The 141,246-nt window shown below is 45.0% G+C and overlaps 9 protein-coding genes across 11 annotated transcripts; 5 read left to right on the top strand and 4 right to left on the bottom strand.

The window, feature by feature from the left end:
- Positions 1–11,055: 11,055 nt before the first annotated feature.
- Positions 11,056–12,021, bottom strand: LOC146755679 (olfactory receptor 14C36-like). The gene has a single exon (XM_085525363.1). The coding sequence runs from the start codon at positions 11,989–11,991 to the stop codon at positions 11,056–11,058; it is 936 nt and encodes a 311-aa protein (XP_085381489.1). The 5' UTR covers positions 11,992–12,021.
- A 20,621-nt stretch (positions 12,022–32,642) lies between these two features.
- On the bottom strand, positions 32,643–34,997 carry LOC146755680 (olfactory receptor 14J1-like). Its single transcript, XM_085525378.1, has 3 exons — positions 34,740–34,997; positions 34,203–34,290; positions 32,643–33,735 (listed from the first exon to the last, which is right to left on the bottom strand). Exon 3 carries the CDS (start codon positions 33,710–33,712, stop codon positions 32,798–32,800), a length of 915 nt encoding a protein of 304 aa, XP_085381504.1. The 5' UTR covers positions 33,713–33,735; positions 34,203–34,290; positions 34,740–34,997; the 3' UTR covers positions 32,643–32,797.
- Positions 34,998–51,836: 16,839 nt separating this feature from the next.
- Positions 51,837–58,184, bottom strand: LOC146755681 (kinesin-like protein KIF20B). Its single transcript, XM_085525364.1, has 8 exons — positions 58,067–58,184; positions 57,506–57,667; positions 56,391–56,555; positions 55,637–55,756; positions 53,920–54,120; positions 53,401–53,481; positions 52,546–52,672; positions 51,837–52,009 (listed from the first exon to the last, which is right to left on the bottom strand). Exons 1-8 carry the CDS (start codon positions 58,178–58,180, stop codon positions 51,837–51,839), a joined length of 1,143 nt encoding a protein of 380 aa, XP_085381490.1. The 5' UTR covers positions 58,181–58,184.
- Positions 58,185–58,644: 460 nt separating this feature from the next.
- LOC146755682 (kinesin-like protein KIF20B) lies at positions 58,645–63,382 on the bottom strand. Its single transcript, XM_085525335.1, has 3 exons — positions 63,151–63,382; positions 59,498–60,701; positions 58,645–59,057 (listed from the first exon to the last, which is right to left on the bottom strand). Exons 2-3 carry the CDS (start codon positions 60,643–60,645, stop codon positions 58,886–58,888), a joined length of 1,320 nt encoding a protein of 439 aa, XP_085381461.1. The 5' UTR covers positions 60,646–60,701; positions 63,151–63,382; the 3' UTR covers positions 58,645–58,885.
- Positions 63,383–63,990: 608 nt separating this feature from the next.
- LOC146755683 (obscurin-like protein 1) lies at positions 63,991–94,291 on the top strand. The gene is made up of 3 exons (XM_085525365.1): positions 63,991–64,006; positions 92,780–93,055; positions 93,957–94,291. The coding sequence occupies exons 1-3, from the start codon at positions 63,991–63,993 to the stop codon at positions 94,289–94,291; spliced, it is 627 nt and encodes a 208-aa protein (XP_085381491.1).
- Positions 94,292–96,908: 2,617 nt separating this feature from the next.
- Positions 96,909–100,433, top strand: LOC146755684 (myosin-binding protein C, cardiac-type-like). 2 transcript variants are annotated; one of them, XM_085525385.1, is made up of 3 exons: positions 96,909–97,157; positions 99,013–99,174; positions 100,180–100,433. In XM_085525385.1, exons 1-3 carry the CDS (start codon positions 97,007–97,009, stop codon positions 100,329–100,331), a joined length of 465 nt encoding a protein of 154 aa, XP_085381511.1. In that variant the 5' UTR covers positions 96,909–97,006; the 3' UTR covers positions 100,332–100,433. The 2 variants fall into 2 exon arrangements, with proteins under 2 accessions (XP_085381511.1, XP_085381512.1); XM_085525386.1 differs by lacking the exon at positions 96,909–97,157 and adding an exon at positions 97,340–97,672.
- Positions 100,434–101,025: 592 nt separating this feature from the next.
- On the top strand, positions 101,026–104,798 carry LOC146755685 (obscurin-like). Its single transcript, XM_085525380.1, has 5 exons — positions 101,026–101,410; positions 101,621–101,885; positions 102,721–102,989; positions 103,633–103,902; positions 104,540–104,798. Exons 1-3 carry the CDS (start codon positions 101,068–101,070, stop codon positions 102,752–102,754), a joined length of 642 nt encoding a protein of 213 aa, XP_085381506.1. The 5' UTR covers positions 101,026–101,067; the 3' UTR covers positions 102,755–102,989; positions 103,633–103,902; positions 104,540–104,798.
- Positions 104,799–105,354: 556 nt separating this feature from the next.
- On the top strand, positions 105,355–113,468 carry LOC146755686 (kinesin-like protein KIF20B). The gene is made up of 6 exons (XM_085525366.1): positions 105,355–105,558; positions 107,239–107,506; positions 108,001–108,062; positions 108,266–108,385; positions 109,605–109,800; positions 112,067–113,468. Exons 2-6 carry the CDS (start codon positions 107,314–107,316, stop codon positions 112,819–112,821), a joined length of 1,326 nt encoding a protein of 441 aa, XP_085381492.1. The 5' UTR covers positions 105,355–105,558; positions 107,239–107,313; the 3' UTR covers positions 112,822–113,468.
- A 14,879-nt stretch (positions 113,469–128,347) lies between these two features.
- Positions 128,348–132,907, top strand: LOC146755687 (uncharacterized). 2 transcript variants are annotated; one of them, XM_085525329.1, is made up of 9 exons: positions 128,348–128,483; positions 129,687–129,867; positions 130,049–130,168; positions 130,695–130,818; positions 131,145–131,231; positions 131,315–131,419; positions 131,731–131,870; positions 132,048–132,115; positions 132,594–132,907. In XM_085525329.1, the coding sequence occupies exons 2-9, from the start codon at positions 129,814–129,816 to the stop codon at positions 132,685–132,687; spliced, it is 792 nt and encodes a 263-aa protein (XP_085381455.1). In that variant the 5' UTR covers positions 128,348–128,483; positions 129,687–129,813; the 3' UTR covers positions 132,688–132,907. The 2 variants fall into 2 exon arrangements, with proteins under 2 accessions (XP_085381455.1, XP_085381454.1); XM_085525328.1 differs by lacking the exon at positions 128,348–128,483 and adding an exon at positions 129,288–129,377.
- The last annotated feature ends 8,339 nt before the right edge of the window (positions 132,908–141,246 follow it).

Raw genomic sequence — 141,246 nt, forward strand, 5'->3', positions numbered from 1 at the left:
AGGTTTGTAAGCATTGAGGATCCTGAGCTTTGAGGATTCTAAGCTAAGCATTGAGGATGCTAAGCATTGAGGATTCTAAGCATTGAGGATTCTAAGCATTGAGGATTCTAAGCTATGCATTGAGGATTCTAATCATTGAGGATGTTAAGCACTGAGGATTCTAAGCATTGAGGTTTCTAAGCTAAGCATTGAGGATTCTAAGCATTGAGGATTCTAAGCATTCAGGTTTCTATGCAGTGAGGATTCTAAGCTAAGCACTGAGGATGCTAAGTATTGAGGTTTCTAAGCATTAAGGACTCTGTGCATTGAAATTTCTAAGCATTGAGGATTCTAAGCATTGAGGATTCTAAGCATTGAGGATTCTTAGCTAGGCATTGAGGATTCTAAGCATTGAGGATACTAAGCCAAGCATTGACTTTTCTAATCTTGGAGGTTTCTAAACTTTAAGGCCTCTATGCACTGAGGTTTGAAAGCATTAGGGATGCTAAGCATTGAGGTTTCAGAGCAATAAAATTTCTAAGCAATGGGGATTCTACGCATTGAGGTTTCAAAGCAATGCATGGAGGATGCTAAGCATTGAGGTTCCTAAGCAGTGAGGATTCTGAGCTTTGAGGATTCTAAGCTAAGCAATGAGGATGCTAAGCATTGAGGATGCTAAGCATTCAGGATTCTAAGCATTGAGGATTCTAAGCATTGAGGATTCTAAGCATTGAGGATTCTAAACTAGGCATGGAGGATGCTAAGCATTGAGGATTCTAAGCATTGAGGATTCTAAGCAAAGCATTGAGGATGCTAAGCATTGAGGATGCTAAGCATTGAGAATTCTAAGCATTAAGGATTCTAAGCATTGAGGATGCTAAGCATTGAGGATTCTAAGCATTGAGGATTCTAAGCATTGAGGATGCTAAGCATTGAGGATGCTAAGCATTGAGGATGCTTAGCATTGAGGATGCTAAGCATTGAGGATGCTAAGCATTGAGGATGCTAAGCATTGAGGATGCTAAGCATTGAGGATTATAAGCTTTGAGGATGCTAAGCATTGAGGATGCTCAGCTTTGAGGATGCTAAGCATTGAGGATGCTAAGCATTGAGGATTCTAAGCATTGAGGATGCTAAGCATTGAGGATGCTAAGCATTGAGGTTTCTAAGCACCGAGGATTCTAAGCTAAGCAATGAGGATGCTAAGCATTGAGGATGCTAAGCATTGAGGATGCTAAGCATTGAGGATGATAAGCATTGAGGATTCTAAGCATTGAGGATTCTAAGCTATGTAATGAGAATGCTAAGCATTGAGGATTCTAACTATTGAGGATTCTATGCAATGCATGGAGGATTCTAAGCATTGAGGATTCTAAGCATTGAGGATTCGAAGCATTGAGGATTCTAAGCTAGGCATGGAGGATGCTAAGCATTGAGGATTCTAAGCATTGAGGATTCTAAGCAAAGCATTCAGGATGCTAAGCATTGAGGATTCTAAGCATTAAGGATTCTAAGCATTGAGGATGCTAAGCATTGAGGACTCTAAGCATTGAGGATTCTAAGCATTGAGGATGCTAAGCATTGAGGATTCTAAGCATTAAGGATTCTAAGCATTGAGGATGCTAAGCATTGAGGATTCTAAGCATTGAGGATTCTAAGCATTGAGGATGCTAAGCATTGAGGATTCTAAGCATTGAGGATTCTAAGCATTGAGGATGCTAAGCATTGAGGATGCTAAGCATTCAGAATTCTAAGCATTGAGGATGCTAAGCATTGAGGATTCTAAGCATTGAGGATTCTAAGCTATGAGGATTCTAAGCCAAGCATTGAATTTTCTAGTCTTTGAGGTTTCTAAGCATTAAGGCCTCTATGCATTTAGGTTTGTAAGCATTGAGGATTCTAAGCAATGAGGTTTCAAACAATAAAATTTCTCAGCATTGAGGTTTGTAAGCATTGAGGATTCTAAGCTAAGCATAGAGCATACTAAGGATTGAGGATGCTAAGCATTGAGGTTTCTAAGCATTGGGGATTCTACGCGTTGAGGATGCTAAGCACTGAGGATTCTAAGCATTGAGGTTTCTAAGCAGTGAGGATTCTAAGCTAAGCACTGAGGATGCTAAGTATTGAGGTTTCTAAGCATTAAGGACTCTGTGCATTGAGGTTTCTATGCATTGAGGATCCTTAGCTTTGAGGATTCTAAGATATGCATTGAGGATGCTAAGCATTGAGGATTCTAAGCATTGAGGATGTTAAGCATTGAGGATTCTAAGCATTGAGGATTCTAAGCATTGAGGATTCTAATCTAGGCATGGAGGATTCTAAGCATTGAGGATTCTAAGCATTGAGGTTTCTAAGCCAAGCATTGAGAATGCTAAGCATTGAGGATGCTAAGCATTGAGGATGCTAAGCATTGAGGATTCTAAGCATTGAGGATTCTAAGCTAGGCATTGAGGATTCTAAGCATTGAGGATTCTAAGCATTGAGGTTTCTAAGCAAAGCATTGAGGTTTCTAAGCATTGAGGATCTAAGCATTGAGGATTCTAAGCATTGAGGATGCTAAGCATTGAGGATGCTAAGCATTGAGGATTCTAAGCATTGAGGATGCTAAGCATTGAGGATGCTAAGCATTGAGGATTCTAAGCTTTTAGGATGCTAAGCATTGAGGATTCTAAGCACTGAGGATTCTAAGCTATGTAATGAGGATGCTAAGCATTGAGGATTCTAAGTATTGAGGTTTCTAAGCTAAGCATTGAGGATGCGAAGCATTGAGGATTCTAACTATTGAGGATTCTAAGCAATGCATGGAGGATTCTAAGCATTGAGGATTCTAAGCATTGAGGATTCTAAGCATTGAGGTTTCTAAGCAAAGCATTGAGGATTCTAAGCATTGAGGATGCTAAGCATTGAGGATGCTAAGCATTGAGGATGCTAAGCTTTGAGGATGCTAAGCATTGAGGATTCTAAGATTTGAGGATGCTAAGCATTGAGGATTCTAAGCATTGAGGATGCTAAGCATTGAGTATTCTAAGCATTGAGGATGCTAAGCATTGAGGATGCTAAGCATTGAGGTTTCTATGCACCGAGGATTCTGAGCTTTGAGGATTCTAATCTAAGCAATGAGGATGCTAAGCAATGAGGATGCTAAGCATTGAGGATGCTAAGCATTGAGGATTCTAAGCATTGAGGATTCTAAGAGAGGCATGGAGGATGCTAAGCATTGAGGATTCTAAGCATTGAGGATTCTAAGCAAAGCATTCAGGATGCTAAGCATTGAGGATGCTAAGCATTGAGGATGCTAAGCATTGAGGATGCTAAGCATTGAGGATTCTAAGCATTGAGGATGCTAAGCATTGAGGATGCTAAGCATTGAGGTTTCTAAGCACCAAGGATTCTAAGCTAAGCAATGAGGATGCTAAGCATTGAGGATGCTAAGCATTGAGGATGCTAAGCATTGAAGATGCTAAGCATTGAGGATTCTAAGCATTGAGGATTCTAAGCTATGTAATGAGGATGCTAAGCATTGAGGATTTTAACTATTGAGGATTCTATGCAATGCATGGAGGATTCTAAGCATTGAGGATTCTAAGCATTGAGGATGCTAAGCATTGATGATGCTAAGCATTGAGGATTCTAAGCATTGAGGATGCTAAGCATTGAGGATGCTAAGCATTGAGGTTTCTAAGCACCGAGGATTCTAAGCTAAGCATTGAGGATGCTAAGCATTGAGGATGCTAAGCATTGAGGATGCTAAGCATTGAGGATTCTAAGCTATGTAATGAGGATGCTAAGCATTGAGAATTCTAAATATTGAGGTTTCTAAGCTAAGCATTGAGGATGCGAAGCATTGAGGATTGTAACTATTGAGGATTCTAAGCAATGCATGGAGGATTCTAAGCATTGAGGATTCTAAGCTATGAGGATTCTAAGCCAAGCATTGAATTTTCTAATCTTTGAGGTTTCTAAGCATTCAGGCCTCTATGCATTGAGCTTTGTAAGCATTGAGGATTCTAAGCAATGAGGTTTCAAACAATAAAATTTCTCAGCATTGAGGTTTGTAAGCTTTGAGGATTCTAAGCATTGAGGATTCTAAGCTAAGCATAGAGCATACTAAGGATTGAGGATGCTAAGCAGTGAGGTTTCTAAGCATTGGGGATTCTACGCGTTGAGGATGCTAAGCACTGAGGATTCTAAGCACTGAGGTTTCTAAGCAGTGAGGATTCTAAGCTAAGCACTGAGGATGCTAAGTATTGAGGTTTCTAAGCATTAAGGACTCTGTGCATTGAGGTTTCTAAGCATCGAGGATTCTAAGCATTGAAAATTCTAAGCATTGAGGATTCTAAGCATTGAGGATTCTAAGCTAGGTATTGACGATTCTAAGCATTGAGGATGCTAAGCATTGAAGATGCTAAGCATTGAGGATGCTAAGCATTGAGGATGCTAAGCATTGAGGATTCTAAGCATTGAGGATGCTAAGCATTGACGATTCTAAGCTTTGAGGATGCTAAGCATTGAAGATGCTAAGCATTGAGTTTTCTATGCACCGAGGATTCTGAGCTTTGAGGAGTCTAAGCTAAGCAATGAGGATGCTAAGCATTGAGGATGCTAAGCATTGAGGATTCTAAGCATTGAGGATTAAGCTATGTAATGAGGATGCTAACCATTGAGGATTCTAAGTATTGAGGTTTCTAAGGTAAGCATTGAGGATGCGAAGCATTGAGGATTCTAAGCATTGAGGATTCTAAGCCAAGCATTCAGTTTTCTAATCTTTGAGGTTTCTAAGCATTAAGGCCTCTATGCATTGAGGTTTGTAAGCATTGAGGATCCTGAGCTTTGAGGATTCTAAGCTAAGCATTGAGGATGCTAAGCATTGAGGATTCTAAGCATTGAGGATTCTAAGCATTGAGGATTCTAAGCTATGCATTGAGGATTTGTCATGGTTTAATAATTTTGTAATTTTGCTATCAGTATTCCACATCATAACATCATATAAATCATGAATAATTTTACTGAATCTGCAACTTACAGAAGAAGACTACATCTCCCAGAGAACAACACGATGGGTCACGGGACCTGGACTCTATATTAACTCTGTCGCAGAACAGACTGACGTCTTTCGAGTTCTGGCGTTCAGGGGAGTGTGTGGGAGCCTTCACCGTCTCGCCTAAATTTCACAGTAGGCCTCTCGGTTACGGGACTCATTCTCTCTCCGATTTTGCTTGATTCGTTAGCTCAATTTTCAATTTTCAATTATATTGTATTATATTGTGTTATCCGGTATTTCGATATAGCATTTAGTAAATAAGTGTGCCTCCTTAGATCGTTGCTGCTGTTTTCTTTTCCTAATTAACTTTTTCCTTTCGGCCTGAGGCCCCTGCGGGGCCCACAGCCCCTGTCACGGACGCAGGTGGATTTTTAGTTCAAACCGTGACAGATTTTGGTGGAGAATGCGGGCAAACTGAGTTGCTGTTTTTCTGTGTTTTCTTCTGTTGCTCTTTTAGCTTTTAACAGAGCTACAAGTTTTTTTTCCTGTTAAGGAGCTATCTTAGGTTTGCAATTCTGCACCTGTGAGCTTGACCTTGAAAGTCCAGGCGGACTGCCAATACTCCGGTTTATTTTATAAACACTGCTGAGCTTTGGTTTTTTGTTTTTTTTTTTACTTTTTTTCCCTCTCTATTGAAAAAAAAAAAAAAAAAAAAAAGTTCCCTCTACTAAGTGTGCTTTATAAGGTACTGCATTTCATTAGTTCCTCTTTTACGATGCTCCAAACATATTGGACCATGTTTAAGCTAGCCTATTTTTCCTATGAAGTTATAGGAATGTATAATAGATTGAAAGCACGGTTAGCAACGCTTATTTGGTATTTGCATGCAGCTTCAGAGGGAGCAACTAATGCAACTAATGCAACCAATAGTACGGAAATGGTGGTTTTTGAGCGTGCTTTTCCTTTTTTCTTTGCATCTTTTAAGCAGTCTTCGACTGACCAGTTGTCCCAGTGGACCACACTGTCAATCGTATTAATCTCCCTGAATTTGCTGTTGGTTATTGTAGTGATCTCACTCGGTATCTGGATTTATAACATCAGGAGGAAGTCTTCCTTAGAGTCAGAGAATACTGAGTGGCAGGGAGTGTGGAGAAACTTTGGAGAGACTTTTAGAGGACAGACATCTTTAGTGTCATGGAGCTTTACTCCTGAACACTTAAAGAATCCTGAGAGTTTGACTGCATATTTGAGACAGGAATGTTGTGGCTCAGGCAGATCTAAGGAGGCACAAATGACTTGGGGCCTAGCTAATGCTTATCGGGCCTTATTCAATACCATTCCTGAGAGGGAAGATTTTGAGGTTGAGAGAGAGAGTCTCAGGGCCGAGAATGAGAGTATCCAATCCAAACTCGACACTCTCCAGTCCAAGCATAACGTCCTCCGGTTCGGGTACAACACTCTTCAGTCCAACTACGACAGCCTCCAGACTGAGTTGGGTGCTGTCCAGTTTGAGCGGAACGCTCTCCGAGACCAGCTATGTGCCCTCCGGGGTGAGTTGAATGTATTTAACCAACTACCAGGGTCACATGTAGTCCAATTTGACCAGCCATTGGGGGCACATGTAGTCCAATTTGGCCAGCCACTGGGGGCGCATGTAGTCCAATTTGACTAGCCACCGGGGGCACATGTAGTTCAATCTGACCAGCCACCGGGGGCACATGTAGTCCGATTGGACCAACCATCGAGGACACCAGATACAATGTTGGTTGCCCCTGTAAGAGGGCAAAAGACAAAACAAGTTTCAACTCTGTTAGAGAAAATGCAGAAGGAGTTAGAAGAGCGGAGGGAGTTAGGAGAGCAGGACTCAGGAGAGCAAGGGGACTCAGGAGAGCAGGGGGACTCAGGAGAGCAGGGGGAGTCAGAGGACCAGAAGAAGGTGGAGGAGCAGAGGATGTTAGAGCAGTATAAGAAGATGTTAGAGGAGCAGAAGAAGTTTCAGGAGCAGATGAAGTTGGAAGAGCAGAGGATGTCTGAGGGGAAAAAGAAGATGTTAGAGGAGCAGAAGAATTTAGAGGAGCAGAGGAAGTTAGGAGAGAGGAAAAAGAAGGAGCGTTACCTGGAGGAAATAACACAAGGGTCGGGGTCAGAGTCTGAAGAGGAGCCAAAAGCTAGATTTTCTTTACGAGAATTTCTCGAGTCCAAACTTATAGATGGGGCAGCCTCATCAACACAGTTGCCACCATCAACACCTGGGACGCTTCATAGAGCAAAAGGTGAGCAAAGTATAACGACCATTATTGATCGATCTTTTAAACTGAGTGAAATTCGAGATCTAAGAAAGGATTTCACATGTCAGCCAAAAGAAAATATGGTCACTTGGTTACTTCGCTGCTGGGACAATGGTGCCAACAGTGCATGGCTTGATGGCAGTGAAGCTCGCCAACTGGGTAGCATTTCCAGGGACCCACGTGTGGACAGAGGTATTGGCACATGCCAAAATCGGTCCTACACCTTCTGGAAGCGGATGTTGATAGCGGTAAGAGATAGATTCCCCTTTAAACGGGACTTGGAGTTTGAGAGAAATAAATGGACTGATATAGAGAAAGGTATCCAATCTTTGATAGAAAGTGCTCTGGTGGAAATGCTATACAGCCCCGAGCTCAATCGTAACGATCCAAACCAATTACATGATCCTGAAGCAGTCCGCGTTCCACGACAAATGTGGCGTGACTTTACAAAGGCAGCTCCAGAAAAGCATGCCAGTGCACTTGCATTAGTATATGGCAAAGGGGAAAGGAAACCCTTTGTGAATGAACTAATTGGCAGACTTCAGGAACTTGAATTATTTATAAGCGCTACAGAAGTTAATCTGTATACTTCAGCCATTGTCAAAATTGTGGAAAGATTAAACAAAATGGAGGGAACACAAAATGATATTATTGACAAATTGGCTAATGTGCCTGATGTAGATGAATCCACGGTGGTACAAGATGATGGAAACCAGGATTTCCACGATCGCCTATTGAGAAAGCTAAACAACATGAGTTCCTCTCGACCTGTATCATTGAAAATCTCAACCATTAAAAAGAGACGTCCTCGTATTCAAGCAAATGACAATGATAAGTCACCTCGAATCAACGATGAGACTACACGTCTTGCCTTGTTGCTTTTCCTCTGTAGTCATGGGGAGGACATGAAGAAGTGGTGTAATTCATCCACTTCTGCACTTCAGGCATGAGTGGAAGAATTACAAGGTGAAACAACTACCAAGGTGAACTCTTCCAAGAAGGGGAGAGTTCCAGTTGCTGCAAGCCACCAAGGTAAACAATAGAGGGGCCCTGCCCCCAGCCAGGGGGGGGAAAGGGACAATAGAGTATACTGGACTGTGTGGATTAAGTGGCCTGGCACATCTCAACCACAGAAATATAAAGCCTTGGTGGACACTGATGCACAATGCACCCTAATGCCCTCAAGTCACCAAGGGACACAACCAATAGATATCCATGGAGTGACTGGGGGTTCCCAAGAATTGACTATGTTGGAGGCCGAAATAAGCCTCACTGGTAAAAACTGGCAAAGGCACCCTATTGTGACTGGTCCAGAGGCTCCATGTATACTGGGAATCGATTACCTTAGGATGGGATATTTTAAGGATCCCAAGGGGTATCAATGGGCCTTTGGGATAGCTGCTGTAAACACAAACGGTGTTAAGCAGCTGTCAACTTTACCTGGTCTGTCAGATGATCCTTCTGCTGTGGGGTTGCTCCAGGTAAAAGACCAAGAGGAACCAATTGCCACCAGAGTGGTTCACAGACGGCAGTACCGCACCAATAGGGATTCATTGCTCCCCATTCACAAGCTAATTCGCCAATTAGAGAATCAGGGAGTGATTAGCAAAACTCACTCGCCTTTTAACAGCCCCATATGGCCAGTGCATAAAATCAGTGGGGAATGGAGGCTGACGGTAGATTACCGTGGCCTGAATGAAGTTACACCTCCATTAAGTGCTGCTGTACCAGACTTGCTAGAACTCCAGTATGAATTGGAGTCAAAAGAATCTAGGTGGTATGCCACCACTGACATTGCTAATGCCTTCTTTTCCATCCCATTGGCTGCAAAATGTAGGCCACAATTTGCTTTTACCTGGAGAGGTATTCAGTATACCTGGAACCGTTTACCTCAGGGGTGGAAGCACAGCCCAACCATTTGTCATGGATTGATCCAAGCTGTCTTGGAACAGGGTAATGCTCCTGAGCACTTGCAGTATATTGATGATATTGTAGTGTGGGGCCATACAGCAGTAGAGGTTTTCAAGAAAGGGAAACAGATAATCCAAATTCTTTTGCAAGCTGGTTTTGCCATTAAGCGCAGCAAGGTGAAGGGGCCTCTCCAGGAAATCCAGTTCTTAGGTATAAAATGGCAAGATGGACGTCGTCACATCCCAGCAGATGTGATTGACAAAATCACTGCTATGTCTCCGCCAACCAACCAAACAGAGACCCAATCTTTTCTGGGAGTAGTGGGCTTTTGGAGAATGCATGTCCCAAACTACAGCCACATAGTGAGCCCCCTCTATCAGGTAACACAGAAGAAGAATAATTTCTCATGGGGTCCTGAGCAGCAGCAGGCTTTTGAGCAGAGAAAACAAGAAATAGCCCGTGCCGTGGCCTTGGGGCCAGTACGGACGGGACAGGATGTGAAGAACATCCTCTACACTGCTGCTGGAGAGAAAGGTCCCACCTGGAGTTTGTGGCAAAGAGCCTCAGGAGAGACCCGAGGCCGACCCCTAGGATTCTGGAGTCGAGCATATAAAGGGTCTGAGGAGCGCTACACTCTGAGAAGGAGATCTTAGCCGTGTATGAGGGGGTTCGGGCTGCTTCTGAAGTAGTTGGGACAGAGGTTCAGCTTCTTCTAGCACCTCGCTTGCCAGTAATAAACTGGATGTTTAAAGGACAGGTTCCCTCCACCCATCATGCTACTGATGCCACTTGGAGTAAGTGGATTTCATTAATTACTCAATGAGCTCGAATGGGAAAACTCAGCCGTCCTGGAATTTTAGAAGTGATCATGGACTGGCGTGAGAGTAAAAAAATTGAAACACCATCTACAGAAGAGGTATCATGCGCTAAAGAGGAACCACCATACAATGAGCTACCAGAAAACGAAAAGAAATTTGCCCTATTCACAGACGGATCATGTCGTATTGTAGGGAAGCATCGCAGATGGAAAGCTGCTGTATGGAGCCCCACACGACAAGTTGCAGAGGCCATTGAAGGTAAAGGAGAATCAAGTCAATTCGCAGAGGTAAAGGCTGTTCAGCTGGCTTTAGATGTGGCTGAACGAGAGAGGTGGCCAATGCTTCATCTTTATACTGATTCATGGATGGTGGCAAATGCCTTATGGGGGTGGTTGCAACAGTGGGAAGATGATAATTGGCAACGAAAGGGTAAACCTGTTTGGGCTGCTGAACTGTGGAAAGACATTGCTGCCCGAATAAGGAACATTGTTGTAAAGGTGCGCCATGTAGATGCTCATGTGCCTAAAAGTAAGGCTACTGAAGAACATAAAAATAACCATCAGGTTGATCGAGCTGCCAAAATTGAGGTGGCTCAAATAGACTTGGACTGGCAGAACAAGGGTGAATTATTCTTAGCTCGGTGGGCCCATGAGACTTCAGGTCATCAAGGAAGGGATGCAACATGTAAGTGTGCCTCCTAAGATCGTTGCCGCTGTTTTCTTTTCCTAATTAACTTTTTTCCTTTGGCCTAGGGCCCCTCCAGGGCCCATTGCCCCTGTCATGGACGCAGGTGGATTTTTCGTTCAAACTGTGACAGATTTTGGTGGAGGATGAGGGAACAGTCTATTTTGAAATATATTTAGGAATTTTTTAACCTATTCAGGGAATCTGTTTCCATATTTACATGAGCTCTTAGAGTGAGAAATTGGAAAGTTGGTGGAAAGAAGTGAAATAAACTCTTATTTATATGTTCAATGACATATTTTTGCAAGTTGCTATATCACACACGGTCAAAGAATCTAAAATGCTTAAACCATAAAGAACCATCTCTGGGAATCCTGTGAGGAAGGTGTGTACTTTATTGAAGATGGTATAGTGTGTATAGCAACAACTTCCTGAGAGCATGCTTGATCTCCCTGTTCCTCATGCTGTAGATAATAGGGTTCAGAGTTGGAGGAACCACTGAGTACAGAAGTGCCACTGTCAGATCCAGGAGTGGGGTGGAAATGGAGGGAGGTTTCAGGTGGGCAAAAGCGCCACTGCTGAGAAACAGGGAGACCACGGCCAGGTGAGGGAGGCACGTGGAGAAGGCTTTGTGCCATCCCTGCTCAGAGGGCATCCTCAGCACAGCCATGAAGATCTGCATATACGACACAACTATGAAAACAAAGCACCCAAAGACTAAAATTATACTCAAAATGAGAATCACAAATTCCCTCATGTAGGAGCCAGAGCAGGAGAGCTTGAGGATCTGGGGGATTTCACAGAAAAACTGGTTCACAACATTGCCTTGGCATAGAGGCAGTGAAAACGTACTGGCAGTGTGCAGCAGGGAATAGAGAACCCCAGTGCCCCAGGCAGCTGCTGCCATGGTGGCACAAGCTCTGCTGTCCATCAAGGTCCCGTAGTGCAGGGGCTTGCAGATGGCAACATAGCGGTCATAGGACATGATGGTGAGAAGGGACAACTCTGCTGAGAGGAAGAAGACATAGAAAAAGAGCTGTGCAGCACAACCTGCATAAGAGATGGCCCTGGTGTCCCAGAGGGCGTTGGCCATGGCTTTGGGGATTGTGGTGGAGATGAAGCCCAGGTCAAGGAGGGCCAGGTTGAGGAGGAAGAAGTACATGGGGGTGTGCAGGCGGCGGTCGCAGGCTACAGCTGTGCTGATGAGGCTGTTGCCCAGGAGGGCAGCCAGGTAGATGCCCAGGAAGAGCCAGAAGTGCAGGAGCTGCAGCTGCCGCGTGTCTGCCAACAGCAGCAGGAGGAACTCACTGATGGAGCTGCTGTTGGGCATCTGCTGTTGTTGGGCTTGGAGTCCTGTTCAGAGTGCAGAAGGTAATGACAAGTCCAGACCATTCTCAGAGACACTCCTGCCATAATATGAAATTTTTTAATTCTCTTTCAACAGTGTACATTTTGCACCATTACTTGCATTTAATTTCATGTATTTCAGCATTCCTTAAGCAGAAGAAGCATTTGGAGCTCTAACCTTCCTCTTCTTTTCTTATCCCTTCTCCCTGTATATTTTCATCTGTTTCATGTCTCATATCTTTACCCCAACTGCTCTTAGCACCCCCTACTCCAGCTTCTTTGGCATTCAGTTTCAGTTAGAAAATGCTGCCTGTTTGTAGGATAAGTGAATTATTCGTGCCTACAGAAAATGATGATAATTACAACTGGTTCCATCTTTTGAGAAAGGGGAGACTGAATGCACATCACGTGTGACTGTTCAGGAAACAAGAAATTTATTGAAGAAAAATTCACAGATCTCTGATAGCTCCTTTTAGATATCTGTTTCCAATCCTCTTTTCCTCAGAACAGGAAATGGAAACCCCCTGCCTTGGCTCTCCTCTTGCAAAACAACCTTAGAAACATCCTGTTGTGCAGTGAAGCTGTGATCCCCCTGCCCCTGGCAAGAGCTGTGGCAGCACAAGCCTTTCTCAAAAGAGTGAGAAAGGGAAAGGAGGGGGGCTCCTTTCCCTCACACCACAAGTCTCCCCGCAGCGCCCTGGGCAGCTCCCCGGGCAGGCTGAGAGCTGAGCCTGGCAGGCGGCAGAGTCCCATACCCGGCACACAGCCCCTGGGGCACAGCAGGGACCCTGCTCTGCAGGACAGCCCTGGGCACCCGCCTGCAGCCCCGGCTGCACAGCCTGCAGCCGTGCTGGGACACGCAGCCCTCAGGGCTGTGCTCTGACACTGAAGCAGGGAAGCCCTCAGCTGGAGCAGAAGGCTTTTTCCACAGTAAAGAAACATGCAGTGCCTGCATCCAGATCTGCTATGGGATATCCCAAATTAAGTTAACCCTCTATGAAAAGCAGCTCATGGTCTGCAGTGAGACTTACCTTGTCATGGTCTGTGAGGAATGCTCCTGCAGTGAGCTCACAGCCTGCTCACACCACACACATCCTGCAAGCTCTCTCCAGTTTCTCTCCTCTCCTTCTGTCACCTGCAGGCTGTGCTGTGCACAAGAGCTGCTCCTGGGCACAGCTGTCTCTCTGCAGCTCTGCCCACTTGTATGAGCTCCCTGTGTCCCAGGAGCCCAGCCCAGCTCAGCTACAGATTATGTCATTTTTATCCTTCCCACTCATCTCCCCTGACACATCCCTGGGTCTTCATGGCCAACAGCTCCTGAAAGACAACAGCATCATGACTGTGCTTTGAAATCCACTCAATTAACCACCACATGTCCAGTGGTCAGTGACTGATTGGAGACATATAGAGAGTGCTACCAGAGTACATTTGATGAAGCACAAAGGGCACCCAGACAAGGACGAGGAGGTTTGGACTTTCCCTGTGCAGGGCAGTGATCCAGCTGAGGCAGTGCAGGAGTCTCATCCCTTGACAGAAATCCTGGAGCTGAAATGGGATTCAGCTCCCTACACACCCACAGGAGCTGGGATTCCTCTGGTTCAGTTCAGAAGTGCACAAGGAGTTGCCTGCATGTGAGCTCCTGCTCTGAGGCCTCGGTCCTTCAGCTGGGATGCAGTTGCTCACACACAGACACTGGGTGATGCCCAAGGTGCCTGGGCTGCTCCTGATGTGTGCCAGTGCTTGTAAACCGTGTGGGAAGTCCCTGAGACAGACAGCTCCTTCCTGGGCATCAGCTGAGCACCAGAGAGGGGATAGCACCGGCTGTCTGGTGAATTCACATGCAGCTGCAAGTGCAGCACAGTACCTTCAGCAAAGCCATGCCCATGGTGTGTCCGTGCTGCTACGTCAGCTCCAAGACCCACGATCGGTCTAATGCCTGTGTGCCACCTTCTGCGCACTAATACCATAGATGAGCTATCCAGTCAGGCAATGTCCAGTGATGCTTTTCAATTAGGATGTTAACTTCTGTGGTTTTGCACCAATGCAAACACCAACACACAAGAAGCTAGAAATCTTGGTAGAGCTGCAGTCCTGAGCTCCTGTTTAGACCATGGGGACACAGTTTAATGGCTTCCACAACTGCACTGTAGCACAAGGGGGATACCGAGTCTTTAGGATGGATGGGCGAGGAGACAAAGAAGGGCGACTGACGTCTGTGAGAGTGCACTGAGCTCTGCCTGGGGATGGAAGAGCAGACAGGTCAGAGCTAATGGAAATGGCAAACAGAGGAGACCATCAGTGTCTTTTCCTGTCTTCAGTTGATCTTTATGTTGATCATAAATGTCAATAAAACTGAAACAAATAATTGAAGACAAAGATGGAAATCAATGAAAATGTGTTAACCCTTCTCAACATGAGAAATTCTCATGAGTCTTGTTCCATTTTAAGTTGTAAATATGAATCTTTGAGGTGATTTGATGTCTTTTTTTTTTCTTTCTTTCTTTTTTTTTCTTTTACTGAAACTACAATGTTTTCCAGAACTGTGTTCGCTGGACACAAATGCCTTCAGGTTCACAGACACAGACAGCGGTGCCAGTGCCAATGCCCTGTGACTATAGCCCGGTGCCCAGCACTACTCTTCCCTGCTGCCTATTTGATGTGCCTCATCCTCCAAGTTTTTTCAGCTCTCCTAAAGAAATGGCCATGGTTAAGGGCATGTTTTCAGCAGGCCATTTGGGCACAAACTACTCCCACTGCCCTCCAGATTTCTCCATCCCTTGCTCTTTGTTCAGTCAGATACCTCCCAATTATCTGTCTGATTTCTGACTTTCAGGGGGATTACTGGAATTTGTTCCATCTCCCCAAATTCTGAGAATCAGTGAGAATGTGTTAACCCGTCTCAATGTGTGAAATACTCAGAAGTCCTGATCAGTTTTAAGTTGATACCTCTCAACTACCTGGCTGATCTATCCCAGGAAGATTACTGGAATTTGCTCCATCTCTCAGAGTCTGATGGCCTCTCTTGTCAACTACTTCACTGTGATTCAATCTATCCTATCCTACCTCAGTATAAATCATTTCTTTTAAAAGTATTCCACATGAAAGACAAACTTCAAAAGATGCAGCTTGAACATGGCATGCAGTTGATCGCTGTTTTACTGTTCATTCAATTGCATCACCTTTCCTTCCATTTGCTGGCCAGATAAAAAAGAGAAATATTTCCTTTTCCATGTGCAGCTTGTTCTCTGAGGAAAGCCAGTGGGAGTTGGTGCAAAGCAGTTTTAACACTGAGCAGATGAATGCAGAGGAGAAGAGTGATGTTAAGAAAAGTGATGCAAGTCCCATAGGTCCATTGTGAGCAGAAATTGGGTGGGGAGGCTGAGAAGGACCTTTGTCAACACAGTAACAGTACAGAACTCATTGGGACATCCTGGATTGGTATCAGTTGCACAGTGCTGCTTTAATGTCTTCTTTAAACCCAACTATAAATAAATAGAAAATAAATTTATAATGGATTCTTTATTCTCTCTCCAGATATCCCTCCTTTTTGCTGAACAAGTTCTGATAACCTGAAGAAGATAACAAGATGGCATAAGGCACAGGAGATTCTTTAGGTTATAATGGTCCCAGGGTGCATTTGATGCTGAGTTCATCAGCCTCCAGTGCAGAGAGAAGTTTGCACAAAGTGCTCAACAAGACAAAGTCAGAAGTAACAGTGAAGTTTCTTGGAGTATTAATGGGCCCAGTGAGGAACATTACCAAGCAAGCTTCCCAAGGGACTTGTTAGAGAAGATAACTGGAAGCCATGACTAAAGGCAGGCAAAGGCACTGGCATGCTAAGAAACCTCTCCTTTGCCTTACAAAGCAGACAGGTCAAGCCCTGATTGCAAGACCAGTGGTAGAGAGATCCTGTCTCTCATGTTGGCTCCGTGCATTTCCTGGGGCAATGGGTTGGAATTTTGTATGATGTTAAATGATAGACATGGGGACAGAAGATCCCAGGCTCTACATGTGGTGCAAGGACGCTGTGAGGTTCATGTCCCATATGAGACCTATGTTTCATCGCAGGATGTGGGATGTGAGAAGGGCCCAGTCTGAACAAGCAGTCAATCCCTGTGAAACTCTGAACTTCAGATCTCTCAGTTCCAGTGCCCTCCTTTGCACATTCTCCCAGAGTTTGAAGTCCTTTATGTTCTGCGGTGCCCAGAAGTGCACCCAGTGCTCCAGGTGAGGCTGTAGCAATGCAGAGCAAAGAGGGACGATCCTTTCCCTCACCCAGCTGGCAATAAGTTGCTTCATGCACTCCAGGGGACTGTTGGCTTTCCTGGCTGCCTTGGCACACTGCTGACTCACATTCAGTGTGATGCTGACCAGCACCCCAACCCTTTCCAGTCAGAATCCTCTCCAGTGGATGTCACAGAATGAGCTTAAACAGGACCTTCACCTCACAAACTTGTGTTGGCTGCGACCAATGACAGAATTGTCCTTCAGCTGTTTTTCCATAACTCCCACCATCATTTTCTCCATAATTTTACCAGGCTCTGGACTGACAGGTCCATAATTGCCCATGTCATCTTTCTTGCTCTTCCTTACAACGAGACAACATTTGCCAGCTTCCTGTCAGCTGGCATGACCCTAGACTTCTTTAGATGCAATTGAAATGAGAGCCCAGAGCATACTAAGGTGTCATCATTGAAAGAAAGTAGATGTGCCATAGCTTTGCAATGCCTTGAACTCCAGAGTATGCCACAAATGGAGCAGAGGGGAAGATTTGCCTCTTCTGTAGTGAACTATTCATTTGGTAAGCAGAATAACACTACCTGATACACGGGGACTGTGTCTCCACTATTCTCTGCTCAGCTCACAGGGCAGCGGTCCGGCAGGGTGTTGCTCTCATGTCAGTGCAGGTAAACTCACTTTAACCCTTTTTCCTCTGTAAATGCTTCCTCTGTTTGTATGCTCAGATACACTTCCACATTCCCTCAAGTACACTTTCATGTATAATTAACAATTACACTTTCTTATAACATCAAAACAGTTTGTTAAACAGTACAGTTCTTCAGTTCACATAAACTCCCTTAATACAGTCTGTATTTTTCAGTTATAAACACTGTGCCACAGAACCAGCACTGATTGAACCACCTCCCTCACACACTTCCTCACAAGAAGTACATAGTATTACATAAATGGGTTGACATTCATTGGTCGGGTGGAATGTACACCTCTCCTCAGGACAATCTTACTAATCTACAGAGTACAAACTCCTGTCTTCTTACATACAAGCAGAAAGTACTTATGAGTGGACAGACAACACAGTCTTTCACTTTGTCCGTGTCTGGCCATTTCCCTCACAGGAGGAAGGAAACATGGATCGGGACTCGGCACTCACCCTGCAGCTGTTCTGTGTCTCACTCACATCACACTCACTCTGACATTTAGATCAAAAACCATGGTTAATTCATACTACACAATGCTGACAACGTTTTCGAGCTGGAATCTTAATAACACTCATACTCTGGTCGACCAGTTGCAAACGTTAATGTTTTTCCCAGAGTTGGCTTGACACACGGTACCAAACACTTAAAGCAGATGATAATATTGAACATACAACCTATAACCCCCATGATTACACCTTGGAGAACCCAGGCTACCATTTGACAGGCTATCCACTATATCCCATACCCGTAGGAGAGACCAACCTAGGTCCCTCCTATTGTCAACTACCTGGGAGAGAGTATTTGTTCTTGTTTCCATTCATATGACATACAGTTCCCTTTCATAGGAACTCACCCAAGGAGTCTTCCTACCCCAGCTGGCAACCAAAGCCATGAGCTCACCTCCCTGGGAGCAGCACGTATGGCTGTAAACTGTGTAGGATGTCTCCTCAAGACATATGGGCTCCACTTACCATACACATACCTGGTCCACCTATGGGTGGTCCTTGTCTGTCCCTGCAGTGATCAGGTGAGGAAGGGAGTCCTTCAGAGAAATCTCAGGGTGCGCCAAAAGTGTCTCCCTCTCAGCTGGTCCTGCAGCGAACAGAGCTGGTCCCACCTGGGCCGCCAAATTGACTACAGGAATTGAACTCTATAACCTCTATAACTGATACAGTCTCCCATGACATACTTATACCAAAGTTGAGGAAGTATGGGATAGGTGATTGGACAGTGAAGTGGGTCGAGAACTGACTGACTGGCAGAGTGCAGAGGGTTGTCGTTGGCGGTGCAGTGTCTGGCTGCAGGGCTGTAACTAGCGGCGTCCCCCAGGGGTCTGTGCTGGGTCCGGTCTTGTTCAACATCTTCATCAATGACCACCCTCAGCAAGTTTGCTGATGACACGAAATTGGGAGGATTGGCTGACACACCTGAAGGCTGTGCTGCCATTCAGCAAGACCTGGACAGGCTGGAGAGCTGGGCAGTAAGAAACCGGATGAGGTTTAACAAAAGCAAGTGTAGAGTCTTGCACCTGGGTAGAAATAATTGTATGCACCAGTACAGGCTGGGGGAAGAGCTGCTGGAGAGGAGCTCTGCTGAGAGGGACCTGGGCGTCCTGGTGGACGACAGATTGACCATGAGCCAGCAGTGTGCCCTTGTAGCCAAAAAAGCCAATGGCATCCTGGGGTGCATTAAAAAGAGCGTGTTCAGCAGGTCGAAGGAGGTGATCCTCCCCCTCTACTCTGCCCTGGTGAGGCCTCATCTGGAATACTGTGTCCAGTTCAGGGCTCCCCAGTACAAAAAAGACAGGGATCTCTTGGAAAGAGTCCAGCAGAGGGCCACTAAGATGGTGAAGGGCCTGGAGCATCTCCCCTATGAGGAGAGACTTAGGGAACTGGGTCTGTTTAGCCTTGAGAAAAGAAGGCTGAGAGGGGACAGGATCCAGGTTAATAAATACTTGAGGTGTGGGGGTCATAGTGGTGAGTCTGGTCTCTTTTCAGTAATGCGTGGGGACAGGATTAGGGGTAATGGGATGAAAGTACAGCATAGGAAGTTCTGCACTAATGTGTGCAATAACTTCTTTATGGTGAGAGTGACAGAGCACTGGAACAGGCTGCCCAGTGTGGTTGTGGAATCTCCTTCTCTGGAGATATTCAAGACCTGCCTGGATGCCGAGCTGTGCGATGTGTTGTAGGGAACCTGCTTTGGCAGGGGGGCTGGACTCAATGGTCTCTGGAGCTCCCTTCCAACCCCTACAATTCTGTGATTCTGTGAATATCATGGGGTGGTTTGGATGGGGAAAGACTACCCCTTTGAATGACCTTTTGTCAGGGCATGTCCTGGGATTCCTAGGATCCTCAAAATGCAGCACTGCTTCTGTCACTGAAAAATGGGGCCGTGTGTGGGACGGATGGAGGGTCCATGAGTCCCTGGCCCACCTGACTGAGTATTTCCATGGTCTTAGCAAAGACATACGTACAACTTGAGAATGACAGTTAGCTGCGTTCATGGTGGCATGGCCACTGCTGATGGCCTTGAACTGTCTGAACATAACTGAAGAGGCTCAGGCTGATGCAAATTAGCTATTGAATGACAGTGTTGAAAACTGGAAAGACAGGTGGCAGTTTTGATGGGGAAAAAACCTAATTCAATCATTCTCCTATAGAAGATCAGTAACAACTCTCTGGAAGACCATGGGGACCCTGTACAAGGGAATCTGTATAAAATGGACTCTGTAAATGAAGGCACTAAAAGGTCAGATTTTGAGGTTCCATTTGGACTAGATCTATTTGAGATCTGACTGAGTGTAACCCAAAAATGAAAAAAAAAAATGCAGGATAGGCTGGTGGGAGTGCCCTGACCAGTGTCCAACCCCCCAAACCCTGCTGACCAAAATACAGCAGCTGAACTGATGGATATAGTACAGTGGTTTAGACAGAAACCAAGAGAGCATGCCAGCATAGCTGCTTTGGTTATGGGACATGGAGGCAGAAAGCGCTGTGGTCAATGGACTGGAAATTTCAAAACTGACATCCATTACTACTCACCCTGCCCTCAGGCAAAGACTGTATGCTCTGTCCAACATAATGAGGATAGCCATTTGATCAGTGAATGATTTATGGCTGTGTGTCATATAACATGGCCAAATAAGAATGACATACCATTAAATATCAGCCTGTGGTCCTCTATGGAGGACTAACAAAATTATATTAGAGAATTAGGCATGAAAGAGGCAATCTATGAAGATGATTTTGAGAGCCCAGTCAATAAATTTTTCATCAGGAACGAGGGATCTCATCCTACAGCCATCACCTTTACATCAGGATGGGTCTATGTTATCCATACTGAACCCCCCAGTGGCCCTCAGGTGCTGTAATAAAACAGGCTGCCCAATTGATGGGGAGACAAGAGTGCCTGCAGCCAGATGCAGTCTCTGAATGGTGGTGGAAAGGTCAGAGAACCATCTGCTGCCATGACTTAGGCGTCCAGCCCCTAAGGTAATCCAGTCTGGACCCATTAGGGTCTTGAGACAACAAATGTTTAAAGACCAGATTAGAGCAGGAGTTCAGTTTAAAAAGATCGATGGACAGCATAATCAGGAAAAAATATCTGTTAAACAGGCCCAAGCACTGAGTATTTATAGTCCAACCTTTTCAGCCAAACTAGATGTGAATGTAACTCAAGAAGGGTCTGGTTGGGGGCTCTGGCAGAGCCAGAGTTCTTTGTGAACCCCTATGAGGTTTTGGTCACAGGTTTGGCATGGAGCAGAATAAAGATACATCACAGCTGAAAAGCATTTATTGGCTACCTATTCTACACTACAGGTGGTAGAACCAGTAACTCAGATTTCAGAGGTTATCGTTAAACAACAAGGCCAGTCCAGGGGTGGGTAAAAGATCTAACACACATCTCTATGATGGGGGTGGCCCAATCACAAGCAGTGGTGCGCTCAGTTGTTCTGCTTGCCTGCTCCTCAAGGAGTTAGGAGAAATCTATGCCTGCTGCGTGTTCGAGTGCATGCGCAATGCCATGTGGAGGGCTTATCACAATAAAGATTGGCGGATTTGCTGCGTAGACCGGTCAGAACTCAGATCTGCGTTGTGCTTCCTCCGGCACCAAACACCCAACAGTGGCAGTTCCGTGTATTGGCCAGCAGGTGGCAGCAGAGACCACGGAAAGAACGTCTGCGGGACAGACCCTGGGGATCCGTTCTCTTTTGATTATAGGGGAAGAACACAAAGATGGAAGAGGAGGGAAGGGGGAAAAAAAAGAAAAAAAGAAAAAAACAAACCACAGCAAACAAATAAAACTTCTCCAAACGTAGCAAATGTGAATGTCTGTCAATAAATAAATGAGTAATTGAATTGATGTCCCTTCCCCCCCCCCCCCCCCCCCCCGCCCCCCCAACTTCTGAGATGAAAAAAATACACCTGGTATCAATTGGACAGATGCACACAGTGAAGCCAGGGATGGTCTGAAACGCAAAGCAGCTGAGCAGCTTTTAGAAGAAAACAGAGTAGTAACAACTTCTGTACCTACATTCACCACTCTGAGATCCTGTCTGGGTCACCCAAGGCTTGTAAATAACCACTGGGTCGGTTCTGATGTCGAGTGATTTGTTGTCAGTTCTCTCATGGTTCTCCGGTCAGTTCTCCGGTGCCAGGATCTGCCACAGGGCATTCTGACCACGGGCATCATGTTTCTACGCTGCCGCCTGCATTTAACAGGCAATGGGACTGCCCAGCATGTGCAAGGCAGCACCTCTTTCACACCACCAGAATGTTTAAGGCTGTTGGGATTGTTGTGAGCGTCCCATTAACACTGAGGCTAGAGATACCCTTAGGGTTGACATTACTATTAGCATTACTTTGATGGTGCCCTATCTGGGTCATTTCCAGGGGATGTCAGGAGTAAGGCACAGTGTCAGGAGAAAAAGAACAGACTCTGTTACTTTATAAACGTGATAATAGAGAGAGTTCATTGGAAAAAATACAACTCTTAAATAATACAAAGCATGCTTCTGATTGGATGCAGGCATCATCTGGGCTCTGATTAATATTACTCTTAAGGTAAAGATTATTGTTACCATAATGATTTTTTTTTGGGATTATGATCAGGGTTAAGGTTCCTTTTCCTACAAACTTCTAGCATCATTTCTGTTGTTGCATTTGGAGTTAGAGACGATTTTAGAATCAGGGTAAGGGTTAGGATTAGAGTTACATTGCGGTTTATTGCTGTTATCTTTACAGCTCCTGTGAGGGTTGGGGTCTGGGTCAGGTGTTTAAAAAATGAAATGAAATAAGAATAAAAAAATATATTGAAAGCTTCAGATTTCATTAATCTTTGTGGGAATCATATAATGTGCAACTCAGATCTACCTCTTCGTGCAGTGACTGCCTGTAAATTTGCTAGAGCCTAATATAATATGGCCTTGTGCTTTCCGCTAACTCACCTTCATTTCATTTTCATTAAATTTGCTTGGTAGTCAGATTTTGGTGTGTGGATATTTTAAAACAATCTAACTGACATTGGCCAAAAATTAAAAATAAATAAATAAATGCACGACAGCATCAATTGTATCAATTTTTATAGATAAGAAGAGCAGTTTCCCTTAGTTTTCTGTGCCTCTTTACTTTCTTACCCTCTCCCCTTGTGTGAGAAACTCTCAAAGTCAAAGATTTCTAGTTAGGCAAAGATGGCAGCGATAGCAGCAGTGCTTATTCATTATTGCAATACTGCGCACACATCCCCTATTGGCCAGGGAGAAATTGCACACCAGTCAGTGAAATCAATTCTGTTCTATGCCCTAAACCCAATGCAGGTAATGCTCTCATGGCTCTCATTGGTTGAGCATCTCAGGCTCACAGACTCCTCAAGACTGTTGCTGGGCTGCTCCTGATGTGTGCCAGTGCTTGTAAACCATGTGGGAAGTCCCTGAGATAGACAGCTCCTTCCTGGGCATCAGCTGAGGGCCAGAGAGGGGATAGCACCGGCTGTCTGGTGAATTCACATGCAGCTGCATGAGCAGCACAGGGCCTTCAGGAAAGCCATGCCATAAGTGTGTCCGTGCTGCTACATCACCTCCAAGATCCACGATAGGTCTAATGCCTGTGTGCCACCTTCTGCACACTGATACCATAGACGAGCTCTCCAGTCCGGCTAAGTCCACTGATGCTTTCCAGTGAGGATGTTTACTCCTGTATTTTTGCACTAATGCAAACACCAACACACAAGAAGCTAGAAATCTTGGTAGAGCTGCAGTCCTGAGCTCCTGTTTGGACCATGGGACACAGTTGAATGGCTTCCACAACTGCACTGTAGCACAAAGGGGACACAGAGACTTTAGGATGGATGGGCGAGAAGACAAGGAAGAGTGACTGCCCTCTGTGAGAGTGCACTGAGCTCTGCCTGGGGATGGCAGAGCAGCCAGGTCAGAGCTAATGGAAATGGCAAACAGAGGAGACCATCAGTGTCTGTACCTGTCTTCCTGATCAGGGAGAGCAAGTGGAAGGTGCCCTCTGCAAACAGATGGGAGTCTCATGTTGTCAGGCCATTGTCCCCTTTGGGAGCCTTTTTCACTCCAGTATCTGCTGCAGGGACAGCACAGCAGGGCATGTGCCATCCAGCAGATCCATGGAGAGCACAGATGGCAGCTTCTTGACCAAGCCATAGAGGAACCAAAGAGGAGAGGTGCTCTGCTGGATCTCATACTCTCCAGCATGGAAGGTCTGGTGGGAATTGTGAGGGTGAAAGGGGCATCAGGCAACGTGCAAAAGACAAATGGATCTCTTTTTATTTATTTTTATTTATTTATTTATTTATTTTGAGGCTGTAAGCTTAAAAGATGAACATATATGTCAATAAAACTGAAACAAAGAATTGAAGACAAAGATAGAAATCAATGAAAATGTGTTAACCCTTTTCAACATGAGAAATTCTCATGAGTCTTGTTCCATTTTTAGTTGTAAATATGAGTCTTTGTAGGGATTTTGTGTCTTTTTTTTTTTTTTTTTTTTTTTTTTTTCCTTTAATTCAGATGCTTTCAGGTACAGAGACACAGACAGCGATGCCAGTGCCATCATTGCCCTGTGACTAAATCCCAGCGCCCACCGCTGCTCTTCCCTGCTGCCTATTTGATCCCTCATCCTCCAGGTGTCTCCAGCTGTCCTAAATAAATGGCCGTGGTTAAGGGCATGTTTTCAGCAGGCCATTTAGACACATGCTCCTGCCACAGCCTGCCAGATTTCCCCATCCCTTTCTTACTGTTCAGTCAGATACCTCCCAATTATCTGTCTGATTTGTGACTTTTAGGGGGATGACTAAAATTTGCTCCATCTTGCCAAAGACTGATGGACTGTGTTGTCAGCTCCTTCACTGTGATTCTATCTATCCCTTCCTATCTTTTCTTTTTCTCTTACTTTTTCTTTTTCTATGTCATTTTCTTCTCCTTTTCCTTTTCCTTTTCCTTTTCTTTTTCCTTTTCTTTTCCTTTTCTTTTTCCTTTTCCCTTTCCATATCCTTTTTTTTTCCTTTTTCTATTTCTATTTCTTTTTTTTCTCTTTCTCTCTTTCATTTTTTCATGCTTTAAAGAAAGCATGAATTCTGAAAGATGTTCATTAATGTCAGTAAAAGTGAAAAAAAGAGTTGAAGACAAAGATAGAAATCAAGAAGAAAGTGTTAACCTGTCTCAGTGTGTGAAATACTCACGAGTCCTGTTCAATTCTAAGTTGATACCTCCCAACTCCCTGGCTGATCTATCCAAGGGAGATTACTGAAATTTGCTCCATTCCTCAAAAGTCTGTTGTCAAATCCTTCACCGTGATTCTATCTATCCCATCCTATCTGTGTCTAACTCATTTCTTGTGCAAATATTCCCTATGAAAAATAAACCTCAATAGAAGCTGCTTGGACATGGCATGCAGTTGATCACTGTGTTTGACTGTTCATTCAAATGCATCACCTTTCCTTCTGTTTGTTGGCCGTAAATAAAGAGAATTCTTTCTTTTTCTGTGTGCAGCTGGTTCTCTGTGGAAAGCCAGTGGGGGTTGGTACAAAGGAGTTTTAACACTGAGCGGGTGACGGTAGAGGAGAAGAGTGATGTGAGGAAAAGTGATGCAAGTCCCATGGGGCCAGTGTGAGTAGGAGTGGGATGGGGAGGTTGAGGAGGAACTTTGTCAACACAGTAACAGTACAGAACTCATTGGGACATCCTGGATTGACATCAGTTGCAAAGTGCTTCTTTAACTTCTTGTATAAAACAAACTATAAATAAATAGACAATAAATGCATTTTGGATTCTTGCTCTTTAAGCTCTCTCCATTTTGCTGAACACATTCTGAAAACCTGAAGAAGAGAACAGGAAGGTACAAGGCACAAGAGGCTCTTTAGGTTAGAATGGGCCCCAGTGAGCATTTGGTGCTGAGTCCATCAACCTCCAGTGCAGAGACAAGTTTGCACAAAGTGCTCAACAAGACAAAGTCACAAGTAACAGTGAAGTTTCTTGGAATACTAATGGTCCCACTGAGGGCCATTACCAAGTAAGCTTCCCAAAGCACTAGTTAGAGAAGATAACTGGAAGCCATGACTACAGGCAGGCAAAGGCACTGGCATGCTAAGAAACATCTCCTTTGCCTTACGAAGCAGACAGGTCAAGCCCTGATTGCAAGACCAGAAGTAGGGAGATCCTGTCTTCATGTTGGCTCAGGGCACTTCCTGTGGCAGTGAGTTGGAAGTCTATATGATGTTAAGTGAAATACATAGGAACGGAAGATCCCAGGCTCTGCATGTGGTGCAAGGTTAAGTTCCTATCCCACATGTGCCCTGTGTCTCATTGCAGGATGTGGGATGTGAGAAGGGCCCAGTCTGCACAAGCAGTCAATCCCTGTGAAACTCTGAACTTCAGATCTCTCAGTTCCAATGCCCTCCAGTGCACACTCTCCCATAGTTTTATGTCCTTTATGTTATGCGGTGCCCAGAAGTGCACCCAGTGCTCCAGGTGAGGCAGTAGCAATGCAGAGCAGAGAGGGACAACCCTTTCCCTCACCCAGCTGGCAATAAATTGCTTTATGCGCTCCAGGGTACCGTTGGCCTTCCTGGCTGCCTGGGCACACTGCTGACTCACTTCCAATTTTATGTTGAGAAGGACCCCCAATGCTTTTCAGTCAGACCTCTCTCATGTGTCCCATATCCAGTCAGTGTGAATGTCCAGGGTTGCCCATACCCAGGTGCACAATCAGGCACTTGTTCTTGTTATACGTTATGCACTTGGTGCTTAGTACCAACTGGTACCCACTTCTCTGACTTGTCCACATCTCTCTGCAAGTCCTCTCCACCCTCGGTGGAGGCAACAGCACCTCCTCATCTGGTCTCATCAGCAAACTTGCTCAGAACATCTTCTAGTCCTGCATGCAAGTCATCTGCATAAACATGAAAGGAAAGTGGCCCTAAAGTGGAGCCCTGGGAAACTCTGACAGTGACCATCTACCAGCCCAATGGAACCCACTGACTATAATCCTTTGGGACAGAACTGCTGGCCAACTGCTCACTCACCACTGCTGGTGAACCTGAAAGGCAAAATGTCAGCACGCTGGGACAAGCAGACAAACACCAATATGGTTACATATAGCTGCAACAATTTATTGCTTGAAAAGCCAGACTTTTATAGGAGACAGACAAGGGCGTCCAAAAATCACACACGCTAATTGGAGGAAAGCTACTGCAATAACAACCCTATAACCCCCCTTCAAAGCCACGAGCCATTCATTCTTTTCCTAGAGGTGTCCTTGGTTCTCATGCTGTTTATCCTGCTCCGCAGCTGCTGCTCTGTGAACTCCTTATCTCAATCCATGGCTGCTGCTCTGTAAAATTCTTCTTGTATTACAAAACACCATGTTCTCTTTCTGTCTAGCTGTATGCAGGAATTTCTGTCCAGAAGGGTGCTGGAGAAATAGTATCAAAAGCTCTACTGAAATCATCAAGGATTACATCAACTGCCTTCCCTTGTTCAGCTCAATGGATAAAGGTGTCATAAAAAGACCTGAAATTAAATAGGACCTTCCCCTCTGTATCTTGTGTTGTCTGTGACCAATCACAGAATTGTCCTTCAGGTGTTATTCCATAACTCCCACCATCATTTTCTCCATAATTTTACCAAGCACTGTAGTGAGACTGACAGGTCCATACTTGCCCGTGTCATCTTTCTTGCTCTTCCTTACAATGAGACAACATTTGCCAGCTTCCTGTCAACTGGTATGACCCTAGATTTATTAGATGCCATTGAAATGCGAGCCCAGAGCATGCTAAAGTGTCATCAGTGCAAGAACGTAGATGTGCCATAGCTTTGCAATGCCTTGAAACCCAGACTATGCCACAGATGGAGCAGAGAGGAAAATCTGCCTCTTCTGTTCTGAGCTCATCCTTTTGATAAGCTGAATATCACTACGTACTCCATGGGGTCAGGTGCAAAAGACACACTGGGTGCCCTAAGCACGGGGCTGAGGTGGTATTTAGGATGGCCAAGAATACCTCCATTCTGGCCCTCAGCTGATGCTCCAGAAGGAGGTGTCTATCTCATAGATTTTCCGTCACAGTTTACAAGCACTAGCACAAAACTAGGATCACCCAAGGCACCTTGGGCATCACTGAGAGACTGTGTATGAGTAGTGCAGTCCCTGTGGAATAAAAACCAAGGATTCAGATGAGGGACTCACACACAGACACCTCACTGTGCACATCTGAACTCAGCTAGGTGAACTTGCAGCCCCCGTGGTTCTTTGAAAAACTGATCCCAATTCAGCCCCAGGGTTTCCATCTGAGGATGAGATGCCTAACGCTAGAATAAGGATGGGATGGTCTGATGATAACAGGACAAATGGAAATGGATTTAAATTAAAAAGGGGAGACATAGGTTAGATGTGAGGAACCTATTTTTTCCAGCAACACTGGAAAATGTTCCCCTTAGAGGCTGAGCATGATGATGGATGGGATCCTGGGTTTACTCTGGGTTTACCCTCACGTCAATCTAGATTTCTACTCATACTTTTCTCTAGGTGAACTCTCACTTTACTCAAGGTTTTACTCACAATTCACCATCAGGGAGTGTGATCTGGAGATGGGCTGGTGGAGTGACTTGCTGGCATCCCCGAAGGAAGGCTGCCAGGCAGATACCCCCAGAAAAGTGGTTGACTCCCTGCCCTGTCACAGTCAGACAGACCTGACTGATGAGGAGGGTTGGAAGAGAGTCCCAACTCAACATCACAGGAGCCCCCCCATGCCTGCCTAGCCCTCGACCCCTGATCCATATAAGTAACAGGTTTGACACTCTGAAATCTGAAGGAGATAAGAATAGGGAGGCAATGGAAGATCTGCCTAGGAGGGAACCTAATGCAAGGCAGTCACTACCAAGCCTTGTGACTTGCTCTGCCATGAAAGAAAGAAGGGTGGCCGTGGTGGGTGACTCCCTTCTCAGAGGAATAGAGGGTCCCATTTGCAGACTGGACCCGAGTTGTCAGTAAGTCTGCTGCCTTCTTGGCTTCAGGTCAGGGACATAATGAGGAAACTCCCCATGCTGGTTAGGTCCACTGATTATTTTCCACTACTCATAGTTTAGGTGGGCAGTGATGAAATTTCTTAGATAAGACTACAAACTATAAAAAGAGATTTCAGGAATTTAGGCCATTTAGTTCACAAAGTGGGAGATCAAGTGATTTTTTGTTCTATACCTTCAGGGTCAGTGAGGGACACGGAGCAGGCTTGGAAAGCAAAGCAATGAACAGTTGTCTCAGAGGTTGGTACTGAGCCAGAAACTTTGAGTTCTTTGATCACAGGGCAGTTTACTTGGCCCATGGTCTGTTATCCATGAATGGAACCCAACTGTCTCAAAGGGGGAAGTGAATCCTAGCACAGAAGGTAGCGGGGCTTATCGAAAGAGCTTTAAACTAGCTACGATGGGGGAGGGGACAAAACAGGGCTTACCAGAGATAAGCCTAGGGAAATGCTGTTTGAGCTGGGAGAGAGGCAGATGCCTCAGCTGAAGTGCGTCTACACCAACGCACGCAGCTTGGTCAACTAGCAGGAGGAGCTGGAATCAACTGTGCATCTGACAAACCATGACCTAGTTGCTATTACCGACCCATGGTGGGACCACTGCCATGACTGGAGTGCTGTGATGGATGGTTACAAGCTCTTCAGAAGGGATAGATGAGGAAGGAAGGGTGGTGGTGTGGCCCTTTATATTAAAGAGAGTTTTGATGTTGAAGAGCTTGGGATTCAGAACCATCGAGACGAGTGCATGTGGGTAAGGATCAGGGGAAAGGCCTGTAGGTGTGACATCTTGTTAATGGTCTCTTATAGACCGCCAAATCAAGATGAATTGATGGGTGAGGCATTCTATGAGCAGCTTACTGAAGTCGCAAGATTGCCAGCACTCATTTTCTTGGGAGACTACAACTTCTCTGATATATGCTGGGAATATAATAAATAGCAGAGGAATCAGTCCAAGAGGTTTATAGATTGCATGCAAGACAGCTTCCTTACGCAGCTGGTATGAAGTCCTACCAGGGGTGGTTCCTTGCTAGACCAGCTCTTCACTAACAGTGAAGGACTGGTAGGAGTTGAGAAGGTTGGGGACTGTCTTGGGCAGAGTGGCCATGAAATGGTAGAATTCTCTATTCTTGGAGATGTCAGAAGGGTGACTAGCAAAACTACTATCCTGAACTTCTAGAGGGCGGACTTTGACCTGTTCAGGAGACTTGTAGCACAGGTCCCTTGGGAGTCGCTCCTTATGGGTAAAGGGGTCCAGGAAGCCTGGACACTCCTCAAGATGGAAATCTTAAAGGCACGAGATCAGGCTGTCCCTGAATGCCATAAGGTGAGCCATAGGGGAAGAAGACCAGTGCAGATGAACTGGGAAAAACTATTGAGACTCAGGAAGAAAAAGAGAATCTACGCCCTCTGGAAGAAGGGGCTGGGTACTTGGGGAGATTACAAGGAAGTTGCTAAGGTATGCAGGGAGGAAGTTAGGAAGGCACATTACTTCCCTGTCGCTTAATCCATACCCAGAGCTTCTCAGCCATGTCACTGCCAACTGTAAGCTCCATGCAGAGTTCAAGTGGGACACAGAGGGCACAGCCTTCTGCTGGGTGGATGCAAGTGTTGGTGGAACCGATGGGACAAAGCCCTCCCACCATGCCCTCCTGGGAAAATGGCCACCCCAAGAATGGCAGTCTGCCTCCTCCATGACCCCATCTGAAATGCTCCTGCACTGATTGATTAAAGGGCTTTAAACCAGGTCCAAAGGGGGAAGGGTGGGGAATTGGATGTGACAGAGAAGGGCTGAGGGATGTTGTTGCTGTTGGAGATTGAATGGAAAGCCTCTGAGTTGTTCTATAGGATTGTGTGAGGATTCCTCAGAGAAAGTCTTGTTGCCAATACCCCGTCCTAAATCTTATTGTGAACCCTCTGGGGGTAACCCCAACCTACTGCTGCCCTAAAGTGCCTGTAGACCAGTGCAGATAGCATGAGAAATAAATGGGACAACTCAAGAGAAAACCACAGAGCATTTCCTTTCATGCAGGCTGCTGCTTCTGAGCAAGGCCCTGAACATCAGTACCACAGTGTAGATGCAAGACCCAGACAGGCTAAATCAAAACATGCTTCTGGAAGGGGATGCTTTCTGAAGAATCCTTACACTAATGAGAGGACCACAAACATTCACTCAGCGAACTCCAAATCTCTGTGCCTTTGCAGGCCTAGGGTCTTGTTTGTCTCACAGAGACATGGTGGGATGGTTCCCACCTCTGAACTGTAGCAAAGTAGGTACAGACTCTTCATTACGATTAGGCAATGAAGATGAAGAAAGGCTGCTGCCATCTGTGAGAGTGCACTGAGCTCTGCCTGGGGATGGCAGAGGAGCCACCTGAATACTGATGGAAAGGTTTCAAAAAGAAGAGCAGCAGATTCTGTTCCTTGCTTCCTGATCAGGAAGAACAAGAAGAGGGGACAGGCAGGAATCTGAGTTACAGCTCAGATGAATTTTTTTTCTTCAGACTGCCTACTATGGTGCAGTGTTTTGGTTCTAGGAGAAAATCATTGATAACACTCTGATGTTTACAGCTGCTGCTAAGCAGTGTTGTACAGAGCCAAGGCCATGGTCAGTGGAAGACACATGGAGCTGGGAGGGAACAGAGTGAGGACAGCTGACTGATAGTGGCCAAAGGGACGTTCTCTATCAGCTGACAGCAAGCAGAAATTGTATTGAAAGGGGTGGGAGTTCATCTCAGTCTCTTCACTGCCCAGGGTCCAGCTGAGCATCAGTCTGGTGGTGCTGAGCAAGTGCTTGTGCATCAGTTGTTACATATAATTCCATATCAACGGATATATAGTGATAACTATTACTCCTCTCCTTTTATCTCTCTTAGTAAACTGCTTTGTTACAACCCACAAGTTGTACTTTTTTTCCCAGTTCTCATCCCCATCCCACTGGGAATTGGGCAGTGCACAAAGCACTGTGTGCTGCTGAGCCACACGTTGGGTTCAACAACCACCATCATTTTGGTGCCTGATGTGAGACTCCAAGGATTGAGATAGCAGCACATCTGTCCAGAGCGAGATAGCTCAGGGCTTTGTGGGAGCTGGAGAAGTGCAGGCCATGGTGCTGATATGTGTGGATGTGCTCCCTATGTGTGGAGCTTGTTGAGTCTTCTCATGAAGCTTCACTGCACAGCTCCTTACTTGGTGCTTGGATGCTGGATTAGGGTATTTATTTTGCTATGCTGTTTGACCTCAGTTTGAACCACGATAAAATTGGCAGCTGACAAAGTGAAGTTTTGTGCACATTCAGCTCTGCGGTCATCTTTGGGTTTTGGAAGTAATATTGTCCATATGATTAGGAATTACACAATTACATTGTCGCCTCTGTGAGTCCGGGGGTGTACTGGATATTGTGTTGAGGGACATGGTTTACTGGGAGCTATAGGTAATAGGTGAACGGTTGGAATGGATGATCTTTTAGGCCTTTTCCTCTCCAACTGCATATGTTGTATATGTGTGAAAATACACTAAATATATTATATATGTATAAATACATTTGTCATAATTATTATCCTTTTCTTTTTCTCTTTGTCTCAACCCATAAACCTTAAACCACAGCACTGCCCTGAGAGGCTTACGGATCTCCTTGCGACTATTCAATCTGATCTGGTCACACAGTGAAGAGCACCAGAAGATCTCAAGGTTTTCTCAGGGAGCAGCTCCTGAGGTATATTCCTTACACCAGCTTTGGAAGAGGCCTCCCTCCAGTTCTCTGGTCCTGCTCTAAAGGGGCACTCTTGTTATGGCAGTGCCAGCAAGGAGACCAGCTCTGACAGACCTGTTCATATTGCCGGCTACTGACTGCAGCCCTGGATTGCTGCTGTAGAGACAAAAGGACGGTCGTGAGACACACAAGACTTTCAGGACTGCACAAATGAGAGGACTTGAGAGCACTGTGGTAGTGTAAAGAGATCAGAAATGAAAAGAGCACGTTGAGCTGCTGTCTATGGCTGCACCTCCCCAAATCCAGACAAAGTAGGAAGAAAGATAAGCTAAGTAAACGTCAATTTTGAAAGCTTTTTAGGTATCATATAACGTATTCGGGGAATCTGGTTATATGTTTACATGAGCTCTTGGAGTGAAAAAAAATGCAAATTAAGTAGGAAAGAAGTGAAATAAATTTTTATTTATAAGTTCAAGAACTTTTTTTTTTTGCACATTGCTATATCTCACATAAGCAAACAATCAAAGATGCATAAAACATAAAGAACCATCGCTGGGAATCCTATGAGGAAGATGTGCACATTATTGAAGCTGGAATAGTGCTTATTGCAACACCTTCCTGAGAGCATGCTTGATCTCCCTGTTCCTCATGCTGTAGATAACAGGGTTCAGTGTTGGAGGAACCACTGCGTACAGAAGTGCCACTGTCAGATCCAGGAGTGGGGAGGAAATGGACGGGGGCTTCAGGTAGGCAAAAATGCCAGTGCTAAGAAATAGGGAGACCACGGCCAGGTGAGGGAGGCACGTGGAGAAGGCTTTGTGCCGTCCCTGCTCAGAGGGCATCCTCAGCACAGCCAGGAAGATCTGCACATACGACACCAATATGAAAACAAAACACCCAAAGGCTAAACTGGCACTAAAAAATAGAAGCACAACTTCCTTGAGATAGGATGCTGAGCAGGAGAGTTTGAGGATCTGGGGGATTTCACAGAAAAACTGGTTGACAACATTGCCTTTGCAGAAAGGCAGTGAAAACGTACTGGCAGTGTGCAGCAGGGAATAGAGAAGCACAGTGCCCCAGGCAGCTGCTGCCATGGTGGCACAAGCTCTGCTGTCCATCAAGGTCCCGTAGTGCAGGGGCTTGCAGATGGCAATGTAGCGGTCATAGGACATGATGGTGAGAAGGGAATACTCTGCTGAGATGAAGAAGAGAAAGAAAAAGAGCTGTGCAGCACATCCTGTGTAGGAGATGGCCCTGTTGTCCCAGAGGGCGTTGGCCATGGCTTTGGGGAGAGTGGTGGAGATGCAGCCCAGGTCGAGGAGGGCCAGGTTGAGGAGGAAGAAGTACATGGGGGTGTGCAGGCGGCGGTCGCAGGCTACGGCTGTGCTGATGAGGCCGTTGCCCAGGAGGGCAGCCAGGTAGATGCCCAGGAAGAGCCAGAAGTGCAGGAGCTGCAGCTGCCGCGTGTCTGCCAACGGCAGCAGGAGGAACTCGCTGATGGAGCTGCTGTTGGGCATCTGCTGTTGTTGGGCTTGGAGTCCTGCTCAGAGTGCAGAAGATAATGACAAATATAGACCATTCTCAGAGACACTCCTCCTGCTGTACTATAATTTTTTCCTTTCCCTTCGGAAAATGATCATTATCATGAACTTCACCATCCCTTTAAAAGAAGTAGATTAGGGAGCTCTTATTTTCTTCTCATATCCTACTCACATCACAGCCTCCTGCATATTTTCGCCTTTAGAGCAGGTGTTCTTTGCGACCCCAGCCCCTGCCTCTGTGTACTTCAATCAAGAAATATGCCTGTTTGCAGGAGACATCAACTATTAATGTCTGCAGAAAACAACGATAAGTTAAACTGATTGATTCCTTTTCGAAAGAAGAGGCTGAAAGTACAACCTGTGTGACTGTTCACAAAAGAAAAAAAAACAACAACGAAAACAACAAAAAAGATGGATTGATAAAAAATATTTGTGAGTTGAAGAGCTGTTTTTACGTTAGACATACCTTTTTAGATTTCTGCCACAATCCTCTTTCCTTCTTTCAGAACAGGAAATGGAAACCCCCTGCCTTGGCTCTCCTTTTGCAATGGACCCTAGAAAACATAGTGTTGTGCAGTGGAGCTGTGATCCCCCTGCCCCAGGCAGCAGCTGTGGCAGCACAAGCCCTGCCGGGGGCTCCTTGCCCCCACACGTCTCCCTGCAGCACCCTGGGCAGCTCCCCGGGCAGGCTGAGTGCTGAGCCTGGCAGGCGGCAGAGTCCCATACCCGGCACACAGCCCCTGGGGCACAGCAGGGACCCTGCTCTGCAGGACAGCCCTGGGCACCCGCCTGCAGCCCCGGCTGCACAGCCTGCAGCCGTGCTGGGACACACAGCCTTCAGGGCTGTGATTTCATACTGCAGTATGGAAGCCCTCAGCTGGAGCAGAAGGCTATTAACACAGTAAAGGAATATGCAGTGCCTGCAGCCAGATCTGCTACGGGATATCCCAGATTAAGTGAAACTTCTATGAAAAGCATCTGCATGGTCTGTAGTGAGACTTACCATTTCTTGTTCTGTGAGTAACTCTCCTGCTGTGCTCTCACAGCCTGCTCACACCGTACACATCCTGGAAGCTCTTTCCCCTTTCTCTTCTCTCTGTCTGTCACTTGCAGTCTGTGCTGTGCACAACAGCAGCTCCTGGGCACAGCTGTCTCTCTGCAGCACTGCCCACTTGTATGAGCTCCTTGTGTCCCAGGAGCCCAGCCTAGCTCGGCACATCTGAGGATTTGAGTTTCTCTTCCTCGCTGCTTCCCCGGGAGATTTCCCTGGGGCTACAGAGCAGAAACCTTCTGATAGACAGCAGGCTCATCTCTGCTAAATGCACTTGGATGTCAGATCCTTTATTCACCGGTGGAAAGACTGATTCCAAAAGCATGGCTTTGAGTTGTGGAATCAAACTCTATAACCCAGAGTTAGGTTTTAAATTAGGAAGTCTAGTTATTAGTCTCTTATTAGTCACCTGGTGTAAGGGGATCACTTTTATTTTGCATACCTGTAAGCAGAAGTGTTATATATTTGAAAACCAAACTGAAACATATCCAACAAATTTCCTGGAACTCATCTTCATATTCATTATTTTCCTGGAACTTATTTACATTCTGCCTGCATGTACCAGGGGGCGGACACATGTGCAGGACATATGGGTCACGGTTATTCATTGCTTGTGTCTGTTCTGTGTGCCCTGGGCTGTGGATGTCCAGAACGCAGGGGGTTAGCCTAGCTGGTTTGCCATTCAATCAACGTAGGTCCTTAGCATCGCGGCTACATTTGGTGACTCTGACTTGATACAACTGGGTGCACACTCGTGGTGAGAGAAGGCTGGTTGTTATGGCTTAATTGAAGCGAGTGGTGAGTATGCTAAAAGGGACAGGGCAGAATGTGGACTATCCAGTCCATGAAAAGGAATTGAAGCCACTAATACATTGGATGATGAAGAAGGGGTTTGGCTCAACCCCTGGGGAATGCATTAATAAATGTAATTTAGAAAAGGCGAGAGGATAACTATTCCAGAACTATTCTTGCTCTGGTAGTAAGGAAGCAGAAAATCTGCTTCCAGCCTTTTGGTCATTACGTCTTTTTTCCTGGGTGAAGGAATCACAACAGCTATGGCAAGCAGCACATGACTGCTTGTCTAATAAGGTTTGTCCCAAGTCTGAGTCTGACAACCTTGCCACCCCCTCAGATGCGGCACTAGACAAGGGGAATCAGATGGAGCCTGCGGCTGGAGAAATACAAGATACCAATGCAGAAGCGACTTTAGATCAGGAACCATCAACAGCGGTGGGAGGAGAGAAGTCAAAGAAGTCAAACGAGAATGGTTCAAGAAGGGCCGCGGTGGTTGCTGTAACCTCAGCCCTAATGGATCCTAAATCCCCTGTGGTACCTGTTTTGATGAAACTGTCCAGCATTACGTCAGGGAGACCTGTGATCTCTTCAAGACTTCCCCATATTTTAGCCTGAATAGAAGGATACATCTGCTTTTCATTTATTGTCACTGTTACAGGCTTAGCAAGGATAGCAGTGACTTGCTGGCGCTTTGCATTGTCATTGTGTTTGCAGAGTCAGGTCAGATTGGACAACCGGGGAGTCATATTCTCCAGACAAAGATGTTTCATTTCAAGACTAGATTTGTTATGTCCTGAAATACACTCTTCCAGAAACTCTAGGATAAGACCTCTACAGTGCCTGTCCTTGCTTCTTTCATTTCTGCTCAACCAAGTGGCATCTAATTTCTGGAAAGAGTTGGCCACTCTGACTTCCCACCAGGAGAATTGTGTGATATGCCTGGCCTTATCATCTGTAGGGGACCCTTTCTCACTCTGCTCATTTTGGGTTATAGTAATAGTAATAGTAATAGTAATAGTAATAGTAATAGTAATAGTAATAGTAATAGTCTCGTGCGGGTTGGAAGGGACCTTAGAGATCATCGAGTCCAACTCCCGGGATTCGAGCCTCTGTGCTGCAGAGCGGCACTTCTACCACTTGCACCACAGGGGGGATTGCAAGGCGGCATTCCTACCACTTGCGCCACCGGGGCACACAAAGGGTTCCCCTCCCTGGGTATTTCTTCAAGCCAGGGAACTACAGCAAGAGACTTAATATCTCAGTTATGACTTTAAGTGCGTCGCAAAACACCACTGACTACCTGACATGCCATGACACATGGTGAGCGTGAGCCCTCATTTGCACCTAATCAATGGCCGTGTTGTGCAACATTCCAGGTATGGTTCGAGTACTGGCAGATGAAGAGGATGAGGAAGAGGAGGAGCTTCAGAGGAGCTGCAACCTCCATTAGCCACTATCCAAGTTCACTGGGATAGTGGTAATGACTGAGGTTCTTAACACACTCTAAAGGAATAGAAACTCCAATGGGGAAAAGAACACCACTACTGCTTTGCAGGGAGTGAAGAATGCTGTGCAGAGGCTCTGAGAAAAGAAAGGGTTCATCAATCATGACTGATGGGGCAGCAAGCTGGGTATCTCTGACTTCTGGAATTGGCTGTGGTTCGGTGGTATTCATGGCACTGTGCTCACGTGGCTGGGAATTGGCTCTGTGTTCTTATGCTTTGCACTAACTATTCTCCTGCTCTTCCAAGGCCTCATCAGGAGGCAGGTGATGGCCACACAGTACGTGCTTCTTGCAAACCAAGAGTCCTAAGTGTCATAGTTGAAGCTGAGACACAATTGTTGCGTTTTGCCATGGAGTTCTCTCTAGAGCTCACTCCGTGACAGTGGGAACAAACCCGGGGAGAGAAGGAACAAAGTACCTCCCCTCTCTAACAACGCTGTGTGGCGGCCCAGCCACATGCACTCCAGAACATGGTGCGTGAACAGTTGGCCAATAGGTCAAGCCCAAAGGACTATAGTCACTGGGCTCCATCAGGCTGTTAGATGGTCACTATCAGAGGTCCCCATGGCTCCATTTTAGGGCCACTTCTCTTTCATGTTTTTGTGGATGACTTGCATGCTGGACTAGAAGATGTTCTGAGCATGTTTGCTGATGATAGCAGATGAGGAGGTGCTGTTGCCTCCACTGAGGGTGGAGAGGACTTGCAGAGAGATGTGGACAAGTCAGAGAAGTGGGTACCAGTTGGTACTAAGCACCAAGTGCCTAAAATATAACAAGTGCCTGATTGTGTATCTGGGCAGGGGCAACAGTGGACATACACACTGACTGCATACAGGACACTGGAGAGAAGTCTGACTGAAAAGGATTGGGGGTCCTGGTCAGCATCAAATTGAACATGAGTCAGCAGTGTGCCCAGGCAGCCAGGAAAGCCAACGGTCCCCTGGAGTGCATGAAGCAATTTATTGCCAGCTGGATGAGGGAAAGGATCGTCCCTGTCTGCTCTGAGCTGCTGCAGCCTCACCTGGAGCACTGGGTGCACTACTGGGCAATGCAGAACATAGAAAACATCAAACTATGGGAGAATGTGCAAAGGAGGGCACTGGAACTGAGAGATCTGAAGTTCAGAGTTTCACAGGGATTGACTGCTTGTTCAGACTGGGCCCTTCTCACATCCCACATCCTGCGATGAAACACAGGGCCCATATGGGACATGAACTTCCCACTGTCCTTGCACCCCATGCACAGCCTGGGATCTTCTGTCCCCATGTCTTTCATTTAACATCATACGGACTTCCAACTCACTGTCCCAGGAAGGATCCTTAGTCATCATGAGGTCCTCCCTGCCAAGGGTCTGGGATCAGGACTTGGCCTTTCTGCTTCATAAGACAAAGAGAGGTTTCTCAGCATCAGAGCCACCACGCCAGTGCCTTTCATTGCCTGTAGTCATATCTTCCAATTATCTTCTCTAACAAGTCCCTTGGGAAGCTTGCTTGCTAATGGCCCTCAGTGGGCCCATTAATACTCCAAGAAACTTCACTGTTACTTCTGACTTTGTCTTGTTGAGCACTTTGTGCAAACTTCTCTCTGCACTGGAGGTTGATGGACTCAGCAGCAAATGTGCCCTGGGGCCCATTATAACCTAAAGAGCCTCCTGTGCCTTGTGCTTTCCTGTTATCTTCTTCAGGTTTTTAGAACTTGTTCAGCAAACTGGAGAGATACCTGGAGAGAGCTTAAAGAGGAAGAATCCATTATAAATTTATTGTCTATTTATTTATATTTTGGTTTAATCAAGACATTAAAACAGCACTGTGCAACTGATACCAATCCAGGATGTCCCAACGAGTTCTATTCTGTTACTGTGTTGACAAAGCTCCTCTATATCCCCACCCCCTTTCTACTCACATTGGCCCCATGGGACTTAAATCACTTTTCCTCACATCACTCTTCTCCTCTGCTGTCACCCGCTCAGTGTTAAACCTCCTTTGCACCAACTCCCACTGGCTTTCCACAGAGAACCAGCTGCATATAGAAAAGTAAAAATTACTCTTCTTTTTTTTTTTTTTTTTTTTGGCCAGCAAACTGAAGGAAAGGTGATGCAAATGAATTAACAGTAAAACATAGTGATCAACTGCATGCCATGTCCAAGCTGCATCTGCTGAGGTTTTTCTTTCATAGGGAATATTTGTTCAAGAAATGATTTAGACGCAGATAGGATCGGATAGATAGAATTACGGTGAAGGATTGAAAACAAAGTACATCAGACTTTTGAGGAATGGAGCAAATTCCAGTAATCTCCCTGTAAGTCAGAAATCAGACAGATAACTGGGATGTATCTCACTGAACAAAGAGCAAGGGATGTGGAAATCAAGAAAGCAGTGGCAGGAGTGTGTGCCCAAACGGCCTGCTGAAAACAAGCCCTTAACCACAGCCATTTATTTAGGAGAGCTGAAGACACCTGGTGGATGAGGGACATCATATAGGCAGCAGGGAAGAGCAGCGGCGGACACTGGACTTTAGTCACATGGCATTGGCAATGGCACCGCTGTCTGTGGCCCTGAACCTGAAGACACCTGAATAGCAAGGAAAAAAATAAAAAATAAAAAACACAAAATCCCATCAAAGACTCATATTTACAACTAAAAAAGGAACAAGACTCATGAGAACTTCTCATCTTGAGAGAAGGGTTAATACATTTTCATTGATTTCTATCTTTGTCTTCAATTCTTTGTTTCAGTTTTATTGCCATATATGTTCATCTTTTAAGCTTACAGCCTCAAAAATAAATAAACAAACAAACAAATAAATTAATAAATAAGTAAGAGACACATTTGCATCTTGCACATGTCCTGATGCCCCTTTCACCTTCACAATTCCCACCAGACCTACCATACCAGAGAGTATGAGATCCAGCAGAGCACCTCTCCTCTTTGGTTCGTCCATGGCTTGGTCAAGAAGCTGCCATCTGTGCTCTCCAGGGATCTGCTGGATGGCACATGCCCTGCTGTGCTGTCCCTGCAGCAGATACTGGAGTGAAAAAGGCTCCAAAAGGGGACAATGGCCTGACAACATGAGACTCCCATCTGTTTGCAGAGGGCACTTTCTACTTGCTCTCCCTGATCAGGAAGACAGGAACAGGCACTGTTGGCCTCCTCTGTTGGCCATTTCCATTAGCTCTGACCTGGCTGCTCTGCCATCCCCAGGCAGAGCTCAGTGCACTCTCACAGAGGACAGTCGCCCTTCCTTGTCTCCTCGCCAACCCATCATAAAGAATCTGTATACCCCTTGTGCTACAGTGCAGTTGTGGAAGCCATTCAACTGTGCCACTGTGGTCCAAATAAGAGCTCAGGAGGCATGTAACTCTACAAAGATTTCTAGCTCCTCAAGTCTTGTTGTTCTCATTAGTGCAATAATACAGAAGTAAACATACTCATTGGAAAGCATCACTGGACAGAGCCTGACTGGATAGCTCATCTATGGTATTACTGTGAAGAAGGTGGCACACAGGCTTTAGATCCATTGTGGATCTTGGAGTTGACACAGCAGCACAGACACACCATGGACATGGCTTTCCTGAAGGCCCTGTGCTGCATTTACAGCTGCATGTGAGTGTGTGGGAGAGCCCAGAGACACTAGGCTGCTTCTGAAGCCATTCACTTGAGAGCCTACTGAAAACTGAGGTTATATCTGTTGAAGAATAAAGATGTATGTTATCTTTGTATTGCCTTGAGCTCCAGAATATGCCTCAGATGGAGAACAGAGAAAGATCTGGCTCTTCTTTTGTGAGCTCATCCATTTAGTCAGCTGTGTAACTCTGCATTCTCAGTGGAGGTGGAGACAAAGGCAGAATGAAGTGCCCTAAACGCTGGGGTCTGTTGTCATTCAGGATGGTCGATAATACCTCTGTTCCCTCTCTGCCCCGCAGCTGATGTTCAGGAAAGAGGTGTCTATCTCAGGGACTTTCCACACAGTTTATAAGCACTGGAACACATCCAGGAGCAGCCCAGGCACCTTGGGCATCACCCAGTGTCTGTGTGTGAGCAACTGCCTCCCTGCTGAAGGACCGAGGACTCAGAGCAGGAGCTCACATGCGGGCAACTCCTTGTGTACATCGGAGCTGAACCTGAGTAATCCCAATGATACTGTGTGTCCATGGGGAGCTGAATCCCATTTCAGCCCCAGGGTTTCCCATTAGGGATGAGACTCCTGCACTGCCTCAGTTAAATCACTGCCTTGCACAGGGGAAGTCCACCTCTCTCTGTCCTTGCCTGTATGCCCATTTTGTTTCATCACAGGATCTCAGGTATCAGGTCTGGAATCAGTCACTGACCACAGTACATTTGGTGTTTAATTCATCAGATTTCAAAATACAATCATGATGTGGCTGTTTTCCAGGATCTGATGGCAAAGAGGACACAGGGACATCTCAGGGGAGACGAGTGGGAAGGATAAAGTATGACATCCTCTGCTGCTGAGCTGGGCCGGGCTCCTGGGACACAGGGAGCTCATACAAGTGGGCAGTGCTGCAGACAGACAGTTGTGCCCAGGAGCAGCTCTTGTGCACAGCACAGCCTGCAGCTGACAGAAGGAGAGGAGAGAAAGGGGAGAGAGCTTACAGGATGTGTACGGTGTGAGCAGGCTGTGGGCACACAGCAGGAACATTGCTCACAGACCATGAAAAGGTAAGTCTCACTGCTGACCATGCAGCTGCTTTTCATAGAGGGTTAACCAAACCAGGGACATCCCGTAGAAGATCTGGCTGCAGGCACTGCATGTTTCTTTACTGTGGAAAAAGCCTTCTGCTCCACCCGAGGGCTTCCATGCTGCAGTGTCAGAGCACAGCCCTGAGTGTCTGCACTCAGCCTGCCTGCAGAGCTGCCCAGGGCACTGAGGGGAGTTGTGTGGGGGGAAGGAGCCCCCCAGCAGGGCTTGTGCTGCCACAGCTGCTGCCCGGCGCAGGAGATCACAGCTCCACTGCACTACTGAATGTTTGTGAAGGCCCTTTGCAAGAGGAGAGCCAAGGAAGGGATTTTCCATATCTTGATCTGAGCGAAGGCAGAAAGGACTGGAGGTAGAAATCTAATAGAGGCTGTAAAATTTAAAACACAGCTATGTTACTCCCAAATATTTCTTTAATCAATTGCTTGTTTTGTGAACAGCCACACAGGTTGTGCTTTCAGCCTCTCGTTTCTAAAAGGAAAGAATCAGTTCATGTTTTTCTTGTTTTCTGCAGACTTCAATAATGCACTTATCCTGCAAACAGGCATATTTGACTAAAACATATTGAAGTGCAAAGAGGCTGGGGTTGGGGGCACTAAGAACAGTTGGAGTGAAGATATGAGACATGTAAACAGTTACCAAGAGGAAAATATTCAGGAGTCTGGGATATGATTATGAAATGAGAAAAAGTAAGAGCTCCTTAATCTTCTATTTCTTCAGGGATGGTGAAGCTCATGAATATAAATTCAAGTTATGGAGTTAAATGAAAATTACCCAAAGGTAAATGAAAACATTTCACAGTACAGCAGGAGGAGTGTGTCTGAGAATGGTCTGGACTTGTCATTATCTTCTGCACTCTGAGCAGGACTCAAAGCCCAGAAACAACAGCAGATGCCCAACAGCAGCTCCATCAGTGAGTTCCTCCTGCTGCCGTTGGCAGACACGCGGCAGCTGCAGCTCCTGCACTTCTGGCTCTTCCTGGGCATCTACCTGGCTGCCCTCCTGGGCAACGGCCTCATCAGCACAGCCGTAGCCTGCGACCGCCGCCTGCACACCCCCATGTACTTCTTCCTCCTCAACCTGGCCCTCCTCGACCTGGGCTGCATCTCCACCACTCTCCCCAAAGCCATGGCCAACGCCCTCTGGGACAACAGGGCCATCTCCTACACAGGATGTGCTGCACAGCTCTTTTTCCTTCTCCTCTTCATGTCAGCAGAGTTGTCCCTTCTCACCATCATGTCCTATGACCGCTACGTTGCCATCTGCAAGCCCCTGCACTACGGGACCTTGATGGACAGCAGAGCTTGTGCCACCATGGCAGCAGCTGCCTGGGGCACTGGGGTTCTCAATTCCCTGCTGCACACTGCCAGTACGTTTTCACTGCCTCTCTGCCAAGGGAATTTTGTCAACCAGTTTTTCTGTGAAATCCCCCAGATCCTCAAGCTCTCCTGCTCAGAATCAAATCTCAGGGAAGTTGTGTTTCTCTTTTTTGGTGCCAGTTTAGTCTTTGTCTGCTTTGTTTTCATATTTGTGTCCTATGTTCAAATCTTCGTGGCCGTGCTGCGGATGCCCTCTGAGCAGGGAAGGCACAAAGCCTTCTCCACGTGCCTCCCTCACCTGGCTGTGGTCTCCCTACTTACCATCACTGGGTTTTATGCCTACCTGAAGCCACCCTCTGTCTCCTCTCCATCCGTGGACCTGATGGTGGCAGTTCTGTACTCAGCTGTGCCACCAGCAGTAAACCCCCTCATCTACAGCATGAGGAACAGGGAGGTCAAGGATGCTGTGAGGAAAGTGATTACCAGATGTTTTTCAAATGCAGTGAATTGCCTGTCTTTTGGAATTTATGACTTGTAATGCAGCTTTTTACAGAATCACTCTCTCTCTCATTGTTTGTTTGTTTCATGCCACTTTGTATGTGTAATTTATTCTGCTTATTATTATGTTTTTAAATACTGTAATGTTTTTCACTAAAACCTCATTATTAAAACCAATTCTTATTCAGCGTTTACCTTTGTATTGTAGCCCAGATACACTGTGCATAATGAACCAGGCTCTCTGTGAACCTTAAATAATAAAGGACGTGCAGTTACTCTGTCTGTCCTCCTTCTTGTGAGACATTTCTGGAGCTGTTGGGGTCGGATGTTCTCAGAAACCCACAATCCAGCAGGAAGCACACAGCTGTTCATCAAATTGTGTGGTGACTTCAGCCTGCAACAGTTTCCAGCTGGTCCCTTGCCCACTGTTCCCCATAACGCTGACAATGGAGTTTCAAAATATTCTTTTCTTATCTGATCTGACATCCTGCTTACCCAAGCCCCTCTGCAATAGTTGAGCCTTAGATTGTCCCCTTGTTCAAACTCTATCCCCCTTTTCTTAGACTTTGCAAATACTTTTGCTAGATTACTACATTCCGGGAAAGGGAAGATTTCAAATAACTTCCGCTCTCCACTTTCTGTCTTAGCTTGTGCTTTTTCTATTCTTCACAGCTATTCCCACTGGTTTTACACTGCCGTAATGCACACCTCATTTCAATGTACATTAAAACAAGCAAGATGACTGCAGTAATACAAAGCAACAAAGAGCTGCTTCAGCCATGCAAACTGTGGTAGCCAAGCAGTAAGTTTTTCACACAATTTGGTAAATCCAAATAAAGTATCATCTATCGATACTTGATGAAGTAGTTTAGTATGTTCCCATATTGCCTGTAGACCAGATTCTCTCTTTTGTTGTTTTAAGAGATGTAGTTAATCCAGTCCACATTGTTGTTAATTGTCACCCACCAGAACAGTGATTCAAACCCTGCAGCAATTGGATTTCTTGCCTTAAATTTATCAGAGAAACCTCTGAGCATTCCCATCAAATCTATATCTATATACAGCATTATCAAATGAGAACCCTAAGCTCCTTTTGTTCCTTCTGGGGGTGTGTGACATCCCCTTCGTGAATGCCAGGGTGAATGGTAGAGCTCGTTGAGCAAGCACACAGGTACCTCCCCAGTAAGATGGGAGAGTGGACTGTAAGATCTTCCCACAGGCCGCAACAGCACCAGAGATCTGCTCTACAGATTCCCAATCTCAAATAGTTTCCTGCTGAATCTTCCATGACATTCAAGGTCTCACTGCATAGGGAGAAATTCCCTGTAGTCCTGGTAGCTCTTACACCCTGTCTTGAGAGGCAGACTGTATGGTTACCCGAGGCCATGGGGAATGCAGGAGGGGTTTTGGCATCCACCTCAGGCATTGGAGAGAGCAGTAAAGATAGCGATTTACAGGCTCTGTTTCCCTAAGTGGCTTTCTCCTGATACAGGAGACAAATGGTGGCAGATGAGCAGAAGGTGGATTGCCAAATGGTTTAAGACCCCATCACTTGTGCACGGAACCCACTCTATATTGTACTGGTCAGGACAACAGGGGGAGATGTCTGGGGGAGATGAGCTGTGCAAAAGGAGGTGAGCTTGAACATAGAGCTGCATCTCCCATGGGAATGGTTCCATGGCAGGCTGGGAGCAGGGTGCGGTGGGCGGCACATTGCTGAGTGGCTGCTGACAGAGTACTGCACTGAGATGGGGGCACCTGATGTCTCCTTTCTTGTCAGGAAGAACTAAAAACTCATTGGGGAATGCATTCTGTCCATCTGGCGTAATAGGAAAGTGCAGCATTGTCACATCCACAGGCAGCAGGACACCAGCATCCACAGTTTCTTTCTGACTGACAGCTGAGAATTTGACAGCCTCTACGACCTCATCACCCACCACCGGGAGACGCTGCTGTCATACAACAAACTTGAGATGAGGCTGACAGAGCTGGTGCCTCAGTCCAACCCTTGCAGCAACACAGTCTGGGTGCCATGGGATGGTACAAGAGGGACCATGCCAATTCCCCTGATGATTTTGTAAGCGGTGTATAGGGATATGCTACCAATGGATATAAATCCTCCACAATTCTGTTGATAACCCTTGAATCTTGTAGTATCTGGTAGTTCCTGTACATTTTTCTAATCATGAGGATGGGTGAGTTGTATTTTTGACTCACTCCACCAACATCCAGAGTTTCTGAAAATGATCAGTTATTGGCTGGATTTCTTTCCTGTCTTTGAATATGAGGAAGAACTGTTTAATCCAAACTGGCTGAGCTCCCTGCTTTATTCTGAATGCCATTGGTGCTGCAGCCTTAGCCCTTCCTTGAGTTTGCACAACAAACACCCCAGGGTGAACATGATCACTTACTTCATCTGAACTCCCAGTCCCTGCAGGGGTAGTGATCAGTGCAAAACTAAGCAGTTCTATTAACTGTTCTTCTTTTACTTCAGACTCCAGTTTTCCTTTAGACTAGAATGAGTTCTTCACCTCGGTCTTCACTGGTGGCCAGGATTCTAGTCTTTTTCACGTCCCTAAGTCTTGCACCCCCATACCTCCATGTGGGGACCAAGGAGGTAAATCCCTCCCCACTGTAAGGGTAGAGCAAGTCCGAGAGTGCCTCCTTAGACTGAATGAGTATAAGTCTATGGGGCCAGATGGCGTGCATCCCAGGGTCCTGAAGGAGCTGGCTGAGGTGGTTGCTGAGCCGCTCTCCATCATATTTGAGAAGTCGTGGCTGTCAGGTGAGGTCCCGGATGATTGGAGGAAGGGTCACGTCACTCCCATTTACAAGAAGGAGAGCAGGGACGACCCGGGTAACTACAGGCCGGTGAGTCTCACCTCTGTGCCTGGGAATATCATGGAACAGATCCTCCTGGACAACATGCTTGATCACATAAAGAACAAGCATGTGATCCGAGACAGCCAGCATGGCTTCATCAGGGGAAGGTCATGCTTAACTAATCTTGTGGCCTTCTATGATGGAGTGACGGCGTTGGTGGATGAAGGGAAGGCGACCGATGTCATTTACCTGGACCTGAGCAAGGCCTTTGACATGGTCCCCCATCACATCCTCATCTCCAAATTGGAGGGAGGTGGATTTGATGGGTGGACAACTCCATGGATAAGCAATTGGTTGAAAGGCCTCAGACAAAGGGTGGTGGTCAATGGCTCTATGTCCAGGTAGAGGTCAGTAACGAGCGGTGTCCCCCAAGGGTCTGTCTTGGGACCGGTGCTCTTTAACATCTTTATTAATGACATAGAGGGAATGGAGTGCACCCTCAGCAAGTTTGTTGATGACACCAAGCTGAGTGGTGCGGTCGATATGGTGGAGGGAATGGATGCCATTCAGAGGGACCTTGACAGGCTGGAAAGCTGGGCTCGGGTGAACCTAATGAGGTTCAACACGGCAAAGTGCAAGGTTTTGCACTTGGGCCGGAAGAACCCCAGGCACCTGTACAGGCTGGGTGGAGTTGTCCTTGAGAGCAGCTCGGCAGAGAAAGACCTAGGGGTCCTGATAGATGAGAAACTTAACATGAGCCAGCAGTGCGCTCTGGCAGCCCGGAAAGCAAATGGGATCCTGGGCTCCATCAGGAGAGGGGTGGTCAGCAGGGATAGGGAGGTGATTGTCCCTCTCTACTCTGCTCTTGTGAGGCCCCATCTGTTGTACTGTGTCCAGGTGTGGAGCCCTCAGCACAAGAAAGACATGGAGATTTTGGAAAGGGTCCAGAGGAGGGACACGAAGATGATCAGGGGGCTGGAGCACCTCCCCTATGAGGACAGGCTGAGGGAGTTGGGTTTGTTCAGCCTGGAGAAGAGAAGGTTGCGGGGTGACCTCATTGCAGCCTTTCAATACCTGAAGGGTAATTGTTTAGTTTGTGGAAGATTGTGGAATTTTAGTTTGTGGAAACTGAAAAATTGTACTGTTTGATATGTGGGTTTTGAAGGGAAAGGGACAAACTGCTTTGATGGTATAAGAAAGTGTAATTGCTATTGGTATACAGAAGTATAATTGAGGGTGTGTCAAAGTGTAACTGAAAGTACAAATAGTGAAATTGTGTACAAAGGAAAAAGGGTTAAAGAGAAAGTGAGTTTATGTGTGCTGGTATGAGAGCAACCCCCTGTATTGTTTCCTCCCCCCTTGCAAGAACTCTTGGAGTGAGAGAGAGCCGGGTACAGAGACTGTTGCTGTAAGCAGCAAAGGGGGGAGGTGGGGAGGAGGGGGCAATGGAAGTGAGAATAGCCTTCATGTGCAGAGATGTAGGAAACCTGAAATCCCAGTGTTAGCACTGGACACCTGGAGAGAAGGAGGTGAAACTGAAATAGGATGTTAGTAGTTTTTGTAATGATGAGAGTTTGGAAAGTGAGAAAGTTTGGGACAGACACAGGCTGGAGGAGTAAGGACTGGCAAGGTATAACAGGGATGTCAGGACTGAAAAGAGGTGAACGATATGAAAACAAAACAAAACTGATTGACAAAAAGATAGTAAGGGAATTGGTGATAATAACAGCTGTTACTGTTGTGGTGCCAGAATAGGGCCGTAGGACCCAGAGATCCCCTCAGGGAGAGGTGGGGGGAGTGGGGGCTTGAAGTGCCCAGGGAGGGCTCCGCCCCACTGAAAGGAAAGCAGTGTGCAAACTGCAACGGGAAATTGCATCTAGGGAAGCAGGATAAAGAGATTTATTTTCTGGTGGATATGGGTGCTTCTTACTACTCATAGATGGTTTTGTAACAGTAATAGAAGCTACTGCCCAACAAGAAAAGGTTTACGTTTTTTTTTTTTTGGATTAATTAAATATAAACTAAGTAGGAATACAGAAATTCTTGTACCTGCCAGGTTGCTCTGGCAAGAAATTTAATAAAACTGGAGCTAAGGGTCCAACAATACTGACTGTTTAAAAACTGTAAGTCTGGCATTAGCACAAATGGGGAAAAACAATGTTGTACCCCAGGAGTCACAGCAATATCAAACATGATGCACTTAGGGGTGTGGGCATCAGGGCCAAACATGAAGCCCTGAATAGAAGTTAAAAGCAAGAGATTGCCCAGTCAGGGTAAAGTGGTACCCTATAAGGATACAGAACTGTAGAAGGATAGAAGACTTTCTGGACTCCAATTTTGCAAAAATTTTTGATAGCAAGTGCTGTAGTTTGGTACAACACTTGAAGGCAAGTAATAGAATTGTTGAATGCATACACTCAGTGGTGGCAAATCCATGCACTTTATTAACCCAGTTAAGGAATGAATAGGTGGAGTTTACCTTCTGGATTTGAAGGATGTTTCTTCTGCCTGCTTTCTGTATCATGGCTTTACAAGTCGGTGTGCAAGTTTGGAGGAGCTATCCCCCTTGCACCCGGCGCTGCGCAACGCTGGAATAAACATACCTGCTTTACAACCCATCTCTGGATTATAGAGTTTGATTCCGCAAGTCAGCTAAACATTTGTGGTTGGTTTTTCTTTTCCCTAAACAAAGCAACCTGTTTTCTGCACTTGCTGTGCCTTACGAAAATGCACAGAAATTAGGCAAGCCTGAGACTCACCAAACACCACATGTGACATTTTGTAAAAGGTCAGTTTTGCAGCAGAGAACCACATATAATTATACCAAGTGTGCAACTACTTTTCCCATGCAGCAGCAGGCAGCAATGAGGCTGTTCTCATAATAAAAATACCATTTGAAAAGTAGTGTAATTAAGTGTATATCATGATGTACCCAGTAGCAACGAGAGCTCTGTTAACAGCTTCTGGAACAAGTAGATCACTCCCATCCCCTGCAATGACTTTGCCTCCAATATCGCATGGCTGATAAATTGCAGTCTTCTGGATATGAAATATTTGCAAGTAATTTGCAAACTGCAGCTAATCAGAACCGTCTTCCATATTGTCACCAACCACTTCAGGCAGCATTGTTCCATTTTGACATCTGGCTATGAGGCATTCATGCACGGCATTCACATACATAGGTCAATAAATAGGAGGGAGGGTGATTTCAAGTACTTATGCTTCCATCAGTTTCTTCTGTGTACCTGTGCAGTAGCTGCCCATCTCACCTGGTAGGTACGAATGCTGTTTTCTACTCCAGGTCAATAAAAGCCTCCATGTTGACATCCACATGCAGATTTGTCCAGCTAACACCATGGAGAAAAGCTTCTAAAAGTCAGTTCAAGTTTTTAATGAGATTGCTGAGCATAAAACCACATGATTCCCATGATTTTTCACAGATTGTTTTCTGCAAACCTGGATCTCACAAGCCTACAAGCAAGGAGAAAGCTTATCGGCACAGCAACAAATAGTACGATTGTGGGTTTTTTTAAATACAATCAGTATATTGTTCTATCACCAGCTGCTTTTAAGGCAATTCACTCCCATCAAACTCTCAAATATTCACCCAAGTCGGCTTTCATCCATGTTTTTACCTCCTGAGCAATTGAATCTATAGGAACTATTGGACTTGGAGACAACACAAGGACATACTGCCAGCTGAGAACCTTTCAGCTAATTCATCCAACAGCATCTAAAGGTTCGAAGCTCACTGAGGGGGAGAACAGTATTTGGGATATTAGAATTCCCCCCAAATGTATTGGGTTTATTTTTCTAAGTTTATTAATTTAAAGCTGAACTTGCACAAGTGAGGGAAAGCACCTTTCTTCCACACTGAGGAATTGGCACCATCTTCTCTCCAAAGAAAATTCTTTAAAAAGGCCCAAAAATTAAGTATACATAAATATTAATGTGTATTCATGCTCTTCTCTCTGCCAGAGTTCTGCTAAGTACACCAGTCACGTGAAAAAAGCAAGCCAGGCCATCCTGAACAAGTACAGTTATTACTGCACAATGGGTAAATAGCAATCAGTCCTAGAGATACTGTTCCTATACAGGGGAGGCAAGACAAAAATAAATAAACCCTTAACCACAATAAAATCCAAACCCAGTTTAAGAAAGCTTGTATTTATTTCAGCCTCAATGGAGTCAGTTTGAAACTGTCAGAGAGACACTGTACACCTATATACAAATTTAAGGACACAACGGAGTAACTGTTACTGTTTATTAACAACCAGTTTTAATAATACGATAAAAGTATGTCCTGAGAAAGGGGAACAAACATGCTTCTTCAAGGTTTTTTAGCTGTTCTGGATCTCAGCCGTCGCTTGATGATCAGATGATCACTTTCCTTCTTTTGTTCCTCAGATTCCTGAAGAAAACATTTCAAAAGTTACTCATCCTTTCACACAAGACTGATAAGCTCTTCTTGACCCACGCAAACATATTTCTTCCCCTAAATGGATTTCAGAATGGCATTTGCTTATTATATTTTATTCAGAAAACTATGGGATACCGAGATCATTTTAATGCAGCTTAATCACAAGGAACAAATATGGAGAATGTACAAAATCCTGTTTATCTTAAAAAAGCACACACATCTGAGGAAAGCCTGAAGGCAGCTTTCATTTTGAAATACTTGTTTTCAAAAGAGTATTATAATACTTGTTTTGTGAAACATGAAGCGTTCAGAAAACATTTTTAGCCTCAATCCCTGTAGCTATGACTTGCCCAGAATTTCAGTTCTCGGTTCAGTTCCATGTTCTCAGAACTACAGTGAGAAAAGAAATTGTCTCATCTTCTTCATCCTCTAACAAAAAAAATATAACATTTTGGTTTCTGCCCCTATCATTCGTCAAATCATCAAAAAATTCAGAGGGATATTACAGTATGGGCAAATGATCACTTTGCTGAACAGAAAAAGGACTCTAATATAATTAAAAGATGCAGTTCCAACAGAGCAAGAATGTTCTTAGCACAATAGCTGCCGACAGAGTCATGAAACTGGCACATCAGATCCTTGCAAGTTGGCTTAGACAGGAGATCATAGTTTAAGCATACCTAAAAAGCTGTCTAAGTTGTGCTCTAGAAAAGCGTGTAGTAGAATAATCCCACTTCGACACACTGAAATTATCTATGATTCCAAATTAGAAGACATCTCCATGATTGCTACATCACCTACTTAGTAAACTGTAAGCCAGCCAAACACAGAGATCTTTGAGGACAAAATAAAACAGAACAGCAGGAAGACCAACAAGAATGACTTGGTAGAATAAAGAAATACCTCAGTACTTTACACCTCCCCCTGCAAATAGATGAAACCTCCAGTCTGTTTGGACTCCTTAGTAGTTTATTTTAAGCCAAGACTACAGTATAATCGCTTACCGAAGAAGCAGGTATATCTAGAGGGCCAGAAACGACAGTGGAATACAGCTTCCTTTTGGATCGTTTTGGCTTGGTCTCTCCTTCTTCGAGACTTTCAGGTTCATTTGATTTAGGAGAACTTACTGCTGACATCAGCTTCTTGGCTAGAAGAAATTTGTTTTGATACATAAACCAATCAACTTACTGGTTTTGTGAGTCTTTAAATCACTGAATGCAAAAAAAGCTTCGTAACAAACTTGGTTTATAAATGACACGTAAAATTTAAGTGAAAATACTCAGAAATTGTATTTGTTCATCGAGGTTCTTTATTGCTTCTATAGCTGAAACTGTTTATAGGTTCAGGTATGGCAGCTTAAAGCACGCATTAAAATGGAGTATGAAAGACAATCATGGCTCAGAAGTCGTTGGAAGTCAGAAACTTCAGCAGGAGTTAAACAACAGGCCTAACTTTCGTGCTGACAGAAGCACAAGACAGAACCAACTTTCTCTGTATACTTGTAGGTTTTCACAAATGTAATAATGAATCTCTGAAGAGACGAATAAATGCATTTACTTCATAAATCAAAGGACAACTTAACATGGCAGACAAGTCTAAGAACACATACATTAATAGCCTACAGCAGAAACAAGCCATTCTACAATGTCTAGAAAACATGGAATAAACTTATTCTACACCAACCTTTAGAGTGTATAATAGAAGGAGAGCTTTGAATAAAATCTCCAACTTTTTGCAGTGTTTCATCCTTCTTTTTAGTCAGTCTTGAAGCATGTACTCGCTTTCTCAGGAAGTAGTCTTTTCCGGATTTCTGTTCAACAGAGATGTGAACATGTGAAACAAGAGCATTGTTTAAACTTCATTTTAGTTCAACGTTATTTTAAGTTGACATTTTGAGCTTTACTACTGACACCTCTGTTCATTATGCTGATGATACCACAACGGCAAGTAATGTAGACAATTTTATACCCTTTAGGGAGTTGTCAAAATCTCAGCTATTTCAAGGCATACGTTTCTTACAGTTTCTTAATAAGGCAGTAGTTTCTTTAAAAGTAGCTCCCAAGCTGTGGAGTTGTTTCTTACATAAGCTGTTCTAATTACATAAAATAAACAAACATACAAAACAGAAGACAACAGATGGGAAAAATCTACTACTCATACTCTGACCATGCCAAGGATACTGCTATCACATGTGAACATCTGTTTTTAATAACTGCCATGCATATTAATGATATGAACCTTAGTTTAATACAAGGGCTTCACTTACAAAAGCACACGATAATACACTAAAGCTTCTCTTCCCAACTATTCAGTGTGCAATATCCTTCCCTCCAAATCATTACACAGTACAGCCATTACACGCTCTGGGGACAGACTGACTTGCCCTTTGGTTAGCTTATGGAATTTAATAGGAAGAGCTCATAAGCATGTAAGATTCCCATTCAGGTATACACATAAGGATAAGACACTGCTTCTTTCGTGTGACCACACAATTACAGGAAGTCCCAAGCTAGCTTCAAAACTAGAACAAAAAACAACCATTTTCTCGTCACTTGCAGAGGGTGAATTAAAAGCCATGACAGATTTTGTATTTTTCGTGTTCTCATTTTTCACAAAATCCTGGGAAAATAAGACAAGTTTCAGCCATGATTCTTTTGGAAAGAACAATTGATGTCACAAAAGTGAACACTTTAAAAACTTTTGCTAATAGTAGGGAAGTATCTGCTAGTGGTAACTATTCCACTGTAAATCAAATAATAAATAAGCATTCAATTATAAAAACAGGACATTAAGATATCAGTATTAGACATCTCACAATGTCTAAAAAGCTGATTTATGTCTACAGGTTTCAAAGAAAATACACAATGGAGTTAAGAGAAATTCCCTTCTCTTAAACCATTATCACTGAGCTTGGCTATTAGTTTTGTTCATTAAAGCAGTTCATTGATTAAATTCTTCAACTACTTTACTGAGGTAGAAATAGCATTTTTTTAATGCTTAAATGAGAATGGTAAAAAGGCATCAGATATTTTGTTTTCTGTTGGGTCTAGGTCATACCTCATCCATGTCATCACTTCTTTTCTTTTTTGCCTTAGGCATTTTCACTCCTAAAGGTATCATGCTGCCGTGCTGCTTTATCTCCATCTTATCAGGTTGCAGAGGTGTCAGTGGGATTTCCAGCTCCGGTTTTGGGAACCGACTAGTTTTGCCATTTTCTGCGGACACTCCAGAAGAGTCGAGGACAGTTTCCAAATGCTCCTGATAGCACAGAAGAATTTTAAGTGCAAGTGTTAAGGTAGCCATGAGATTAAAAAGTTATAAAGCATCTGGAAAAGGATATGTAAGCATTCGATTTTCCTGCTGTAAGAACACTTGTAGGAAGACACAGAAGGAGTCTATTTCAGTTACAGCAGAGTTTTACCCCTCTTTCCTAGAACTTGTTACATTTAAAATTATTTCCAATCTATGATCACAAAAAAAGTTCTCCATGTTAAACTGAGCCTGATACTTTACAAGTCATTTTTTCTCAAGGGCACAGACAACTACACTTTTTTTTTAATAGAGAATGGTGGTAGAACTGACACGATTTTCTTCATCTCAACTCTGCTGTGTCAGAACTGGGCAGGAAAAGGAGCATTTGATTCAAGTGTTCAATTAACTTCCAGCTTAATCTTAGGGAATTTGCCCTTCCTCTTCTACACTAGAGATGTTATTTACATAAGTAAGGTCCAGCTGGCAAGGTGCAAGCCCAGTACAAGTCATTAAAGAACTCCATTGCTATCTTTTCCCTGGAGAGAATACAGGCATTCAAGCAATGACACCGTACTTAAGCTGAAGGCTATCATGTACCTGCTCATGGTCAAATGGCAGCAAATGCACAGCTAAGTGACAGGGAAATGTCAGTATGCATTTCCCCAGCAGCACTTACTGTCCACAATCCACCCAATCCTGTTTTTCTCAACAGGAACAACAAAGTCAGAACTGAGATCACCTGGACTCCTCCTTCTCTATGGCAGGAATTCAGCTAGCATATCAAAAATGAGTTCAGATGCTGGTTGAACACATAGAAGACAGGCTGCTGGGGGCATCAGAAAATGGTAGATGGCTGCTTCTACTGCTGCTAGTAACTAGCAAACTCCAGTGTCCCAAACACAGACTAGCAGCTTTTACTACTTACACTGTTCCGACCCCCTGAGGGGAGTCTTCTTCCTCTCAAAAAGTTACCAAAGATTGTAGAAAGACAAAAAGTAGTCAGAGCCACTTTATCAGGCTCTGCTAAGAATCTGAATGGAGTATCACCACCCACTGTATTTCCAAGAATTAAGCTGGTTAATAAATACTTTGTTTTTAAATAATATGTAACTGCTATTTTATGAAAGTTAGCAATTAAAAACTTATATAGGAATGATTAACATCATCTGCTAACAAAACAATATCCAGAAATCCTGCAGAGGAAGAAAATAAGTTCAATTTGCTGTGCCCGTTTCAGGGGCTCCATGAATTTTTTCCAAGTAACTTATCTAATCATGAGCCACTTCATAAGCATTAACATGAGGAGAGTTTTCAACAGCACCTGACAAAAATTCATCACACAATTGTTTCAACAGCTTTTATTCCTATCAAAGGCTATAAAAACAGGTGATCTGATCACCTTGAAAGGGATAAATAAATTAAAACTTGGGAATTGTTTAGAGAACATGAGATCTTTTCCTACTCATTCCTTATCAAAAGCAATACAATCACAACATTTTCAGATCTGAAGTTTCATACTAACCTCAGATTCATTTAATGAAGTGAGGCTCCTAGTACATGGAGGTGACAAATAATTGTCTTCAGCTTTGCATCTTAATGGAATACTTTCTCCAGTTTTAGTTTTGCTTTGTTGTTTCCTAGGCTGTAAATATTTAAAAGGAGTAAAGATTAGGCTATGCATTAGACCTCCAAAATATCTCGAGTTTTCTAAAGTTACAGTGTAAAACCTCAAGCTCAGACGCCACATGAACACGTAAGCTGAAACACAGCACAAGTGTGGGAAGGTAGTAACATCTATTCATTGTGTGATCTTCAGATACACCCTACTGGGTCTCACTAACAGTCTCAGGCAGTATTCTGCCTCCAAAAGAGAGAAAGCGAGACATTATTTAGGGACAAAATCTGTAACGCTGGTCGTTTTGTCATCCATTCCCCCCATACTCTGCACGCTCACAGCTGCTATGTTAGAACACCAAAGGACAAACCTCTGCCTAATCTTCAGCATCCACATACGAATACATGGAAAACTGCATGGAAAAGTTCCATAATGTACACAGAGAGATGGTGTTCTAGTAAATAAAATAGTTTTGAGAAGATGAGAGCTCATGTTTGAGTGGAAGACAAAAAGAACCAACAAGTACTCATCACTGAATATGTAGTTAAAGGACTATATGCTAAGAAAAATGATTCTAGCTCCAGTATCTCCTAGGAAAACAGAAGAACAAAAAGGGGTTAACAAGATGTTAAGTACTGACTTTCTATAAATATAATCATACCTTTTCATTTACAGAGTCATTCCTTCTACTTTGTCTTTCTTCAAGTAAAGGTATTTCTGGCAAACACTGAGGGCTACTGTGGTTAATGCGTTGTTTTAATTCCTTTATAAAGTCATCTTTGTCAGCCAGTTCTTTTCTTAACTCTTCTATCACAGTTGCATTATCCTAATAAACAGTAAAAACTGCTGAGTTGTGGGATTGGCAAAAGGAATTAACACACACAAGCAGTATTGCAATTACTTAGTAGCATCAGTTTTAGAATTGCAGGCTAGAACACTTAACTATTCAAGAACAGTAACATTTCACGGATTTGTACGGTCACTGTTACAAGTGCAGTAGTCACAGAATTGCCTGGGAAGTTGTAATACAATATATTTTGATTCTTCTATTTTACTTATGTGCTTCAGCCTTCATCTCCCTTAAGATATAATAACCCGAGCTTTTATTTGTTCCCAAATCCTCGGTACTGTCAGAAAGTCGGCAGTTGTAGGGGAAGTTTTGCTATGAGAACATCTTTCTTCTCAGAGAAAGTGAATCCAAACATTCTCAAAAGAGCACAACTCATTTAGTCTTCTGTTTAGCTTCTGAAATTCTATGCTACGGCTTAGATTGGCTATCCTGATTAAAAGCTGGATGTTGAAATAAGAAATGCAACTTCCAGAGGTCATCCCCCCTCTGCTTTTTGATGCTTCCCTTAATCTCTCTCCACGTCCCCTTCTGTCTTTTCATGCCATTGTAGATACTACCTCAGAGAAAGCAAAGAAAGTAAGAAACCTGAGACAGAACTATTGTCTGAGTATTGAGCCTAGCTTGGGATCCGGAAATGCTGTGAATTATCAGAAAAAGCTACAGATGTCCAGTCTGATTGTAGGATAATAAGCATCAAACTGACATCTGCTTATCTGAACTACTGAAAAAATTGAAATTTTAGTAATTAACAGAAATTCTGTTTCTGAAGAACAAAAATAAAAGCTGGTGCTTTTTTTGGTTAGTTGCACATGATGTCAATACGACAGTGTTCAAGAACAGAACCACACCCAGAATACAAAGAGCAGGTACAGGAGTTTTACAGAATTTATGGGTAGCTAATCAGGTAGGAGGAAAGGAGAGCTGACCTTGCTTGAATCCTTTAAGGCAGATTGTCTCAGTTCTGCTATTTCTGTCTCTTTTTGTATGGCATTAGAAGCCAAAGTTTTGAGCTGTTCTTCCAAAGCTTCTAATAACTGATCTCTCTCCTCACGCCACTTTTGAAGATTATGGTCCTTTTCCTCCAGCTCCTATATTTCATGTTGAAAGAAAAGCATACACAGTAGAAACAAGCAGAATCTTTAAGACAGCCTAGAATTAATAAGTTTTTCATATAGCATAAATAAGGACTCAAGCTGATAAAAAGAGTTTATGGTAAGACATTTCAATTAACATATCATGATGTCACTCAACAAGATCAGGTTACATGCATGTATTACATATGTATTTACTATGCAGATTATTGCATTTAAAGCAATCTGCCAGTGCTCTGTAGTGACTAATTATTTGAATATCTTTCATGGTCTACTGCTAATTTCAGTTGGCCACTTTCATTTTGCTCCAATTTTTTTTTTTTTTTTTGACCTTTTTCCTGTTGCTTGGAAAACCTGCATCATTCATTTAATAAAAATTAAGAGCAAGAAAAATACCTGTTTAAGTTGTTGGATAGTATAGTCTTTATAATCCAGCTCATCCTTAAACTGGTTATTAATCCTTTCAAGTTCTTCCATCTTCTTCCTGAGGGATTCCTCCACAGAACGCATCGTGGACACCTGTAATGTAAGCACAGCTCACGGTTCATTAAAAGACTTCTGTAATCCAACCTGGCCAAATACTTCTTTGTTAAATAAAGAGGAATTCACAAACAAGTGCTGAGTAGGAAAACGACAGCAAGTGCAAGGTTACCAAGGAAGACATGAATTCATTTTTAAGCTTCAATTTTCCACCCCAAGCACACCCAATAAACTTTCACACTAAGTACCTGCAAAATGGGTTTTAAAATATGTACTTGTTTAATAATTAAATTTTAACTATTAGCATCACTGAAGCTGAAATTGAAGAAAAAAAATATACATGCTTATATTAAAGAGCCTCTGGAAATTAGTCTATTTCTCTTCAAGTAAATAGCATTCTTCTTCCCAGTTATCAGCGTTTTTTCACAAGACTTAGGTTTTAGGCTTTGGAGTTACCACGGATACCAATGGCAAGTCACCAGTAACGTAGAGATAATAACAAGTCCCCTCCAGAGGCAGATTAGCTATTCTCTTCACAAACCTTATTCCAGACTACTAACCAACTTTACTTTCCTCTGTTCATTATCTATGCGAAACCATGTTTTAACTTCTGCTCCCCTCTAGAGCTTCAATGGCAACTTTACCTAAGATTTGCTGCTAGCCACACTAGTGTGAAATTTCCAGCTTCATAGTTAAAGTTTGAGAAGTTTTAACAGCAGAAAGCCAAGCATAATCTTACAGAAAAAAATAGCTCAGTTGACTACAAACCTCGCTTTGTACTTGCTGAATTTGTTTCTTGGCATCAGAATGTTTGTCTTTTAGATCTGCATACTCTTCTTCTTTCCTCTGCAAATCTTTTTTCAAATTCAGTACAAGGGCAGAACTCTCAGAAAGAATATTTTCTAGCCTTATGTTAAAAATAAAGAGACAAAGAACATTACTGTTACACTTCTCATGGAAACAGCAATTACAGTTTAATCCATGCCCTGCCTGTTGGTTTCTATTTGTAAATAGACTCTTAAATCTATCTAGACCAGTAACAAGATTTAAACAATTACTTTTGAATTTCAGCTTGCTTCTCATAATCAGATGCTGAAGCAATAAATTATTCAGATGCTATTCTGAGGGATGTACAACAAAACCACCAGCAATCCCCATATTATTCTTTATTTCCTTGCACACTCCTGTTTTCCCTTGGAACTCAAGTAGCATACCAAAGCATCCTAAAGTAGTAGTTTGGCCATTGATAAGCATGCAGATGCATTAAGTCGAAGGGATGTTCCCATTAACTATTTTTAACTCTAGTTCATTCTCAAAGGGCTCTAAGTTAACTCAGTGGTTACTTACGATTCTATACGTTGCACTTTCTCCATCTCACTCTTTTCCTTTTCCCAAAGAGAATGTTTCATCTGCTCCAAGCTGTTTTTAAGCTGCATAACTTCTTGAATCAGATTTGCTTCTTTGCTACTTAACTCTTCAACCTTTTTGTCTGCATTTGCAGACTTCTCCTGCAGAGTTGCTGTAACTGTCTCTAGATTAACAATAATAGATTCTTTTTCTTTAAGTAATTCATTGAGTTTTGACACATTGTCTTCCATTGTCTTGGAAGCCTCCAGGTGATATTCAAGCTCTCTTATTTTTACCTCACAGTTGGCAACTTCCTCCTGAAATTGTGCAATCACTCTCTGATCTTCTGCAGTCTTTTCTTCAAAGTCCTGAGTTTTCTTTTCTATTTGCTCATGTAACTGATTCACAAGATCATCTTCCTGACTAGTGTGAGTTGTAATCTCACATAGCTTCATTACAAGTTGACGATTATGATTTTCAGCATTATTCAGTCCCACCTTTAGGTTTTCATTGTCTTGAAGCAGTGCTTTGATGTGCTGACTTTTTTGTGAGGAAACATCAACAATACTTCTGCATACTTCCCAAATCTTTTCAAGACTATAGTTAAAGGAGAGGTCCTGCACAAGATCTGAGATGGAAGAAGTCTGTGACTGAATGCATGCAGAACTAATTTGAGATGTCCCTGTCTCATCTTTTTCACAGTCTGAGGAATCCTTTACACTGACAAAGTCAGTACCGATGGCGTGAAACTCTAAGTGACATTTGTATAATTCATCTAATTTGGTCTGCATTTCTTTTACTTGTGACACTTTATCAATTATATATTCTTTGGCAACTTCTATGTTGTTAGTTAGTTGGGCATTTTTGTCTTCTAGTGTCATATATATAGATTTCTGTTCATCCAGTTCAGAAGCAATTCCCCGATAGTCAGCTTGACCCTGCAGAATTTGTTCACGGAGGGCATCAGCTGTTTCTTCAGAAAAAGAAAGCTCAATACGCAGGCTTGTTACCTGCTTACTGAAATCTTCTTTTTTATTTTGTTCTCTGCTGCATTGTTCTTCAAGCAGAGCTAAATGACGTTCCAAGATTTCAGTTCTTTCCCTCAGTGCTAGTACTTCCTTTCGGTACGTGGAGCACTTTTGTTTCATGTGTTCAATTTTCTTTTGCTCTACAGTGTTCTTTTTCTTTCTCTCATTTACAACTACTGTAAAACAAACAAACAAACAAACAAAAAAGGGAAAAGGAATGTAGCTCAGATTGATTAAAATCATTATTACATAGCAGTTCACAACACCAAGTAGCAACTTCTAAGTGAAAAACTGTCATAATATGCAAGCCATGCCCTCACATCACATAGTATTTGATACTAGTGAAGGAATTCAAGTCCTCTGAACACGTAATCAGGTGCCTCAGATTTCTATACAGAATTAACAGCAAAAGGTTTTCAGTCTGGAAGAACACTTTTACCATGGCACTACTCAAACCTTCCACTCCACACCAGTAGAAAATCTAATTAGATTTAAGAAACATGGGAACGAGATAGATAATTCACAGCTATATTCTTTCTATCTTCCCTGCTTCAGCAATCCCTATAAGGCAGCCAGGAATCACTCCATCTACATCTAAATGGTAGATAAACAGTTCTCTAAGAAATTTCATTCAAACTCACAGTCCTCTTACTTTCAAAAGAAAGATAAAACCCTGGACAAGTTGATCACTTAAGTGTTGATATCTGTCTCTCTTATTCAGTTGATCTCTAAACAAAATATGAGGATTCCTACTTCTGTCCACACTTACTCTTTTGCATATAAAGTTCACTCATAAAGTTGTACAAATTTGCAGATTCAAGTTTCCATAAATATTCCATTAGCTTGGGGCTGTTTTTTTCTTTAACTGGTGAGCAATTAGCTAAAATCACATGCATTTTCTTTCTATCAAAAGCGACTTCTGCTGTATTTCATCATTGCTTTAAAATCCAGTTACGTCCATTCCATAATATGCATACTTTAAGTATTAGAAAAATAAATATAAGTCAAGACTTACTAGGGATTGGGTCACCACAACAATATATTCCATGGTGATTCTTTTACAGTCCTTTTATTACTACAACTACAGAAATGCAGAATTTTATAGCGCCCACGTGCAGCCTGCATTACATACAGATTCACATGTACTGCATGGAAACAGCCTCTTAACTCATCTAAGGAGTTTTATATACAGCCCTCAACTGATTTAAAAGTCATACTGAAGAAACAGCAGTGGCATATTCCACCCCAAACCAGGTTTTGGGTTTTGACTGCTGCTCCCAGCAACACTAGTGAGGGGAATATGATTTATAAGTAATCTAAACACTTTATGCTGAAAACAACAAGCAAGCACTAAAGCAAGATAAATAAGACTAGGGAGAAGATGTGTAATGTTCAGTCTAGAAGCTCCTTACACAGGAAGTAGAGAAAAAGCATTATTACAGAGCATAGGAAACAAGACCTAAAAGCTCAGAGAATGGTGTAAATACCCTGAACTTGAAGCTGAGATAACCTAGCATCTCCTAAAACACTTTTGCTCGTGCTACTTATATAACTAATTCTACAAAAGAACCAGCACAACATACCTGTGCTCATTGTTCTACTGTGTATATTTAACATAGCTAAAGAATACATATTAAGCAGTTTTTGAAATTGGACGCTATTAATACTCACAAATAGAAGAAAATTTTAACATGATTGAATACTCAGTACTTCTTAACAGAAAACTTCACGCTGACATTGTGACTATCAGCTACCCATTTTAATTCCTATGTGGAGTATTGCTGTCATTAATTTTTAAACGAGAGCTTTGGTCATATGATTAGAACAAACCCACTACTATTTGGAGTATGGAGGAGTCCACATCCCTCCCTCAGTCTCTGGTAAGATGCTTATATGTGATGCCATTCAGTGGTCACATTAGGATTCAATATTTATGCCAAATAAAGGCAGCAGGGACAAATCATCCAAGAACAGCATCTCATCCAAAGAAGGCCTTGACTTTCTCCCTTGCACATATTTTGCAAGAGGAATACAAGAAAGGAAGGGAATACAGCTAAGTTTTAGATTTTCCCTTCTACATTGTATATGCCTTCCGTAATTCTAGGAACACTGATGCTCAGCTGTGCCCAGAAGTGAAGTTAAATGCATCAGAGCTTATCCAAACCAGTTTGCTCAAATATTGCCCATGAGCGAGCAATTAGCAGGTCGTCAACAATTTTGATAGTTGCTTCAGGAAAAACAAAACAAACAAACAAACAAAAAAAAAAAGCACTTGAGCAGCTGATGCTACTCAGAAGATCAGCAACAGCAGTTGAAACAATCCTAAAGAAACTGCTTTAAAACTATTACCAAATCTGCAAGTGCATCAACAGATGAGGAAAAAGCAGCAAAATGGAAAAAAATAGTGCAAAAACCTTTTATTCTTAAGCATTCAAAAATGAACAGCATAGGACCTTCTGAAAAAGGGATATTTACATAACAGTTACTTCTATTTACAGTTTAACACAGTGGCTTTTCTCCTTATACCATAAGGTACGCGCTTCACAGCCTTTTGCTTCCTATCCGGAATAGGAAGCAATTTATTGTTTTGGAAGACACCCTGTTCAACGATGGAAGAAACTGTACCTTTCTTTGGAGGTGGCTCTTCCACAGTAGGCTTATCCTCGTCAGTACTGCACTTTCTTCCCACTTCCAACTCAGTTTCCTCTTGTTTCAGTGCTTTAACTGAAAGCACTGAAAATTGGCTGCTTTCAGTTCCTTTATTAGTGTTCTCTTCTGCCGGTTCTGCTTTAATAGTAGTTAAATGGTAGGTAGTCTTTTCCTGTATTGATATAAGATCAGTTACATTGAAGCTTAACAAAAGGAGCACTTAAGTCTCAGTAATTTTCTGTAGGCAAATATTTACACAAAACCATACAGCTAAAATATTTACCCGGTGACTCTATAGACATCAGTTACAAATCTCAATAGCAGACAGAACAAGTACACCTTCAGATAATGACAAGTGCAATACTCGGTAGAGTATACAAGGGAAAGCAAGAGCCTAGCAGGTTACAAAGTAAAAGACTTGCACACAATCAAGAGTTTACCAGTTTATCAAAGAATTTCCTGTTTCCAAGAAGTCAACAAAATTACAAACATGGTCAAAGAGCAAATGGTCAGCTCTCATACAAGTTCATCACATCACACTTCTGCTAAGCTGCTAAAATCACTTTCATCGTGACAGATATAATCCAACCTTAAAGCTTTGTCAGCTCTGTCACGCATAGTTTAGATTGTGTCCTTGACCACAAGTGAAGCTTCCTTACTTACAAGATGACGATTGTTAAGCCATGCTGGCACTGCCAAGGACTGATTATTCATCTTTAGTAACTTATGAAAAGAAAAGCCTCAGAAGTGTTCAGGCCACACAATCTCACAGATAGAGTTGGAGCCTTGTTCTTGGAAGAAGTAATAGGTGAGGGCATGACTATTCATCACAGTCAGCTTTAATACCATGGAAATACTAAGTTGCAGTGATGCAGACAGTCAAAGACTAAGAAGGGTCAAGTTGCTAAGCTTACAAGGTTAGAGATCTGAGTGACAGAATTAACTATAAATGTTTTCAGAGCTACTTCAGGCTACCAAACATCAAAAAATGAACAAAAACCACCAGAAGTGGTATGCACACATACTTAATCAAGCTAGTCTTCACATATTCAGTAGCTCGCGGTACATTAGTCAGGATAAAGTTTTATGGACTGCATAGAACGTGGAGATATCCTGAGCATTCATAGCATTTTAAGCTACCACAAGTTGGTATTAAAACAATTTTACACAACATCTTCTTGATAAAGTTACCTCAGTTGCTTCTTTAAGTTGCTCAACAGACTCATCCAATTTAATCACCTGCATTTCAAAGTCTGTTACACACAGAAAAGGTTGTATTACATAAGTAGCCAATAGATAGTTTATTAAGTAATCAATTTTTCCAGATATTCTAATATTTAGGTAGCTTTTGAACAGATTAATTAATTTGCATGTGGTCTTCACTTATTGGGAGTGATTCAAAAGTTTTCTATATTTCTTGGAACGAAAACATTGCATCAACAAGACATAAAGAAGAGTAGAGATTACAATATAAAAGTAAAAATCAAGATATAGACATTTAACCCCATACTTACGAAAGCGTAAAGCTGCTGGTTGCAGTTTAAAGGAGAGGGGGAAAAAAAGAAAAGAAATAACCAAAAACCGTGGAATTGCTGAACCTGAATATACACAAGGAACAAACTATCACTTATCTACAGGCTATGGTTCCAAAGGTAGAACATCTCCTCTAATTCCTACTCAAACTGGTTATTTCTCTTTTAGATTAATGAACTATTTCTGTCTTCTACCTTTCACATCGCATAACTCACCTTTGTTCTTCTGCATCAGCTCTTCTTCAGTTTTAAGTAGTTTGGTGTTTTTCTCTGTTAGCTCTTCTTTGGTCTCCATCAGTTCAAAGTTAGTTTTCTCCAGCTGCTTTTCAAACCAGCCAGTATCTTCCTTCGGGTCCTCCACGGATACAATGGAACTATGTGCTGCCTCAGCTTGCTCTTTAATATCCATGACATCATAATGCACAGAATCAAGAATGCCCTCAGGATCAACACAGGTGTCAGGCACTATGCTATGTTCTCCACCCTGAAACGTAATTTATAATCAGTTAAAACTGGTGAATAGCTGACTACATAATAGCTGTTATTTCTACAGATAGTCTGGATAGCCACTATGAAGACAGCCATACAAGAAGTTTTTAATTTCAGCTTCAAAACCCACCTCACAAATTCACATACAACATGACAGTGATTCGTATGGGGGGAAGATAAGTGGCATTCTAGTAACAGCTAATATATTTTATAGTATTTGATGACCACGCTCCCTTTTTTTTTTTTTTTTTTTTTTTTTTTTTTAAAATATTACCCCAGATTGATCTCCTTCAAATTTAACGTACAAGTTCGGACTCCCCTTTTCTTTGTATACAGCGTAAATTTTCATTTTGTGTTGCAGAAACAAGGAAAACACCCAAATTCCCAAAGCTTTCTGAAACTGTTCTTAAGGCTCAGCAACTATTCCTGCTAGATGAAGAATAGATGTATCTTGCTCATCATACAGCAACACAGCATGCACTTCTTTGTAAACAGCCTTGTGTTTCTATAAGATGTGCCCATAACATTTAAATAGTAAAAAGGAAAATATTTAAGAAAAAAAAAAGGAAAATACTTAAGAAAAAAAAAAAGGAAAATACTTAAGAAAAAAAAATAGAAAATATTTAAGAAAAAAAAAAGAAAAATACCAGGGTGTCATGGTTTAATAATTTTGTAATTTTGCTATCAGTATTCCACATCATAACATCATATAAAGCATGAATAATTTTACTGAATCTGCAACTTACAGAAGAAGACTACATCTCCCAGAGAACAACACGGTGGGTCACGGGACCTGGACTCTATATTAACTCAGTCGCAGAATAGACTGACGTCTTTCGAGTTCTGGCGTTCAGGGGAGTGTGTGGGAGCCTTCAGCCGTTCGCCTAGATTTCACAGTAGGCCTCTCGGTTACGGGACTCATTCTCTCTCCTATTTTGCTTGATTCGTTAGCTCAATTTTCAATTTTCAGTTATATTGTATTATATTGTGTTATGCGGTATTTCGATATAGTATTTAGTAAATAAGTGTGCCTCCTTAGATCGTTGCCGCTGTTTTCTTTTCCTAATTAACTTTTTCCTTTCTGCCTTGGGCCCCTGCGTGGCCCACGGCCCCTGTCACGGACGAAGGTGGACTTTTCGTTCCAACCGTGACAGATTTTGGTGGAGAATGCGGGCAAATTGAGTTGCTGTTTTTCTGTGTTTTCTTCTGTTGCTCTTTTAGCTTTAAACAGAGCTACAAGTTTTTTTTCCTGTTAAGGAGCTATCTTAGGTTTGCGATTCTGCACCTGTGAGCTTGACCTTGAAAGTCCAGGCGGACTGCCAATACTCTGGTTTATTTTATAAACACTGCTGAGCTTTGTTTTCTTTTTTTACTTTTTTTCCCTCTCTATTGAAAAAAAAGAAAAAAAGTTCCCTCTACTAAGTGTGCTTTATAAGGTACTGCATTTCATTAGTTCCTCTTTTACGATGCTCCAAACATATTGGACCATGTTTAAGCTAGCCTATTTTTCCTATGAAGTTATAGGAATGTATAATAGATTGAAAGCACGGTTAGCAACGCTTATTTGGTATTTGCATGCAGCTCCAGAGGGAGCAACTAATGCAACTAATGCAACCAATAGTACGGATATGGAGGTTTTTGAGCGTGCTTTTCCTTTTTTCTTTGCATCTTTTAAGCAGTCTTCGACTGACCAGTTGTCCCAGTGGACCACACTGTCAATCGTATTAATCTCCCTCAATTTGCAGTTGGTTATTGTAGTGATCTCACTCGGTATCTGGATTTATAACCTCAGGAGGAAGTCTTCCCTAGAGTCAGAGAATACTGAGTGGCAGGGAGTGTGGAGAAACTTTGGAGAGACTTTTAGAGGACAGACATCTTTAGTGTCACGGAGCTTTACTCCTGAACACTTAAAGAATCCTGAGAGTTTGACTGCATATTTGAGACAGGAATGTTGTGGCTCAGGCAGATCTAAGGAGGCACAAATGACTTGGGGCCTAGCTAATGCTTATCGGGCCTTATTCAATACCATTCCTGAGAGGGAAGATTTTGAGGTTGAGAGAGAGAGTCTCAGGGCCGAGAATGAGAGTATCCAATCCAAACTCAACACTCTCCAGTCCGAGCCTAACGTCCTCCGGTTCGGGTACAACACTCTTCAGTCCAACTACAACAGCCTCCAGACTGAGCTCGGTGCTGTCCAGTTTGAGCGGAACGCTCTCCGAGACCAGCTATGTGCCCTCCGGGGTGAGCTGAATGTATTTAACCAACAACCAGGGTCACATGTAGTCCAATTTGACCAGCCATTGGGGGCACATGTAGTCCAATTTGGCCAGCCACTGGGGGCGCATGTAGTCCAATTTGACTAGCCACCGGGGGCACATGTAGTTCAATCTGACCAGCCACCGGGGGCACATGTAGTCCAATTGGAACAGCCATCGGGGACACTAGACGCAATGTTGGTTGCCCCTGTAAAAGGGCGAAAGACAAAACAAGCTTCAACTCAGTTAGAGAAAATGCAGAAGGAGTTAGAAGAGCGGAGAGAGTTAGGAGAGCAGGACTCAGGAGAGCAAGGGGACTCAGGAGAGCAGGGGGACTCAGGAGAGCAGGGGGAGTCAGAGGACCAGAAGAAGTTAGAGGAGCAGAGGATGTTAGAGCAGTATAAGAAGATGTTAGAGGAGCAGAAGAAGTTAGAGGAGCAGAGGAAGTTAGGAGAGAGGAAAAAGAAGGAGGGTTACCTGAAGGAAATAACACAAGGGTCGGGGTCAGAGTCTGAAGAGGAGCCAAAAGCTAGATTTTCTTTACGAGAATTTCTCGAGTCCAAACTTATAGATGGGGCAGCCTCATCAACACAGTTGCCACCATCAACACCTGGGACGCTTGATAGAGCAAAAGGCGAGCAAAGTATAACGACCATTATTGATCGATCTTTTAAACTGAGTGAAATTCGAGATCTAAGAAAGGATTTCACATGTCAACCAAAAGAAAATATGGTCACTTGGTTACTTCGCTGCTGGGACAATGGTGCCAACAGTGCATGGCTTGATGGCAGTGAAGCTCGCCAACTGGGTAGCATTTCCAGGGACTCGCGTGTGGACAGAGGTATTGGCACATGCCAAAATCGGTCCTACACCCTCTGGAAGCGGATGTTGATAGCGGTAAGAGATAGATTCCCCTTTAAACGGGACTTGGAGCCTGAGAGAAAGAAATGGACTGATATAGAGAAAGGTATCCAATCTTTGAGTGAAAGTGCTCTGGTGGAAATGCTATACAGCCCCGAGTTCAATTGTAACGATCCAAACCAATTACATGATCCTGAAGCAGTCCGCGTTCCACGACAGATGTGGCGTGACTTTACAAAGGCAGCTCCAGAAAAGCATGCCAGTGCACTTGCATTAGTATATGGCAAAGGGGAAAGGAAACCCTTTGTGAATGAACTAATTGGCAGACTTCAGGAACTTGAATTATTTATAAGCGCTACAGAAGTTAATCTGTATACTTCAGCCATTGTCAAAATTGTGGAAAGATTAAACAAAATGGAGGGAACACAAAGTGATATTATTGACAAATTGGCTAATGTGCCTGATGTAGATGAATCCACGGTGGTACAAGATGATGGAAACCAGGATTTCCACGATCGCCTATTGAGAAAGCTAAACAACATGAGTTCCTCTCGACCTGTATCATCGAAAATCTCAACCATTAAAAAGAGACGTCCTCGTATTCAAGCAAATGACAATGATAAGTCACCTCGAATCAACGATGAGACTACACGTCTTGCCTTGTTGCTTTTCCTCTGTAGTCATGGGGAGGACATGAAGAAGTGGTGTAATTCATCCACTTCTGCACTTCAGGCATGAGTGGAAGAATTACAAGGTGAAACAACTACCGAGGTGAACTCTTCCAAGAAGGGGAGAGTTCCAGTTGCTGCAAGCCAACGAGGTAAACAATAGAGGGGCCCTGCCCCCAGCCAGGGGGGGGAAAGGGACAATAGAGTATACTGGACTGTGTGGATTAAGTGGCCTGGCACATCTCAACCACAGAAATATAAAGCCTTGGTGGACACTGATGCACAATGCACCCTAATGCCCTCAAGTCACCCAGGGACACAACCAATAGATATCCATGGAGTGACTGGGGGTTCCCAAGAATTGACTATGTTGGAGGCCGAAATAAGCCTCACTGGTAAAAACTGGCAAAGGCACCCTATTGTGACTGGTCCAGAGGCTCCATGTATACTGGGAATCGATTACCTTAGGATGGGATATTTTAAGGATCCCAAGGGGTATCAATGGGCCTTTGGGATAGCTGCTGTAAACACAAACGGTGTTAAGCAGCTGTCAACTTTACCTGGTCTGTCAGATGATCCTTCTGCTGTGGGGTTGCTCCAGGTAAAAGACCAAGAGGAACCAATTGCCACCAGAGTGGTTCACAGACGGCAGTACCGCACCAATAGGGATTCATTGCTCCCCATTCACAAGCTAATTCGCCAATTAGAGAATCAGGGAGTGATTAGCAAAACTCACTCGCCTTTTAACAGCCCCATATGGCCAGTGCATAAAATCAGTGGGGAATGGAGGCTGACGGTAGATTACCGTGGCCTGAATGAAGTTACACCTCCATTAAGTGCTGCTGTACCAGACTTGCTAGAACTCCAGTATGAATTGGAGTCAAAAGAATCTAGGTGGTATGCCACCATTGACATTGCTAATGCCATCTTTTCCATCCCATTGGCTGCAAAATGTAGGCCACAATTTGCTTTTACCTGGAGAGGTATTCAGTATACCTGGAACCGTTTACCTCAGGGGTGGAAGCACAGCCCAACAATTTGCCATGGATTGATCCAAGCTGTTTTGGAACAGGGTAATGCTCCTGAGCACTTGCAGTATATTGATGATATTGTAGTGTGGGGCCATACAGCAGTAGAGGTTTTCAAGAAAGGGAAACAGATAATCCAAATTCTTTTGCAAGCTGGTTTTGCCATTAAGCGCAGCAAGGTGAAGGGGCCTCTCCAGGAAATCCAGTTCTTAGGTATAAAATGGCAAGATGGACGTCGTCACATCCCAGCAGATGTGATTGACAAAATCACTGCTATGTCTCCGCCAACCAACCAAACAGAGACCCAATCTTTTCTGGGAGTAGTGGGCTTTTGGAGAATGCATGTCCCAAACTACAGCCACATAGTGAGCCCCCTCTATCAGGTAACACAGAAGAAGAATAATTTCTCATGGGGTCCTGAGCAGCAGCAGGCTTTTGAGCAGAGAAAACAAGAAATAGCCCGTGCCGTGGCCTTGGGGCCAGTACGGACGGGACAGGATGTGAAGAACATCCTCTACACTGCTGCTGGAGAGAAAGGTCCCACCTGGAGTTTGTGGCAAAGAGCCTCAGGAGAGACCCGAGGCCGACCCCTAGGATTCTGGAGTCGAGCATATAAAGGGTCTGAGGAGCGCTACACTCTGAGAAGGAGATCTTAGCTGTGTATGAGGGGGTTCGGGCTGCTTCTGAAGTAGTTGGGACAGAGGTTCAGCTTCTTCTAGCACCTCGCTTGCCAGTAATAAACTGGATGTTTAAAGGACAGGTTCCCTCCACCCATCATGCTACTGATGCCACTTGGAGTAAGTGGATTTCATTAATTACTCAATGAGCTCGAATGGGAAAACTCAGCCATCCTGGAATTTTAGAAGTGATCATGGACTGGCGTGAGAGTAAAAAAATTGAAACACCATCTACAGAAGAGGTATCATGCGCTAAAGAGGAACCACCATACAATGAGCTACCAGAAAACGAAAAGAAATTTGCCCTATTCACAGACGGATCATGTCGTATTGTAGGGAAGCATCGCAGATGGAAAGCTGCTGTATGGAGCCCCACACGACAAGTTGCAGAGGCCACTGAAGGTAAAGGAGAATCAAGTCAATTCGCAGAGGTAAAGGCTGTTCAGCTGGCTTTAGATGTGGCTGAACGAGAGAGGTGGCCAATGCTTCATCTTTATACTGATTCATGGGTGGTGGCAAATGCCTTATGGGGGTGGTTGCAACAGTGGGAAGATGATAATTGGCAACGAAAGGGTAAACCTGTTTGGGCTGCTGAACTGTGGAAAGACATTGCTGCCCGAATAAGGAACGTTGTTGTAAAGGTGCGCCATGTAGATGCTCATGTGCCTAAAAGTAAGGCTACTGAAGAACATAAAAATAACCATCAGGTTGATCGAGCTGCCAAAATTGAGGTGGCTCAAATAGACTTGGACTGGCAGAACAAGGGTGAATTATTCTTAGCTCGGTGGGCCCATGAGACTTCAGGTCATCAAGGAAGGGATGCAACATGTAAGTGTGCCTCCTAAGATCGTTGCCGCTGTTTTCTTTTCCTAATTAACTTTTTTCCTTTGGCCTAGGGCCCCTCCAGGGCCCATTGCCCCTGTCACGGACGCAGGTGGATTTTTCGTTCAAACTGTGACAGATTTTGGTGGAGGATGAGGGAACAGTCTATTTTGAAATATATTTAGGAATTTTTTAACCTATTCAGGGAATCTGTTTCCATATTTACATGAGCTCTTAGAGTGAGAAATTGGAAAGTTGGTGGAAAGAAGTGAAATAAACTCTTATTTATATGTTCAATGACATATTTTTGCAAGTTGCTATATCACACACGGTCAAAGAATCTAAAATGCTTAAACCATAAAGAACCATCTCTGGGAATCCTGTGAGGAAGGTGTGTACTTTATTGAAGATGGTATAGTGTGTATAGCAACAACTTCCTGAGAGCGTGCTTGATCTCCCTGTTCCTCATGCTGTAGATAATAGGGTTCAGAGTTGGAGGAACCACTGCATACAGAAGTGCCACTGTCAGATCCAGGAGTGGGGAGGAAATGGAGAGAGGTTTCAGGTGGGCAAAAGCGCCACTGCTGAGAAACAGGGAGACCACGTCCAGGTGAGGGAGGCACGTGGAGAAGGCTTTGTGCCATCCCTGCTCAGAGGGCATCCTCAGCACAGCCATGAAGATCTGCATATACGACACAACTATGAAAACAAAGCACCCAAAGACTAAAATTATACTCAAAATGAGAATCACAAATTCCCTCATGTAGGAGCCAGAGCAGGAGAGCTTGAGGATCTGGGGGATTTCACAGAAAAACTGGTTCACAACATTGCCTTGGCATAGAGGCAGTGAAAACGTACTGGCAGTGTGCAGCAGGGAATAGAGAACACCAGTGCCCCAGGCAGCTGCTGCCATGGTGGCACAAGCTCTGCTGTCCATCAAGGTCCCATAGTGCAGGGGCTTGCAGATGGCAACATAGCGGTCATAGGACATGATGGTGAGAAGGGACAACTCTGCTGAGAGGAAGAAGACATAGAAAAAGAGCTGTGCAGCACATCCTGCGTAGGAGATGGCCCTGGTGTCCCAGAGGGCGTTGGCCAAGGCTTTGGGGAGAGTGGTGGAGATGAAGCCCAGGTCAAGGAGGGCCAGGTTGAGGAGGAAGAAGTACATGGAGGTGTGCAGGCGGCGGTCGCAGGCTACGGCTGTGCTGATGAGGCCGTTGCCCAGGAGGGCAGCCAGGTAGATGCCCAGGAAGAGCCAGAAGTGCAGGAGCTGCAGCTGCCGCGTGTCTGCCAACGGCAGCAGGAGGAACTCACTGATGGAGCTGCTGTTGGGCATCTGCTGTTGTTGGGCTTGGAGTCCTGTTCAGAGTGCAGAAGGTAATGACAAGTCCAGACCATTCTCAGACACACTCCTCCTGCTATAATATGAAATGTTTTTATTCTCTTACAACAGTGTACGTTTTGCACCATTACTTGCATTTAATTTCATGTATTTCAGCGTTCCTTAAGCAGAAGAAGCATTTGGAGCTCTAACCTTCCTCTTCTTTTCTTATCCCTTCTCCCTGTATATTTTCATCTGTTTCATGTCTCATATCTTTACCCCAACTGCTCTTAGCACCCCCTACTCCAGCTTCTTTGGCATTCAGTTTCAGTTAGAAAATGCTGCCTGTTTGTAGGATAAGTGAATTATTCGTGCCTACAGAAAATGATGATAATTACAACTGGTTCCATCTTTTGAGAAAGGGGAGACTGAATGCACATCACGTGTGACTGTTCAGGAAACAAGAAATTTATTGAAGAAAAATTCACAGATCTCTGATAGCTCCTTTTAGATATCTGTTTCCAATCCTCTTTTCCTCAGAACAGGAAATGGAAACCCCCTGCCTTGGCTCTCCTCTTGCAAAACAACCTTAGAAACATCCTGTTGTGCAGTGAAGCTGTGATCCCCCTGCCCCTGGCAAGAGCTGTGGCAGCACAAGCCTTTCTCAAAAGAGTGAGAAAGGGAAAGGAGGGGGGCTCCTTTCCCTCACACCACAAGTCTCCCCACAGCACCCTGGGCAGCTCCCCGGGCAGGCTGAGTGCTGAGCCTGGCAGGCGGCAGAGTCCCATACCCGGCACACAGCCCCTGGGGCACAGCAGGGACCCTGCTCTGCAGGACAGCCCTGGGCACCCGCCTGCAGCCCCGGCTGCACAGCCTGCAGCCGTGCTGGGACACGCAGCCCTCAGGGCTGTGCTCTGACACTGAAGCAGGGAAGCCCTCAGCTGGAGCAGAAGGCTTTTTCCACAGTAAAGAAACATGCAGTGCCTGCATCCAGATCTGCTATGGGATATCCCAAATTAAGTTGACCCTCTATGAAAAGCAGCTCATGGTCTGCAGTGAGACTTACCTTGTCATGGTCTGTGAGCAATGCTCCTGCAGTGAGCTCACAGCTCGCTCACACCACACACATCCTGCAAGCTCTCTCCAGTTTCTCTCCTCTCCTTCTGTCACCTGCAGGCTGTGCTGTGCACAAGAGCTGCTCCTGGGCACAGCTGTCTCTCTGCAGCTCTGCCCACTTGTATGAGCTCCCTGTGTCCCAGGAGCCCAGCCCAGCTCAGCTACAGATTATGTCATTTTTATCCTTCCCACTCATCTCCCCTGACACATCCCCGGGTCTTCATGGCCAACAGCTCCTGAAAGACAACAGCATCATGACTGTGCTTTGAAATCCACTCAATTAACCACCACATGTCCAGTGGTCAGTGACTGATTGGAGACATATAGAGAGTGCTACCAGAGTTCATTTGATGAAGCACAAAGGGCACCCAGACAAGGACGAGGAGGTTTGGACTTTCCCTGTGCAGGGCAGTGATCCAGCTGAGGCAGTGCAGGAGTCTCATCCCTTGACAGAAATCCTGGAGCTGAAATGGGATTCAGCTCCCTACACACCCACAGGAGCTGGGATTCCTCTGGTTCAGTTCAGAAGTGCACAAGGAGTTGCCTGCATGTGAGCTCCTGCTCTGAGTCCTCGGTCCTTCAGCTGGGATGCAGTTGCTCACACACAGACACTGGGTGATGCCCAAGGTGCCTGGGCTGCTCCTGATGTGTGCCAGTGCTTGTAAACCGTGTGGGAAGTCCCTGAGATAGACAGCTCCTTCCTGGGCATCAGCCGAGGGCCAGAGAGGGGATAGCACCGGCTGTCTGGTGAATTCACATGCAGCTGCAAGTGCAGCACAGGGCCTTCAGAAAAGCCATGCCCATGGTGTGTCCGTGCTGCTACGTCACCTCCAAGACCCACGATCGGTCTAATGTCTGTGTGCCACCTTCTGCGCACTAATACCATAGATGAGCTATCCAGTCAGGCTATGTCCAGTGATGCTTTTCAATTAGGATGTTAACTTCTGTGGTTTTGCACCAATGCAAACACCAACACACAAGAAGCTAGAAATCTTGATAGAGCTGCTGGCCTGAGCTCCTGTTTAGACCATGGGGACACAGTTTAATGGCTTCCACAACTGCACTGTAGCACAAGGGGGATACAGAGTCTTTAGGATGGATGGGCGAGGAGACAAAGAAGGGCGACTGACGTCTGTGAGAGTGCACTGAGCTCTGCCTGGGGATGGAAGAGCAGACAGGTCAGAGCTAATGGAAATGGCAAACAGAGGAGACCATCAGTGTCTTTTCCTGTCTTCAGTTGATCTTTATGTTGATCATAAATGTCAATAAAACTGAAACAAATAATTGAAGACAAAGATGGAAATCAATGAAAATGTGTTAACCCTTCTCAACATGAGAAATTCTCATGAGTCTTGTTCCATTTTAAGTTGTAAATATGAATCTTTGAGGTGATTTGATGTCTTTTTTTTTTCTTTCTTTCTTTTTTTTTCTTTTACTGAAACTACAATGTTTTCCAGAACTGTGTTCGCTGGACACAAATGCCTTCAGGTTCAGAGACGCAGACAGTGGTGCCAGTGCCAATGCCCTGTGACTGTAGCCTGGTGCCCAGCACTACTCTTCCCTGCTGCCTATTTGATGTGTCTCATCCTCCAAGTTTTTTCAGCTCTCCTAAATAAATGGCCATGGTTAAGGGCATGTTTTCAGCAGGCCATTTGGGCACAAACTACTCCCACTGCCCTCCAGATTTCTCCATCCCTTGCTCTTTGTTCAGTCAGATACCTCCCAATTATCTGTCTGATTTCTGACTTTCAGGGGGATTACTGGAATTTGTTCCATCTCCCCAAAGTCTGAGAATCAGTGAGAATGTGTTAACCCGTCTCAATGTGTGAAATACTCACAAGTCCTGATCAATTTTAAGTTGATACCTCTCAACTACCTGGCTGATCTATCCCAGGGAGATTACTGGAATTTGCTCTATCTACCAGAGTCTGATGGCCTCTGTTGTCAACTACTTCACTGTGATTCAATCTATCCTATCCTACCTCAGAATAAATCATTTCTTTTAAAAGTATTCCATATGAAAGACAAACTTCAATAGATGCAGCTTGAACATGGCATGCAGTTGATCACTGTGTTTTACTGTTCATTCAATTGCATCACCTTTCTTTCCATTTGCTGGCCAGATAAAAAAGAGAAATCTTTCCTTTTCCATGTGTAGCTGGTTCTCTGAGGAAAGCCAGTGGGAGTTGGTGCAAAGCAGTTTTAACACTGAGCAGATGAATGCAGAGGAGAAGAGTGATGTGAAGAAAAGTGATGCAAGTCCCATAGGTCCATTGTGAGCAGAAATTGGGTGGGGAGGTTGAGAAGGACCTTTGTCAACACAGTAACAGTACAGAACTCATTGGGACATCCTGGATTGGTATCAGTTGCACAGTGCTGCTTTAATGTCTTCTTTAAACCCAACTATAAATAAATAGACAATAAATTTATACTGGATTCTTTAAGCTCTCTCCAGATATCCCTCCTTTTTGCTGAACAAGTTCTGATAACCTGAAGAAGATAACAAGATGGCATAAGGCACAGGAGATTCTTTAGGTTATAATGGTCCCAGGGCGCATTTGATGCTGAGTTCATCAGCCTCTAGTGCAGAGAGAAGTTTGCACAAAGTGCTCAACAAGACAAAGTCAGAAGTAACAGTGAAGTTTCTTGGAGTATTAATGGGCCCGCTGAGGAACATTACCAAGTAAGCTTCCCAAGGGACTTGTTAGAGAAGATAACTGGAAGCCATGACTACAGGCAGGCAAAGGCACTGGCATGCTAAGAAACCTCTCCTTTGCCTTACGAAGCAGACAGGTCAAGCCCTGATTGCAAGACCAGTGGTAGAGAGATCCTGTCTCTCATGTTGGCTCTGGGCATTTCCTGGGGCAATGTGTTGGAATTTTGTATGATGTTAAATGAAAGACATGGGGACAGAAGATCCCAGGCTCTACATGTGGTGCAAGGACGCTGTGAGGTTCATGTCCCATATGAGACCTATGTTTCATTGCAGGATGTGAGCAGGGATGTGAGAAGGGCCCAGTCTGAACAAGCAGCCAATCCCTGTGAAACTCTGAACTTCAGATCTCTCGGTTTCAGTGCCCTCCTTTGCACATTCTCCCAGAGTTTGAAGTCCTTTATGTTCTGTGCTGCCCAGAACATAGTGAGGCAGTAGCAATGCAGAGCAGAGGGACAACCCTTTCCCTCACCCAGCTGGCAATAAGTTGCTTCATGCACTCCAGGGGACTGTTGTCTTTCCTGGCTGCCTTGGCACACTGCTGACTCACATTCAGTGTGATGCTGACCAGCACCCCAACCCTTTCCAGTCAGAATCCTCTCCAGTGTCCCATATCCAGTCAGTGTGTATGTCCAGCATTGCCCCTACCCAGGTGCACAATCAGGCACTTGTTCTTGTTATACGTTATGCACTTGGTGCTTAGTACCAACTGGTACCCACTTCTCTGACTTGTCCACATCTCTCTGCAAGTCCTCTCCACCCTCAGTGGAGGCAACAGCACCTCCTCATCTGGTCTCATCAGCAAACTTGCTCAGAACGTCTTCTAGTCCTGCATTCAAGTCATCTGCATAAACATGAAAGGAAAGTGGCCCCAAAATGGAACCCTGGGGTCCCCGACAGTGACCATCTACCAGCCTGATGGAAAAAACTGACTATAATCCTTTGGGACTGACCTAATGGCCAACTGCTCACCCACCACATTGTGTTTCTGTCTAGCCACATGCAGAACATTCTGTCCAGAAGTTTGTTGTGAGAAACAGTATCAAAATCTCCACTGAAATCCTCAAGGATTACATCAACTGGCTTCCCTTGGTCAACTAAACGGATAACTGTGTCACAAAATGAGCTTAAATTAAACAGGACCTTTGCCTCACAAACTTGTGTTGGCTGCGACCAATGACAGAATTGTCCTTCAGCTGTTTTTCCATAACTCCCACCATCATTTTCTCCATAATTTTACCAGGCTCTGGACTGACAGGTCCATAATTGCCCATGTCATCTTTCTTGCTCTTCCTTACAATGAGACAACATTTGCCAGCTTCCTGTCAGCTGGTATGACCCTAGACTTCTTTAGATGCAATTGAAATGGGAGCCCAGAGCACACTAAGTTTTCATCATTGAAAGAAAGTAGATGTGCCATAGCTTTGCAATGCCTTGAACTCCAGAGTATGCCACAGATGGAGCAGAGGGGAAGATTTGCCTCTTCTGTAGTGAACTCATTCATTTGGTAAGCAGAATAACACTACCTGATACATGGGGACTGTGTCTCTGCTCTGCTCTGCTCAGCTCACAGGGCAGCGGTCTGGCAGGGTGTTGCTCTCATGTCAATGCAGGTAAACTCACTTTAATCCTTTTTCCTCTGTAAATGCTTCCTCTATTTCTATGCTCAGATACACTTCCACATTCCCTCAACTACACTTTCATATATCATTAACAATTACACTTTCTTATACCATCAAAACAGTTTGTCAAAACGTACAGTTCTTCAGTTCACATAAACTCCCTTAATACAGTCTGTATTCTTCAGTTATAAACACTGTGCCACAGAACCAGCACTGATTGAACCACCTCCCTCACACACTTCCTCGCAAGCAGTACATAGTATTACATAAATGGGTTGACACTCATTGGTCGGGTGGAATGTACACCTCTCCTCAGGACAATCTTACTAATCTACAGAGTACAAACTCCTGTCTTCTTACATACAAGCAGAAAGTACTTATGAGTGGACAGACAACACAGTCTTTCACTTTGTCCGTGTCTGGCCATTTCCCTCACAGGAGGAAGGAAACATGGATCGGGACTCGGCACTCACCCTGCAGCTGTTCTGTGTCTCACTCACACCACACTCACTCTGACATTTAGATCAAAAACCATGGTTTATTCATACTACACAACGCTGACAACGTTTTCTAGCTGGAATCTTAATAACACTCATACTCTGGTCGACCAGTTGCAAACGTTAATGTTTTTCCCAGAGTCGGCTTGACACACGGTACCAAACACTTAAAGCAGATGATAATATTGAACATACAACCTATAACCCCCGTGATTACAACTTGGAGAACCCAGGCTACCATTTGACAGGCTATCCACTATATCCCATACCCGTAGGAGAGACCAACCTAGGTCCCTCCTATTGTCACCCACCTGGGAGAGAGTACTTGTTCTTGTTTCCATTCATATGACATACAGTTCCCTTTCATAGGAACTCACCCAAGGAGTCTTCCTACCCCAGCTGGCAACCAAAGCCATGAGCTCACCTCCCTGGGAGCAGCACGTATGGCTGTAAACTGTGTAGGATGTCTCCTCAAGACATATGGGCTCCACTTACCATACACATACCTGGTCCACCTATGGGTGGTCCTTGTCTGTCCCTGCAGTGATCAGGTGAGGAAGGGAGTCCTTCAGAGAAATCTCAGGGTGCGCCAAAAGTGTCTCCCTCTCAGCTGGTCCTGCAGCGAACAGAGCTGGTCCCACCTGGGCCGCCAAATTGACTACAGGAATTGAACTCTATAACCTCTATAACTGATACAGTCTCCCATGACATCCTTATAACAAAGCTGAGGAAGTATGGGATAGGTGATTGGACAGTGAAGTGGGTCGAGAACTGGCTGACTGGCAGAGTGCAGAGTGTTGTCGTTGGCGGTGCAGTGTCTGGCTGAGGGCCTGTAACGAGCGGCATCCCCCAGGGGTCTGTGCTCAGTCCGGTCTTGTTCAACATCTTCATCAATGACCACCCTCAGCAAGTTTGCTGATGACACGAAGTTGGGAGGATTGGCTGACACACCTGAAGGCTGTGCTGCCATTCAGCGAGACCTGGACAGGCTGGAGAGCCGGGCAGTAAGAAACCGGATGAGGTTTAACAAAAGCAAGTGTAGAGTCTTGCACCTAGGGAGAAATAATTGCATGCACCAGTACAGGCTGGGGGAAGAGCTGCTGGGGAGGAGCTCTGCTGAGAGGGACCTGGGCGTCCTGGTGGACGACAGATTGACCATGAGCCAGCAGTGTGCCCTTGTAGCCAAAAAAGCCAATGGCATCCTGGGGTGCATTAAAAAGAGCGTGTCCAGCAGGTCGAAGGAGGTGATCCTCCCCCTCTACTCTGCCCTGGTGAGGCCTCATCTGGAATATTGTGTCCAGTTCTGGGCTCCCCAGTAAAAAAAACACAGGGATCTCTTAGAAAGAGTCCAGCAGAGGGCCACAAAGATGGTGAAGGGCCTGGAGCATCTCCCCAATGAGGAGAGACTGAGGGAACTGGGTCTGTTTAGCCTTGAGAAAAGAAGGCTGAGAGGGGACAGGATCCAGGTTCTATAAATATTTGAGGTGTGGGGGGCAAAGTGTTGAGGCCAGACTCTTTTCAGCAGTGTGTGGAGACGGGACAAGGGGAAACAGACAGAAACTGCACCATAGGAAGTTCTGCACTAATGTGTGCAATAACTTCTTTACGGTGAGAGTGACAGAGCACTGGAACAGGCTGCCCAGGGTGGTTGTGGAATCTCCTTCTCTGGAGATATTCAAGACCTGCCTGGATGCCGAGCTGTGCAACGTGGTGTAGGGAACCTGCTTTGGCAGGGGGCTGGACTCAGTGGTCTCTGGAGGTCCCTTCCAACCCCTACAATTCTGTGATTCTGTGAATATCATGGAGTTGTTTGGATGGGGAAAGACTACCCCTTTGAATGACCTTTTGTCAGGGCATGTCCTGGGATTCCTAGGATCCTCAAAATGCAGCACTGCTTCTGTCACTGAAAAATGGGGCCCTGTGTGGGACGGAGGGAGGGTCCATGAGTCCCTGGCCCACCTGACTGAGTATTTCCATGGTCTTAGCAAAGACATACGTACAACTTGAGAATGACAGTTAGCTGCGTTCATGGTGGCATGGCCACTGCTGATGGCCTTGAACTGTCTGAACATAACTGAAGAGGCTCAGGCTGATGCAAATCAGCTATTGAATGATAGTGTTGAAAAATTGGAAAGACAGGTGGCAGTTTTGATGGGAAAAAACCTAATTCAATCATTCTCCTATGGAAGATCAGTAACAACTGTCTGGAAGACCATGGGGGCCCTGTACAAGGGAATCTGTATAAAATGGACTCTGTAAATGAAGGCACTAAAAGGTCAGATTTTGAGGTTCCATTTGGACTAGATCTATTTGAGATCTGACTGATTGTAACCCAAAAATGAAAAAAAAAAAAAAAAAAAAAATGCAGGATAGGCTGGTGGGAGTGCCCTGACCAGTGTCCACCCTCCAAACCCTGCTGCCCATAATACAGCAGCTGAACTGATGGATATAGTACAGTGGTTTAGACAGAAACCAAGAGAGCATGCCAGCATAGCTGCTCTGGTTATGGGACATGGAGGCAGAAAGTGCTATGGTGAATGGACTGGAAATTTCAAAACTGACATCCATTACTACTAACCCTGCCCTCAGGCAAAGACTTTATGCTCTTGTCTGGAGGGCTTATCGCAATAAAGATTGGCGGATTTGCTGCGTAGACCGGTCAGAACTCAGATCTGCGTTGTGCTTCCTGCGGCACCAAACGCCCAACAGTGGCAGTTCCGCTTATTGGCCAGCAGGTGGCAGCAGAGACCACGGAAAGAACGTCTGCGGGACAGACCCTGGGGATCCGTTCTCTTTTGATTACAGGGGAAGAACACAAAGATGGAAGAGGAGGGAAGGGGGAAAAAAAAAAGAAAAAAAAAAAATCAAACCACAGCAAACAAATAAAAACTTCTCCAAACGTAGCAAACGTGAATGTCTGTCAATAAATTAATGAGTAATTAAATTGATATCCCTTTCCCGCCCCCCCCCCCCCCCCCCCCAACTTCTGAGATGAAAAAAAAACACTTCTTTTAGAAGAAAACAGAGTAGTAACAACTTCTGTACCTACATTCACCACTGTGAGATCCTGTCTGGGTCACCCAAGGCATGTAAATAACCACTGGGTCGGTTCTGATGTCGAGTGATTTGTTGTCAGTTCTCTCATGGTTCTCCGGTCAGTTCTCCGGTGCCAGGATCTGCCACAGGGCATTCTGACCACGGGCATCATGTTTCTACGCTGCCGCCTGCATTTAACAGGCAATGGGACTGCCCAGCATGTGCAAGGCAGCACCTCTTTCACACCACCAGAATGTTTAAGGCTGTTGGGATTGTTGTTAGCGTCCCATTAACACTGAGGCTAGAGATACCCTTAGGATTGACATTACTATTAGCAGTACTTTGATGGTGCCCTATCTGGGTCATTTCCAGGGGATGTCAGGAGTAAGGCACAGTGTCAGGAGAAAAAGAACAGACTCTGTTACTTTATGAACGTGATAATAGAGAGAGTTCATTGGAAAAAATACAACTCTTAAATAATGCAAAGCATGCTTCTGATTGGATGCAGGCATCATCTGGGCTCTGATTAATATTACTCTTAAGGTAAAGATTATTGTTACCATAATGATTTTTTTTTTGGATTATGATCAGGGTTAAGGTTCCTTTTGCTACAAACTTCTAGCATCATTTTTGTTGTTGCATTTGGAGTTAGAGACGATTTTAGAATCAGGGTAAGGGTTAGGATTAGAGTTACATTGCTGGTTAATGCTGTTATCTTTACAGCTCCTGTGAGGGTTGGGGTCTGGGTCAGGTGTTTAAAAATGAAATGAAAAAAGAATTAAAAAAATATATTGAAAGCTTCAGATTTCCTTAATCTTTGTGGGAATCATATAATGTGCAACTCAGATCTACCTCTTCGTGCAGTGACTGCCTGTAAATTTGCTGGAGCCCAATATAATATGGCCTTGTGCTTTCCGCTAACTCACCTTCATTTCATTTTCATTACATTTGCTTGGTAGTCAGATTTTGGTGTGTGGATATTTTAAAACAATCTAACTGACACTGGCAAAAAATTAAAAATAAATAAATAAATGCACGACAGCATCAATTGTATCAATTTTTATAGATAAGATAAAGAAGAGCAGTTTCCCTTAGTTTTCTGTGCCTCTTTACTTTCTTACCATCTCCCCTTGTGTGAGAAACTCTCAAAGTCAAAGATTTCTAGTTAGGCAAAGATGGCAGCGATAGCAGCAGTGCTTATTCATTATTGCAATACTGCGCGCACATCCCCTATTGGCAAGGGAGAAATTGCACACCAGTCAGTGAAATCAATTCTGTTCTATGCCCTAAACCCAATGCAGGTGATGCTCTCATGGCTCTCATTGGTTGAGCATCTCAGGCTCACAGACTCCTCGAGACTGTTGCTAGGATTCATTTCCATATAAGGTCCATTACCAACCTCTTGTTTTTAGGTCTGCCTTGTACTTTTCTGCGGAGAGAGAAGGGCGATGTTTCCAAAAGTCAGTACATTCATTCTGTCCTGTGCTGGGCTCTACCCACCCTGTGTATTTATCTTGTGCTTGTCTCAATTCTCCCCATGTCAGAATGCCCCCAGTCTGAACTTAACTCTGTTCAGCAACTTTCTTGGTGGAAAAACTACTTATACAGCTGTTTTACAAGAGGGTTATACATTCAGTTAGGGCCTACACTATGGACTGAAAATACTGGAAACTTCCACTGCAAAACCACAATCTACCTCTCCCATCTGTGCAGCCTTGCAGACCCAGAGCATGCCAGGTTATTTCTGCTTTCATAGCATTTGCATGCTGTAGGGTGAGCAAAAGGTTCTGCTGCTTGATTCTTCTGCAAGAGATGCCTACCGGCAAATGGTTGCAGGGATGGAGGATGTGACAGAAAGCATTTGTCTCCACAAGAGCATAGTTACATTCAGTCACAAAGAGGCATTATCACGTCACAAAGGGGCATTATGACATCACAAAGGAGCCTTATGACGTCTCAAATGGCATTATGACATCACAAAGGGCATTATGACGTCACAAAGGGGCATTAAGACATCACAATGGGTCATTATGACGTCAGAAAGGGGCATTATGACGTCAGAAATGTGCATTATGATGTCACAAAGGGGTATTATGACGTCACAAAGGGGCGCTGGGAAAGGATCTCTGTGTGGAGATTGCTTCTACTAGAGGTAGTTCTATAAGACTTATATAGAGCTGTGCAGAGGCTGTAAATCTGTCTGCAGAGGGTGATGATCAGTTCCAAGTGTCTGCAGTCAATGCTCATGGACAGAGCCCATCCAACCTGGCCTTGAATGCCTGCAGGCCTTGAATGGGGCATCCACAGCCTCCTTGGGCAACCTGTTCCAGTGCGTCACGACCCTCTGAGCAAAAAACATCTACCTAAGATCCAATCTATACCTCCCCAGTCTCAGTTTTAAACCATTCCCCCTTGTCCTATCATTATCCACCCTCATAAACAGCCATTCCCCCTCCTGTTTATACGCTCCCTTCAAGTACTCAAAGGCCACAATGAGGTCTCCCCACAGCCTTCCATTCTCCAGGCTAAACAAGCCCAGATCCCTCCACCTTTCCTCATAGGAGAGCTGCTCCAGCCCTCTGATCATCACAGTGGCCCTCCTCTGGACCCCCCCCAACAGCTCCACATCCTTCCCAGGCCTGGACACAGTGCTGCAAATAGGGCCTCACAAGAGCTGAGCAGGAGGGGACAATCACCTCCCTCTCCTGCTGGCCACCCCTTTTTGGGTGCTACAACTGCTACAACTCCATAGAATTTTCAAGGTTGGAAAAGACCTGGATGATCTTATGATCTTATGATCTCAGATCTTATGATCTGGATGATCTTATGATCATCCAGTCCAACCATCACCAATACTTCCCAGTTAAATCACATCCCTCAACACAACACCCAAACTTTTTGTGAACTTCCCAGGGTCGGTGACTCTACATGAGAGAAAAGGGCACTCAGATAAGGGATTCTGCATTTGATATTAGCAGAGGTGGGATGAGACCGAGCACTGCCCCAGCTCCTGGGATAACGCAGAAGGGCTGAGACCTTCCAGCTGCTTCCACCCAGGGTCACACAGCAAAGCCGACCCTGCAGGAGTCTGCATCATTCTTTGCATGGCATTGCTAAGAGGAAGATCCCCCCCCTACCCTTGGCTCTACACTCCAGCTGCTGTCTGCCATCTGCAAAGCCACCACAGCTCTCCTACTGGAGTTCCCATCTGCACAGTGACAGCTTGGTTTCTTCTTACTGTCAAAGCAGCCACAGCCTCAGTGCTTCTCAAATCTCCCCTTTTCAGCTGATTTCCTCTTTCTAGTGGCTGGGCAATTCCTCCCTCTCACAGTCATCCCTCTGCCCCACTCTGTGCCCACAGACCCACAGAGGGCACACAGAGCCAGCCCTGTCCCAGCTGCTGCTGCTTCACATCTGACAGTCTCAGGAGCTGAGATCCAGGCCGAGACAGCAATGCCCAGACATGGTTTGTAGGACGTTTGTGATAGGAAATAGGGAGGTTTGTGATTAAACCTGCCCCCTAAGGAGGAAGGCAATGCTGCCTGCAGCCCCAGCAGGCATTACAAAACATCCCCATTTACAGGAGGGTTTTAAATAGCACAATTCAGGAACTACAACTGCACAAATTCCCGCATGCCCTGGAATAAGTTTGGGAATGGACAAGGTTCTACCACCTGTGCAATGCCATCGAAATAACAACCATCCACCTGTAAACCTCCATCCTCTCCCCTGCTGCACAAAGGGAAGCTCAACAGCAGTGCACAAATGTCCCAGCAATGTCTGAGCACTGCTCTGTGCATCCCAACCTGCTCATCCCATCCACTCCTGGCTGGGCAGCAGGATTGGGGTGGCACACTGCAATGGGCACAGAGGAACATGGAAGCCCCACACATGTGAGGAAGGGGCTGGCTGTGCTCCACACTCACGTTATCAGACGTGATTTGCCCTTCTGTGGGGAGCCTCTGCTCTTTCCCAGCTCATCCTCCAGCGTCTGGGACTCCAGGATCTCATTCAGGCTGTTGTTGGCTGCGGGGCAGCTCCATGAAGAGCCGCCCCTCCACCGACCGGCACACAACAGCCGCTCCCGCGCACTGCGGCTCAGCCAATCGGAGCCGGCGGAGCTGCCGCTGCCCGATGGGAGCCCCCCCCCCACATATTGACCCCCCAGACGAGGAAGAGGAGGAGGAGAGCGACGAGGAGCTGCCGCAGGAGCTGACGTTGGGGCGGGGGGGCAACGCGGGGGGGGGTCGGCAGTGGGGGGTGGGGTAGGGGGTGGGGCAGCATTGCCCCCGGACCCCGTGGACCCCCCCCCCCCCTCAGCCAAAGTGCTGCTCTCCGACCCCCGCGGGCTCTATGTGCAGCCGCTGCCCTCCAGTTATAGGACCCCCCCCCCCCCCCTATATTGCGCTTTGCTCACCCCCACCCCCCAACTCCGGAACCCCCCCCCCACTCACCACATCGCCCCCTCCCCCCCCGGGTGGGGTTATGGGGGGTGGGGGTGGGGTCGACGATGTGCCCTAAGCCGCGCCGGGGTCGTGTGACAACCCCCCCCCCCCATCAAGATGAATGGGGAACTGTCGGGCGGGGGCTCAGCCGTAAGGATAAAGCGGGGGGGTTAATGACGGGGGGGGGCAGCGCTATAGGGAACGCAAGTAATCTAAGCCCCCCCCCCCACATTAACACCCCATTGTGTGTGGGGGTGGTGGGGGTGGGGCACACAATAACCCCCCCAAAGGCCAAACAGCCCCAACCCCCCCCCTCAAAGCCGCTGCCTTACGCTGTGCCCCCCCTGCATGAAGGGGCCCCCCCCATCGATTGAGCCCCCCCCAATCCCATCTATAGTTGAGAGCTGTGCTTTTTATAACCCCCCCCTTTTAAAGCCCCCCCCCCCCAATATTGTGCACGTTGTGCTGCCCCCCATGAGCCCCTGACCCCCCCCCCCTTAAAAGATGGGGTGTGGGGGGGTGGTCTCATACCCCCCCTCCTTTAAGCGATGGGGTGTGGGGGGGATTGTCACTGCCCCCCCCCACCAAAATGGACACCCCCCTTTTAAAGGATGGGGTGGGGATGGGGGGGGGGGTGAAGGTGGTCTCGGCTCCCCCCCATTAAAACGGACCCCCCACCCCTTTAAAGGATGGGTGGGGGTCAGTTACGGGCCCCCCCCGGCGCTTTGTATGTATGTTGCCCCCTCCCCGTTTTCCCCCCCCCCGTGTCGGAGTGTGCTGGGAAAGGATCTCTGTGTGGAGATTGCTTCTACTAGAGGTAGTTCTATAAGACTGTTATATAGAGCTGTGCAGGGGCTGTAAATCTGTCTGCAGAGGCTGATGATCAGTTCCAAGTGTCTGCAGTCAATGCGCATGGACAGAGCCTGTATCTGGAATTCCCAGGGAGCGTGCACCTTGGTAAGCACAAAAACCCCATGAGCAGCTGTGTTAGTTCCCTAAAGATGTTTCCTTTGACTTTAAGGATAGTAGTGCATTAACACACCAAAGGCTTTCCTTTATTCCTAGTTCTCCTATCTCCTATCAACCTCCAGCTACCACTGAAGTGATACAAGTTCTGTTTCTGTGACAGAGACATGAATATCCTTATCTTTTGATATCTCACATGTGCAAGAGGCAGAACTTTCTGTAACAGATCTTAAGCATAGAAGTGCTTCTTCCAGCACTCATGCAAAGGGAGTAGAAATGTCCCTATGATTTAATCTTCCATCTCTAAATGAGATACCAGACTTGCATCTAAAGAGCATTAAGACATACATGTTCTTCCTCAGACCCAGTCCTGGCTGTGAAATCCCCCCTAACAACTGCTGTACCTGGAGGGGATGCCATGTTTACTATTGACCTTACAACAACGTGTTGTGGCACTTGGTACCTCATTGGTAAAGTCTTACAGGAAAGTGAGACCTGGATCATCAAGGGAACCCAAACTACTCCCAGCCTAATCATAAAGAACGTCACCAAGAACGATGATGGAGCAGAAGTGAAATTTGTTGCCAAAAATGTTGATGTCAGCACCAAGATGAGAGTGAGAGGTATTTGCTTTGATCATTCTCCTTTCCTCTTACAGTCAAGGCAGAGTTGCTGTGATCTGATGATTAGAACTGGGGCTGCAGGCATTCACTGACTGTACCAAATACCTGAAATTGCATCACATGGACTGATGTGAGTCCTGGTAATGACCTAAACATGATAGCACTGAGTGTAGGGTAAGCCAATCTACCCAGCTGCTTGGTATCTGAACCAGATTGCTTCATGCCAGCTGATGAATGTCTGCAGTTCACAGCTCTTGGCCAGTGCATTCAGTCAGCAGGTTTACCACTGCATCACCATAGAGCAGTACTTTCAGCTCTAGGTTCAGACAGCCTTTCTGATTGCGCTGGAATAGTTTAGAAGTAGGGGAGCAATCATTCCAATAATATCTCTATCAATCAGCTTAGCATGACAAAGTAGAACAAATAAACATTCATTATGGGAGGACTTGTTTGTCATTGGGTGGAAACCTCTGCAGAAGCATGTTTAGGGCATTATTAATCAGTAGAAGGAGATGTTTGGTTGATTTTTACTTAGTAAATCCGGCAAGAAGACTAAATGAAATATCTTGAATTGCTCAGCAGTGACACAATGATGAGTGCAGGAACAGAAGGTGATACTTTTTCAGAGATCTTGCAGCAAACATTGACCACGTTAGCCTGATATAAATTGAAATAACGAGGCCTTTGCTCCTGACAGGTGCTGCAGTGAGATTTACCAAGAAGAGCAAAGATGTAGAAAAGATCTGCGCTTGGCTGCGTGAGGAAGCCAAACTGCAGGCTGAGCTTTCAGACTCAGGCGCTACTGTGGAGTGGATGAAGGATGGGAAAGAGCTCAAGGCCAGTGAAAATTATGAACTGCAAATTGTGGGGAAGAAACACACCCTGAAAATTCACAACGACTCAATGGATGATGCTGCAAGTTATCAGTGCATCTGTGAGGGGGATAAAATGCTCTATCAGCTTTCAGTGAAAGGTATGTGACAGTCTGGGCTGTCCTCTTCCTGCCCAGGGCCAGCAGACTGCATTCACCTGACTCCCCAACAGTCCAGCTGTTGTCAGACAGCATCTGGGGTGTTTTCAGTGGCTGTTTTGACTTGAACTGGCCAATCTGCTTTGTAGAGCCATTTGATTTCTGTGTTCTGTCCTGTGATTCGTCCCTAATATATAGAGGAAATGAAGGGAAAGATAGGAAAAAGAGCATCCCAGCCTTCCTGCTCTTCTGTCAGGGTGGCCACAAGAGATGATGTCAACAGCTCTTTTTGTAGCAGTGATCCAAAATGTAGAAAACACCTGTGAAGAGTCACAGGGACTAAATTGATGGAGAGCAGAACTTCCTGCCAAGGCTTGTCAGCTAGTCTTAATTTTGCTTTTCTTCTCTCTCTTTGTCATGTTAGCATAATATTTCATACTGGCAGGTCTGCCCACAGAATTAACTGGCACAGGCTGCCCAGGGAGGTGGTGGGATCCCTGGAGGTGTTCAGGAGCTGTCGAGATGTGGCCCTGATGGATGTTATCAGGGGGCATGGTGGGGTGGGTTGGGGTTGGAATCAAAGGAGGACCCCCATGTATTTCAGCAGGAAGCACTACTGGTAATAAGACCTTTGGAACAAATCCTGGTAGGGCCACGCTCAGCTGGTCCAGTCCGGAGGCTGTTTCTCCTTACTGCAGTATCTGCAGTGAAAACCAGCAGCTGCTTTTGTGTGGTTGGGCTCACATCCAGCAGTGGTGACGGGACTACATAGATAAGAGACAGTTCCTGAAAAAATGAATGAAATTTGACTGTATGATAGGATGGAGTTAAATGTATTGACAGGATCTCAGTCATCCCAGTGTCCATCAGCTGGCTCTCGAGCTCCTAAATACAGGCATTCTGTAGAACGTTGTTGAATTTGTATTATACATGCGTGTTCTTGGAACTGCAGAACAAATGCATGCATAATCCAGACTTTGATTTTAGCAGCTCTGACTGCGCTGTCTCAACAGACCCAACTCAGTTGTGTGCGCTGTTTTGAAATGATATGTTAACAAGAAGTTGGAAAACAAGCTCAATTACCCTCAGTAAAATAGGACCGTGGACTTAGGCTTAAACTTTTGGCTAAGACAGTGGTGAGATTTTGAATCTTTGAAGTGAATTATTCCACTGTGTGTTAATAGGGGCCAGTTTTATCATCTAACTTTTGCGCTCCAATTAATTTCCATAAAGGAATTCTGTTTTTCTTTTCAGTCCTAAGTGATATCTCCATCTTTTAGGCTCGATTTGTTTGCCAGGGGGTTACAGTGCAGTAATAGATACCCCCTCCATTGATTTCCTTCTAGTTTGCTTGTTCCAATTCTTTCCTCAGTTTTCCTATTTTAGACATTTTCTTGAAGCCTTGGGCTTCTTCCTTTGGCTCTGTCCCCTGTCCAGTGTATGTCCTTCAACTTGTGGAGATAAGGTAATCTGGTACGTGGTTTATAAAAGCTGCCAATTTGCCAGCTTCTGAATTAGAATCTAGCAATTAGAACTAGGATTAAACGTGCACGTTTGATCTTATGATAAATGAATGCCTCATGGTCACCAATGTCCCTGCAGTTCTTTACCATCATATGTATTTTGTGTCTTCATATTTTGTTTCAGCACTGGCAAACTTCGTAATCAAAGAGACAAGTGGAGGAGTAATCAGGGCCGTTGCTGGAAAACAAGCTGAATTTGTTTCTGAGACCTCTGAAGCCAATGTCATGGTGAAGTGGTACAAAAATGGCAAAGAAATCAAGACCAGTAAGAAATTCACAATGGAAGATAAAGGGAAACTGCATAAGCTTGTGGCTTCAGCTGTAACGAAAGAAGACGAGGGAACATACATCTACACAATTGGAGATGACACTCTGATTTTTGATTGGAAAGTCTCAGGTAAGTTTGTGAGGCAAACATAGGATCACAATCCATGTAAAGCACTTCAGACTTAATTCATTTTATTTGTCCAACGCTGTGGGTTTCCAGTATTTAGGACAAAGATTGCATAGCTCTATTGAAGCAATTCTGACCTTCCTGTTGTCCCTATGCAAATCCACAGTATGAGCAAATAATCTAACTGTGTTGTGATGAATTCAAGACAGCCTTAGCTCCAGCTGGGGCTGGAGTCACGACTTGAGCCCTGACATCTGGGCTTCATTCATCTAGTTCATGTATTGCCTCAGCACTTACATCATCTTTAAACCTATGACTGAAATGGTCCTAAGTTATTAGCATGGGAATCCTGTCCTTCTTTGGACAAATTAAACTCCACATTTGGAGAGTTGAGTGTCTCCTGCTGTACCCGAAGGACACTGTGATCTCTGAGGTGTCTCCCTGAGGTGCTGTAAGCACAGCCATTAGCTCATAATACAAGTAAAGCACTGTCAGGTCAAGCCTGGAGGAGTAATGCTTGTCACTGACCTGTTCCTGTTCAGGGTGGAGCTGGAGGGTAAAATAACACAAGAAATTGTCATTGAAATTCAAGATCTGTGAAATTCAGCTGGTTGCATTCACAGAACCTGGCGTTAAGATCTGTTTTCTGGTTTATATCTTGAGCCAATTTTCCATAACCCAGTCCTCATTTATGAACTGAAGCGCTACTGAAAGCCTTTCGCTGTGTATGCTCATGCTGCAGTGCAGCGCTTGTGACCTTTAACAGCACATTCACGTTCCTCTGATCACAGGATCTTTAAGGTTGATTAAGACCCTCTAGTCCGACTGCTCACCCATCACCACCATGATGCTCACCATCAGCTAGCTAAAAACTCAGCAGAGATGATAGATCAAGCACAGCACTGGATTTGGGAGGGCTAGAGATTCCTAAGATATTGAAGGATTGCTTGCAGGTGGTGTTGGCTCAGGTATTCACCCTGCATCCCACCTCCTGTTCTGTTTGGTTGAGAATCATGCATTCTGCAATTTCACTTTGTAATTCAAAGACCCTGGCTTTATCTGTTGAAAAACTGATCTAAAACAAGCCAAGAAGACTCCATTGGAACTGGTTGATGCAGAACAAAGGCATCCCCAAAGGACAAGTTGCACTGTTTGATGAACTTTATCGGATGAGAGCTAAGCTAAGATTTAAAAAGTTCTGGGGCTGTCTCTGAGCATCAAATACAGAGGAAGCCTGCATGATTCCCTGAGAATGGATACCTCCTACTTTGGTGTAGGGTGAAGGGAACACTAGCAGTAACTCATCACAAAATGTCACATGGCTCAGACAAAAAAGCCATCAAGAGGGCTTAATTAGGAGCACCAAATGGTCACAAGATGGTCTTAGGGCAGGGAAGTAATCTATGTATGTGATATTGGTTGGTGCTATTAGTTTTTCACAGCTTGACTCTAGAGGGACTGTTCTTCTTTGGTCACCTAGTTTTAAAAGAATAGATGTCTCCTGTCACAATTTTTAATGAATTATTTATTTACTGATGTCATAAATGTACCTGGCATAGCAATTGGCCTTGTTATATTCAGTGACTGAAAGCAACAGTTGTTGCTCTAAGAAATGCAATACTAAGCTAGGTCTGCCTGTAGCTGACAGCCATCAGCTTGCTCCTCAGGCAGGTTCTGTCTGGATGGAATGAAGGGCATGAAATACTGATGTGCTCATCAAACGCTGCTTGTTAGCTTGGAGACAAGGTGTTGAATAGGTTTGTTCATGTATTGCGAACAGGTTACTTAGCTGCCTTCATTTTAGCTTCAGAAGAACATGTGCAGAATACAGAATTGATTAAAAGAAATAAGAACTGTCTGCATAGAACTTACTCTTTCCTTACACAGGAGAATCAAGCACACGTTTGTATGTGAGTACCTCCAGAGGTGAAGCTCGATCCCCCAGATGTAATGAGCAGAGACATTATAATCAGTTCTAACTGTATCTTAATGCTGTGCTGAATAAGCCTGAGTCAGGATGTAAACCACTTTCTCTTTTTTTCTTCAGATGAAGCCATTAATTTTGTCAGCAAGTCCAAAACGACTCCAGAAATATCAGTCAGTCCTTCTGAAGACCTGGAGCTGGTGTGTGAGGTGTCAGCTGCAAGCAGAGCTGTCGTATGGAAGAAAGATCAAACAGAGGTGAAGCAGGACCAGAGGACAACCATCATCTCCCAGGGGACGCACTGCAAGCTCATGGTCAAAAATGTGACCCTGAAAGACCAAGGGAGCTACAGCTATGAAACAAAAGATGACAAAGCAACATTCCAAGTGAAAGTCAGAGGTGAGAAAATGCTTGGAATCCCAGAGATAAATGAACGCTTCATTTGGTGTGTCTTGCATTTGGAGGATCAACTGACAGCCTCTCTGGTGCAAAACATTTTGGCTATAGGACTTTCTTTGTCATCTAGTGTCATAGCAACACTTTTCTACATGTGCTTTTCCATCCAGGAATGAATTACTGCAACAAACAATAGGCAAGGAGGGTAACTTGTGCAGCTCTTATAGTCAGCTGGTGTCTGCAGGGTTACAGTGCAAGAGCACACCAGGCATGCAAGGAGTGAGAAAAGGGGAGGTGTTTGAAGAGATCTGGTTACAAAATTTGAATGACACAATTAGGTGGAAAATGCCACTAATCAGACTCATATATGGCCTGGGTTGCAAAGGCCCACAGTGCTCATCCAGTTCCAACCCCCTTCTTCCTATGTGCAGGGTTGCCAAGCAGCAGCCCAGGCTGCCCAGAACCACATCCAGCCTGGCCTTGAATGCCTGCAGGGATGGAGCATCCACAGTCTCCTTGGGCAACCTGTTCTAGAGGGCCGTTCCCTTCTGATTTACTGGAAATGTAGAGAGACATCAGAAGAAAAAAAGAGAAGGGAGGAGGTTCAGCAGTGCATGCAGGTGTTCTAAATCTCATGTCCAAATCTGCTATCAGACTGCGAAATGTTTAGCTTTGTGATATGATATGATATGATATGATATGATATGATATGATATGAAAATTAATGAAATGAAATGATATGCCTATCATTTCCCAAGGCAAAATAGAGGGGAATGCATTTTCCTGTCTTAATGAGGCATCACGATGCTCCCTGTGAAGGGCAAGTATAGTGAAAATGGTGAACTGGAGTAATCTCTGCAGCAGACTACAGCAAAACGGTGTGACTGTTGTGATGTCCCTGCAGAGAAAGAAGACGTGTTTACAAACAAGGACAAGGTACAAAAGGAGGTGAAGGCTGTACTGACTCAAAATGCCACGCTGAGCTGCGAGGTGGCCCAGGAGAAGACGGAGGTGAAGTGGTACAAGGAGGGGAAACTGATCACCTCGAGCAAGAAGTTCAAGGTGGAGTCAGAGGGGAAACAGCGTCGGCTGGTGGTGAGCCAGGTGGAGAAGAAAGATGCAGGGGAGTACAGCTGCGAGGCTGCTGGCCAGAAACTCACCTTCAAGATTCATGTCACAGGTGAGAGAAATGTATTCGACTGTATTGAAGCCCCCAACAAAGAAGGAAGGGAAAGTTAAGTGGTTTAACACATTCAACCCCAGCATTCAGTGATGTAGACGGTGCTTAAATTCTGTTTAATTCGTGTACTTTCTGTTTGCCTTCTGAAGCTATGAACGCAGAGGACTTGGGTAGCCTCAGCTTAAGACAGGCTGGAAATAATTGGGGAATTTCCCTGGGGATCTCAAGTAGATGCAATGATAGCAAAATGAGAAGTCAATAATTACAGGGGAAATTAAAGAATATTAAAGATATCTTCAGGGCACAAGCACACCCCTGCAAATGCTTCTTCCTAAATAGTCTCAGAGACAGCATTTGGTCACAATGCTAGAAGGCGGCATTGGTGGTTTCTATTAAATTAAAGAAACCTGCAACTAAAAAGGTTTTCCTGTATTTTCTTTTGTTTTCTTCTCTATAGCAGGTACAAAAGAAATGCTTAAAAATAGAAAGGCTTCAAGCTGGTGCTTTTCTTTCCAGAAATGGAGGAAGACAGGCGTTCTATTTATTAGGAGAGTCTGATAAGAAAGTGGAAAAAGGCTTTTTACCAGCGTCTATAGCAACATAACAAAGGGCAATAGTTTCAAAAGTGAAGAGGGTAGACTCAGTTTGGACATGAGAAAAGTTCTTTATGATGAGGGTGGTGATACACTGGAACAGATTGTCCAGTGAAGGTTGTGGGTGACTCATCATTGGGAGTGTCCAAGGCCAGGCTGGATGGGGACCCTGGGCAGCCTCATTTAGTGAATGATGTCCCTGACCACGGCAAGAGGTTGGACTGGATGATCTTTAAAGCTTCCTTCTATACCCAAACCGTTCTATGATTCCATAGGGGAAACCATTTTATTACTGCATCTGAAAACTCAGGAGATATTAGAATTTTTTCAGAAATAAGTAGGTGAGAAAAATACATTTCCTCACTATGACTTAATCACAAAGAGAATTTAACCTTGACCCTCACCTGGCTTTTGCTGGCAAAGCAACTTACAGCTGTCAGCTTGTTTGGACAATTTAATGCCTGTCCCCTTGTATGAAACAGACTTTTCAATGACTGCGTATGCTGGTGTGCTGCTGGACAGTGGGGAAAGGGGTGTTGTTTTCTTTTTGAAGATTCTGGAACATGATACTGGTGGAAATGAAAACAAGTTTAGGGCTATCTAAGCTGTTTTGGTCTGGCAGAGAGGAAGTTCTTCACTGGCAATTGATATAGTTCAGATGTTGGCATTCAGTTCATAGCACTGTCAGGAAATGTGAGTGGGAAAGCTGTCCTCAACGGTACAGTCCAAAGACTAATCTGGGCATTTGGGGAAGGCTGTGTAGAAAAGATTCATGTCTTAAATGTGCCCGTTTGCCTTCAATTCCAGAAGCAGAAGATGCTTTTATCAACAAGGAGAAGATGCAGAAGGAGATGAAGGCTGCACCAACAGAAAATGCCACGCTGAGCTGCGAGGTGGCCCAGGAGAAGACGGAGGTGAAGTGGTACAAGGAGGGGAAACTGATCACCTCGAGCAAGAAGTTCAGGGTGGAGTCAGAGGGCAAACAGCGTCGGCTGGTGGTGAGCCAGGTGGAGAAGAAAGATGCAGGGGAGTACAGCTGCGAGGCTGCTGGCCAGAAACTCACCTTCAAGATTCATGTCACAGGTAAGACAGGTGTTGTCTGAAATACAGCAGAGAACAGTAAAGTAAAATCTAGTTTCTATTATACAGTGATCCAGGTGCAGTAGTCTGTGCTGAGGTTTTTCCCTATACTTGACTGCCTGGGTTTGTAGCAAGTATTTGGATTTAGTATGGCACAAAGACCTGTTTCAGTCTGTCTGTAGAATAATTACTGATATATGTACAATGGAAGCAGTGTTCAAGATATTATTCAAATCTCTCCTGTGCCTGAGATCCCAAACTGTAATTCTTGTTCACCTAAACATTTGACTAAGATAAGTATGTGCAGTGAGGCTGGAGTGCATGTTCTACGTGCAGCCTTTCGTGGCAGGAGAAGCAGGAACTTCTCCTAGTAGTACACTGCCTTTTTACTATGCCTTTATGTTGGAGGCTGCATCTGGATAGGTGAGTGTGCTACTCACAGTAAGAGACCTGGTAGAGCTGACTATTCCCAGAGCTCAAAGTAAGATAGATATCTGCAAATCACACACAAAGAACAAAGGACTGCGTTGGTGAGCATATTTCCTTTGTGCCTTTGACAGTCACAGTTGTGGCAATGGTAGAGGCCATGAGGAGTCTGTTCAGGAAGCCAGGAGTACTGTTCTGGGTCATGAAAAGGCAGCCAGTGGTTTGACTATCGCATGTTTATGTGTTTTGATGTTTCACAGTGGGTCTTAAGTAAAAGGAACTCAGGTTTTGGTTGGACAGATGTTCTTTTCGGTTCAATATGTTTGCATAGTGACTTGCAACCATGGGACTGGTGTTCAAGGACCCTTTTGGTTCCTTCAGTTCCTAGGTTCTTTCTTGCCTAGATTTGACACTTTGTTTCAACAGAAGAGCTGATATTCTCTATGAAGGCTATTAGTTTGGGCACAAGCGGTAACCTAAACCTGTTCCAACCTGTATAAACTAGCAAGATGGTCTCATTTCAGTCCTTCTGTTTTTCTTTTCTTCCCTCAGAGCCAAAACCTGTGTTTATAAACCAGGAGCAGGTGCAGAAAGAGGTGAGTGCTGCCCTGGCAGCAAGTGCCTCCCTCAGCTGTGAAGTAGCACAGGATCCAACTGGAGTAAAATGGTTCAAGGATGGAAGACTGCTTGCCTCCTCCAGAAAGTTCAGAATGGAATCTGTGGGCAAAACATGGCGTCTGGTTGGAGCAGCTGGAGAAGAAAGATGCTGGAGAATACATCTGCGAGGCTGCTGGCCAGAAGATGACCTTCGAGCTGGAAACAACTGGTGAGCATTCAGAAATTCTCAGCCAGGATTTTGTAGCCTTGTTGTGAACTGGGTTTTAGGGTGAAATCTCAGTTTTCTTTGCACCTGACAGTGTGAGAATTTGCTCTGGCCCTTTGTGTACCTCCCCAGTGCTCAGCTGTTCCTTCCCTTACTTGGGGATAACATCATTTATTCAAGGTGATGTCCAAATGGGCTTGTTAACAGTCCTCTGCAGTGCTTTAAGCTGTCATATGTCAGCAAGAATTTATGCATGTTCTATAGCCATTCCTACATGTTGAAAACACTGCACTGTGCTTAAGCTTCAGCATATGTTCCAGTAAGTACAGTTCCATTAATTCTAGGGAATTGGGTGAATTAAGCATAGATCTGAAGGCTGCCTTTGCTGAGTGCAGAGATGGAAGGACTAATGTAGATTTGACTTGATATTTTCCCTTCTAGGATGGGAAGGAGCTCCGTCAAAGTAAAAAAGTGGACATTACTTCCCAGGGAAATAAGAGAAGTCTCATTATTCACAGGTGGTGAACTCACATTTTCTCTCTCAGTCTGCAACCAGGTTGGGTTGCTGTTTCAGTACTGGCTGTTTTATGCAGTAACTCTGCTCCTGAGGTTAATCCAAGTTGTATCCAGGCCCTTCAGAAGGAAAGGGAAATAGCAGCACAGAAATATGGTCTGATTCTGACACAAATAAGTGCAGACCTGGACAGTTAAAAAGGATTGTGTGATGTTCAAGGGATTTTGAAGCAAAGATGTCCCCTAGGTAAGATTTGTGGCTGACATTCCCCATACACTGTGGGCACACAAGCTAAGGAGAGACTAGTGATGAGCATGCAGAGAAGCCAATGATTCAGACAGGTTTGTAGTGACACGACATTGTAGAGTTCTGTCTAGTTCTCCTTGGCATAGTTTGGAAAATAAAGATGAGGTGATGGTGGTAACCAATATGGCTTCATCAAGGTCAAGCCATGCCTGACAAACTTGGTGGCCTTTCATGATGGAGTAACAGCATCAGTGGATAATGGGAGAGCAACTGACATCATCTACATGGACTTATGCAGAGCATTTGATCCCGTCCTGCATGACATCCTGGTCACCAAACTGGAGAATAATGGTTTTGATGGATGGACCAGTTGCAGGATAGGGAACTGTCTGGATGGTCACACTCAGAGAGCTGCAGTCAATAGCTCAGTGTCCAGGTGGAGGGTGGTGTTGGGACCGGTGTTATTTAACATTTTTGTAGGCAACATGGACAGTGGAATCAAATGCAGCCTCAGCAAGTTTGCAGATGACACCAAGCTGAGCGATGCTGTTGATGTGCTAGAGGGAAGGGATGCTACCCAGAGGGACCTGGACAGGCTGGAGAGGTGGGCCCTTGGCAGCCTCATGAACTTGAGTGTGGCCAAGTACAAGGCCCTGCACCTGGGTCAGGGCAATCCCAAGTACAGGCACAGGCTTAGAGGAGAATGATTTGAGAGAAGCCTTGACCCTGAGGAGAAGAGTTGGTCTGGAGGGAGGTGTCCCTGCCTATAGCAGGGGGACTGGAACTAAATGACCTTAAAGATTCAGTCAGTTCTGTTGTTTTTCTACCCTTAAATTTGCTTGAAAGGTTTTAGTATAAATGAGGTTCTGGTTTCCATGAAAACTGTTTGCAGGGAGCTCCATTGTAGCTAGTAAGTCTATCTTTAAGTTCAAGGGCAATAATGCATTGACTGTGTTGAAAAGGGAAATGACTCAGGAATGGAAGATGGTTTAGAATAAAACATAATCCTACTTATTTTCTATGCAAATATGTGTAAGGAAAAGATGCTGCACTCAGTTCTGGAAATACCCTGACAAATATATCTCTACTGTTTCACAGCTGGAGATATAAAGATTGTTAAACCACTGGAAGATGTGGAAGTGAATGAATATGGGAGTGCATCTTTTGTCTGTGAGATTTCACAAGATGAGGTTCAGACCCAGTGGTACAAAGATGACAACAAGCTGAAGGCTGATGACAACATCAGAATGCGGCAAGATGGTAGGGCGTAAGCGGGGGATCTTTCTCCTGAGTGGGGGGTGGGTTGGAGATCAAGCATATAAGACATCTGAAATGAAGTGAAGAGGGTTCAGAAGGGAGTTCCCCTTTTGTTTTGGGACTGAGGTTAGGGTGGAACAAGTGACATGGACCAGCTAACATCATTTGCAAGAATGTCAAAAAAGTTGAACGCCATCAGGACCTTTCACAGAAATAAAAACTCCTACCTACCTACCTTTCTGCCCACAAAATATCCAGCTTCTCTTTTGGGTTTTACTTTTGCTAAGTAGAACAGATTATTTTCTTATGAGGTTGATTTTCTACTTTTAAACTTCAGATTTGTGTTTGAACGTTGAGGGATAAAAAACATAGCTTGACTTTTGCTTCATTTTCTCTTGCTGTTTGAAAAGAGCACAGGGTTGTTTTTGGTTTTTTTTTTTAATATATACAATGTTAGGGTATATATATGATGTTAAGTGTGATAAAGAAAAGGGAGACATTTGAGTTAGCACACTACTCAAGAGTTCAGTCCCCAGTTTTGCCACTGTTACTATTATAAGGGCAAGAACTTCCTGGAAAATGAATTTCTCCTAAGTAGAGTCATTACATTTGAGCTACAGAGACCTTTACTAGGTGAAAACTTGTTGTTCAGAGCTAAGTTGCTGTATTTAACCAAAGTAATTATCAATGTCCGTGTTTCATTGAACCTCTTTTCCATTTCGTAATGCGAGGAGTTTGATATTGGGATGGGAAGGTCATGGTTTGATTTAGATGTTGGACTGGGAATCAGAAGATCTGGGCTCTTTTCAGGTTGTCAATCTTATTGTCTGACTTCTTAACAACATTCCTTTCTTTCTATTATTTTTTAATGATGTTTCAAGGCATTCTGAGCTGATAGGTGTAGTGTTCATGTGCAGTAATGCTGACGTGAGTAAGTGGGGTGATAATGTAAGGGTTTTTTACATTCCTTCTAAATCTCTGCTTTCTCTTGTTCCATGCTTCTTAAAGAGCAATCAGTTAATATTGTAAAGGAGCTGTGTGATGAGGATGTGACTGAGCCTGAAGAAGCCAAATTTGAATGCGAGATATCCATTCCTTCTGTGAAACCTCCCAAGTGGTATTCCTACGTGGGGAAGTCTTACAGGCTGGCAGAAACTTGATTATGCAGCAAGAAGGCACCATCCACCAGCTGACCATACCGAAAACCACCACTGATATGACAAGCACCATTCAGTTCTCAATTGGCAAATCAAAATCCACAGCCAATCTGCTTGTCAGAGGTAACATATCCTGGCTTGGTTTACATCATGAAGATGAAGAATTAATTAACGTACAGCCTTCCTTCACTGGGGTCTTTGAAATATTGTGTGTGTGTCTGGAGGGTCTGCTCCATTTCCAGTTCAAAGTCGTTGGACACTAAATGAGACAGCTGCATCTCAGTAAAAGATCTGTTTGAATAGCTGTGATATGCTTACTATTCAGATCTGCAGAGCTGAGGTTTTGTCCTTGGCTATACCAAAGAAGTCAAATCAGGTGAAATTAATTGTATTTCTGAACTAGACAAGTTTAAGTTTGGTAGCACCTAAATTTGATGCAGTTTGTCATTGATTTCACCTGAAAGAAACTTCCAGGTTTTTTATCTGCTGTTGTCCCCAGCGTAAGAGTCTCCATTCACACCCTAAAGTACTTGTTATATTTTCAACTCACTCTTATTTGAATAAAAGCCTCAACTGGGAGCAATTTAATAAGCACAGAACAAGAGCTGGACCTTGCATTTGGTAGATAATATACAGTATTACTTTATAGAAATGTAGTCAATGGCATTCCCTATAGACAATCGTTTGTTTTATCTTTGGAGTGGTTCAAAAAACCATTGTGAACTTGACATTATTAGGAATGGAATACACGCAAGAGACTTTCCTCTTCTTCCAATTGTCCTCATCCTTTCTTCTCTTCCACCCCTGCTTTGCAGATTACCATATACAAATCACCAGGAAGTTGGAGGACAAGACAGCTTTGGAATGTCATTCTGTCATCCTGTCCTGTGACTTCAGGCCTTCTCCAAAGGTTGTGAAATGGTTCAAGGGCCACACACTCATCAAGCCCTCTGAGAAGTACAAGATCAAGAGGAATAAGCATTCAGCAGAGCTCAGGATTCTGAAGCTGAAGCCCGATGATGCTGATGTGTACAAGTGCAAGGCAGGAATTGCAGAGACTGAGGCCACGCTGACAGCTGAAGGTATGAGCAGGGAGGGTGGCCTCTTCCATGTCCTATTTCACCTCAGATTTCTCTTCTTGAGGTTGATTTCTGCCGTTCTCTCCTGCTAACTTTATAAATGTATAGTCTTCACTGAGAAGATTACACAAAGATCATCTAGTCCAACCATTCTACCACATCCCAGTATGATTTATAGTAACAGTGGTAACAGTTCACCTTGTTTCCCCACAGCCTGCAATGTAGAAGTAACGAAGCACCTGCAGGATGAGGAAATTGAAGAAGAAAGCTCTGCTGTCTTCTCCTGCGAGCTGTCTTATGATGACGAGGACGTGGAATGGTTCCTGAATGGCAACCTCCTTTACACCAACAATTACAATGACATCAAGAACGTTGGCAATTGCTGCACAATGACAATGAAGCAGGTTAAGCCTGAGGATGCTGGCACAGTGACAGTGAAGTCAGACAGGGTGTCAGAAAGCGCACCTGAAGGTGATAGGTGGGTCTGATCACACCCCTCCTGGATGTAAGAGATGCTAAGGAGCTCCAGTTCATTCTATTGTGCAGCAATCCTGCTTCTAAAGCTCACCTCTCTGGGGCTCAGATAGCCACCAAAGTCATGATGGGCTTTCTTCCAGTGATTTATGGAATTAAGGATTTATGACTGCAGGGAGAGATCATTCAGTGTGTGTTTTGCCTCTGGGATGACTAATGACCAGGCTGTGAGCAACCTGATCTAGCTGTGAATGTCCCTTTTTATTGCAGGGGAGCTGGGCTAGATGGCCTTTAAGGGTCTCTTCCAATTCTAAGGATACTGTGATTCTAATCTGCTCTCCCCAGCAATTAAGCTCTTTTACTCTATGCGCTCAGAGTTTGAAGGATTTCCTCTTTCTCCTTTCTTTTGCATTTGGTGGAAGTTTTTTCCCCAGTATAAACATCTGATGTGTGAAATAGAAGACAGATAAGAGTAGTCAATAATACAGGAAAATCAAAAGTGTTCCTCTTAATCCTGTGGCCTGCTGTATGAGCTCTGCTCCATGTGAGGGCAATGCCAGCTCTCCAGCTTTAGAAGAGCTGCATCCCAATTACTTCATATGATATCAGTCCCACCCAAGGCAATGCAGGCTGTCCCTCCTGTTCCCTGTATTCTCCTACTGATTAGTTCAGAATTCCATAAAGCGTATTCAGTCAACAGACATGAAACCGCTTTAGGTTCTATCTTGGTGTCGTCAGTAGTGGTGAAGATTTATTTATCCCTCTTTAAAAATCTGAAAGCAACTGGAAATGTCTGATCTTCTGTATCATGTTGTTCTGTTTTGCCTGTTTAATTGCAGAGAACCCTGCTGTCTTCATGAAGTCCTTGGATGATGTTTTTGGTGAGGAGCGGGGTGTGATTAAATTGGAATGCGAAGTCTCTATAAAGAGAAGGTCAAACCAGTGTGGAAAAAGGACGGTGTTGTGCTCCCTTCTGGCAACAAGTATGAACTGGTACAGTCTGGGAAGACCCTATATCCCCTTATCCATGACTTCGAGATGTCAGATGCAGGTTTCTATACCTGTGATATTGGCACTGATGTTGCCAAGTCAAAGGTCGGCATTCAGGGTAAGTACTGTGGAAAGTAAAGGAGTGCTGAAAGCACATTCAGTGTGGTCACTATGTCTTACACCTATTCCCCCTTGAGCTTTAATAGTTTCTACAATAGAAGTGTATTACTGCAATTTAGTGCAGTGATGTCTGGAAAATTCCCATTGCTTTTGATGTAAATGTATCTCATTTTGCCATGGAAATCACCAAACACATCAAGAATGTCCTGGAAATATTTCCTTTCTAAACATACCAAAAATGGAGAAATGGTTTGAACACCAATAGGGGTAGGATGGTAACAAATGAGCTAATAGAAACAGTTAATTTCTTGTCATAGGCAAAACCCTTTTTCTCACGCAGCATCTTAGAGTTGTCCTCTCTGTTAGGTTTTTCCCTCTGTAGCTCATTGAATCTTCATTCTGCTCCATGGACTGAGCTGCTCTAATTGTAGTTCTTCCAGAGCAAAGACAAGAGATTCACGTCTCTTTTTTTTATAGCTTTCTGGTAATTCTGAGTGGAGAATGTCTTAGAGAATACATCAGTAAGGAACACAGCCATGTTCTGCAAATCCTGAGTTAAAACACCAGTACTGCTACTCACATATGTCACAAATGCCTTTTCTCCATATAAACCTCATACTAACCTATCTCTTATCTTCCAGAGCTGAATATTGGCATTACCAAACGGCTGAAAAACACTGAAATCCAGGAGGGAGAAGATTGTACTTTTGAATGCATTCTCTCCCATGAAAGCATTGATGAGTTCAACTGGACACTGACTGGAAGCAGAGTGGAAAGTGGTGGGCGATTTAAAGCTTCTAACGTGAGTCGGAAATATACTCTCATTATCAAAAGTGTGACTCCTACGGACACTGAGGAAGTCGTTTTTACTGCCCGTGGTCTAACCTCCAAAGCCTCTCTGTCTGTGAAAGGTAATGAGATGGGAGAGATTCTGGGGTCTGATTCCTTCAACTGTCTTCTGATAAGATTGTCGTGAGAGCTAACTCATAATATGGTTAAAGTGAATAGCAACCTTCTACTTGAACCTTGAAGCACTGAGAATTTCTCTTAAAAATAAGTAAAAGGAGGAAACATTTTACACAAATGTGAGAACTACCCAAAGCACTGGGGTAGTGTTGGCAATGGTCATCTCACTACAGCTTGTTCCATTAACAGTAAATCAGGAATGATCTGTTGAGGGAACTGAGGGAGCAAAAATCCTCTAAGTATAAGCTGAAGGGATGGCCTTCACATCGTCTAGCTGTACAACAAATTCCTATCTAGAGCATGTGCATCTGAGAGCATCATCCGAGGCTCCCAGTGTGATGAGTGGAGAGAAGAGAGAGGCAGTTTTCAGACATGGTTCATCATCCTCAATTGGGTAGATTTAAGAGAGAATAAATGCTGCCTGGAATTCTATTGTCTGTACTTTGCAGATTACTGCTGGCTGTAGGATGGCGTCTGTTGCAAGTGCCTCTCTAACTTATCTCCAGCATGTAGATGTATGTATTTTGAGAGAGGCATCCTACCCTAAGTGTATGTTACTCAAAAAGCAATGTTTTCTTCCAGGAAAACCTACTGAGGTTTCAAAACAGCTGGAGGATAAGACAGCAGCAGCAGGGCAGGACATCAGCCTGAGCTGTGAGCTGTCAAAACCGGATTTGAACATCAGGTGGTACAAGGATGGCAAAGCAATCAGAAAAAGCCAGAAGTACGACTTGCAGCAGGAGGGAAGTGGGGCCATTCTGATCATCCATGACTCTACTGCCAAGGACAGTGGGGAGTACCCCTGTGAGACAGAGGACTCCATAACAAAAGCCAGGGTCACTGTGCAAGGTGAGTTGAAAAGCACACTGGGGATGGCATGTAGAGAAGTCGAGGTAAATATCTGCAGCCTGTGGGTGATGTTTTTCTCTTCTGTTTCCTTGAGCAGGATCAATTCTTAGTTTTCAGAAAATATGATGGATTAAAATCTTTTCCTTAAAATAATCTGGAAACTGAATGATTCTCCAGTGTGATGTGGATCTGGGCAGCCTGGTCTGGTGGTTGGTGACCCCTTGGAGGGGGTTTGAAACTAGATGATCTTTGAGGTCCTTTTCTACTCAGGCCACTCTATGATTCTGTGATCATTCTATGATTCTATGATCTTGGGTGTTAGTGAGCCAAGAAAAGATGGCAATCTGAATTAGTCTATATTGAATATGTGTAATCCAAACTATATGCAGTTTATCAGATGAGATCCTACCAGCGCATGTATAATGGTATTGAACTTTCCAGATATCTACTGGAATTATCAAACCTATGTAAATGGGTGGACTCTGTGGTCTTCTTAGACTCTTTGCATCTCTATGTGATATTCTGAAATGAGGGCAAAGGAGATTCAGGACACCTCTGTATGCTTGGGACTTGTTGGGGTAACAAATCCCTTTGTCCTACACCCTCATCCTTTTTTTTTTTCCTTCCAGAAAAACCTAATTACTTTATCAAGGAACTTTCAGATGTGAAAATTGAAGAAAGTGGAAGTGCACTTTTTACATGTCAGAGCGAGAAAGCCGCATCCTTCGTCATATTATCAAGACATTATCCTGGTAGAATTTGTACATTTATGGCAGGTCTTTGGGGCTGCAGCTGTCTGGCCTGAATAGCAGTTCACAAGCCATGCACAGAGCAAGCTGCACAGAAAGGGAAAGAACTACCGACTAGAGCAGTGCTATTGAGAACTTTATGTATCATATAAAAACCAAAAATGCTGATGTACGGTGAGGCTGGTGACCCAGAAATCAGTGTGAACTTTCTATCTCTGACCTTTCTGAGTTACAAATAGTCCTCCAGAGTTCTAGGCAAAAATTCCCTTATGCTGCATTCTGGGTAGTTGTCACGGTTTAGACAAAAATCTACCTGTGTCCGTGACAGGGGGGCCGCAGGCAAGCGAGGTGCTAGAAGGAGCTGAACCTCTGTCCCAACTACTTCAGAAGCAGCCCAAACCCCCTCATACACGGCTAAGATCTCCTTCTCAGTTGGAGTGTAGCACTCCTCTGACCCTTTATATGCTCGACTCCAAAGTCCCGGGGGTTGGCCTTGGGTTTCTCCTAAAGCTCTTTGCCACAAACTCCAAGTGGGACCTTTCTCTCCAGCAGCAGTGTAGAGGATGTTCTTTACATCCTGTCCCGTCCGTACTGGCCCCAAGGCCACGGCACGGGCTATCTCTTGTTTTCTCTGCTCAAAAGCCTGCTGCTGCTCAGGACCCCATGAGAAATTATTCTTCTTCCGTGTTACCTGATAGAGGGGGCTCACTATGTGGCTGTAGTTTGGGACATGCATTCTCCAAAAGCCCACTACTCCCAGAAAAGATTGGGTCTCTGTCTTGTTGGTGGGAGGAGACATAGCAGTGATTTTGTCAGTCACATCTGCTGGGATGTGTCGATGCCCATCTTGCCATTTTACACCTAAGAACTGGATTTCCTGGGCAGACCCCTTCACCTTGCTGCGCTTAATGGCAAAACCAGCTTGCAAAAGAATTTGGATTATCTGTTTTCTTTTCTTGAAAATCTCTGCTGCTGTATGGCCCCACACGACAATATCAACAATATACTGCAAGTGTTCGGGAGCAGTAAAAGTATTCATGCTTTATATGACGTTATGATGTGGAATACTGATAGCAAAATTACGAAATTATTAAACCATGACACCCTGGTATTTTTCTTTTTTTTTTCTTAAATATTTTCCTTTTTACTATTTAAATGTTATGGGCACATCTTGTAGAAACACAAGGCTGTTTACAAAGAAGTGCATGCTGTGTTGCTGTATGATGAGCAAGATACATCTATTCTTCATCTAGCAGGAATAGTTGCTGAGCCTTAAGAACAGTTTCAGAAAGCTTTGGGAATTTGGGCGTTTTCCTTGTTTCTGCAACACAAAATGAAAATTTACGCTGTATACAAAGAAAAGGGGAGTCCGAACTTGTACGTTAAATTTGAAGGAGAACAATCTGGGGTAATATTTAAAAAAAAAAAAAAAAAAAAAAAAAGGGGGAGTGTGGTCATCAAATACTATAAAATATATTAGCTGTTACTAGAATGCCACTTATCTTCCCCCCATACGAATCACTGTCATGTTGTATGTAAATTTGTGAGGTGGGTTTTGAAGCTGAAATTAAAAACTTCTTGTATGGCTGTCTTCATAGTGGCTATCCAGACTATCTGTAGAAATAACAGCTATTATGTAGTCAGCTATTCACCAGTTTTAACTGATTATAAATTACGTTTCAGGGTGGAGAACATAGCATAGTGCCTGACACCTGTGTTGATCCTGAGGGCATTCTTGATTCTGTGCATTATGATGTCATGGATATTAAAGAGCAAGCTGAGACAGCACATAGTTCCATTGTATCCCTGGGGGACCCGAAGGAAGATACTGGCTGGTTTGAAAAGCAGCTGGAGAAAACTAACTTTGAACTGATGGAGACCAAAGAAGAGCTAACAGAGAGAAACAGCAAACTACTTAAAACTGAAGAAGAGCTGATGCAGAAGAACAAAGGTGAGTTATGCGATGTGAAAGGTAGAAGACAGAAATAGTTCATTAATCTAAAAGAGAAATAACCAGTTTGAGTAGGAATTAGAGGAGATGTTCTACCTTTGGAACCATAGCCTGTACATAAGTGATAGTTTGTTCCTTGTGTATATTCAGGTTCAGCAATTCCACGGTTTTTGGTTATTTCTTTTCTTTTTTCCCCCTCTCCTTTAAACTGCAACGAGCAGCTTTACGCTTTCGTAAGTATGGGGTTAAATGTCTATATCTTGATTTTTACTTTTATATTGTAATCTCTACTCTTCTTTATGTCTTGTTGATGCAATGTTTTCGTTCCAAGAAATATAGAAAACTTTTGAATCACTCCCAATAAGTGAAGACCACATGCAAATTAATTAATCTGTTCAAAAGCTACCTAAACGTTAGAATATCTGGAAAAATTGATTACTTAATAAACTATCTATTGGCTACTTATGTAATACAACCTTTTCTGTGTGTTACAGACTTTGAAATGCAGGTGATTAAATTGGATGAGTCTGTTGAGCAACTTAAAGAAGCAACTGAGGTAACTTTATCAAGAAGATGTTGTGTAAAATTGTTTTAATACCAACTTGTGGTAGCTTAAAATGCTATTCCAGTAGGCTCCATTAATAGATTTCTTACCGAGCTTAGATTAACTGAATTTGCCTTTAATGCATTGTGTAATTCAGCTACTTAACACTACATTAGAAACTGATGACTGATTTTTTTTTATTTTTTATTTCCAAGAAAATGAATACACAAAATGAAAGGATTCGAGAGCTAATGGACATCGTGGTGCAGAAAGATGACATTATTACAGAGCTACAAGACTTAAAATCTCATTTAGAAGAAAAAGTAAAAGATTATGTGAGTTTTACACATCTCCGTATCCTTATACAAAAAAAGAAAAACACTAATTCTATGCTTGTAATCAACACATTTTTGGAAAAGTGATTTTCTGTATGTAGCTGGTACTCGCTTGAAATTGTAAACAATTCAAATTTATCTGAAGGTAGTTGTTGTTAACACAAACAACAAAAATATCAGTGTGTTCCACTAACTCCTGCCTCACACTCCTACATCAGAGGAAGAGCAACAGTAAAAGTATGTTGAATAGAGTTGGAAGTACGAGTAGGAATGGTCAGGATATCTCCACGTTCTATGCAGTCCATAAAACTTTATCCTGACTAATGTACTGCGAGCTACTGAATATGTGAAGACTAGCTTGATTAAGTATGTGTGCATACCACTTCTGGTGGTTTTTGTTCATTATTTGATGTTTGGTAGCCTGAAGTAGCTCTGAAAACATTTATAGTTAATTCTGTCACTCAGATCTCTAACCTTGTAAGCTTAGCAACTTGACCCTTCTTAGTCTTTGACTGTCTGCATCACTGCAACTTAGTATTTCCATGGTATTAAAGCTGACTGTGATGAGTAGTCATGTCCTCACCTATTACTTCTTCCAAGAACAAGGCTCCAACTCTATCTGTGAGATTGTGTGGCCTGAACACTTCTGAGGCTTTTCTTTTCATAAGTTACTAAAGATGAATAATCAGTCCTTGGCAGTGCCAGCATGGCTTAACAATCGTCATCTTGTAAGTAAGGAAGCTTCACTTGTGGTCAAGGACACAATCTAAAATATGCGTGACAGAGCTGACTAAGCTTTAAGGTTGGATTATATCTGTCACGATGAAAGTGATTTTAGCAGCTTAGCAGAAGTGTGATGTGATGAACTTGTATGAGAGCTGACCATTTGCTCTTTGACCATGTTTGTAATTTTGTTGACTTCTTGGAAACAGGAAATTCTTTGATAAACTGGTAAACTCTTGATTGTGTGCAAGTCTTTTACTTTGTAACCTGCTAGGCTCTTGCTTTCCCTTGTATACTCTACCGAGTATTGCACTTGTCATTATCTGAAGGTGTACTTGTTCTGTCTGCTATTGAGATTTGTAACTGATGTCTATAGAGTCACTGGGTAAATATTTTAGCTGTATGGTTTTGTGTAAATATTTGCCTACAGAAGATTACTGAGACTTAAGTGCTCCTTTTGTTAAGCTTCAATGTAACTGATCTTATATCAATACAGGAAAAGACTACCTACCATTTAACTACCATTAAAGCAGAACCGGCAGAAGAGAACACTAATAAAGGAACTGAAAGCAGCCAATTTTCAGTGCTTTCAGTTAAAGCACTGAAACAAGAGAAAACTGAGTTGGAAGTGGGAAGAAAGCGCAGTACTGATGAGGATAAGCCTACTGTGGAAGAGCCACCTCCAAAGAAAGGTACAGTTTCTTCCATCGTTGAACAGGGTGTCTTCCAAAACAATAAATTGCTTCCTATTCCGAATCGGAAGCAAAAGGCTGTGAAGCGCGTACCTTATGGTATAAGGAGAAAAGCCACTGTGTTAAACTGTAAATAGAAGTAACTGTTATGTAAATATCCCTTTTTCAGAAGGTCCTATGCTGTTCATTTTTGAATGCTTAAGAATAAAAGTTTTTTGCACTATTTTTTTCCTTTTTGCTGCTTTTTCCTCATCTGTTGATGCACTTGCAGATTTGGTAATAGTTTTAAAGCAGTTTCTTTAGGATTGTTTCAACTGCTGTTGCTGATCTTCTGAGTAGCATCAGCTGTTCAAGTGCTTTTTTTTGTTTGTTTGTTTTGTTTTTCCTGAAGCAACTATCAAAATTGTTGACGACCTGCTAATTGCTCGCTCATGGGCAATATTTGAGCAAAATGGTTTGGATAAGCTCTGATGCATTTAACTTCACTTCTGGGCACAGCTGAGCATCAGTGTTCCTAGAATTACGGAAGGCATATACAATGTAGAAGGGAAAATCTAAAACTTAGCTGTAGTCCCTTCCTTTCTTGTATTCCTCTTGCAAAATATGTGCAAGGGAGAAAGTCAAGGCCTTCTTTGGATGAGATACTGTTCTTGGATGATTTGTCCCTGCTGCCTTTATTTGGCATAAATATTGAATCCTAATGTGACCACTGAATGGCATCACATATAAGCATCTTACCAGAGACTGAGGGAGGGATGTGGACTCCTCCATACTCCAAATAGTAGTGGGTTTGTTATAATCATATGACCAAAGCTCTCATTTAAAAATTAATGACAGCAATGCTCCACATAGGAATTAAAATGGGTAGCTGATAGTCACAATGCCATCATGAAGTTTTCTGTTAAGAAGTACTGAGTATTCAATCATGTTAAAATTTTCTTCTATTTGTGAGTATTAATAGCATCCAATTTCAAAAACTGCTTAATATATATTCTTTAGCTATGTTAAATATACACAGTAGAACAATGAGCACAGGTATGTTGTGCTGGTTCTTTTGTAGAATTAGTTATATAAGTAGCACGAGCAAAAGTGTTTTAGGAGATGCTAGGTTATCTCAGCTTCAAGTTCAGGGTATTTACACCATTCTCTGAGCTTTTAGGTCTTGTTTCCTATGCTCTGTAATAATGCTTTTTCCCTACTTCCTGTGTAAGGAGCTTCTAGACTGAACATTACACATCTTCTCCCTAGTCTTATTTATCTTGCTTTAGTGCTTGCTTGTTGTTTTCAGCATAAAGTGTTTAGATTACTTATAAATCATATTCCCCTCACTAGTGATGCTGGGAGCAGCAATCAAAACCCAAACCTGGTTTAGGGTGGAATATGCCACTGCTGTTTCTTCAGTATGACTTTTAAATCAGTTGAGGGCTGTATATAAAACTCCTTAGATGAGTTAAGAGGCTGTTTCCATGCAGTACATGTGAATCTGTATGTAATGCAGGCTGCACGTGGGCGCTACAGCAGAAGTCGCTTTTGATAGAAAGAAAATGCATGTGATTTTAGCTAATTGCTCACCAGTTAAAGAAAAAAACAGCCCCAAGCTAATGGAATATTTATGGAAACTTGAATCTGCAAATTTGTACAACTTTATGAATGAACTTTATATGCAAAAGAGTAAGTGTGGACAGAAGTAGGAATCCTCATATTTTGTTTAGAGATCAACTGAATAAGAGAGACAGATATCAACACTTAAGTGATCAACTTGTCCAGGGTTTTATCTTTCTTTTGAAAGTAAGAGGACTGTGAGTTGGAATGAAATTTCTTAGAGAACTGTTTATCTACCATTTAGATGTAGATGGAGTGATTCCTGGCTGCCTTATAGGGATTGCTGAAGCACGGAAGATAGAAAGAATATAGCTGTGAATTATCTATCTCGTTCCCATGTTTCTTAAATCTAATTAGATTTTCTACTGGTGTGGAGTGGAAGGTTTGAGTAGTGCCATGGTAAAAGTGTTCTTCCAGACTGAAAACCTTTTGCTGTTAATTCTGTATAGAAATCTGAGGCACCTGATTACGTGTTCAGAGAACTTTAATTCCTTCACTAGTATCAAATACTATGTGATGTGAGGGCATGGCTTGCATATTATGACAGTTTTTCACTTAGAAGTTGCTACTTGGTGTTGTGAACTGCTATGTAATAATGATTTTAATCAATCTGAGCTACATTCCTTTTCCCTTTTTTTTGTTTGTTTGTTTGTTTGTTTTACAGTAGTTGTAAATGAGAGAAAGAAAAAGAACACTGTAGAGCAAAAGAAAATTGAACACATGAAACAAAAGTGCTCCGCGTACCGAAAGGAAGTACTAGCACTGAGGGAAAGAACTGAAATCTTGGAACGTCATTTAGCTGTGCTTGAAGAACAATGCAGAAGAGAAAAAAATAAAAAAGAAGATTTCAGTAAGCAGGTAACAAGCCTGCGTATTGAGCTTTCTTTTTCTGAAGAAACAGCTGATGCCCTCCGTGAACAAATTCTGCAGGGTCAAGCTGACTATCGGGAAATTGCTTCTGAACTGGATGAACAGAAATCTATAAATATGACACTTGAAAACAAAAATGCCCAACTAACTAACAACATAGAAGTTGCCAAAGAATATATAATTGATAAAGTGTCACAAGTAAAAGAAATGCGGACCAAATTAGATGAATTATACAAATGTCACTTAGAGTTTCACGCCATCGGTACTGACTTTGTCAGTGTAAAGGATTCCTCAGACTGTGAAAAAGATGAGCCAGGGACATCTCAAATTAGTTCTGGATGCATTCAGTCACAGACTTCTTCCATCTCAGATCTTGTGCAGGACCTCTCCTTTAACTATAGTCTTGAAAGGATTTGGGAGGTATGCAGAAGTATTGTTGATGTTTCCTCACAAAAAAGTCAGCACATCAAAGCACTGCTTCAAGACAATGAAAACCTAAAGGCGGGACTGAATAATGCTGAAAATCATAATCGTCATTCAGAGAGTTAGGACGCTCCTTCCTGCTAAACAGAGAAACAGAGAGAGAGGGAAAGCCAATCTGTTAGCTGTTTACGAGCTTCATACACAAAAGAAACAGCACACTAGCTCATGCAAAATGTTAGTCATTAGAAACTGAACCGCACTCCTTGCCCCAGCTTAGCAGTTGTGTGGATTCCCAAACCCACAGCTCCATGGTGCTGTTTGTTCAGACCCAGAGTGTCTACAGGTAGAGCCAACCATCTGCCTAGAAAGTCAAAGGGGGTCAAGTGACCAGGACAGGCACAACTGACATCAGCACCCCCATGCAGTGTTTGAAGGAAAAGCAAAAGTGCAAAGAAACCGAGCAAATTCAAACCAATGTGTCCTTTGAGAAATGGGTGCACCGTGGGAAAACGCCACAGCAGACAATCCCACAACAAAATGGGCATCATTGAACGAAGAAAGAGGCTGAAGTGAGTCACCTACACGCCACTTCTGCACATTCCACCCCAAACCTGGTTTGCACCAACAGCAGAAATCAGTGGGTTTTGGATCACTTCTAATACTAAGCAAGAGAAGTAATACTTGCATTCTGTGATTCCTCCTCCATATCCAACTACAGTCTTCTCAAAATTCAGAATTTATACAAACTTATAAATAAATGCATCACTCATAAAGCCAGATGTCTGTATTACTTTTTCTTTATCACTCTCCTTTCTGGCAAGTGCAGGTGACCAGCAAGCTGTGGATTTGATTCTCAGTATGGAAGCTGGCACAGATTTGGGGACCAAGTTCCAGTGGGAGAAAATGTAGAGCAAGCAGTGGAGGTGGAAACTCAAAAAAGAAAGTAGCTTGTCAGCATGAACACTCCAGAAACAGGGCAGCAGTCAACACCTCCTTGCAAGACACCGATCTGCTTCCCTGCTCCATCAGGCTCCATGCCAGCCCAGTACAGCACTGCTCCTGGACACAGCAATCATTTCACCAAGACTCAGCTCAGCTACCACCATCACACAGTGGGACCGGCAGCCTCCAGCAGTCCCTTCAACCCAACCTGTTCTGTGATCCTGTGATCTGTGACCACGGGTGAAAAACAACTGCAGCTGCATCTGAGGCTGCCCCAGGACTGACTCAAACACACTGACATGGCAGGGGCAGAAAAGAGTTCATTTACAAAGTGAAAGCAAAATGTCTAACGGAAGAGACCAATGCTCAGCCTTTCCATTCTGAGCACTGTCCAGCTGACACGGCGCACTGCACCGCTGTGCCAGCATGGCTCCTGCTTGGAATGGCTGCTTTCTGTGCCCCATCAAGGAAAAACTGCAGGAAAGATAACTTCAGTTTCACAGTCCTGATGTTGGTGTTACCAGTCCCCAGAGTAGTTCAGAATATCCTCAGGGTTGCTATAAATTTTCAGTGCTGACTACAGCCCTTTGGAGTGACTTTCATACACCCACGTCCTTCTGGTCCAGGGGGACTCTGAGCACTTGGTTAGTTCCACCTCATGTTGTGAGGAAAACAGCAAAAGCCTCTATAAGGGCTTGCAGTAGCCAAAACCTGGATCAGAATGCTCCTCCTGTAAGACCTTAAAGCTTAGAAAATGTAACAGAACTACTAGGTTTGCCATCATTGCAAGGTGGCAACAGCCCTCTTTGTAGGCTGAGGGTGCAGAACTCACTGCCTCAGCCAAAGTCAGATGTGCATTCTGACAGTTACTGGTGACACGCATTTCCTGCCCTGCTTAGAAAAGAGGTGTATTTTGTGCTCATATAGGAAGTGCTCAAGAAACGTGTAGATGCGGTAGGCAGGGCATGGTTTAGAAGGGAAATATTGGTGGTAGGTGGACACTTGGATCATTGGGGATCTTTTCCAACCTTGGTGATTTGATGATTCTAATTTAAAGGAGAAAAGACAACTTTTTAAAGTAATCTGGAAGGTGAAGTGCAAATGTCCAATCACACAGGGATGATCCCAGTTTGGAATCCAGCCTCTGCCCCTTCTGCTTTGGGTGCATGAGCTCCTTCCTGATGTAGCAGCTTGCTGGCTCCCTCTGCACCAGCCAAGGGAAGTGTGCCATGTGAGTGAATCTAATGCAGATGTCAGTACACAAAGAGGGCAAATAGGCCAGCACAGAACCTTTCAGCATCACACCACGACCACCCAACAGCAACCTCCAGAACTATGATTAACAAATAGCAGTAGGATTTACCTTTTCCTCCATGACTGGCGATGACTGCAGCGACAAACGTAACAGCCAAAACAGAGCAGCAATTGCACAAAAAGCAAGACAAAAAAAAAACAACAAAAAAACACAACAACAACTATTAGAGAATGAAGGTCATGCAAACATGCAGCCCTATCAGAGACAGCGAATGCATGCACTTTTATTCATACTACTTGGAGGTGTGCACTGTACCCATTCCCCTCCTCAGATGGCAGCAGACACACACACCCCCCAGCAGTTCTTGCACCATCTTCTCTCAAGTGACAAGGAAGCACCCTTGGTGCATTTACAGCCTTATGCAAATATGTATTTACACAGTCTACCATATAAAACACACCCAAGCACATCCACAGGTGAAGGTAACCAAATGCACTCACAAACATGTAGGAAGACATTGAGAGATTACACCCATATCCCCCCCAAAACACATCAGTGTACCAACTCACAAGTGCTGGTGTTCACCCACACGCAGCTGTGCAGACACAGGACCACACAACCCTCAAAGGCACAAACATACACAAATACAGCACACATGAACAGCCCAAAGCTTGAAATGAAGGAAAACGACCCACTTCCCAGCTGCTGTTCCTACAGATTCAGATGGAGGCCTGGCAAGGGCTGTGACAGACACAGAGAGCTGCTCTTTCTTCCCATTCTTCCAGGAACTAGCAACACGTTACGTGGAATAGCATCCCTCCAACACAGAGACAATCCTCAGTGCAAGGTTTGTCCTTCATACCAGAGAACGGGGTGTGGGGGGGCAACCAGCCTAACACACTCCAACCATTACAGCTGTGATCAGGATTGGTTTGGGGCAGAGGAAAACAGAAACAACCTATTGAGGGAGCTGTCAGGAACACACACTCTCACAATCCTAACAACCTACTGGTTCTTTTCACCCCATATCTTCTCTTTCCATACCCATCATGACTGCCTCCATTCACCTACAGAGGCCACCATCCAGCTTCTGCTCTTCTTTCCTTGTATAGATTTCTATATTTTTCCACTGGTCTGCTAGAAAAGCATTACCTTCAGATGGGAAAGGGTTACACTGTATTCTGTAATCAGTTTTATTTTTCTAAGCCACTCTCTGACATGACACCAATTTACTGCTCTGCAGAAAACACAGCACTGAGAACTTACTATATGGAAAGAACTCAGCCAGATCAGAATGTTCCTATTCCAGTTCCTTTTAGATCCGCTACAGATTTGTGCTGTCCTTCAGAGTTTGTGCAGGAGAAAGCCTAGATAAGTCTCTCTGCCTCTGGAGTTTAGGGTATAACTGCTTCAAACTGCTATATTGCTGCCCCTGAAACACTGCTGGATATTCTCCATGGCAGGAGAGCTGAGCTGCTCTCTGCAGAACAAAAGAAACAGGACCACACACTGACACTTGGCTTCCTGCAATGCTGCACCCTGCCAGCTCAGCAATTCCCAGCTCCCCCTGTTCCCAGCTGAGACATGGAGATGGCAACAAGACAGAAACGCACACATCAGCACAGCTGTTCTTCCTACAAACATTCATACCTTTCAGGTAGGTGGGAGAGGTGAGTTGGACTGAACAAAGACCTAATCCACCCTGTTTCTCCTTCACCATGGGTGTGCCTAAGAGCTTGTACAGAGACATCTGACAGCAGAGGCACACAGCCCAGCAGAAGTCTCAAACATGGATGTTCTGCAGTTACAGAGCCCATTTTCCTTCAGCATCCTCCCTTCCTTCTAACACAATGTTACGTTACCAACAGCTGTGAACAAAACTCCCGTTCCCCCCAGCAGCCCTGTGTGCACACCAGTAAGGCACCAGCACAGAACCAGAGGCTGACCCCCAAACCTTCCCCTCACAGCACGATGCTCGGGCAGGAGGCCAAGCACTGGCTGGGGAAGGAACATCACGTCTGCAAGGAATCGGGGAGCAGTTTGTGTCTCTCTTGCTCTCTCCTCTGCTGTTTTACAATACACAACCGAAACCTTGATGATCCGAATTCCTTCCCAGGCACTCCAACCCAGCAAAAGGAAGCCACAGCTTCCAGAGAGCTTATATTGTTTATTTCAAGACCTGACACTTCCTTCCACTTTCTTTATCCCAAACCTAATGGACACACTAGTATTTAAATGTTACGGATCTAAACAGAAGGTACTAAAATAACCTTATGTTTAGAAAATAGGAAGAATATTTCTTCTTTTCTTCATTTGAAATTATCTTTTTATATGTGGTTTTAATAGAGTGGTTTTATATACTGCACTTCATTTCCTGCTACTGCCATTCCTTTAAACAGAGGCTGGCTCTGATCACTTTGGTGCTATGAAAACAGAGGGGAAAAAAACAAAGCACTTTCATGGGCATAAGTAGATCTATTGAGTGACTGACTCAGATAAATCTTCCCTTAAGAAACTGGGGAAGAAGTTACATAAAGGCTAATGCGTTTAACTACTCCAGTTTCGCTGGCTATCACACATGCACACAGACACACACAAATGAACACTCTCTTCCATCCCCATCCATTTTATGGATCAGTCTTTTACATGATACCTGAGAACACAAACGTTGCTTTCCAGAAGACGTCCATCTGCAGCAGCACAATGAAGTCTAAGCTTGGTAACAGAACACAAAAACTCTTCTCTGTCAAACCTTAGAGAACTTATCCACAACTCACCCTCAACCCATTACAAAAAGCTTCAGGTACAATCCATGCCCACAGGGAAAGATCCTTTGGTTTCTTTCTCTTGCAAATATGCACTCATTTGATAAGTTCCTGGATGGCAAACATTATATGGAGAGGTTATGGCCCTACCTTCTCCCAGGTACACTGCCCTCAGTTTGATTATTTCCCACAACCTGCTGCATCTTGGATCGTTCGATGTGTTCCACATAGGTCTGGATCATCTGAGAAGAGGAAAAAATACGTGAGGCAAACAGAATAAAACAAAAGACTCCACTGGACTCCATGATCATTATGGGTCCCTTCCAACTTGGGATATTCTGTGATTTCTGTTTTTTGAATATTGTTTTCCAGCATTTACTTCCAATTCCTTAAAATTTCTTTAAAAAAGTGCTATCTGATGTTCAGACAGAACCTCCCGTGTTCCGGTTTGCACCCTCTGATTCTTGTTCTGGCACTGGGCACCACTGAAAAGAGCATGGCTTCATCCTCCTTGCACCCTCCCTTCAGATAATGTTGATGCTCTCAAGTTTCTGAAGCTCTAGTCACTGTCAGGATGAAAAACCCAATTCTCTGATGTGGTTTTATGGGTAAGCTAAGAGTTTGTTTATTTGGAAGGAATCAGGCAACAGCTTACCTCTGTGTGATGCTGATGTAAAGCATTATACTCTTTCCTCATTTCTGATTCATGCTCCTCCAGTCATGAAACTGCCAAGAAAAGATTCCACCCATCAGCTAACATACAGATCTAGACATGCTCCATGCAAGAGAAGCAATGAAACCTGCACTACACTAGTGTGGATATGTCGCACCCTGTAGATTGCTCTGATTTTTATACCAAAGAAAGGGACAGCCACAGATTTCAGGCTTTCCACAAACTACATTAAAACAAACAAGAAAAAACAGCACATGAAGAATATCTGCAAGTATATGCTCATGGAAAGCAAACTACATAATCGTATCTGGTGCACAACTTTGCTTACTCTGATCTGCATAGTTTTTGGTCTTCAGCTACAACTGTCGAGTCTGAAATTCAAGGTGCTCCACTTGGATTTGCAGCTCTTTCTTCTCCTGTTCCAGTGCATCTTCAAACTCTATGAACTTCTGTACAGGGAAAAACCAGAGAAGGAAGCAAGGATGAGGAACAGACCTAAACGTATTTGACTTTTCCTCTTCTCTCCTCCTATACTATGTGTGCGTATATATACATATATATATGTACACACACAAAAAAAGCAAGAGATAAGAATTTCTATGTGCTTTAAGTTAAAACAGCATTTACTCAAGCTAGAAATACTTATCTTCTAAAATAAAGTAAAAGATGTACTTTGTGTATCATTAAGATATAATCTGCTGGCCAATGCAAGTTATGTAAACCAACACGGTTCCATCATCTTCAACAACACCTTTATCATGCTAGGCTGAATTTGGATTCCTGTTAGTTTTATGTCAGAAAAGCCAAATTCTGTGTCTACGGTCATGCATTTAGAGGTGCCTACGTCAGAAATCTCCTTCAGACATCAGAAAGTTCCCACTATTAATGATGTTGCATCTAAATTTTGCAGGAAACATACAAGCCTTGTGGAAAACCAACCCACAACCGTCACACCTCTCAGTCTCCTTTGCAATCCATTTCCCAGATCTCAGACCAGAGGTTTTTTCAGGCACACATCAGAGAAGGGGTAGAGAGTTACATGGTAAAAACCAGAGCAACTTTGACAGGTGATTCTATAAGGATGGCACATTCAGCTCCAGAGCTGCTAAGAAAAACTTGAGTCTTACTTTTTCAGTTCTGTAAGTTGAGTTATGCCTCAATTGGTGCAGAATGGAAGCAGTGAGTGATGAGACCTCACAGCAAGAAAATCCCGGCCAGTCTTCTCTGGGCATCAGTAAAAAAGAAAAAGTTCTAACCAAGACAGCCACACTGAGCAACAGGCCTAAAGAAGCCATTTCACTTGGTTTGGACTGGTTGAAGCTATGCTAAGAAAAGCAGTATTTCCCTCTGCCCCCTCTCAGGGTTTGCTGGAAGCACTCCATGCTAATGCTCTGTTGACAAACTTCCAATTACAGCCCAGCGCTAAATCCCTCTCGCTTCTCACTTGCTTGGCTTTCACTCTTGTGCAGCTCTCCTGGCACAAGGTGCCCATCTCTTCCCAGCTCCCCACCCAGGCGTGTGCCACCCAGCCAGGCAGGAATTGTGCTTGGAGTAGCAATAAACTTTAACTGACTCTAAGGAAAACATTCACAGAACTCTCAACAGTAAAACAGGAAGCAAAAGAAAGCAGGAGACCAATTTTATTCCCACTATGTAGGTCAACTTTAATAGGATTCCTGGATTTGCTACCGTTGCTTTGGTTTAGTTTAGTGAAACCGATTGGAAGATTAAACATTCCACACTAAGGCTCTTCTTAGTCCTGTCTGTCTTGCAGCCTCAAAGTACTCAAACAAACTGCAAACTAGCAATGAGCCGACCACGTGGAGAAGAAACAGAGACAGCAGCATTAAAAATTAATGCCACTCTAAGTGTTCTCAGGGAAGAAGAGCATCTCAGGTGAGTGCACTGCAGCAATATCCTGCTCCATCTCCTACGGAGATCGAACACCAGCTCTGGGCACAGGGACCCAACGGCTCCTCACTCTGTCTGGCTCCAAAACGCTTCTTGGCTGTTCCTCCATCAGAATCTCCCAGCCAGTGTCTCCCCCTGCATCAGAAAGTCAAGACAAGCAAATAAAGTGGGTGCCGTGGGAGTGGCCACCCAGCAAGCATGGGGACATGGAGGCACTGTTCTCTAAGGAACCGAGAGAGACCTGAAACCCAGCTGCCCTGGTCCTTATGGGTGACTTCAACATTGCAGATGTTAACTGACAGTAACACACAGCTATCTATTTTCCACACATATGTTTACAAACTGCACCAGAACAGAAGGAAGGGATGCCATGGAGCCTGGACAGGCTCAAGAAGTGAGGCCTCAGGAACAGGTAATTCAAATGATGTTGAAGGGAAAATCTTCCTTTCTTTTCTACCCCACTACAATGAAATCAATGGGTGAACTGGAAGAACAAAGAGCCCACTCCCACTTGTCCTGGGAGAGCAAAGCCGAGCACAGCATTACTATTTTTTCCAATCCCTTCATACTTGCTTTCAAAGGATAATTTTCCAGCAGTTATAGGAGCCAGATATATTTTTAACAGTTAGTAATGATGGAACATGACGCTGCTGTACACATACAAATTAGTCTTGCTGGAGCCTCTCCCTGGATTTCAAGCAGGATCGCTGGTCTCTAATATCTCAGGATAAGGTTACAACCAGCACCATGGTTCACACGCTCATCGTTAAATGGAAAACAACGAGCACAAAATCATCTTAAGTGAAAGAACGAGTATTCCTCTGCAAAGCAGCGGTACACTGGAGATGGCTGAGCTTCCTGCATTACTGGCTTTCAGAGGAAGAAAATGACTAAAAATAGTAGCATGCGGTCAGAAACCATCATATCATATTAACAATAAATCAGGCAGAGTGAGCTAGGTGTGCATATATGCAGAAATCTTATTATAAGGTCTTAATCTGGGCTGGCTGGCAGCACGTATTACATGCTGACGGGAACAGCAGCAGCTCAGCCGTCACCTTACCCTGCGGCTGGGCAGAGAGCAGCGCTGGGATGCACTGCCCAGGAGAACAGGGAGGATGCACAGCTGGATGCACAGCTGGACGCACAGCTGGATGCACAGCTGGACGCACAGCTGGACGCACAGCTGGATGCACAGCTGGACGCACAGGTGCCTGTGAGGAGGGGGCTGTCTGCAGGGCAGGAACGACTCACACCGCATTCCACTCCCCACCTGCAGGAAGGCTGTCAGCCAGGGAGCCAATGCAGGCTGTGCAGCCTCCAACTCACAATTTGGGGCAGTAATTAACTGGCAATTCGGGAAGTTACGTTGACAGTATTCTGTCTTAGGAGGCCAAGACAAAGAAATAGGGCAGAACCCACTGGTGGCAGGACGCAGTACTGCCTGGTGGGCAGATGCTTTGAGCTACACCCCACGCTCAAATCTTTGCTATCCTCCCCAAAGAGAAACACTCCTCTGAAGGAACACCTCCACCTGCACAGGAGCACACAGCCTCAGTGAAATAACATCCCCTTGACAACTGCAGCCCTTAAGGGCTTTTGCTTCTCTTGCTAATTTCAAGGATTCACAAGCACATCTTTTATGTGTTAGCTACTTTATAGTTGTAGATTGGTCTTCAAATGCTTCTGTGAAATCAAATGCTGTTATTTTGGCATATATCAATAAAACCATCTCCTGGATTCCTATTCCAAGGGATCTGAGCCTTTTTTTGAAGAATGAGATGCTCTGCCCTTCAAATGCTCTCCATGAAGCAGGCCTGATGCTATGGCAGAGCCAGGGCAGGCAGATGGGCTCTTCCCAGCCCTGACACAGCTCTGCCCCCGCACACCATGGATCACTGTAGAGGAGCACAAAGGGAGCACGGGCAGCTAACAGAGCTCTTCAAGGCAGCCTTGTGGTAAGTGGGGCTGACAGGGCAGGAGGTGCTACTCGAGTGCAGCAGATGAGACCGGACTGGGAGATGCCACTCATGAAGAGAATCAAAACATCACACAGGAGGAACGAAGCGATGCTGATGGTCAGAGAGGAGCTGGGACTGGGCAAGGGCATGCAAACATCGTGACTGCAATGAGAAGACTTGAGAGAAGGGAGCTGAGCACAAAGCAAAGATGAGCCCCAGGTCAGCTGCAACACAGTGTGAGGAGACAGACAGACGTGCTGCCATCTCCAGCCAACAGGATGTCACACAGGTGAACACGCAGGGTGATCACACCAGATAAATCCTACCATTGTCATTTTGAACAGTGCAACACTCCAATTCATGCTGAAGCCTTCCAGGAAAGCCACCTGCTATTGCAGCCCCACACGCCCAGGGATCAAACCAGGCACAGCCAAGTGTCACCCAAACCAGCTGCACACAGATCCCTCCATGGGGCACTCCAACCTGACCCTCCTCCAGCAGGCAGCGAGCAGAGCTCGGCTCGTGCCACCAACACAATGGAGACCAAAGGCAGGACTGGTTTCTATTAATACTTCAAAGGCACAGATATCTCATGGAGGCAGAAGTTACTTGGAGTAAAAGTCAATGCTGGCACAAGAACAAACCAGTAAAAACAGGCTGCAAGTTAAAAAAAAAAGAAAGTGGAATTCAGGAGGAGGTCACTTTTAGAAGAGCAGACGCAAGAGGTTTAAGTAATGGCTTTAAGACAAAGCCTGATACATTTATGAAGCAGCTTCTGTAATGCAACTGCCTGCAGTGCTGAGGAATGGGCTGGTGAGTCAGCAGGTCCCTCCCAGTTCTGTGCTCCTACAAGTGGGTGCCATCCTAACACCCGCTACAGACCAGGAAGAAAATTCCTATGCAAGGTCCTATGCATAAGCTGCAGATGTCACTAAATAGTGGGAGCTGCTGGCTCCCTGGAGTGTAGGGAGGCCTTGCAGTGAGAGCTTGACGAGTTAGTGGGATGTGCATTAGGCTCCACATGAGGATTAACAAGGGAAGTGCTGTACTCTGCACTGGGACAGGGCAGCCCCAGCTCTGTGCAATGACAGGAGCGGCACAACAGAGGTGCTATAAAGGAAGGGAAGAAGATCGCTCACCTGGAGCAGAAGATCTCGGATTCACATGGGAAAGCTGCACCAAGGGGGGATCTCCAGAAAGAGACCCTTGCCAGCAGCAGTCAGCCCCTAAATGGGCTCTAGGAGAGGTGCAGCCATTACCCTGCGCTCACACAATGCAAAGCAGGTGGAAGAACACGGCAATACTGAAAAGCTGACGCTGTTCCACAGCTTCAGTGTTTTGGAGGTCAAGGAAAAGAAATGTGACATTCTGAGCCCTGCAATCACAGACTGACTGCACTGCTTCATTTCAAGGGACTTCTGACTTCAGTGCTCTTGTCCGGGTGCTTCTGCTGCCCTATTTTAGAGCAAGTGGAAAATATTGAGTCACTCTGCAGTCAAAGTGTCCAGAAAAGCTTCGCTTTTGGCTGAGAGTATTTTGAAAGATACTGAATGCAACCATCCTGGGGAAATGAGTGGCAGAACATGGAGACAGAAACCTCTGCTTCAGAGGAAGGGAAATGAAGGCTGTGCAAGCTGCCCCAATGGAGCAGGACATGGCTGGGTGCACGCTTATGTAAAACAAGATCTGGTGGTTCTGCAGTAGCGTGAACAGGAGGATACGACACAACTTTTATGCCAGAGAATAACATCCACTGCTGGTTTCAGTTCACTTAACATCAATAAACTAACGATGTAATCAGACGCCCATGACATGATATTGCAATACAGGAACAAATTACTTTGTGATCACCGACTCCCAGCTCCCCAGCATTGCTGCAGCTGTTGAAATGATCATTGATACACGCAAAGAACTCAACAGCAAGGGATTGAACATCGCTCCTGGAGGTGGAACCCCCACTGAAGGTGGGGCTGGAAGCTGCAGACCCAGGACAGGCAAAGCACACAGCGCCGAGTGCTGCTCAGGGACGGAGATGGGCTTCCCCTGCTACAGAAGTGCAAGGCGTGCTCTGGTGGGGGGTGCATTTCTCTGCTTACAATGAGCTGATGAACAGCAGAATTCTCTGTAGCATAAGAGATTTTCACTTCCATAACACGTAATCCACTGCACAGGAAGAGGCACACAGGAAACTGCTGCAGGTAATGGTGTGCTTTGGTCACACACAAAGGGAATGACAGCTGTATCTCACACACGTGAGCTGATAGCAGAGGCTACACAGGGGGCAAAACGCATTTGTTCTCATAGAAGCACATTATCTATTCCTTTCTGCTAACAAGGCCCTATGCAGATACTTTTTTGCCCATTCAGCTCAGATGCGCCTGAGGATGACAGAGTGCTTTTACATCTGCCAACAGCACCGTGCTGTGGGTCCGAGCGTCCCTGCAGGACGTAAATGTTGTCACCACATCTGCTTCCAGGAGCAGGCACAGCAGGAAGCAGCACCCCCTGTACCTGGTAAACTGAGAGCAGAAAGATACGAGTCCAAAGATGCAGGATCCATCCATGGGGCTGTTCCACCCCACGCCCCGAGCCCCACTCCTCCCCAGCAGCAGCACATTTCCAAGTATTTAATTCTCAGAAGCTACAAAATACCGGCTTGTGGAATGAAGTCCCACACTTGGAATTGCTTTTCAATCCCTCCCTGCCTTCATATGAATTTGAAAAGATCAGCTGTAAGTTTTATTAACACATACTTAAAACTTAAGGCTACAACCCAAATTGACCAGCATTAGTACAGGGCGATAAATGTCCTGGGCTCACGTCCTCACCATCCAGCACCCAGAGCACCTCCATTGAAATACTGCACGGCGCTTTACTCTGGAGACATGAAGGGATTTCATTTACCACATCTAAGCAAATCAGAACCCGACTCTGAGCAAGACTCCTGGGACGGAAAAAACCGTCTACTCTCCCAGTGTTAAAACACAGCCAATACAGACGCATACATTCCTTTCCCAGCAGCTTTGCAAAGACATGCTGATGACACGGCAGCATTACACTTCTAGCGGTACCAATGTGTCCGGCACGTCACAGACCGGCCCTGCTGGAGGCCGGAGCCGCCCGGCCGCGCCTATGGCCAGAAAGATGCCGGTGGTGTCGGCGGACTCGAGCGCTCAGTGCGGAGCAGCGCGCTCAGCTCGGCTCCTTTGTCCCCGCCTGAGGCGCTGTGCCCCGATGCCGCCCGCTCCCAGCACCTGCCGCAGCCCCGGGGATCCGGGACCCGCAGCGCCCGGGGAAAGGCCGCTGAGATCAGACAGGGAACCATCTCCAGGGCAGGGGAAGTACAGGGAAGACATCAACCATCTGAGGGCCGCGTTTAAACCCGAAACCGGCAGGAATCCTCCAGTCATCCCCGTGCAGCCGGTGTTCGAGCTCGGGGCAGCGCAGCAACGCGGAGCCATTCCCAGCTATTCCCAGCCATTCCCAGCCATTCCCAGCTATTCCCAGCCATTCCCAGCCATTCCCCTTCCCCTCCGCACGGGCTGCGCGGAGCGGATGGAGCGGGGCCGGGAGCGCGGCCTGCGATGCGGGTACCGCCGCAGCACATCACATCACATCGTATCACATCATCACATCGCATCGCATCATATCATCGCATCACATTGCATCACATCCCCGGCCTTTGGTGCCGTGCACAAGATGGATGCCGGGCCCCGTTGGCGCTGGGCCGCTCTCACTCACCTCCTCGGCCTGTTTGCGCAGCACCTTCTCCCACTCGTACTGTGTGAGCAGCTGCTCATTGTCCTCCTGCAGCAGCTCCAGCTCCACCTCGTGCTCCTGGTTATCGGTCAGCACCGAGTCCAGGTTCTCCAGCACCGTCACCACCAGCGGCATCAGCTCCTTCACCACCTCCTCATTGTAGCAGTGGATGAGCCGCTCGAACTCGCGGTAGATGCTGTTGGCCAGGCCCGACACCCGCTCCGACATCACCGACCCCGAGCAATAGTCGTTGCCCGGGTACCCCCACACGCCGCCATCATCCAGCTGGATCTCCAGCATCGTGCCAGCCCCACAGCGATGCGCTGTGCCCCGCGTCGATCCGCTCCGTTCCGTTCCGATCCGCTCCGTTCCAATCCGCCGCTGCCGAGACCCACCGTGCTCCGCCCGCCAACGGGACCCAATGAGCCGCGCGGCGCCGCCCCGACACCGAGACGCGGCGCTGAGCGGACGGAGCTGCAGCCGGGCGGGGTGGGGCGGAGCTGCGGCATCCCCGTGTGCGCCGCGCGGGCCGCGCTGCCGCCGTGTGCATGTATGGAGCCGCCAAGGGGCGGGGGGGGGAGTCACAGAACGATGCGGGGCCGGAACGAGCCGAGCTGGAGAGCGGCAGGGGAACACCGGGAACACACAACATAACACAACACAACAACACAACACAACAGCACAATACAGACCGACCCCCAGCCCCGCACGCACCACCCGATCCCGGCGGCGGGGAGCCGAGTCCCGTGAGCTCCGGCAGCGCGGGCCGATATAGGAGCGATATTTCTGGATGGGAGGAGTCAGGAGCTATAAGCTCATTTTGCAGCTCAATTAGTGATACCCCAAACGCCTCCAGACCTGAACGTCTCTGCCCAGAGCCTGTGAAAACCAGGGCACTCCTGTGCGCCTGCATGTAACAGTAGTTTCAATGTAGGTAATGATCCTTCAAGGTGAAGTGCCTGCGGGTTCTGCAGCAAAAGGGTTTGATGGCCCCATTGAGGCGGGGATGGATCCAGAGAGAAAAACAGGGAAAACTGGCTGCCTGCCGTCCCCTTGGTCACCCCCATAGGACCCCACTGAGCTCCAGGCCCTTCTCAGCTCCATTGCTCCTCTCTGGACACACTCCAGGGTCTCAGAGTCCCTAATGCTCCGAAAAAACAATAAAGGAAGTTGTCCAAGGAGAGGTGAAAAGAACCTCATCGCTTATTCACTGCAGGGAAACATCTTCAGTTTGGGGGGTAAACGGAAGAGAAACAGCTGCATAAAATGACAGCTTACAGACAGGAGGAGGCTGTCAGGTGTCACGGTGTTATTAAAGGCCACAAGAGCACGAAGGGAAGGAGTGCAAGAGTGGGATTAGGGCAGGGGAGCTCCTGAGGGCTGCCAGCAGATCTGCAGCCTGCGTTCGATCTGTGTGAAACCCACATGGCACAGTTTGACTTCAGCACATTGGCACATCCTGAGCACAATGGAGTTATTGGTGCGAGGGCAGTGCCTGGGGGATCCCAGCTATTCCGTGCTGTGTAACAGCAGCAGAAAACACCTGCAGAGAGACCTCAGAGTGCTCTGTGAGATCTCAGCTGCAGCTTATCTTGAGCTGTGGAGTCTGAGCACAGGGACAGCAGAAATCCATCTCCTGTCCTGCACTGAGCTGGGCCCAGCAGGGCAGGCAAACCAGGGCCTGATCTTTGGGAAGGCTCCTGACGCGGATGTGAGTTAGAGCTCAAAGATGAGTGTGATTCCACAATCATTATTGTCATCCTACAGACTCCATGTTACACAAAGCGGAAGGCACTTAAACCTGCCCTAAAAGCATCATTGCAGTGGGAATATCACATCTCACCCGTGATTCACGGCCTTAAGCCCTGCAAACACTCCATTCTATGTGATGTCATTATACCTAGCTATATTGCTAGCATGCTGTAGATTCGGTGCACGACGACTTTAAAAAGACACATTTAAGGCTTGTCTCACAGAAAGGAAGAAGTGACCATGAAATATTATTATTTCATCTGAGATGTACTTAGTTATGGAATGGAGCACTGATGAATCACGAGGCAGCTCTGCTCCGAGCATCGTGCAGAGGAGCTCATGGGCTTCTCTGGGACTGCAAACCTCCCTCTGAGGAATCTTAACTGCAAGAAACCTGGCCTGAAGGTTTGGTCCCCATTCCCAGTGTTGTGACAAGAGTCACCTCAGTTCTCTGTTACTTTACTTCAGATAACCCCACTGGGTGACCCTTGTGTTGGTCTCTTACAATTGGATCTAGGAGGTGCTGGCTGCCTGTGTTTATGATGAAAGAGCAGCAGTGATGTGGGTCTGTGTGAGGTCACAGTCATTGCTGGGTTGGGAGGGTTTGGCCCCCAGCTGTCGCGCAGAGCTGGTGCTCTGGTGAGCGTGCTGCACACAGACACTGAGCTGTGAGCGTTCCTTGTTGGAGATCATCCTTTGGGAGCCCACTGCAGGCACCGCTGCGGCGTGTGTGTGAGCTGGGCACAGCCCGGACTGACCAGGCCAATAAGGTGAGCTGGGTTTGGTGCTGGGCGGCTGCTGGAAGGAGTCTGAGCAGAACGGCTGGGCTGGGGAGGAGCTCCCAGCTCAATGGAGGCCCTTCCGAGTGGCTGTTTGCAGGGGAAATTGATTCCTTGTGAGATTCTGTCACACGTTTTGGTGAGGATGATGAACTGCCATTACTGCCCTGTGTGATGCTGCAGTGCAATGGAAAGCACAGCAGTGATAATGGGGTATCAAAGTCCTGGGCTGCAGCAGGTGAGGATAAGCCCGAGTGCAGCAGCTGTGGGCACAGAAAGGAAGGAAAAAACTGCTGACCATTGGAAGGGCTCAGGCAGGCAGTGATCTCCAGTCAGACACCCTCACCTGCACTGCCAACCTTTCAGTGATGTCTGGGAGGGGTTTGCATGTGCCTGAGCTGCCCTGGGTTGGCCCTGCCATCCCACCAGGTGCTCAATCTCTTCTTCAAGCCGTGACTGAGCATCGCTGCTACAGCCCTGCAGAACTGCTGCTGGTCCCCAGCCTTTGTTTTAGACATTAGAAGGGAAGGAGAGCACAGACTTCATGGAGTGCAACTTGTGCTTTATTGACCCCCGGATCCAGCACATTTTTAACAGAACCCCCTGAAGTCCTGGTGAGATCCAGGTGCTGAGCTGGGCCGTGGGCTGTGCAGTGACATCACAAGCACAGTGAGCTCACAAGCGCTGCCTGGGGCCGCGGCTGCCACCAGTGAGTGCCAGAGCCGTGAGTGCTGCGCAGAGTGTGGACACGCTGTGTCAGCCCTCGTCCCGGCTGGCAGTGACGGTGGTGGTGGCTGCTGGTGCTACCTGCTCTCACTGACGGTGTTGCCCAGCCATTGCACTGGTGTGTTAGCTGGAAGGGAGGAGAACTGCAGCTGTGCCCGGGTAAGCCAGAACTGGAGGTTTCTCAAACGTGTGAGTGGTAGCACTGCATCCACTGCAGCTGCAGCAAGGGTAGATGATGGAGTCCTTCTCATGGCAGGAACACAAAATGTGTGCTGCAAGGTATATAACTGCTGGTGGGATGGAGAACAGCACTTGCTGGGGAAGTCATGGCACTTAGACAACATTGGTTCCAGAGCTGGCACAGTTCTTGCAACCAGCTGCTTCCAAGGCATTGCCCTCCTCGAGAGCCCAAACTGCATCAAAAGAAAGCTGGGAAAATGCTTATTCCTCATGATTCTTCCCTTGTAGGCACTTCCTGTAGGGTTCCGGTCCGAGAGGACTCTTTGGGGATCCAAGCAGTTCGAGCACAACCGTCTCTTTGCAAGAGCAGGGAATTCCTCTGAAGATAACCCAGACGGGCTCTAAGAATTTCACCATGTCTCAGCAAAGAGGCGACTGCTACTTCTACTTCTACTCCACCTGCACTAAGGTACGGTTGACTTTCTTCTGCCTGGGTTTTCTTCCATTTCCTCATGTTGAAGAGAAAGGGGTGGAGCAGGGGAGACCTGCTGGTGATGTTACCCTCATAGCGCTGCTAACAGCCTGGGCTAATGGCATGGACACGTTTCAGGCTGTGCTCTTATTTTCCTGTGGTTTCCTTGTGCTTGCAGGGAGACAGCTGCCCCTTCCGCCACTGTGAAGCGGCTCTGGGGAGCGAACGAGTCTGCAGACTGTGGATGGAGGGCGGCTGCTCGAGGAGTAACTGCAAGTTCCGTCACATGAGGATTGATGTGAGTGTTTGCCTAAAGATGTGCTTTCCAGCTCAGTCTACAACACCACTTTTCATGGCTGTGGTTGGGCTGAATGCACTTCTGCAGGCTGGATATTTTTGCTGTGAAAATCTTACTGGTTTCTGTTTCTAGAGGGGACTGGGAGGAGGTAAAGAAGGCAGAGAATTCAGTGCCTTAGGTATATCACAGCGGGAGATGTTTGCATTAGGAGCCAAAAGCATTTTCTCCCCAGATGCAAAAAGCTCGCATTGCTCAGCCTCCTAAAGCTGCTGGAGCTGGGTGGTAGGAGAGAGTGGCACTGCCCTCCTGCCAGCAGGGCTCGGTTGTGCCCTGTCGGGCCTTCTCCGTCCTGGATTTCTCCAGAGCAGTTCGTTCTGGCTGCTTGGAGTAGTGAAAGGAGGGGCAGGAAATGAGGGTACAGAGCTAAGGCTCCACACAATGGTTTCTGATGGCTGTTGGAGCGCGGCATCTCCCTGCAGACCTGATGTGCCTGTTTCCATGGCCCTTCCTTTCCTTCTCTCTGCAGAAGCAGCGCAGTTTGATTCCCTGCTTCTGGGAGAACCAGCCCGGAGGCTGCCAGAAACCACACTGCGCCTTTCGCCACCTGAAGGAACGCGGTGGGAACAGACCGACTGCGCTGCTGAGCCACAGTGAGTGTCCGATGGCGTGAAGCATGAAAGGCTCAATTCTGAATGTCAGTTCTGAGCGGGTGCAGGATGCATGTCACCATTCATTGGGGAGGCAGGGGAGAGTCGTGATAGTGAAATATCCGTCTGTGCCTTGGCTGTCAGAGCAGCGCTGGGCTTTTTCTGGAGTGAGGAAGATGCACTGCAGGTCTGTGCTGACTGCACAGCATTTGGGCAGCGGAAGGCAAATGTAACAAACAGTGCTTGAAAATGTGAAGCTTGTGGTTGACTGTGCTCAAACCTGCCCCAAAGAGACGCTCATCAATCATTCCTTGTTTCTTTTCTGCCAGAAGTTGACACCAGTGGCCTTCCTCCAAAGAGCGGCCTTGCAAAAAGTCTGGGGAACCAGACAGAGGTTGACAAGGCACCAGAGAGAGGTACAGATACTCAACAGGCTCCTGGGTTTGATGCACTGTTTTTCTACTGAGATCTGACTGTTCTTTCCCGGGACTCTTTGCAGTTGACATCCCAGTTTCCTCCCATGGCCCAGCTGGACTAAAATGCAAACGGTCGGAGGAGGAGAAGGGAAAAGCAGGGGAATCACCCTGCAAGAAAAGAGTTAAAGGTGAGCACGAGGAGCTCGTTATGGTGCCTCAGAAAAGCAGTGCTGTCATTTTGCATTGCTCTCTGTCAGACTTTTCCTTGCCCTGGATTATTACTGAGTGCAGCTATTGGGTTTCTTTGTTCCTTTGTATGCGTTGTTGGTACACAGAGATGACCGTGTGCAAAACATGGCTGAGAATCCCGGACAGGGCAATGCAATTCCACTGGCCAAATGTATTTAACTTTGTGGAAGGGTGGTGGGACTGATAAGAGAACTTGATCTCTCTTGAGGCGCAGCAAGACAGTACCAGCTCTCTCTTCCTTTTACTTTAGGTGGGCGCAGGGTCTCTGTGAGGCCCATTGATTGGAAAAACACCTTCCCCCCAACGCGGAGACAGAAACGAAAAGCAGCAGAAATTCATCCATCTGCTGCTGAGGACGCGGATGAGCCCCCAGCTAAAAAACTACCAATGGTAAGAGCAGTGGCAAAAGCAGTAGTGGATATGAAAGGTTTACATTGCCCTTGAAGAAAAGGAAGAAGTTCCAAGTGTTCTACAGCTCTTCTGTTTCCCTTGAAGGCAGCAGATGTCTCACAAGGTACTTGTGGAAACTCTGACCTGTGCTTCATACTCTGTCTTGTTTCTTCCTAGGAGACTCTTGCTTCAGTCCCGCCCGAATACACCGTGCTCAGCACCGAAGTCATAAAGCTTCCAAGCAGGTGATGACCACAACTTGTTCTTCCTTAATGCCCTTTTCCCATCAGACAGAAGTTCTTTCACACTGGGGGAAAAAGGGGTGTTTGAGATGTGTCATGGCATAATGCAACAAAGGAAGAGGTCATCTGAGATCATTGAAACTGCTTTGTCAAAACCTCTGCTGAGTTCATGGGGAAAAGTACCTCAGCCAGCAAGCAGGATTTTGCAGAGGAAGATTTCTTGACATGTTTACAGACAAAGCATTGAGGGTGGCAATGTGTTTCTGCTACAAAGCCCAGCCCCTGATTGCCAGACTCAAACTGCTCTACTTGAACAGATGAAAAAGGCACCTGCTGGTTTCCTTAACTCCAAAGGCAGCTGCAGGTTAATCGAATCACCATCCCTATGTGGGTGTGAGGGGCGGGAGGGTCAACTACAGACCTCAGAGCTGAAAGCACATCTCAGAAATGTCACGTAGATTGTTCTTTTCCTTCCCACAAGTCTGGAGCTGCTCCCAGGAAGCCACGCAGACCCCATGGCACAGCCAGAGGAATCCAACACTACATCATGTTCCTCACAAGGGGCAGAAAATTAGCAGCTGAGCTGCACAGGGGCGGGGGAAGCAGCCATCACTGAAGACAACAACCTTGAGGAGCTTCTGATGGAGCTCACAGAAGAACTGGAAGGAGAAACTGATATGACGTTGAGGATGTGGATGAGCTCCTTCTGGACCTGTCCGACATGACGGCTTAACACCATCGCCTGATTGGACAGTTTAAAACAACAACAATTAAAACCAGCCCTGTTCCTTTCCAGCCCTGCTCCTTTTTGTTGTTACTCTGTGGGTATTTCTGAGACTCTGCACAGAGTCTTAAAGCTGAGTCAAAGCAGTGACAATCAGCACTGACTGCATCCTGTTCTGATTTCCTTGTGGCTCTGAGTTCAGGTCCTGCACCCGCCGCCAGCTCTGGGTGCTGCTTCAGCATCGAGGGCACAAAGCTCCTCTGTGGGCACAGAACGGCGTCCATCCAGGGCTGAAACTTCCTCCTTCCTTCACCCTCAGCAAAACTCTGCCTTGGGCCCAATGGGAGCTCTGCTGTTCTGATTCCTTGGGCAACCCTTTGAGAAGGCAGTAACAGTGGGCTCAATAACTGAGGCTGAAGCACAGCACTCAGGGCAGGGGCTCATGGGGGAACACAACGACGGGGGATTCAGGAGCTGGGGGCAAAGCCGCTGTGCAGGGAGCGGCCCCAGCAGCCGCCGTGGCTTCGTGGTACCCCGGTGGTCGGGGCCTGGGCGGCCTCTGGCGGCGGCATTGCTGGCACAGCCCTTACGTTCCTTTCCATTCCCTCCCGTTCCCCATCCCATCCCATCCCACCCCATCCCATCCCCATCCCATCTCTATCCCATCCCATCCCATCCCATCCCCATCCCCATCCCATCCCACCCCATCCATCCCATCCCACCCCATCCATCCCATCCCATCCCATCCCATCCCATCCCATCCCATCCCATCCCATCCCATCCCATCCCATCCCGTCCCTTTTCGTTCCTCCCCGCCCACCCAGCGGGGAGGATGCGGGATCATCTATGAAGGTACGGGGCCGGGCAGGGCTGCGGGGTGTCCGTGCTGCAGGTGCCATTGCCATTGCTTTGCCCCATGTTTGGCTTTAGCGTCCTTCTACTCCATCGGATCGGATCGGACCGCGCTCCGCCCACAGTGCAGCGCACTGAACTCACCACACCAGGTCTCCGAGCCTCAGACTCACGGCCGCCATTTTACCGACACCGCACAATGCACCACGGGACAGCACAGCACCACGAGGGGCGGGGGCGGCGGAGACGGTGATTGGATAGTAGCGGTCACGTGGGCGGGAGGGCTGTCCTTGCTGCATAATCAAGTTTCTGCCAGCCTGTTAGACTTCCCCACGTAGATACCACTTGGGAGGTTTCACAGAAGGAATGGATATCTCGCATTCAAATTTGGCTTCTTCAGGCTCAGTCACATCCTCATCACACAGCTCCTTTACTAGATTAATGGATTGCTCTTTAAGAAGGATGGAACAAGAGAAAGCAGATATTTAGAAAGAATGTTAAAAACTCTTACATTATCACCCTACTTACTCACGTCAGCATTACTGCACATGAACACTACACCTATCACCTCAAAATGCCTTAAAAAATCATTAAAAAATAATAGAAAGAAAGGAATGTTGTTAAGAAGTCAGACAATAAGACTGACAACCTGAAGAGAGCCCAGATCTTCTGATTCCCAGTTCAACATCCAAATCAAACCATGACCTTCCCATCCCGATATCAAACTCCTCGCATTACAAAATGGAAAAGAGGTTCAATGAAACACGAACACTGATAAATACTTTGGTTAAATACAGCAACTTAGCTCTGAACAACAAGTTTTCTCCTAGTAAAGGTCTCTGTAGCTCAAATGTAATGACTCAACTTAGGAGAAATTCCTTTTCCAGGATGATCTTGCCCTTATCATTCTAACAGTGGCAAAGCTGGGGACTGAACTCTTGAGTAGTGTGCTAACTCAAATGTCTCCATTTTCTTTATCACACTTAACATCATATATATACCCTAACATTGTATATATTAAAAAAAACCCAAAACCTGTGCTCTTCTGAAACAGACAGAGAAAATGAAGAAAAAGTCAAGCTATGTTTTTTATCCCTCAACATTCAAACACAAATCTGAAGACTAAAGGTAGAAAATCAACCTCCTAAGAAAATAATCTGTTTTACTTAGCAAAAGAAAATCCCAAAAGACAAGCTGGAGATTTTGTGGGCACAAAGGTAGGTAGGTAGGAGTTTTTATTTCCGTCAAAGGTCCTGGTGGTGTTTAACTTTTTTGACATTAAAGCAAAGGATGTTAGCTGGTTTATAACATAATTTAAGCGAAATCATCATCAGAAGCATAGTTACCTTTAACTGTAAGATGGGCACGAGATTCTGCCCTTTATGCTACAAATTCGATTTCTGCTGCATCATTGACTTGGACACGTGTGTAAGTCAGCAAGTAGCTCTTTCCTGAAGCAGAGAACCACAGAGTCACTAAGGCTGGAAAAGACCACTAAGGTCATCTAGTCCAACCTCCAACTCATCCCTACCAAACTGTGCTCTTGAGAGCAAACCCACAACTATACTTGGCTTCCTTGAGCAAAGAGTTCTGAGGCACATGGCCAGGCTGAGCATCATCCATCTGGTTTCACAGCATCACTGCCTGTTCTCTCATGTCAATGAAACCACCCATTCCCCCACATCCACATCCCCACCAAAGTGTAATCTAAACATGGCTTCTACAAGGACTGACCGAATGCGGCCACCGTCACCATTAAAGTACCTGAGACAGAAGGATCACACTCACTGTCAGACAAAACCTCTTTGGAGAGGTGAACTGACTGCCCTGGTCACCCCCACTTTGGAAAGAACTGCACTCATTTCCTACCTGCTCCTGGCAGTGTGGGATGGTGGGATAGCATCACACTTCCCACACTAAGCTTCCCACCATGTCACTTGTTCCACCATAACCTCAGTCCCAAAACAAAAGGGGAACTCCCTTCTGAGCTTTCTTCACTTCATTTCAGATGTCCTTTCTGCTTGATCTCCAACCCACAACCCACTCAGGAGAAAGATCTCCCTCTTACACCCTACCATCTTGCCGCATTCTGATGTTGTCATCAGCCTTCAGCTTGTCGTCATCTTTGTACCACTGGCTCTGAACCTCATCGTGTGAAATCTCACAGACAAAAGATTCACTCCCATATTCATTCACTTCCACATCTTCCAGTGGTTTGACAATCTTGATATCTCCAGCTGTGAAACACTAGAGATATATTTGTCAGGGTATTTCCAGAACTGAGTGCAGCATCTTTTCCTTACACATATTTGCTTGGAAAATAAGTAGGATTATGTTTTATTCTAAACCATCATCCATTCCTGAGTCATTTCTCTCTTCAACACGGTAAATGCATTATTGCCTTTGAACTTAAAGATAGACTTACTAGCTACAATGGAGCTCCCTGCAAACACTTTTCACGGAAACCAGAATCTCATTTATTCTAAAACTCTTCAAGCAAAATTAAGGGTAGAAAAACAATAGAACTGACTGAATCTTTAAGGTCATTTAGTTCCAGTCCCCCTGCTATAGGCAGGGACACCTCCCTCCAGACCAACTCTTCTCCTCAGGGTCAAGGCTTCTCTCAAATCATTCTCCTCTAAGCCTGTGCCTGTGTTTGGGATTGCCCTGACCCAGGTGCAGGGCCTTGTACTTGGCCACACTCAAGTTCATGAGGCTGCCAAGGGCCCACCTCTCCAGCCTGTCCAGGTCCCTCTGGGTAGCATCCCTTCCCTCTAGCACATCAACAGCACCGCTCAGCCTGGTGTCATCTGCAAACTTGCTGAGGCTGCATTTGATTCCACTGTCCATGTTGCCTACAAAAATGTTAAATAACACTGGTCCCAACACCACCCTCCACCTGGAAACTGAGCTATTGACTGCAGCTCTCTGAGTGTGACCATCCAGACAGTTCCCTATCCTGCAACTGGTCCATCCATCAAAACCATTTTTCTCCAGTTTGGTGACCAGGATGTCATGCAGGACGGGATCAAATGCTCTGCACAAGTCCAAGTAGATGATGTCAGTTGCTCTCCCATTATCCACTGATGCTGTTACTCCATCATGAAAGGCCACCAAGTTTGTCAGGCATGGCTTGACCTCGATGAAGCCATATTGGTTACCACCAATCACCTCATCTTTATTTTCCAAACAACAAACCTGTCTGAACCATTGGCTTCTCTGCATGCTCATCATTAGTCTCTCCTTAGCTTGTGTGCCCACAATGTATGGGGAATGTCAGCCACAAATCTTACCTAGGGGACGTCTTTGCTTCAAAATCCCTTGAACATCACACAATCCATTTTAAATCTCCAGGTCTGCACTTATTTATGTCAGAATCAGACCATATTTCTGTGCTGCTATTTCCCTTTCATTCTGAAGGGCCTGGATACAACTTGGATTAACCTCAGGAGCAGAGTTCCTGCATAAAACAGCCTGTACTGAAACAGCAACCCAACCTGGTTGCAGACTGAGAGAGAAAATGAGAGTTCACCGCCTGTGAATAATGAGACTTCTCTTATTTCCCTGGGAAGTAATGCCCCCTTTTTTACTTTGATGGAGCTCTTTCCTATCCTAGAAGGGAAAATATCAAGTCAGATCTCCATGAGTCCTTCCATCTCTGCACTGAGCAAAGGCAGCCTTCAGATCTATGCTTAATTCACCCACTCCCCTAGAATTAATGGAACTGTACTTACTGGCACATATGCTGAAGCTTAAGCACAGTGCAGTGTTTTCAACATGTAGGAATGGCTATAGAACTTGCATAAATTCTGGCTGACATATGACAGCTTAAAGCACTGCGGAGGACTGTTAACAAACTCGTTTGGACATCATCTTGAATAAATGACGTTATCCCCAAGTAAGGGAAGGAACAACTGAGCACCCGGGAGGTACACAAAGTGCCAGCGCAAATTCTCACACTGTCAGGTGCAAAGAAAACTGAGATTTCACCCTAAAACCCAGTTCACAACAAGGCTACAAAATCCTGGCTGACAATTTCTGTGTTAGAGTTGAAGCTCAAGACTCTACTCCAACCAACAATATTTTGTACAGCAAGACCTCAGGAGTTCACAAGAAACCAAAAACAAACTTCAATTTAAACTTGATAAATGAACTCAGGACATAATAACAAAGAGTGCTGATCTGGGCAAGTAAAAGACCATAGAGAAAAGAGAGCAGTGCAAAAGCTATCAGGCAAAAGCTCAGACTCTTATCCCTTGGAAGTGAAATTAAACGCTCTCATTCATTTCCAGAGAAGTCAGAAAGGAAAATTCCATTACATGCCATACCTTGAACCACTTGATGTCCACCTTGGGCCTGGACAGCTCACACTCAAATGTGACCTTGTCCTTCTGAGTGATGCTAATGTCTGCCAATGGTTTGCTGATTTACAAAGGCAATTCTGAGAAGTAGAAAGAAGGATGTGTATTTAGTTTGCAACTGCTTATGTCGTATATGTGTGAAAATATACTAAATATATTATATATGTATATATATATTGTCATAATTATTATCCTTTTCTTTTTATCTCAACCCAAAAACCTTAAACCACAGCACTGCCCCGAGTCTCTTACTGATCTCATTGGGATTATACAATCTGATCTGGTCACACAGTGAAGAGCACCAGAAGATCTTGAGGTCTTCTCAGGGAGCAGCTCCTGAGGTATATTCCTTACACCAGCTTTGGAAGAGGCCTCCCTCCAGTTCTCTGGTCCTGCTCTGAAGCAGCCCTCTTGTTATGGCAGTGCCAGCAAGGAGACTAGCCCTGACACAGCCATTCATGTTGCCGGTTACTGACTGCAGCCCCAGAGTGCTGCTGTAGAGACAACAGGACTGTTGTGAGACACACAAGTTCTTGAGCCTGCACAAATGAGAGGAGTTGAGAGCACTGTGGCAGTGTAAAGAGAGCAGGATTGAAAAGAGAATGTTGTGCAGCTGTCTGTTACTGTCCCCCCGACCAAGACCCGAACAAGGTAGGAAGAGGGAAGAGATAAAGAAAAGTCAATTTTGAAAACTTTTTATTTATCTCTTAACCTAATCAGGAAATCTGGTTCAGTGTTTACTTGAGCTCTTGGAGTGAGAAAATGGAAAGTAGGCCGGAAAGAAGAGAAATAATTTGCAACATTTTTCTCCAGATTTCTGTATCATACATAATCAAAAAAGTATATATGCATAAAATATAAAGAACCATCACTGGGAATCCTGTGAGGAAGATGTGCATTTTATGGAAGCTGGAATAGTGCGTATTGCAAAACCTTCCTGATAGCGTGCTTGATCTCCCTGTTCCTCACACTGTAGATAATAGGGTTCAGTGTTGGAGGAACCACTGCGTACAGAAGTGCCACTGTCAGATCCAGGAGTGGGGAAGAAATGGAGGGGGGTTTCAGGTAGGCAAAAAAGGCAGTGCTGAGAAATAGGGAGACCACGGCCAGGTGAGGGAGGCACGTGGAGAAGGCTTTGTGCCGTCCCTGCTCAGAGGGCATCCTCAGCACAGCCATGAAGATCTGCACATAGGACACAACTATGAAAACGAAGCAACCAAAGACTAAACTGGCATTAAAAATGAGAAACACAAATTCCCAGAGGTTGAAGCCAGAGCAGGAGAGCTTGAGGATCTGGGGGATTTCACAGAAAAACTGGTTGACAACATTGCCTTGGCAGAGAGGCAGTGAAAACGTACTGGCAGTGTGCAGCAGGGAATTGAGAACCCCAGTGCCCCAGGCAGCTGCTGCCATGGTGGCACAAGCTCTGCTGTCCATCAAGGTCCCGTAGTGCAGGGGCTTGCAGATGGCAACGTAGCGGTCATAGGACATGATGGTGAGAAGGGAACACTCTGCTGAGAGTAAGAGGACAAAGAAAAAGAGCTGTGCAGCACATCCTGAGTAGGAGATGGCCCTGGTGTCACAGAGGGCGTTGGCCAAGGCTTTGGGGAGAGTGGTGGAGATGCAGCCCAGGTCGAGGAGGGCCAGGTTGAGGAGGAAGAAGTACATGGGGGTGTGCAGGCGGCGGTCGCAGGCTACGGCTGTGCTGATGAGGCCGTTGCCCAGGAGGGCAGCCAGGTAGATGCCCAGCAAGAGCCAGAAGTGCAGGAGCTGCAGCTGCCGCGTGTCTGCCAACGGCAGCAGGAGGAACTCGCTGATGGAGCTGCTGTTGGGCATCTGCTGTTGTTGGGCTTGGAGTCCTGCTCAGAGTGCAGAAGATAATGACAAGTCCAGACCATTTTCAGACACACTCCTCCTGCTATACTATGAAATGTTTTTATTCTCTTACAACAGTTTACATTTAGCACCATTACTTGCATTTATTTTAATGTAGTTCAGCATTCCTTAAGCAGAAGCAGCAGATGGAGCTCTAACCCTCCTCATTTTCTTATCCCTTCTCCCTGGATATTTTCATCTGTTTCATGTCTCATATGTTTACCCCAAGTGCTCTTAGAGCCCCTTACCCCAGCTTCTGTGGCATTCAGTTTCAGTTAGAAAATGCTGCCTGTTTGTAGGATAAGTGAATTATTCATGCCTACAGAAAATGATGATAATTCCATCCTTCGAGAAATGGGAGACTGAAAGCACATCATGTGTGACTGTTCACAAAACAAGCAATTGGTTGACGAAAAATTCTCAGAACTCTTATTGCCCCTTTTAGATTTCTGTTTCCAATCCTCTTTGCCTCGGAACTGGAAACGGAAACCTCCTGCCTTCGCTCTCCTCTTGCCAAGGGCCTTCGCAAACATACTGTTGTGCAGTGGAGATGCAGTCTCCCTGCCCCAGGCAGCAGCAGCACAAGCCCTGCCGGGGGGCTCCTTCCCCCCACACGTCTCCCCGCAGCGCCCTGGGCAGCTCCCCGGGCAGGCTGAGTGCTGAGCCTGGCAGGCGGCAGAGTCCCATACCCGGCACACAGCCCCTGGGGCACAGCAGGGACCCTGCTCTGCAGGACAGCCCTGGGCACCCGCCTGCAGCCCCGACTGCACAGCCTGCAGCCGTGCTGGGACACGCAGCACTCAGGGCTGTGCTCTGATGCTGCAGCACAGAAGCCCTCAGTTGGAGCACAAGGCTTTTAACATAGTAAAGAATCATGCGTTGCCTGCAGCCAGATCAGCTATGGGGTGTCCCAGATTGGTGATCCCTCCAGGAAAAGTAGCTCCATTGCCTACTGCTAAACACTTACCATGCTGTGGTCTGTTATCAGTGCTCCAGCAGTCAGCTCACAGCAGGCTTACACTGTGTGAACTCTGTACGCTCTCTCTCCCTTCTCTTCTATCCTCATGTCAACTGCTGATGAAGCCCCAGCCTTGCTGTGCTGCGCACAAGAGATGCACCTTGGCACATCTAAAACATTGCCCACATTTATGAGCTCCCTGTATCTCAGGAGCCCAGTGCATATCAGTAACAGATGATGTCATTTTTTATCCTTCCCACTCATCTCCCCTGTGGTGTCCCAGGGTCCTCATGGCCAACCGCTACTGAAAGACAACAGCATCATGACAGTACATTAAAATCTGTTGAATTAAACACCAGATTTC

The sequence above is a fragment of the Coturnix japonica genome, chromosome 31 (genome assembly GCF_054131305.1).
Source record: "Coturnix japonica strain WE chromosome 31, WE-NBRP24, whole genome shotgun sequence".
NCBI lineage: Eukaryota > Metazoa > Chordata > Aves > Galliformes > Phasianidae > Coturnix > Coturnix japonica.

Excerpts from the sequence above, each read along its gene's own strand:
- LOC146755683 (XM_085525365.1), top strand. Across the intron at positions 93,056-93,956 it reads ATTCCAAGTGAAAGTCAGAG|AGAAAGAAGACGTGTTTACA; the intron begins GTGAGAAAATGC and ends ATGTCCCTGCAG.
- LOC146755679 (XM_085525363.1), bottom strand. The coding sequence starts at position 11,991 with ATGCCCAACAGCAGCTCCATCAGTGAGTTCCTCCTGCTGCTGTTGGCA.
- LOC146755685 (XM_085525380.1), top strand. The coding sequence starts at position 101,068 with ATGGAATACACGCAAGAGACTTTCCTCTTCTTCCAATTGTCCTCATCC. Across the intron at positions 101,411-101,620 it reads GGCCACGCTGACAGCTGAAG|CCTGCAATGTAGAAGTAACG; the intron begins GTATGAGCAGGG and ends GTTTCCCCACAG. Across the intron at positions 101,886-102,720 it reads AGCGCACCTGAAGGTGATAG|AGAACCCTGCTGTCTTCATG; the intron begins GTGGGTCTGATC and ends GTTTAATTGCAG.
- LOC146755681 (XM_085525364.1), bottom strand. The coding sequence starts at position 58,180 with ATGCGTTCTGTGGAGGAATCCCTCAGGAAGAAGATGGAAGAACTTGAA. Across the intron at positions 55,757-56,390 it reads ATGACTCTGTAAATGAAAAG|CCTAGGAAACAACAAAGCAA; the intron begins GTATGATTATAT and ends AAATATTTACAG. Across the intron at positions 52,673-53,400 it reads CTGCAAGTGACGAGAAAATG|AAATCCGGAAAAGACTACTT; the intron begins GTTGTTTTTTGT and ends TCTGTTGAACAG.
- LOC146755687 (XM_085525329.1), top strand. The coding sequence starts at position 129,814 with ATGTCTCAGCAAAGAGGCGACTGCTACTTCTACTTCTACTCCACCTGC. Across the intron at positions 131,232-131,314 it reads TGACAAGGCACCAGAGAGAG|TTGACATCCCAGTTTCCTCC; the intron begins GTACAGATACTC and ends GACTCTTTGCAG. Across the intron at positions 132,116-132,593 it reads GTCATAAAGCTTCCAAGCAG|TCTGGAGCTGCTCCCAGGAA; the intron begins GTGATGACCACA and ends CCTTCCCACAAG.
- LOC146755684 (XM_085525385.1), top strand. The coding sequence starts at position 97,007 with ATGGAAGACTGCTTGCCTCCTCCAGAAAGTTCAGAATGGAATCTGTGG. Across the intron at positions 97,158-99,012 it reads CTTCGAGCTGGAAACAACTG|CTGGAGATATAAAGATTGTT; the intron begins GTGAGCATTCAG and ends ACTGTTTCACAG. Across the intron at positions 99,175-100,179 it reads CATCAGAATGCGGCAAGATG|AGCAATCAGTTAATATTGTA; the intron begins GTAGGGCGTAAG and ends TGCTTCTTAAAG.
- LOC146755682 (XM_085525335.1), bottom strand. The coding sequence starts at position 60,645 with ATGAAACAAAAGTGCTCCACGTACCGAAAGGAAGTACTAGCACTGAGG. Across the intron at positions 59,058-59,497 it reads AAAGTGCAACGTATAGAATC|GCTAGAAAATATTCTTTCTG; the intron begins GTAAGTAACCAC and ends TTTTAACATAAG.
- LOC146755686 (XM_085525366.1), top strand. The coding sequence starts at position 107,314 with ATGGATATTAAAGAGCAAGCTGAGACAGCACATAGTTCCATTGTATCC. Across the intron at positions 107,507-108,000 it reads GCTGATGCAGAAGAACAAAG|ACTTTGAAATGCAGGTGATT; the intron begins GTGAGTTATGCG and ends TGTGTGTTACAG. Across the intron at positions 108,063-108,265 it reads AACTTAAAGAAGCAACTGAG|AAAATGAATACACAAAATGA; the intron begins GTAACTTTATCA and ends TTTATTTCCAAG.
- LOC146755680 (XM_085525378.1), bottom strand. The coding sequence starts at position 33,712 with ATGCCCAACAGCAGCTCCATCAGCGAGTTCCTCCTGCTGCCGTTGGCA.